Source organism: Pempheris klunzingeri, chromosome 23, assembly GCF_042242105.1.
Source record: "Pempheris klunzingeri isolate RE-2024b chromosome 23, fPemKlu1.hap1, whole genome shotgun sequence".
NCBI lineage: Eukaryota > Metazoa > Chordata > Actinopteri > Acropomatiformes > Pempheridae > Pempheris > Pempheris klunzingeri.
The window spans coordinates 12,214,229-12,335,803 of NC_092034.1; the positions used below are offsets into that span (position 1 = coordinate 12,214,229).

A 121,575-nucleotide genomic window follows, 5' to 3' on the forward strand; every position below is an offset into this window, starting at 1 on the left:
GTTATGTGCACAAACACTCACACACATAATGCACTGCAGCTTCTATGGTCATGATGCTCCACCATGAGCATTCAGATGAGATGTGGACAACCTCCATCAGCCTGCTGGGTTATTGATGAGCGACAAAGTGGTGCTGCTGATTAATCAGGGGGCCATGACAGACACGCAGCACACGAAGGCACACAAACACACAATTCCTGCATGTATCCTATCTGAAAATGAAAATGCACTCTGACGGCCAGATGATGCCTTTATTACCAAAGGTGGCACTGGGCCGTCATCTGAAACTGAATGTCAGAAGTGTTTTCTTACAATCAATCATCTGTCTGTGACGTACAGCTTCACCACAGCGATGTTGAAATATTTCTTGCCTAACACTGTCTGAGCTTTTGCTGCACCTCTTCTATAATTCTCCCCTAAAAAATATAAAGAGCTAGTGCAATAAGTCAAAAGGGGAAGTTCCACTTTACAACTTCCCGTATAACCATGGGAACGTCACGTAGGACTGCAACATGCACATGCAACCCCACCAAAAACACCCTCTCAACTAAAACGCAATCATTGTTTGTGTTTCATAGCACGTGTCTGCAAAAGACACACTCTCAGCTTCAAATTGTGAGCCAACAGGCATCCAGCGTTTTTCATTTCATTTCCTCTAACTCTGTCTCATCCACAGGCAGGAAAACACACAAAAATATTAAATTAAAACATGCATATAGGTGTGAATCTTTTTCATGTGCATGCACACATCTGCGCTCTTTCTCTTCGTGTCTCACACACACATTCACGCAGGTCAATATGACCTGAGGTGCTGCAAGGAAAAAACGGTCCCAAAGTGCAATTCATCTCCTCTGTCTCTTCTCCCCTCAAGCAATGGTGACCTTTCACTATGATTCATATCACACACTAACACACACACACACACACACACACACATCTTATTGTTACCATGTGATTTTGTAAATCTGGGATGTATCCCTCTTTGCAGACCTTTTGGTTCGATGGAAATGTCCAACAGCCTGCAGCAGGGACCGCAATTGCAAGGATGTAGCTGAGCTGAATGATATAAAAGACTTTAAGGAATAGAAGTGGGATGAGAAATATTTTGGATTATTGAAACAAGCGTTCCACTTAATTTCCTTGTGATGATGGCCATCTATCACAGCCTTTATTTTATTATTTTTATGCAGATTTTGTATTGTTATGCTAATGTTACAGTTACTTATCCCATTTCTGTTCTGCTGACTGAGACAAGCTGGAGCCAGCAGTCAGTGTATGTTCTCATTAGCATTCAATGGTTTGTTAATGTGCTGCTCCCTAAACAGTGTTTTACAGCACTTTTCTAACTTTTGTGAAGAAAAGTGCTATCGAGATAAAGATAAAGTTGTACACAGTGTGAGACTGAAGTGTAATCACTAACGAACACCATTTTGTGTCCCTGAGCACTCTATGCAATGGAAAGTCCAAATGTGAAATCACAGTCGCCCAAAACTCACCTCTTGATTTTTAGCTTTTTCCTGCTTCTGGACAGGCCCGACTCAAGATTTTGTTGCCACCTGATTGAGTCCAACAAGCAGCTTGTTTCCATCAAACAACATCAATTAAACAGGAGCAATGACGCCACTAGCTCGCAAGCTCATCATGAACTAGTTCAGTCAGCAACCCAGATAAACAAGGGGGGAGGAAGGGAAGGCAGAACTGAAACTGCAAGAAGGAGAGGTAGAGAGAGAGATGACGGGGCAGACATGAGGCGGGGGGAGATAAAAATGGAGATGGACAAAAAAGTGATGGAGGCACAAGGGCAGAGAAGTCTTAGAGAGACAATAAAGAACAAAAAGGGGGAAATATTGAGCCAATGAGTAGGTGAAATGAGAAAGTTTGGGGAGAGGATTATGGCCGTAAGGAAGACCTATCTACTAATGCAGATACTGTGTATACTCTCACTGAGGCTGAAAATGTGGCTTGTTTTGTATCATGCTGCACCTCTGCACCTATCCAATTTCCTGCCTCTCATCACTGTCAAAACTAAATAAATAAAATCTTTAAGAAGGATGGATTACCAACTGTTGTTGTGAAGGAAAGGAAAAGAGAGGCACGCATCAGAGCGACTAGAGGTGTCACTATTACACAGACCATCAGCACCATTTGCTGTATTACAATGCATATATATATATATATATACACACATTATGATATAATTGGCTCAGAGCATTCGAAATGGCTTTACTTTATGGCACTGTACTATATGGTGGTTCTACCATCAATACTACTAAGTGAAGCATGAAGATATGCTGCAGGCAGGGCTTGTTATGGTAAAAATAAACTGATTAGCCAACAAAAGCTAAATTAACTGCAGACAATTAAAGCAGCATTATGATAATGACTATACTATGGCGATACCTAATGCTTACTTAATGATCTATTTTTTTAGATATGGTGAACTGTGAATAATTAAACCTGAACTTGTGCACATCTATATTTCAGGAAGCGCTGAATTTAAGGAGAAGTGTCTGGGAAAAAAGGACATCACATCCGAATCATGATCATGTTTTCACATCCTGAGCCAGTCAAAGTGCCCCTTTTTGTGTGGAAAGACTATAGCTATTCATTAACTATCATTAGACAGTATAATGACAGGCATGTACCAGTGTACACCTTAAAGTTCACATATGGAGCACATATGTTTCAGACCAGCATACATATCTACATTAGCTCTCTGGGTGTGCACATAGCACTCCTACCACATGAAAACAGCCCAACCCTAATTGAGGATATTATGGGGATGAAAAAGGGGCTGGACGAGAGCTTGTGGCGCTTGTAAGTCAACAAAATACAGAACAGACATGGGTGGGATTTCGAGTGTGTCTCCACTAAAGTCACGGCAGAGGTTAATTACAGTTTTTACCTTGGTTTTTAACCTTTAACCAAGGCTGGACTGGGAAGAAAGACTATTTGACATGTAGTTTGTAGCTTCATATTTAGCGCACAGACATGAGAGTTAGATAGATCTTCTCATCTATCTACTGGCAAGAAAGCATCTTTTTTGTCAAACTATTTTATTATTTGTTTGTAAAACAAGAGTTAGCTTCTAAAATACAATTTTATTTGCGCTGAAAGCCCCGTAATAGATTTTCCAAATCCTTGCTGAGCTGGACATTTCTAGATTTTCATCTGCTGGAAGTCTGTGACCCATTTTTAGTCCAAAATTTAAGTTTAAGAAGAGCTGGGTTATAAGACTGACAGGCTGCACATGGGTGGGGTGGATCGAATTAGAAAGCTGCCATTTGTTAGCCTTGTGATCACAGAGTGACTTACTTATACAGCGAGGGAGCTGCCCGTATAATGAGCATGTACGGAGAGCAATGGCGAAAGGGCTCAAGTTGAATGAGGTGGCTGGAGGAGTGCAAGTTTTTTCTTTCCATGTTCCTGTCTCTTGCACCTGTGCCATTCCTCTGATTTCTGTCTGGCCGTCTAACATTTACTGTCACCTTTTCACCTCTTCTATTACTTTAATTCTCTGTCTGCACTCTCAGACTCTTCTCTCATCTCTTGTACTGTCTGTATTCTGGGTGTGCTTCTCATCTTATTTGGAATTGGGATCCAAATCATCCTCTTTTCTTCAAACCATCTCTCTTTTCTTCTCTCTAAGCTCTCCCGCCTCAAATACGTCAAAACCTGCTCTACATCTTCCCCACTTCCCACATAGACTGAACTGGGGGTCTGCAGAGAGGGTAAAATGAAAGGACAGTGAGTGAAGCTGTGGCAGCGGCACACAGGCAGTGTCCTGCATTAAATTGGAAGGAACATTTCGGGAAACGCTTGGAAACGCTGCAGCATTTGCTCTCAAACAAGCGCGCACACACACACACACACACACACACACACTGAGTGGTGGTTTGGAGACAGTGTGGGAGTGCATACGCCTCCGTTTCCCAAAATAACCACCAGATGAGGGGCAGGGAGGCTGGGCGAGGTTGGTACAGGGAGATATAAATGGATGCTAATTGTATGGCTCCGTCAGATTACACTCAAATCCAGCAGACTTATACACAAACACACACTCTTTGTGTGTGTGTGTGTGTGTGAAAATGACCCTGCTTGTTCAAGAACCTGCGTCAAATCGTCGTTCTCACTCACACCCTCTTATGCACCCATAAGTAGTATTGTTGTAGTAGTTTTATTTCTTAAATGTCAGTGCATACATGGCTTTAATTTGTCACACACACACACACACACACACATACACCATACAGATTAAAATGGATAATAACTGTATGGTTCTCAAATGGCACCCGAAAAGAGGACTCCATGTATTATTTCTATAATCCCTCCAAAAATAGAGTTCAAAAGAAGCGAGTCTCAAAAGTCATTTTGTGGAGCTGCTCCATCCTTACACCAGTGTATGTAAAGATGACTCTGCAGAGTGTGCATGTTTGTCTAAGCTTAGAAGCTCATATTAGTTCTGTTTGGATGCACCGAATTAGAAGATGCTGCATCGCACCGCCTCAAATCTTTGCAAAATGACTAATTTTCTAATCTCACAAGAGGCTCTTAATGCAAGAGAGGGTAGAAGGGAGAGTGATGTAGAGCAGGAGACGAGTAAAGAGGCAGCTCTAGATATAAATGGTAGATAATTACATGGTTGACTCTCCTGCGTTGATGTGAGGAAAGTGCAAGAGAGCAAAGTAGAGACCCAGTCACTAGAGGGTATGCAGTGCCATGCACACCCTATACTCTCCATTGCTCAGTTATAATAATTTTCCTTCAAACAATAAGGGACTTTTCCACGAGCAGTACTTTTCTCACCAGCTTTTCAGGAAATGAGAGAAAACATTTATTTTTCCCCATTGACGTAAATTTCATAATGTAATTTTCATGGGCTTGCCCTCTCCTGACATCATGGAACATTTTCTACACATTGCAAAATTTTGTATTACAGCAATGAGTCGCAGTTAAACACGAGACTGAACAAAAGAGGTTTTTCCAATGTTTTGCAAGACACCAGACAACCTGTGACAGATTATGAAGCAGTGCAACTGAAGAGGAAACAGCTCAGAATAAGACAGAACAGATCAGTTTGCAGTCCTGAGTCTCCACCTGCTGCTCATGCAGGGTATGACGGCAAACCGATGGGTGGGACTTCCTGGTTAAATAAAGGTTAAAAAAAAAACAAAAAAAAACACGTCTTATACCAAGTATGAATTAAAAAACTGACTGTACTAAATGAATATTCAGCCATGTTTAGTAAGAGATATTAGAATCTGTGTGTGTTTACATCTGAATGCCTACTTCTCTTGCCCCACCCTCTCTTATCAGCAACAACATCTGCCAAAAGCAAATCTCACATAACTGTTGTGTAACATGGGTTCTGCCCTCCCCGTCTATTTCATTTTAATTCACCTTTAGACTCTTTTTTATGCTGTCTGCAAATCCCTGTCAGAAAGAAGTGAAGAGAAAGGAAGACTGACACACATTTAATATCAGCAGGCAATCCAACAGGAGCCCAGCCCAAACAGCTATTTCTATGTACAGTATGTATAAAGTCCTCTCTATCAGCTGAGGAAGCCCATGGCATATGAACAAAAGCAAAAGCACTTTTACACACTTCTACTTTGCACTACACATTTTACTTCTATGCCACTACATTTATGTAGCAAATATTTGAGTTTTTACTCCACATGATCGATTTAGTAAGCATAATTAGCCTTTCAAGTAGGTAAACAGAAGTCCACTTCAGCAGCTACTACATCAGTGCACATCAATAGGCAACATCAGTGATAATATTCCAGTAGCAGCCTACATTATATAATAATAAACCTCTCAAAGGGGCCCTTAAGTAGCCTTTTACTTACAATTTAATTACATTTTGGTGATTTGGTGACTTTTGAAAGCAGGATTTTTACTTGTACTGGAGTATTATCAACTGTGGTATTAGTACTTTTCCATGAGATGAAATGGACTGACAGAAATGGAAACAGCTATGTAGATCCAAAGGGCCTGACATCAGTGCGCACTAACTTTTGCTGCGCCTCTACACCGAGCCTTACGGTGGCCCGGTGAGACAAACAAAGCCCCGGCCCAGTCCTAGCTCGCAACAGTGACGTCAGCGCGCAGCGGCGGAGCAGTGACGCGCGGCGATTGGGTGAGCGCGAGGCTAAAGTGTGTTGTAGAGCGAAAAGAGAAGAGAGCGACCACAAAAACAACAGCTGCGGCCGCATGGGGCCATCTAAACACACAGGCGCACTTTCCGGGCTCACTCTATAAAGATTTCGGGTAAGGAAACACATTCAGAGTCATTTCTCCGCACAGGCTTCGGTAGCTAATGTAGCTCCTCTGCAGCTTCCGCCCTGTAGGAAGTTTCTTTTGTCCTCCTCAGTCAACAACAACAAAACAAGCGAGTCAGAGCGCTGGCCGGAGGAGAGGCTGTGTCGGCTGCTTTAACTACAGTGTAAGAACAAGTCGTTAAAGGTATTAAACATGAGCCTGTGTTGTCAAAACACGTAGGTTATCTCTGCGGGTTGTTACGCTGTGAATACCTTTGGACCGGCTAATGTCAGATAGACTGCTGGGTGTGTTGGATAGGGGCAGCATCAGCCGTACAATGGATGATGCCATTTTATGATTCTTGAATAATTATCTTATGTGTGTGTGTTTGGCAGTAGAATGGTAGCAAAGTTGCCATGTAGACACTGTTGTGTACCTTAGCCCTATGCTAAATAGAGATCTATAAATGAATAACTTGTTTTGGTCATTTAATTTGCGTGGATAACGTGTCCATGACTTGTATGTTTACTAGTCCTTCCAGACAGGTCAATTGCAGGGCATCACTACTGTTAAACATTAACATAGATTTGTGCACAGTATGAGCACCTGCTTGTGGACATTTCCATGTCTGCAACTCACAGTAAGTTGGGCTTTCTCATTCTGTATCCACATTCCTAATTTTATTTAAATTTAAATCTTACCTCTGCAGATGTCACGATGGCTGCAAACTTCACTATTTCGGACAGCGAGTCAGAGCCATCAGAAGAGGTAGAGGAAAGAGAAAACAGCCAATCATCAGCTGGGGAGGAGCAGCAGCTGGTTCCTCAACGCCACACCCTCACCTTACCCGAGCTCAGAGTGGCAGGTAGGACACCTCACTGTGGGAAAAGCTTTATTAAAGGGGTGGAGTGATGAGAACCCGTAGAGAACTGAGCATTTGCCACAGCAGATGCCTCAGCATGGTTATAGTTGAAACGTAGGCTAATCTCTATATTATGTTTTCAGAATAGCTCCAGCTCTATTCAAAGCAGTAAAGAGAGTTGTCATTTTCATTTTATTCAGGTGGCTTACTCCCTTATTGCTCCCGTTCCTGGTGTGTTATGTTGATCTAACCTTGCTCCTGTGAGGTATTGCACACCCCTCTCACCTTTTGTCTCTCTAACGCAGTGAGTGGTCGAATCAGGCTGAACTCAGAGTCCCACGCATTCACCGTCTCCAGAGACGAGGAGCTCCAGGCGAGAGCTGAGGACGAGGCTGGTACGCCCACAGACGGAGCACCATTCAGGGGACGGTCCAAGTCAGCTCCCCCTGCTTTGTGGGCAGCCAAGAAATACGGCCAGCAGCTCCGAAGGATGAGCGACGAGTTTGACAGCCTGCTAGATAAAGGGGTGAGAACGAGGGGTCAGAGGATGGAAGAGGGACACAGATGGTGCAATTAGAATAATTAAAAGGTGGTGATTGTAAATATGTGTATTTGGTAAAGGAAAAGGATCAGTAAATGTGGTGGAATGACTTAATCCAATAAGGGAATCAGGAACAACAGTAGCCTTTCCCTAGTAAATCTAGTTTTAACTTCACACCATGTCTCCATTTTGCTCAGGAAATGAAGAGGGTGAGGAGCGCCGGGACGGCCAAACAGATGCACCACTCTAAAAGCTGGTGGAGCTACCTCTTTAGTCACCAGGAGACAGAGGGAGAGAACAGCCACCACGAAAACCACACAAACCGCACTGAATAGGCGCTGAGAGAGGAAGTAGGAGTGCCACGAGGTTCAAGGATTTGAGGAATTGATTGGGGTTGAGAAGAAAGCGACGCGAAGAGAACAATTGCGACGAGAACAATGAAACCTGCTCCGAGAGGGGACGGAAGAAAGGTTGGTTCAATCAAAAAAAAGAGAGAGAAAGATCCAAACACAAAGGCATGGCCGAGTGTCCCTTTCTTGTCATGTCATATTTATACATCATTGGTAACTACATTTGAAAAAAGATTTTGTATTTGTGTCGGTTGTGATGTTAGCGATGTTGTCAGGCAGCCCACTGTGAAAGGGTAAAGGTCAGTCAGGCATGAGGATAGACTGTTTGCTATCTGAACCCCACAGAACGGATCAAATGATGGACCGAGAGAGGAGAGATGGAAGTGTAGAAGTGGATGTAAGAGGTGACCACTCATTAACACACCCAGTCAGACTCAGTCAAAAGATGATTACCACTTCAGCTGCCTCGCCCATCAACACTATGCAAGATACTGTAGATGGAGAGATGAATGCACTGAATTCTAAACACCTGAGGCCACCTTGAATGCTGTTAGAATTTCCTTCCCTGTTTTCTCAAGGAAATCACCAACGTCCGTGTGTTGCTAATGTCTGCTTAGCTCCAAGCATCGGTGCTTGACAAACACCAGCTAAAGGAGATAGCTGTAACTGTAATTGTGTGCCAAAATAGCCTGCAGGCAACAGAGGACAGAGTATTAAAAAAAGGAAGGATTTTTAAAAGTATTCAACTTGAGGGAGCCTTTACCCAGCCTCCTGTTCTGCTACTAGCAAGCCTGTACCACGTAAACAGCTGTACTAGACTATCATTAACTGCTTTATATTTCAAATTTATCAAAGAACAATCTTGTACACGGACAATCTCTGATGATGCAGAAATAATATCTTTTGTAAGATTTCAGGGTTAGATTATATCTGAAGAAAATAACATTAAACAGACATATAAAAGCACAAACCAATCTTTTTGAAGCCTTGGATGAGCAAAAAAAGAAAAGAAAACAGACTGTGGAATTTTTATGTGTAAATATGTTGTTGATATTTTATCAAAAGGCAGTGGTGGAGGTTACAAGCAACATGGTTTAGCCAGATCTTTATTTTACATGGTCACCATGATATTTAATAAGTATGGCCGACCCAGCAATAGGCAGTGTACAATCCATGGCTGTTGTGATAAATGTTATGTGCGCATTTAAAGATGTGGGTGGGGATGAATTAACTGCTGTACAAGGAGCCAACACACTAGCCTTTGGCCCCATTTACTCAGCACCCAGTGCATATAGGAGTTACATCTAAACGCAGGTGAAAGGGATTTCCACTAAAACTAACTTAACGTTCCTGTAGGAGAATCAGTTTCCAGTCCTGTTTGGTTTTAAAGTATTCACTTTCATCTGCACTGGGATGTGAATAAAATGGGATCTAAACCTATCAAGCCTCAGGTCTACGAGTGCTGATCTGATGCTTTGTTTGCTATTTATGTATTATATATAGGCTAATGATTATCTGGCACATACTACACACAATATGACCTGTATGGAAATTATTATTCATATGAATGATCGTAATCTAAGACCAGCACTTCTACACAGCTTGGTTAATATGATTAGGCTATTTGTGACTTGTTGATCAATATGTGATTATTGAAAATGGTAATGGATTTGTTCTTCTTGTGTCTTATTCTCTTCCTCTCGACTTGTGGGGTTGAGTTGTGAAGTGCTCGGGTGTGCAGGCTAAGGGGCTGCATTTACATTGGCTATAAAGCTTTCGCTTTAGCTTTTCCTAATCCTAAGGAACATTTTTAATCAGAATTCCAGACAATCTGAATGGCACAACTTTAAGATTTATCCAAGTCTACCACATGTTTGGTAGCGTGTGCATCACCCTGACTGTGTAAGATGGACTGACTAAAACTTTTTGGCGACCCAGAATACTGAATGAGTATCTGGTAGAAAGCTTCAAAAATAAAAATATACTTACTCCTCAAAAAAAGAAGTGTCCACCATTTTATAATTACAGATTTCTCACATACACCAACAGGGAATGAGTGTTTAAGTGATTGTGGTGTCATGACAAATAGTGGTCCACATTTTAAGGAGTCACTCCCAGTAGATCTGAGTTTGGACATGAGTAGAATCAGCAGGCAGAGAATAAGTACATAGTGAGGAGAGCTTGGGGCCGGACATGAACGCTTTTCTCTCGTTGCACTGCCTTGAACATGCTGTAACCCCTGACCTGACACCACATAGTCGGCCTCGCCTGTTTACCCAATTACCGCCTTAAACTTTACAGCTCGCTGTCATGCATTACGCTCAAGACAAAAAGCACAACAGTGTGGCAGTGCATTTGCTGTCACAAACGGGACTACGCGGATAATGTCTGGAGAAGCCTTGTCAGAAGAAATCATGTCATGGTTTAGACATTTGTGGTGGTGAACACACCCCAGAGAAAAAACCTGCCTGGGCACCTGGAGTTTTGCAACCATCCTTGATATTACTTGAATCTGGAGATGTGTGTGGAGAAAATTGAATTCTAATATTTCCTTCTTTTTTTTTTATTGTAGAATGCCTTTTCATTTTTTAAATGACTTTTGTAAATGTATTTTCTCTACAGCTGTGAAACTTCTGGTATATGCTGTCCTGAATAAAGAATTTTAAGAGTGGTTTTAAGAGTCAGTCTCTTGTGTAAATCTTTAACATTCAGAGGACACTAAAATTGTATCATTTTTAAAGGCAATTTATAGACAATTCAAACAGGGAATCTAGAACATAAAGGGCATAATATTACATCTTGTGAACACTTGTGGCAACAACAAATAAAGAACTGGTCTGAACATGTGGCACACTGACACATTTGTAAAAAAAAAAAAACTTGCTGGCAGCTCAGAAACTTCATTAACTGAGCTGTCTGTGTCTGAACTCCAATCTTACACTTATTCGGATAGTCTTTTTTTCCACCTCTGCATCACTGGCACTCACAACAACGTTAAAGAGGTATCATGGGAGACAATGTCTTCCACTAGAGCTCTATCAGGCCACTTGTGATGGATCCCAGCAGTATCTGTGCCCACAGTCCAAAGCGGATAGTCTGTCCATGTCTGTGTCACTCAGTGTGAAGTCAAAAAGCCTGGCATTGTCCTTAATTCTGTCTGGATTTGACGACTTGGGGAGCACAGGGACGCCCTGCTGCACAGCCCAGCGCAACAGGATCTGGGGGGTACAAAAGACCTAAATGTTTTCCAAGTCTTGGTCATAAAATGTGATTTATTGAATACTGAGAGGGTGATGCCCAAAAAGACATTAAGCGGGATGCATATTGTGTGTGTGTGTGTGTGTGTGTACCTGTGCAGGTGTGCGTTCACAGTTCTTTGCCACCTCCATGACCACAGGGTCAGTGAGCAGCTCTCCTTTTCCTAGGGAGGAATAGGCTTGGAAACAGACTCCATACTCCTCACACACACTCCTCAGCTTGGTCTGACACAGACGTGGGTGAAATTCAACCTAAAAAAAAAACACATTGTTTATTAGCTCTTTCAAAAACTGTGTCCTGAGTACTTTTATGTATATTATGTGTTATCTATGGTCCTTTCGCTCTTATGTGTTATACCTGCAGCACCGCAGGAGGGATTTTGCAACTCTCCATCAGTTCTCTCATGTGTGCTGGTGTGTAGTTGGACACTCCTATGGCCTTCAGCTTCCCCTGGGCATGCAGCTCCTCCAGTATGGCCCAACTCTGAGCTCGGTTGCCTGGGATTAAATATTAATTGGGTCCTCGTCAGCAGTGTTACTTAAGCACAACAACACCGTGGAAGTGAGACGACAGCTCAAATCTGATCTCTTTACCTGGGTTGCGTTTGTCAGCCACTACCAGACCCTGTGTGCCAGGCCAGTGGATCAGGTAGAGGTCAATGTAACCCAAGTCCAGCTGAGACAGGCTGTGGAGGGCTCCCTCCATGGCCCTGTCACCCTGATCCTTGGGGCCCAGCTTACTGCAGGGACACAGACAGAGGAGGAGGGTTGAGGAGGAGGGTTGTTGACCATGTGCCTCCACATGGTCTCTGAGGAAAAAAATCATGTGATGCGGGTATGACACCAAAGCCAGTACAGGCATGCATTGTTCATTTTATGCAACTACAACAATCAAATCAAGAAAACATTTTAAGTGAATTACATACATCTTATATTCCCTCAATATTTTTGTTTTCAAGCTGTATTCAAGATGTACTATTATAGCTCTAAAATGACATTTACACTGTACTCTGTAAGATATGAGCCTATACACATCACCTGGTTATGAATACATCCTCTCTGGTTAATCCATGTTTGGGCAGAAGCTCCTTCAGAACTCGACCCAAGTCAGCTTCATTCTGGTAGACGGCTGCACTGTCAAAGGCCCGATAACCAGTAGCCAGTGCGGCGTCCACAGCCCGGTAGACATTCTCAGGAGCAAACAACTTGTAGGTCCCCAAACCCAACAGGGGCATCTCAACCCCAGTACTGAGGAGGACTGAAGGGGTAGTGGAGGACATGATCTGATATGCACTTCTCCTTTGTACCCTGGTTGGATTATTTGGCCTGTCCAGCACTGTTTGAGAGGGGGGGAGAGTTGTGAAAGAAATGAATGGGGGTTTTCCTGGAGTAATCAACATTAGCATGGTTGTCCTGGGACCAGTATTGCAGTAGGTGGAGATTTAGGTGGTGATTCATACAGGTTTTCCATCACCCTTTTCCCCAGTAATATTACAGAGGAAGGTCGCAGTGTTGTGATGTAGCAAATGAGTACAAATTGTGCTACAGTAATGCAGCAGCACAACTGAAACATCATTAGCTGTAGTACCAGCTGTGCTACAGTGATGCAGTGTTAAGACTTCAAAGAGAACTAATAATACACAGTTTCTGGACATTGGCACGTCACAATATGCCTTTATGTAAAGAGATAGTTACAATTTGAGGCAGTGGAACGCTGTAACGTCACCAAAACTACAAAAATGTTTCCAATGATCCGACAACTCTGTGTCATGACGTCACACAGTACTTCCAATGTATAATACTGTGTTAGAACAGTTTTACGTCACAAATGTAGCGTCGTTGCAACTGTGCCGTTTTAGAACACGTAAACGTGACGGTTTGTTGCAGTGATGCAGTAATGGGACGTTTGGACGTAACATCTTGGACGCAGTGGCCATTTAGACGTAGAAACGTCAGTTACATTTCAATATGGCGAACTGGGTGGAAATGCGTTAAAATACATGTGCCTCCGTTAAAGATAATGTAGATATTTTCACCTCACCGTTTGGGCTCTTCCAGCTGACTTCCTTTAAGATTGAGGTGCATAAATAGGCAACGACCTGTCACATACCTAAGAAAGAGTGTCAAGGAATGAATATGACACGAGTGAAACAAAGATTGAAAGAGTACAAAGAAAGGGAAAAGTTAAAAACGTAACCTTATTACTAACTCCGTCATACAGGGAGAAATGTTTACAACCACCCCTTTGCCGCAACACGTGGTCCGTTGACAGTCATGTGACAGTTTGGGCGGTTTCGCCGTCACCATAGTGACACCTGCTCCGACGCCGCTGATTGGATGACGGTCTAGCCAATCAGAGAAGGACAAGAGACCGGAAGGCGGGAATTCGCCCTGAACAGCGAATCTCGATGCGAGTCCAGCGTTTGATTGACGGGTACGATTTTAACTGTTGACGTCCTGCTGGAGGGTGAGGTTCACTTTTCGGACGGCCGAGTAGATTCATGCTCGCCATTCTCCGTAGACATTACGGTAATTTTAGGGAGAGACAGACAGAGAGACAGACAGAGAGAAAGAGAGAGAGAGAGAGAGAGAGTTTCTGACAGTTTTTACACAAGTGAAGTCAGTTTTAGCCTTTACATGACTATAGGCAGTGTTAGCTTACAGTAGCATTCAGGCTGGTTGACATACATTCTTGAACCACCAGTCAATCATTTCATCTGATTATTTTCTGATATTGTTGCCTAAACTGTTTCAGGTCAGTCATGCCACTGCAGGCTTTCTGCTTCCCTCTCCCTGAGACTCGATTGTTCAGAGCTGGTAGTTTTATGTACAAGTTCAAGATCAGGGGAGGCAGCAGCTACAGGCAAGACAGACATGATTCTTTACATCTTCACAGCCTCATACGTCAAGTCGGAGACAATTTCAAATGAAAAGAGCAAAAATAGCCCAAGGAAAATGAAAATAATGCCTGCACACTTAACTTGAAATAAATCTGATCTCCAATAGAACAACTATAGATGTAAATAATTGTTTTTCTGGCATTCTTTAGGCCGGTCCCCATTTTTAGGCCATTTTTACTAAAGCAGAGCAAAACAGCATAAGCTTTAAATCCATAAGCCAAACATACCAACAGGAGGAGGCCCACTGATCGATGCTGCATCCACTCATTGGCTCCCTTCAGTCTTCAGTTCTCTTCAGAGTTTTGCTAAATGTTCTTTCTCAAAAGCATTTGGGGAGACGGCTGAGCTACGGGCAAGAGAGGAAACATTGATCTATTTTCTCTGTTTTAACTCCTCTCTTTAAACTCCACTGGCTATAATGGCTACTGTTACATCATCTGATGTGTTAGTTTGTCTTCACATTTTGTTTTCATCTGCAAAAAAAAGAGGACCAAAGACCCCAGAGGATTAGTCTGCATTTATTCAGCGTCCTATAGTAACAGTCCTAACTCATGGGATGCCTTAAAACAGGTTTTCATTGAGACTGAAGATGATATTCTTTTCTTCTTTAAACTACACTTGATAGTATTAACACTCAAAGCTCTGCAGCAGTACAGTTATATCTTCTTAGCAGCATTTTCTCATATATACAATGCCTTATCAGCTATTATCAGCATTTGAAAAACACCACTAAAACGTGAACTGTTAATACTAGCACAACAACATCTTTTAAGTTCCAAACGTGTCTGAATATATTATAATGTGTATAATATATTTTATCAGTGGAAAAGTGCCTGTGGGAGGAAACCGCTTCAACCGGGAAATGGAGGTACTTATTGCTGCTCGCCTCAGTCAGCATTCACATTTGTTGTGTTGACACTCTGTCATTCACACTAATTCAGTCTGACCCCTCATTGTTCATATTTCCTCATTTCCATCTCTTTTACTTTAATTTTCTTCTTCTCTGTCTTTAGGAAATTATCAGAGCTGTTCTCGGTAACCTGGACAGTCTCCAACCCTTCTGTACTACACACTTCATTGTCTTCCCTTGTATCCTTTATAGTGAGTTAACCAGTTTTTCAGTTAACCGCCCACCAGTCTGTTTAGTTGTTTGCATGGGGATGCTTTAGGATGGTACTGTAGCAGCTGCATGTCTTTAAATTGCAAAGCTGCCAAATAGAGATCAAAGATTACAGCTGCTGATGGTCTTACCAGAGGTTTGCCGTGTTTCGTTAACTGTAACCACCAGATAAGAAGCGGTGGGATGGAGTGTCTAAGGCGATGTGCAAACTTGGTGAGAAGACACTGAGAGCTTACCCATTCATTGTTATCCTCTACCTGGAGGCAAATATGCAGAATGGTGAGGATGGACACACATGGGCAAAAATGCACAGCTTGTCATAGAGTATTCACTAAATACATCCTGTACTTGTAAAGCAGTGCTCGTTATCAGTGCAAAGACATGCATGGTTATAGACCGATAATGTTGCTCCATGGGAACAGACAGAGCCATATCTATATAGGCTCTGTTGGCCTGACCACTCTCCATCACTCTCCACCATAGAAGATCCTCTAAGTTGGTTCATCATGGCTTCAAGTGCAGACGAGGAGTGGATTAGCTGAGCATGTGCATGCAGGGTTTAGTCTATAGTCCTGTTAGTGAGCGCTGGCTGTATGATAGAGAGTTCAGAAACAGACGCACAGGATACTGTTCAGGCATGTTGATGTCTCCATGTGTTTATCTTGTTTCAGGAAGGAGAGCAGAGGAGAAGTTGAGCCCAGTGAGCTGTCGTTCTGTTAATCACAAAGTGAGAATACAGACGATAGAGTTCAGGTTTTGTTGTCATGCTGTCTTGTCTGATATGGTATATAGTTAAATCATAACCTCTGGTACGGTGCCAATAAAATCCGAGCATTACCAACGTTACAAAGGTACGGTTTGTTGCAGGGCCATTGTAATGCCACCCCATGCCATGTATCCTGTGCAGTTCACTACGGTGTGTTTTCTAGGAGAAAGATGTTGCACAGAAATGCTCCTCTGTCCCTGAGCCTCAGTCAAAGCGTCGTAAAAGAGATTCACCACTAGAGGACGCCATAATAAAGGACTTAATCAAGGACTTGGAGGCTGAGAGCAAGGTTTCTAGGGTCAGGTGAGTGCCCTCTTTACTACAGTAGAGCTAGTCTGTAACCCTCAGCTACATTTACTGTGTGTATGTCACATGTAACTTTATAACCTATAACATGACTACATGTTTAAAAAGTCTCTGCAATTAAAGGCAGATATTTTTAATGTATTGGATTAAAGCTAAATCCATGTGTGACCCTATTTATTTCCCCCCAAACTGCCTTATAGGGTTAAGTGAATGAGCCGTTCTGTCAGCTAGGGTTCAGTGACATAACACATGCCATTAGACAATATAAATTTTCACTCTACCATTTACACATATACATAGTAGCTGTCTGTGTGTATAACGCCATGTGGTGCAAATCAGTGAAGTGGCATTTTTATATGGCCATTATATTCATCAAGATTCCTCAAATGTACAATATAGAAAATGTACAATATCACGATATTCAGTACATCAAATTTGCATTATAATATTATACATATGTATCAAGATAGAAGAAATCTTTCTTTCTTTTAAGGTATTTGTGTGCAGGCTTGCCTCAGAGCAAGATATAATGTATGAATTATAATGAAGTGTCTTGGATCATCGTAAAGTTTATGATAAAAATAGTGTTTTTATGTCAGTAGAGATACTGCAGGGATTATTGGCTTCATCGTGGATCACAGTGTGCTGTGTCTTGACAGAAGTAGACACGGGTGTCATCACTTATTTTCTGTGTTCCTTCTCAGTGTGAACAGTGTGTGTTGTTATAAGGGCGCTGATGTGGGTAATGGGCCACTGAGGTTTGACGGGAGCAATAAAAGGAAGCTTGTTCACACTAGCATCATACACGTTCACGCATATACACACACCTGTATGCAGAGAGTAAAATGAGGGCTCTCATTCAGAAAATCACTAAGACATCCATCCTGACAACTGCCCTGTTTCTCTCTTTCTCACACACACACACACACACGCTCCAGTGATTCTTGCCGTTATGAAACAGACAAGAGGCGAGCGGGCGCCACCTCAATCACACTGACAGTCAGATCATCGGGGCGAAAATGATTATTTAAAAGGCATACACACTCACACACACACACGGCCTTTCCCTCCACCCAGTTTAACTTATATAAACAGAATTGTCTCCCTTTTTGAACTTGAGGAACACACTCAGATGCACAAACTGTGTAAACATCCTGCAAACAGCAGGGCCTCAAGCATCATCACCAGCTCACAGGAAATCAAGTTTCATTGAGCAATTCCCACTGAATTATATTCAGCACATTGACCATTACACTGACATGTCCTTACAAAGGTGCTACACATGAACACTCGGAGGTACAAGTTCACACACACTGTCAGCAGTGTCTGTCCTGCATCCTCAGAGGCTTCCTATATGCCGCTTCATCACTGATGGCATTCATCGCTGTGTGTGTGTGTGTGTGTGTGTGTGTGTGTCTACGTGATGCCCTGGAGAGACAGATGGTTTGTTTGTGTGTTAAACCTGCTGGAAAAATGGGAACAGAAAAGATTGACTTTCAAAGAACATGTGTGGACGTAGAACGGACAGAAAGTGACAGCTTTTATATTTGTTCTCTCGCTTTTTTCTGTTCTGCTGATCTCGACTGTGATGCAGTTGATGTTCTCTACAAAATGAGCAGGCGGTAAGATATTTCATCTTTTTTATTTTATTGCTGACTCTCATGTAGCGCCCTGAGGAGATAGACGGTGCCCAGGAAGGGTCGGAATGGCCATGACCCTGTGCTTGTCTGCACTTCCTGCCTCCTGCTGAGTCACAATCATCTCCTCTGGATACTTCTTTCTCCTGCAGTAGTCGCTCTAGGTTTTTCTCAGGTCTTCGGGCTTGGGCCCTTTTCCATTGACTATTTGGTTCAGTTGGGTTAATGGCTTCCGGCTGATGCTGGAGCTGAAGTTCAGAGAGCATGAATGTGGCTGAACTTTCACGACTCTCTCAGGCATGAGAGATGCAGTTTGGTCAGTTTCAACAAAGCATTGCGATTGATGGACTTTGGCTCCTAAACATTTTGGGTGCTCTGTTAAGAGGATGAATTGTCAGGTTTTTTTATGCCCCAGCTCATGGAGGCTCTTTTGTTTCACACAGATGTTATTCTGATACACAAATTACATAAATTCTATTATAAAATAAATGTGAAATAAACTACAAACTCACAAAGCTTAATGGTAGAAACGGAGATTGTCAAGCTTCGTCATCTCTTTCTCTACCTTCATATAAAGATCAAGAACAGATCTTTATTTACTTTTAGAAATAAATGAAAGTTCCTCATGTATTTGACTTGTATAAAGGGGTGTCCACTTGTATTGAATTTAACAACAATTAATCTAAGGATAAACTTGGTTGTGTCCACCGTTCAGCAGGCTGCGTGTGGACTGTCTACATCCAGAGGGAGAGGCCAAAGTAGATCCAGGGCACGTCGACAAGGTGATTCTTTTCATTTAACTGGTAAACTGATTTGTCTCGCTCTTAAATGTCAAACGAAGAAGTCATTTTAGCCCACAGTTGTTTAGAATTGTTGATTCCAACAATTCATCTTCCATTTTCAATCCTGCTGCGCTCTTTCATTTCCTCTCTACCACGTATACTTGTAGCATCTCTGTCTTTATTGTAACCCCAGGCAAACATTAGCGCAGACAGGTAGGATAACAAGTGTGATTAAGGTTAATGATAGCATTACATCAGACAGAGAGTGTTTTTCAGTGTAATTGTGTGTATGTCAGAGTGTGTGTGTTTCTGGTACTGTGCTTCAGTTTCATTAGCAACAAAGTATACTTGTCCATTTTGGCTTTCTTTTCTGCCTCCTCCCTCTCTAGCTTTGTTTCCCCCCCTTAAAGTTATTTCAAGTGGAAAAAATGATTGAAACTAATTATGTCAGCCCCTTGAGTTATTTATTTTCTAAGAAGGAAGCGCTATTGCAAATGTACAGGCTTCACGAAGGATTCAGTTTGAACAATGAAGGTGATCATCATGCAAGGCATGCATTCTGATTACACAAACAAATGAAATTTAACTAATTCCACAGAATATTAAGGTCATACAGACACTTGAAAGAATCCAATTGGCCCTTAGCTAAGCTGCACCACTCATCTTTACTGTTGTTGCTGTTTACGTCCTATCGAGCTTTCCATTCTAGCAAAGCACATTGATAACAGAGGCAGAATTAACACTCTAAGTCTGGGTCCTACACTTCTGACAGAAGGCCTCCCGTAGTCAGCGAGCGTGTGGATTAGGAATGAAAGAGGCGCCATTCTTCATATTGCAAGTCAGATGATTTTTAAGCTGTTATTTTAAGGTAAAATAGTAGCATAGTTTTTTTTATTTCTTATAAATTGCCATTTCAATCTGTATTATTATTATTAAAAATACATAATAACTACTTGGATGAACAACACAAAGATTATGTTCATGTTTTAATGTAAGTACTTTCGAACAGCTTCTGAGAAAAGGCTCCGAGAACGAGGACAAACTGATTTGGCAGTCACTGCGTAACCTTCCCCAAATCCAATATGTGGAGAAATCCAAAGCCAATGATTGGACAAATGCTGTTCAGTGGGAGGGATCAGCGATAAAGTAGCATTCAAAATAAGTTTGCGTTACTATAAAGAAGTTATATTCTGTTATATTCTGATTTTAATTTCTTCTAATCCTCTCCCATAGAAAGGGACAGAGAGGTGTGACAAATCAGGTGTCAGCACGGTCAGAGGAGGTCTGACTCCGGCTGAAGTGCATCCTCGGATAAATCAGGACATGGGACAGGAGGGAGGTGTGGAGGGGGGGGGCGATGCAGCTTCGGGCCCTGGGACACCTGAGAGGCCGGGGGCTCTGGCTCGACTGGCAAGGTTGGTGTGGCAGCACTGTGGGCAGTAAACAGTACCTTGCTAGCATGCTACGATCCAGAAAACCAAAAAAGCAGTGAGTCTGGGTAAGATTCAACCCTGTGGAGAGGATGGGGGTGCCACTGTTGTATTTGTACATCTGATTTTACGCCCACAGGAGAAACAAGAGCTAATTGGTTCTGGACCTCAGAGAATAAAGTGTCAAAGATTAAAATGGATCGGGGAAATCCAGCTGTTGTGAGCACAGAAATTACAATATTTCTGTCAGATGTCTGTTGAGGCAAGCTGGGACGCCGTATGTCCTTAGGCACCTAAAAGTCTGACGAAACTATCTCCACGATGAAATCAGTGCATCAAACGCTCTTAGAAACAGCATTTTTAATGGTAAAGGTGTACAGTAGCAGCTGTATGGGATGAGTTCATCACATGTGCAGTCTGTTAAAAGCTCTATCTGTCTCTTTGCAGCCACATCTTCTCCTTCTCCTTGTTCTTCAGAGACACCTGAGAGCCACAGCAGATTCAGGAGGATCCACTGGGTCCAGTAGTGGAAACTCACTTTGTTTGGTTAAAGTTCTGCAGTGAGAACTAAAAGGTTCTTCAGGAACAGCATTTTGAAGATCTTTTATATTAGTGTCAGTAGTGTTTTAAAGATGTCTCCTCATGTTCTCTTATCACACATTACATTTTCCATTATATAGATTTATTATAGGTAATAACTATTGCCACAGAGTTGGATGATCTACTTAAAATCAGCTTCCTGTTGTGGTTCTTAACTGACAGCATAAGAAAATAAATATTGTTGCTTCTTTGTTTCTTATTTTATTCGTGGCTTCTCTTGTGATTGTATGTTGTTGTATATATTGTTCCATTATGGATGGAGTTCCTGCTATTAGCTCGCCTCACGTCATTGTTTTCACAGCATCACATGTAATAACTCTGGATAACTGAAACCGGATCTCTCATTTCTCAGTTTCCCATTTTTAATTCTGCTACATTTAGCTTTTAGCTTTCATGATCTTTCATGTCTGAGAGCTTTTTTAGTGTCTACACTCATTCTAACCTATAGACTAATGTTGTCATCTGAACCAAAACAGTTTGGTTATTAACATGCTGCCTTCAAAAAGTCCTGACATTGGTTTGCACATTGAATTCAGACAAAAAACAACCAGGAATTAGTCCAATTCAGATGGTTACATCTTTCCTCAAGGTGCAGACTGTCGAATGAATTCACAGGAACACATTCCAAGGCTTTATTCTGGTACGTCGTAGACAATGGCGACTCCTTCTTAATGTTTCCACTCCGGTGTGTGTGTGTGTGTTCATAAGTGCGCACCTTGAGCACCTTGAGCTTTAGTGAGTATCACCTTATGGAAACTCCACTTTCCTCCTGTCAATCTAAATTACCTAAATGTACTATCTGTGTGTGTGTGTGTGTGTGTGTGTGTGTGTGTGTGTTTTGGATTCACACATTCAGAGCTGATGTTTGTCACCAGCTGTAAATATGCAAAAGAAAAACAACAAAAGAAAAAAATCTGGCTGCTGATTATGACGAGTGTGTGTGTGTGTGTGTGTGTGTGTATGCGCCTGGATGCACGTGTTCATGCTTGCATGTGTGTGTTTATATATGGGGGTAAATGGGTCAACTGGACTAAAACATCATCTTGGAAACAGGAAAACTTTGCCTAATCCTCTCCTCAGATTGTCATAGAGCCCAAAATAACACACACATCATTTATCTTACACTCACATCAATTTACACACTTTGACCACACACACAATATCCTGTCAGACATAATGATACACACACATATGTAGCACTTAGAATAACAGACGCACACATCATATACTGCTATGCAGACACAGGCATACATCATATACTCTCACACACACACACACACAGATGTACACACACACACACATACAAACTGAGATTAAAATAACAGGGCAGAAGTGGAAGCGGACACATTAATGATATTATAGTCATTCAAGACGCCACGGTTTCCACGGCAGCCGAGAGCGGCGGGGCCACTGAACGATACAAACATCAGTCACCCCGCTGAGTCACACTGGAGAAACGTGTGTGTGTGTGTATTTCAAAGCAAAGTTCATTCATGTCCAACTCTTTCCTGATGAGGTGCTGTGGGCCACTCAAATTCATAGTCTCTCTCTCTCTCTCTCTCTCTCTCTCTCAGTGGTTGGCATGGAATCTGAAGAAACACACACTGCAGCCGTCCGTGCAACTTACTGTCAACACACTAATAGTTTTGTGTGTTTGTGTGTGTGTAGGTGGGGGGTTTAGGTGATGAGGTCACACATTCCGTTTTCCATTGACATAACTGGATTGGGAATGTTTGGGGTAGAGGGGCCATAAGATGATAATTGTGTTTTCCTTCGGAGGTGTGAGAGAGTGAGGATGTGTGTGAGAGTGTGGGAGCCACAGCATCTATCCTGAATCAGTAATTAAGTGAGCGCCACAACCTGCTCTTTCTAAAAATGGTTCAGAGTGGAACTGTTTTGCTACAACACTGCATGCCAGAACAACGCATATTAATTTCTCTCCAGCTATGGTTTTTATTGTGGTGCAAAAGGTGGATATTCTATTTTTTCTTCCATTAAAACAAACCTAATTAACAACGTCAACGTCTATCTCAATACTTTCTGACTTCCCTGCACAGACAGTGGCATTCAGCCCAAAGCCCATTTGTTCCTACTGAGGAAGACAGGTCTCAATTGTTGTAATTGTTGTTGTAAAGTCAAATTTCAATCTCCCTCAATCTCCAATCTCCAAACAGCTGATGTTCATTATCAGATAAGACTGAGCTCCTTTTTACACCTGGAATCAAGTGCAGTGCATCGGCCTACATGTTGGTGGATTGGGCCTTTAAATGCTGTGGTCCATAGTCTTTTTTCTGCAGACTTTTTACACGTGTGTTTTATACATGATGATATTTGAGCTGTAAATGTTTTAAAATATCACCATTACTATTTTTCATATGTGTACTTGTTCTTGTGTGCTAAACAAGTAAATGTGTACTGCAGCTGGTCACTGTAGTTTTTAGCAAATGTTCAAAACGCGGCAACCTGCCATATGTTCATTATTTTCACTTGTTTCAAGAAAATGTTGATTTCCTTTAGAAACAGTTTGATATATTCTCGTTGCACTAGCAGATATTTTCTTAAACGTAGACAGATAGGGCTTAATAAGATGAGGTTTTTGCAGCAAAGTAAGCCTAAAGGCATCAATCAAGTCTTATTGTTTCCTGAGTGAATTACTTATTACAGTGTCAAGGAACTATGTGGAGGGTTCAGCTTTCATCAGTTTCTGTTGATAAATGGGCATAACGAGCATCTGTAGTTTGTATTTGTGAAGGAACAGTCTCCTGCTATGCTATGACTATGATGAAGCAACGATAATAACATCTGGGATCTAACCATTGTATAGTAGGTTAAAACAAAATGTCAGACGTACTGATTCACCTCCATCCACTTTTTTTTACTTTGATTTTTATCATGTGGTGACTTCCTTCTTGAATCAAATCAAAGGTTTTTAAAGACAAGTCGTTTATTTTTATGGCCCAGTATCAGCAGGCTTTACAGCACTGATTCCCAACCCAGCCTTAACTCTAGGAAGACATGGAAAAACTCATTGAAAAACCAAAAACACAAGGAGCATTGATTCTGGTTGTCATTATTCCAGCGAGTTAAGGCATTTTTTCCTTCAGTTTTATATGGATTCTCATCAAAGGAGAACAAACGACCCACGTTTTGGGTGCTTGGCAACACTTTTAAAGAACTACACAATCATCTGAGGTCTGATTCGGCAGTTTGTGACCTTTATGACTTGTCACTCAAGTGTCCAGATACTGCTGCAAATGTCCAACGAATAATCTAGGAGTCTCTTAAAACTCCCTCTGGAGTTTGGACAGGGTGGTTGCTAAGCTGATTTCCTCCGTTCAAGACAAGGAAGACGAGAAGCAGAGCCAGGCGTTACCCGCAATATACCCATCATGTGCCACAAACACACACACACACACACACACACACACAGATTTGACCCAAACCCACAATATCTTCTGACCCTGCCCTGCCCTTCCTTCTGCAGCCACAAATGGAAAACCCAGGCAGACTGTGCGTGTGTGTGTGAGGTCTCACCCCTTCAGAGTATTTATTGGTTCACTTGTAGTGTGTATCAACTGGCAGCTAAGGCCTAAAATATTATTTCTTTTTTTGTGATTTTGTGCGTGCATTTAAGTGTGTTTTCGTGTGCACCCCATGTGTGCGGTAAAGCTGTGTGTGTTCTTACTATTGTGGTGGTGCGTTGATGGAAAACCTATCTAGTTTTCCTCTGTGTCACAGCGGCGGTCCCCCTAAAGGTTTAAAACAGAGAGAGCAAGGAGGGGGAGGGTGGAGGGACAGAGAAATGGTAACACAGTCCAGGAGGAAGACGTTCAAGAAAGACCTTTAAGGCGATTTGAATAAGTTTTACGACAGTTTCAGGGTTTTTTTTGTGCAGGTAGAAAGAGTGTAGAAAAAAAAGATTGACACACTCTCAGCTGTCTAATTGTGGGTGTGTCCAGAGCTATAAGTGCCTTCGCTCTTACCTGTGTTACTTATATCCCTGCATGAGGCTCAGAACAGACGCTCTCACACACACCTGTCAGCAGACACACCTGCCCTGCACCCAAGAAGCTCCCTGCTCTACGTCGTCAGGTAAGACCGAGCTCCTCTCTACACCTGGAATCAAGTGCAGTGCATCAGCCTACATTTTGGTGGAATAGACCTTTAAATCCTGTGATTGTTCTGTGCCATTTAGACTGTGATCTACACATTTTAGAGTCTTTTTTCTGCAGACTTTTAACATCTATGCTCACATTAATATTTGAGAATTGTACCACTTTTTGTGAATGGATACATTTCCCATACAAAGAAAATGTATGTGTTCTTGAAATACAAGTATAAGTTATGCTGTTTTTGGAGTTTTATACTGAAACCCCTCACCACTCAGCCGGCTTTTACTCATGCATTTGTGTAAAGTATCATATTATTAAGTATTATTGACTATTTTGATCATTCTAAAAAAAATGTAACATTATATAACAAGACAGTAGATGAGACAATATGTGTTTCCTTTGAATGTGTGGTATCTTTAGATTGTCATTAAGGCTGTATGCTTTTACTTTGCCACAGATAATCTATAACAAATTGTGACGCTATTTAAAAAAATTTTGATTACACTTGAGTAAGTTGACAATGATTACTATTCTATCTACTGTTAAGTAGAATTAGTAAAGGTTTCAGGTCCTTGATGTTGCAAAAACACTGATTGCACTTGTGTGTAATGACGCAGATGTAGCAAGTTTAAAGTTCTTATATAAAATAAAATGGCCTACTGCAACTTCTAGGTCAACAAACAAAGCAAAAACAAAATTTTTCAAACAACGCAGGTTAATTCAGGAGAGTAGTGAATGATTTGGGTGATTTACATTGAAATATTACCAAATTTTCCTCTCGCTTGCCAAATGTCCGTATATTTTTAATGGTTATCACTGGAAAAGGCAGCACTGATATTATTACCACAACTTTAAGCATCTTAACTTTTCAAGAGTATATATTCTTGAGGCTGTTTTGGTGGTTCCCCCCATCCCTCCCCTTCCCTCCACCCCCCACTACCACTTCCCAAAGCGGGATGTAGCATATTACAACCCTCAAACACAAACCAAACCTTCAGGCGTGGAAAAGATAACATAAGACATAAGAGGAAAAAGCCGGGCATTTCCCCTGCCCCCACCAGCTGACACGGGGTTAATGGCCTCACGTGCACTCATTCGCTCACACACACGCACACAGTCCTGACCCGTTAATTTGGTCGCACCAGCAATGTTAATGGTGTCCCCGGGGCCGTTCCACCATCACCACAGCAATTCCCAAACGCTCCAGTCGGAGGGAAGCGGAGCTGGAAAGAGCTGCCATTTTAGAGGGCAAGGGTCAGGATCCCCAAATTCCCAGGAAAACATGACTTTATTGTTTACACACGTGTTGGAGTGTGTGCATGTGTGTGAGGGGGGCATGAGCACGTGCATCCATGGACACCCAAGATCATGCATGCATGTGCACATTCAATATGAGTGTATGTTCATGGTTATGTGGGAAATGGAGAATCCTTCGGTTTTTCTGTATTTTAAAGTTATTATTATTATTATTATTATTACCATGGGACTGCTGTCATGTATGCAGCTACATGTACATCAGTACAGTCGGTGTGTATGTTTGTACAGTCGGTGTGTGCGTACATGTGTCAGCAGGTAGCTGTTAAATGAGGCAAATTGAAATATAAAGACAGCATTGTCTTTATTCACATTAGCTGTTACTCACCTGAGTGACACACAGGCTGACAGGCAGGATGGGAAATCACCCTGGTGGAGGAGGGAGGGTGGCTCTGAGCAACGCTTTGATTTTAAGGGGAAAGTTCAGCAGCAGAGGATCACCTCAGGTCCTCAGGATGAGTCAGTGTTTGAGAAGGCAGCGGATTCTTCATGTTCCTCATCCCAGAAAACAAGATTACTGAAGACCTTCTAGTTGCCTGGATCATCTCCACCTTTTTGACTTGTGACACTTTATAGCTGAGCAATGCCTACTTAGGTCACATCACAGCTGTATGTCTATAAACAATTAGCATTCAACTGAAAAGTTTCTTTTTTTTATTCCGTTTTTTCATTCATTCATTTTTAAAAGGTAATTTCTGAAAAGGTCAAAATTTATAGGATTTCACAAAAACAAAAGCAAAGATTAAGAAAAGCTCAAAAATAAACACAATGTATCATTGAAATGTTTCCCCCCTTCATTCAAATCTTGTTAACCATCTTATGACATAATTAGCTTCAGCTACGTGCAGTGTAATATGATGTCATAACATTTTTCACATTAAACTCATTAAAGTTGGATTTTTTGCATAACAACCTCCATACATACTTACATACTTTGGACCCTCCAGGCTGCCATCCAGATGTCGCTGTGCATGACCTCACATCTCTGCCTACTGGTCCTACCAGTGATGTCACTGATGCTGCTCTTCTCTCCTATTGGTTGGAGCTACGATGGCCTCACCCCAGGGTGTCACCTGCACCGTAAGTAACACACACAGTAACATAGTAAATGCGTTTCTGGTTTTGAGAACAACAGTCATTCTAGTTGAGCGATAACCTTGATGTCCAGTCTCAGTTTTCTAGAACAACAGATTTAACAGTGCTGTCTTCTCTCCACTCTCCAGCTTTCAACGTGACGATCCGCAGTGACCGGCGTGGCACATGTAAAGGCACCCATCTGGTTTACGCCTGCGTGGGCTACTGCGAGTCCAGCGCCTTTCCATCCAGATACTCTGTGCTGGTGGCCTCCAACTTCACCCACAACATCACCTCGGCTTCTCGATGCTGCACCATCAGCAAGGATGCTAAGGTGAGAGGATGGAGGCGGGTCGGTGAATGAAAAGAAAAAGGGATTAACTACAGTTTTTATCATTTTTCGCCTGTTCATGTCCTGTAACATGTCTTCTCCAAGGTCAAGGTTCGTCTGGACTGCCCTCGAGGTCGCCACCACGATGAAATAGAGATTCTGACAGCGAAGGCGTGTCGCTGCGACATGTGCCGCAAGTCCCGCTACTGACACATCAAGACAATAGGCTGCATACCAAATGTACACAAGGATAACCGCCAGATCACAGTTTAGTATGAACTACACCACTAACTATCTTTTTTCTATCTATGTCGTTTTGAATGTTGAAAAAAATCCACTTGAACTTATTTATCTGAAAATGACTCTGCTTTCTAAGTTACTTTCAAAACCAGGGTTTTCTTTATTTGTGCTATCAAAGAATGAGAGGAAGGTGGCCAGAAAATGATGAAAAGGTGGAAAGGTTTCTGCAGATCTATGTAGACCACTTGACTCGTGAAATTTTCTACTAAAATCAAGTCAAAGTGGAAGTAGGCAACGTTTCAACTTTTCCACCGCCCAGCAAGTGGTGTTATTGTGCTGCTGTCGCAAAGACAGGCGGATCAGCATCTTCAAATATTCAACCACCTGTCTGCTTATCAGCCGCTGAACAGAATAGTGTAACTTTCACCACTGCTCATTTGACAAAGACCGCTGCAAGAAAACGATCAAACCCTAATCTCAATGCCATGATAAAGTATTAATTAGAAGGCAGGTTGTGTTATTTACTGATCAAATACAAAGAAAGCCAACTGAATTGCATTTCCTTTGTGCCGGGAATCGAGCCTTCAGTTTCCAGAGAGATCGTACCCAGTGACAGACGGCATAGTGCAATGAAGGGAACCAATCTGAATGAAGATGGTGTCATTCTATAGCCATTAGTCATAATGATAAGTTCAAGCAAGAAAGTTGTCCACTTCCACTTTAAAGTCATTCAGGCAGAGTGAAACCTGCTCTGGATCTGTTACCCAGTACCTTAAATGCTAAAACGTTGATGTAACCGTGCTTTGTGAGTGTGTTTGCCAGTTTCTTTGTGTATCTATATGTAAAATGTGATGTAAGGGAGGCTTGAAAAAAAGAAACTTGATTGACACTTGATTGATTGTTAAAGGCTGTATAAACCATTCTGTTACTCATGCTTCAAACAAACTGAACCTTTTTTTTCTTTGAGGCTTGGCAGACTCTTGACATTGTAAGCAAGTAGAAATACAAAATAGTCCCACTGCCCTTTAAAGTGACTCAGTAGCAAGTGTAAGTAGACAGAAAAATCAGGATTCTAATCCATCAAACTCATAAATCACCCCAAAAATGCTGATTTCATCTTATCTCACTGACTTGTATTAAACAAAAAAAGTCAATATATTGTCAACCTTTGGAATTAACATTAAGGTCATTCATACGAGGAGTTTCATTCCTTGCAATAACCACTAAACACAGACATGAGACCAAAGAATGTACAAAATGTATTTATATTTATGAATTTGATCTAAAGGATATTTTGTAAATAATAGCTATTGATGAAACCAAAGAATGTTTAAAATGTCAATGAAATGAAAACAAAAAGAATGCACTGTATAGTTTGTGATGAAACTGTATTTCAATAAATTTCTATTCTGCAACTCTAAGTGACTTATGGGGACATTTGATTGTTCTTCTTACCTAACACACACACACACACACACACACACACACACACAAAGGGAGACTTGCACTGACTTACATTCAGTCCTTGGTGACTTACACGAACCTTAACAATGACCACTACATGCCTAACCTGACCCTTACCCTAGCCCTTATCCTTCAGATGTTGTCTGTCCCTCCTCAAACCAGCCTTAAACCAAGTCTTCATACTTAAATCTAGTTACATACATTGTGGGGACTTGAATTCTTTACCCAACAGGGGGCCAAGCGACTGAGGACGCTACCACCACCGTGTATGCATCATGTCACCTTCAAGTAAACACATTAAACAGACTTATATAGGTACATGTGCCATGTGAGAAGAATATAAACTTAAACACTGAAGACATTCATATTACTTGAGATTAATACAGGCCCCAGTTAAAGGGCTTTGTCTTCTTAATTTATTGGTGAATGTCTGTGGGGTGTGGAGAGTAAAAAATTTACAATTTTCTAGCTGATATCACTACATGTAACATGTTTTACATGAATTTCTGTCTCAGATTTGAGGAAAAACAGCTAAATGTGTGTAAAGTGAGGTAAATATTCAAAATATATCAGTCAGAAATTTGTAACTAAATTATCATATTCTGTCTCATAAATATCCCAAAACACAATAGCATTTTATCTAACTACCGTAAACTATACATTATACTTACTGCTATTTGTTCTCTTACATATAGACAAACCCCCCCCCCACACCCACACACACACACACACACGCACACACACTTCAGCCTCTCTTATTAGATATAAACCTCACAGGCATGCTTTCATCCCCCCTCAAAAAGTTGCACTCTTACTCAAATGTCTTGATTTTGTAATTTTATTCAGTTTATTCAGATAAACTGCTGATAACACTGTTGGCTGGAAGCAGCGTCCTGCCCATCAGAAGGTCTCACACTCTGTGTCCTGTGTGGAGCAGACGGCGCAGTGGCAGTGCAGAGCCATGGGGTAGTGGTAGAGGGGGGAGACGTCGGGCTGGCAGCCCGGCAGGCGGGCAGTCATGTGACGTGTGCGACTGTACGTACACACACGGTGGTGTCGGTGGATGTAGGGGGGATCTGGCACAGGTTTCTGCAGGGTTCACACACAGGTGGAAACACGGGTTACTTTGCTCCCCATTGATAGGTATGAATGTTGTCTAGACAAGGATAATGGCAATGAATTCAACGAGACCTATTGATTAAATTTGTTCATTCTTGATGTTGGAATTGGTAATTTAACAAAAAAAAACATGTGACCTCGAAGTCCATCTCTTGGCGGATCCCTGAGCTTTCAACCACAACTCTCTGTTCTCTGTGGAAGGAAGTCTGTGTATGCAGGTGAAAACTTGACCAAGTGCTTGTATGCAGACCTTTTTTAATCGAACACGTGAATTTCAAACTTAAATACTGACCTTCCTCCATGTGAATGAGTCAGCTCTGCTGTTGCTGATTAAGAGCTTTTTCTCCTCTTAAGGCTTTGAATTTCTGACCCCCTAAACTTGGTTTTTCAATTACTTACAGGGGAAATTTGAATCCCTGAAAAGTGGAGCAGTTCAGTCAAAGTTTAGAAACCCTCTGTTTAGAGGGATTTGAGCATGCCAATGACAATGACATATGGGTAAGAGCTAAGACTGGGTCATCAGCCTTTTCATGGTTTGGGCTGAGTCCTCGGCCATTAATCATTTATGTGATGTTTCATGGAAGCTTGCAGAAATAGCAACAGAAAAGAGTTGGACTCTATTGGCTACACGCTACTGTCACTTTACTGTGTGCGCATGTGTCTGTATGAGTTACCTCCCAGGTGTGACAGCGCCCCCAGCAGGCCTCTGTGGTGATGCGCAGTCCCTTGCAGCCAGGCTTCTGGGCCACAAAGGAGAACTCTCGTACCGCGCAACCCCGGAAACCATGTAGCATGGTTGTCACAGCAACACACACCGTGGCTGCCCCGGCAACCAGGAGGAGGACGAAAGAGAGGGACAGGGGATGGATATGCATGCTGGGAATGACAAGAAAGACAAAAAAGAAAAAATACTTTTATTGAAGTATTTATATCTACTGTTGCTCAGCTACACATGACCTAATGTACCCGTGCAGGGAACATAAAGATGTCATTTTTGTCAGGTTTACATTGTCAGTGAAGACAAAAACATTTCGTTTAATTTCTTTTTTTTCTTAAAGTCAGTCATGTCCTCATCTCTTCCCTGTCATTTGTCATGTCATTTTAAAATGATGTCTTGGGCCTGAAAGTAACTCTACTATCAAAAACCAGAGCAGAGTAAATTATTCACTTTGGCCTCTCGTATAAAATACACACTGAATTTCTGAAGGTTTTATTGCTAATGTTTTATTGTTACAGAGGAAGACTGGCTTTCAGAGCAGTATACTGTGGCATTCATAATGACTCATAACTCCCTCTAGTGGCCATTATGGCTATTTACAGTGGCAGTGACCCATTCACTGCAAAATATATTTATTTCAATGGGTAATAGATAAACTTTTCAACTGAAAACAAAAAGCATTATTTCAATGCCATTTTAATTGACAAATCTGGCAGTGTAATTATTCAATGTAACTTGCATAAAAAGCCGTTTTTCCTTTTTCATTTGAGTCAGAATCAAGAGTCTTTTCCTTTATGCTATTGAAGACATCTGCTTAAATGCACATTCACCAACCTTCCTCAGCTGTACAAAAACATCTGAAACCATCTAACTCAGCAGAATGTTTCACTTGTTTTAATACAGCATTGAATTAATGTATGTATGTAGGCAATAAAACTACAATAACCATGGTGCAAAATAGCCTACTAACATAATCATGCATACTTTTTGTCAATTGAGCTCTTAAAAGTAAATTATTAGTACCCTAACATGCCTGCCCCACCTGACTTAATAAATGTTAAAAAAAAAAAAAACACTTCTCACCTTTTCTGCTGAGGTTCTTGCAGAGATCTGAGCTGCTGGACTCCGATGTTTCTCTGCCCGGACAACAACCAGTGAATGGAACCAATCTGTCCTTGTTGTTGTTTTTAGAAGGCCATTAGGGTGGACGGACACTCTGACATCATAGCAATTACAATGAAATACCATTAGAGACCCCAAGCCAGAAATAATGGAGACTCCCTGGAAAATACTGATGCTTGTCTATGTTTTCTTAACCTCAGCTTGTATCTGTGTGTGTGTGTGTGTGTGTGTGTGCAGTTCTTTATCCAACTGTGGTCTATTCTCAGTGATGTGAGGATTGTCAGTGCTCAACTCGACAGTTACTGAGACAAAACATTAGTAACATGCATACAAAGGACAGAAGTTTTAAAACTCTTACTGGCTAATATATCTAATCAAATATAATTAAATAAAAGGTAGTCTGGATATCACTTTGAAAAGCTGAATTTTAAAGTGAAGGGATTAAACCAGATAATGTGAACTCATCTGAGCATCGGTCTCATCTGCAGCCACTTGGATATTTTAGTTCCATACCAGCAATTCAGTGTTTGTATTATACGTGTTTCAGTCCATTTCCTAAACCTCACCTGTACTCTACAACACAGTTAATCATTATATGAACCATGCTTTTGTTTTGGATTTTGGGTGCATTTTTGCTACATTTCCAGGCAGCTTTTGGTTCCCAATCATTGTTCCATCATAATGGATCATAGATATTCCAAATGTACAAATAAATTGCATCACAATGCAACAGGATTTGACATTAATTGTGATGGATTACGGAACTAAAGCAAGTTTTGAGTCTGAAATAACACATTGTTGAAAAAAAAAAAAAAAAAGTAGCCAGAATATATCTTTTAAATACCCCTATTAGTAGATTAGTAGAAGAGAAGCGAACAGTGACATATTATCACCTTATAAAGTTGCTATGGCAAATGTAGTTGATTATTTACATTTTCAGCAGATCAATATTTATTCTCTAAAGCTAAAAGAGGCTAAAAGGCTGATGGAGATCAAGGCATCAGTTCAGAGAAGTGAAAGTAATATTACTGAATAACAATATACTTATTTATACTTATTGAAGTGACAAAGGAGGTGACACACAAAACAGCACAGACTCACAGAGTGTTTTCTCAAAGTGAAGTTTCATTTTTAGCACATAGTTTTTTTTCTCCATTCTACACCCCTCTGTAATGTTACGTACAGTAGTAAGCCTCTCTACATTCAAACCCCCCCACCGCTGTGTTGGTCCCCAAAATATACATCTTCTTCTTCTGCATCATCTTAATCATCTTCTCTAAGGTTTTTCTTCAACACAACAAACACAGACCATTGGGCAGACAGTGCAAATCTAGAAATTCAGTGAAATTGCTACGTAATGCGGTTGTAGGTTTCTGTAACATTATATTCTCACTCTGTTACTGTTGCTCTGACTTATTGCCATTCTATCATGTCTAACTCTATGTCTTTTCTTTCCACTGTCGTTCTCCTTCTGTTTTTTTTATCTCGACTGGCTGCTTTCATCCAATCCACTCACACCGCCCCTCTGATTTAAAGCATTTGTTTCAGTTTGGCTGCATGGAAATGGCCACAGAGAGGAAATGTGCCAGAGAGAGAAACCAGCGTTTGATGGCTGTCTGTGAGGCGGTACCAGAGCTCTCTACTAACTCTCTCTCTCTTCTCTCGCTTCCTGGTCTGCAGCAGTTCTAGAATGGGCAACAGAATTCTAGAAAGAGGAATATTACTATTGATCAAATACAAGTGAGAATTCTAGAATAGTGGGAGCTGGGGTTCCGTTTCCCCGAGTCAGCTGACTGACTGACAATAACAATCAAGGGGGTTTGTGAGTTAGCTAGCCAAAACAAAAATCATAAAGTAAGCTGCGTTTTGTGACAGCAAGGTCAAGCTTAGTCTCTTTTCAGTTGTGTTCTTTGAGTATTTTTTTGCCTGAATCAAAATGTTTGAAATCCGCAGTGGCCAGAAATCCTTCGTAGTGGTGGCCAGATGGGGCCACTGAAAACCTTGGGGTGGCACAACCACCCGCCCCCCTCTGCCTGCCCGGCCAAATGGGAGCGTTTGTTTTTCTTGCCTGCCCAGAGAGCCAGCAGATGGTGCCTTCAGGTGCAGGTTTTGAGGTGTTCCCTGTTATCAGGCTGCTATAACACCTAATCCATTGATGCATTTTCTGTGGCTGACGTAGAGCACGGCTATGCTCTTGTCATGTACAGAAACAAAAGAAAACAGCACTGTGGTACAGTGGGATATGTTAGTGGTTTCCAACCTGGAGTTTGGGGCCCTTCTGGGATCCTATGATAAGTCAGAAGCATAGAAGTTAATTAAAAGGAGGGGGAAAAGTGTCTGAGTTCCCTCAAACGTTTGCTCTTTTTTATTTGTTCCTCTGAAAAGTCTACAATCAAAAATATTTGGAAAGGAAAAACACTCTTTGGTCTAACTGACGTTACAAGTAGACATTAGTTTGTTCTAAAGACACCACAAGCCGACACATTGGTGACCACTAGCATGTGTGTATTAATCCTAACTCAGGATCTAATCTCTGGCCTTTTACGGAGCTCATCACACAGTCAGCACATGGTGTTTGCTCAGTTGTCATGGAGATGGCTCAGGTGCGATCATGTGACCCTACATTCCAAACACATGTTAGCGCAACGTTCCATACTTCAGTCACATGATGACTACTGAGCCATCTCCACGGCAACAATGACATGTGATTTTGAGCTGCAGAGAAAGTAAGTGAGTGGATCTTTTTTTAGTCATCTTTTGTGACAGCTACATTCACTCACAAATGTGACAATATTTGGTTTTTGGTTTGACTGACAAACATGTTGGAAGTTATAACTTGAACAGTGGATGCAGCATGTGCAAAGGAAATCACATATAAAGAAGCAATGTAGATTAGATGTGACTGCAGCCTGACAGCATCAGAACAAGTCAAACAAACTCAAACCAAACTTGAAGCTTTTTTTTTTAGAAAAACACATTTGAGCAGGGTGGGGGGGCATACACCACTGTAAGATTCATGACTCTGTTTGAAATGCTAAATCATGAAATAAAGAGCTCAATAAAACTTGAAGATGCCAAACTGAGAGCGGAAATCCAATCAAACGGATTTCAAAACCATGTTGATCCAGGCATGATTCGAAGTGAGCGTTTTGAAAAACTGCTGGTCTGAAGGGTTTTTGAATGTTTGGTTACGAAGCAGCCGACAGGTAGCTCTGCGTCTCAAGCGTCAAAAAAAACAATCGATTTGTTTTACGATACATTCGGACTCAAACCCTGTCCCACAGGAAGGAGAGGAGAGAGAGAGAGAGAAAAAGAAACAAAGAGAGAACTGTTTTCTCTCGTTCTCCATCACTCTGTCTACGCACATCTCCTGCTCACCGATCCACTCACTGGACACACACACACACGTGCACACACACACACACGCACACACACACACACACACACAACCTGACCATCGTCTTCAAATAAGGTTACATTTCCTGATCAAATAGAAAATAAATAGCATCAGTATCAGTTTTCCACAAAATGAACAAGATCATACAAAAACCAAGAAAAAATAACAACATAATTACAAAGCAAAATTATTCTTCATCAAATAAATTTACACAGAAAGTACCTTTAAGACAATGTGAATATCAAGGACGCAACAGGAGTAAAAACAAGAGTGGGGGGTAAACATTTGAGTGTGACACCCACTTCCTGTTTAACCCCCTAAAAACACACAGATTATCCTGAAAGAATGAAAATATTGCTAAAATAATTTTTTTCTGTTTTTTTTCCCTCTCTTCATCCCATCACTCTATCATAATGATCAGACAAGAATAAACGGATTTTTGTTGGTTCACACCGAGAAAAAAAAAAAAAAAAAGAAAATTCATCGTCGCCATCTAGCAGCGTCAGGTCTGCTGAGCCTAAAGGAACAGACGCCCCGGGTTCAGAAATCCAACTGGATCATTGTGTTTTTCTTTTGGTCTGAAACACTTGTGGTGCGCTTGATTCGTCTTCCAGTAACCTCTGTGTTGGGTGGGGTTTTCTACTCTACTTTGATTCATTTTTATGACGGGGGGTTTCTAAACTTCATCTTTGTAAAATACAAACTGGGCAAATAAGTAAAGTCCTAAAACTTCTGAACAAAAAAAAAAAAACATTGTGTGCTGCAACATCAAAATTAAAGGTGCCCTGTAGAGTTTTTCACCACTAGTAGAGCTATAGAGTAATATTTGTGTGTTTATGGTTAAATCCCACATGAGGATACACACACGGGCGATAGGATTCCCATCATGCCCTTGGATTGGATACTATTCCATTCACTGACTCTTGGTGGCAGTAATGTGCAAATATATGTAGCAAAACGCCAACAAGGCAGGGAAGAAGAAGACAGTTAGCAAGTAAACATGGATGTAAACGAGTTAAAATATCTAAAAAATACAATGTGGAAGGAAATGCATTCCACCCCATATTGTCAAGCCTAAAGGATACCCACAATGCATTCTGGTGAGTAACAGTGAATGTAAACATAACATTTCTCCACAGAGCACCTTTAAAGGAACAGACGAAAAAACATAGTAGTGATCTTTAAACATGGAATGTTTTTTTTGATTTTTATGAAATATCCCTTCAAAACACATCCTCCGCACCACAAAAATCCAAAATTTCAAAAGAAAAGAAAAACAGCCACCGCCAATCCAGTTCATTCCTCCCCTCTTTAAGGTCTGTTAAAGGGGAATTCCGCTGAATTTCAGCACTCACATTATGGCCTCGTACTGTTAACGTGTGATGTGAATTCAGAATTCGAGCCGGCCTTCCCCTTTATGGTATCTGCTACACTAGTGTTTCTCCCATAATACACTACAGAAATATCCAGAGACATATGTATATATATAAAAACATTATCATCATCATCATCATCATCAGTAGTACTTAGAGTAGAGTAGAGTAGTAGTAGTAGAGTAACAAGTAAGAAGAAGGAACAGTATTGTACTTTATATCATTATCATCATCTTCGTCAGTGGTTATTTAACCTTGAGGGACTTTAGGCCCGTCCTTTGGTGGAACCCGACAAAATGGGAGAGGAGTTAGAGCGTGTGTGTGTGTGTGTGTGTGTGTCAGTGTCAAAAAGAAATATCTTGGTGCATCAATCAATTGTTGGAGTGTGAGACTTGTTTGACCTGGATACATTTTCTCTCTGCAACTCTGTCTTCTCATATTTACAGTAAATATGTGCCTGCATCTGTGTGTGTGTGTGTGTGTGTGTGTGTGTGTGTGTGTGTGTGTGTGACAGTTTGTGTGTCTAGTCTGTGCGGCAATAGTTTTGGGACATTTGTGTGAAATTGCTTCTTTTGTTTATTAATGTGTTGTGCTATCCACGCATGAAATAAGCATCTCTGACCAAAAGATAAATACGAGGCCACAGTACAGACTCTGACTCGGTTGGTTAAATATCAAGACAAGTTAGACACATGTTAAACTTGGTTAGTGTGGCACCAAAGAGAAGTTTCATCTCTTATTTTGAGGCTGATTTGAAGCAGGCCAGCTACCATTTTTGTGGGCACTGGCCTGCAGTTTAATAAACCAGCTGTTAATTAAAATGACAGTCAGCACTTTTGGACAATATTCATCTTCTGATCTGCAACATAATGTGTGCACAGCAAAAAGTGAACCAGTTTCACACAACTCTGTCAGGAAAAAGGTACAGTGTTTACCTCAGATCACTGAGCGTGTGTGCTTTTTCTCAAAAAGCCACCCGCTCGATGATGCAAGATAAAAAGAACAGTGGATGTGTTTTGTACCTTTTCTGTGTGACCTCTCCCAATACTTTCACCATCAACCTCATGTCTTCTCCCTGTCCCCTGACCCCCGTGTTATCCAATCTCTGAGGAGCAGCACCTAGGTGGCGCTCTCCCCGGCTCCAGAGGAGGAAGAGGAGGCCCCGCTGGGCTTGGGCTCGGGCTGGTCGGAGTGAGCCGTCTGCGGGGACGAGGGGGTCGGCGGGTCCCCTCTCTCGCCTCGCTCCTGGAGGTTGCGCTGGTTCCTGGCGGCCTCGGTGAGCATCTGCATCCGGCGCTCCTGGTGCTCCTCCAGGCCTCGCCAGAGCTCTGCACGCTCCCTCTCTCGCTTCATCTCCCTGGAGAGGCAGGTCGAAGGAAGAGAGGAAACCATACCACATTATAATGCTTCTATATTCCAAAGAAAGACTTGAGTTATTTGAAAATAAACTAAGGCAAAACAAATGGAACTGTGAGCACAACTGTGAGTGATGACCATGGGAAGTTTTAAGCTGCTCACATGTAATTCATTAAAGTTATGACCCAGAAACAAAAACACAACAAAAACATTTTAACACGTTTTCCTTATAATACATATTTTTATATACATACATTTCTAATGTACAAGTTTTACTTGGAATTTTTACTTTCGCTACTTTGTCTACTACTCCTTTCCTCACTGACAGTTCTTGTTGACAAACTTTAATATTGTGCTTTGATATGTTTGCTTCATATGTGCGGTTGTGTGTGCCCAGATAACTGGTGTATTTTCTTGTGGTTTCACTGTGTACTTATCCGTGTGTACAACGTGTTGGTTTTGGAGCAACAAGAGAAGGGGACAATGGTTCCCTGAGTTTGTCCTTAAGGAGGAGCATCTCTGCAGGGTGGGGGTACAAATGGTGGCTGGGAAGATGCACTCCCTGCAAGGCTGAAGTCAGGGAGCAAAAGCCTGTAGCCTAAACACCATGACTGCCTGCAGTCTCACTCTGCAGGAATGATATGCACACAGGTGGAAGTGTTGGTAAATATGTTCTTAGTTTTGAATAGAGCCAGGCTAGCTGTTTCCCCTGCCTGGCTTTACACTAACGCTAACCACACCCTGACTCCAACCCTGCACTGAACCTAAAGATGCAAATACTTCCCAAAATGTTACTACCCTTTTAAATTAAGTTTCCCAGTCGTCTCCACTATCTTGAGTTTGAAAGAGGGTAATGAATAAGTGGAGTCATTATGCGATCCACGCTCAAAACATGACCTAAGCGATACATACTTACAATGTGAAATATAATGTGATGGATAATGGAACAAATACCGTTTAAAACATGACTTAAGAGCCCCTATTTCCTCCTCTTGTTGTCACTGTCGTATCCAGTGAGACACACACACACACACACACACACACACACACACACACACACAAAGAGAGTGAGTCACACTCACTTCTGTTTCTCCACTTTGTAGGAGGCAGTGAGGTCATCAAACAACTTGCTGTTCATCTCCATGAAGGTCTTCAGCACGTTGTAGATCAGAGACACGATGGTCCTGCAGGGACAGGACGAGAGGATAATGAACCTGGGTGGTCATCAGTCGCATGGAATTATGGGTCAGGAGACAGAGGTTAAAGGAAAAGCCCGTGTTTTTGGGGGATCAACACAGTGATTGCCTCAATAATGACACTTGGGTGATTCATGTGTCCCCTGTAGGTTAGTGCTAATGCTTTAACATATACTGCATTTTACATTAGTCATCAGCATTAATGGAAAGTAACTAAGTACTTTTACTTAAGTATAATATTGAGGTACTTATTCTATCTATAGCCTAATGTTTATTTATTTACAATCTAAGCATGAGCACGAGTTATGAGTTGTATTAATCTGTGTGTGTGTGTGTGTGTGTGTGTGTGTGTGTGTGTGTGTGTGTGTGTCACTGACTGGTTCCAGTGCTCCTTGGAGACTCTGTAGAGGGTGGCAAATACCAGCGGCAGGATGACTTGACAGTTCTCCTCTATCAGACTGAGGATGTATTCGTTGTTCCAGAAGTAAAGAGCCCGCTCCGCTACCTGAAACAAGCACCCAGACAGAAGAGTTACCGCTATCAGGCTTATCACTCCCCGTAATGTTTGTTTGTTTGAACGTGAGAGTGAGGGATGATGGCTTTAGGTTTAGGATTTTTAACCATTCCAATGTGGGGAGGTGTGGTGTTCACCTGGAAGTGAGGGCTGGAGATACAGGCTGCTATCTGTTTGAAGAGCGGCTCCTGGACCCGGATGAACTGAGACGGCTCGATCACATCCAGGATCTCCTCTATCTCTCCCAGGAACATCACCTGAACACACAGACACCAACACACACATTTCTATTATTGATCATTTAAGGACAGACAGAAGTAAACAAAAACATTACAGGAACATCTCTCTCAGGAATCAAAGCCAGAGACACAATTAACACAGAAGTCCTATAGGAAAAACAAATATTTAAGAAGTGAGATTATCACATGGGAATATGTGTCAGCTGTTTTTGGTGTGTGACTAATAATGAGAGCTGAGAAACATCAGCATCTTTTTGTATTACCAGCTATCTCACCTCTTTCTGCGTGCAGGTTTTTGGCCAGTACTTGAGCAGCCCTCTGATGATCTGCAGAGAAAATATGAAGCACATTAATTTGAACACTGCAGCCATTAGCTCAGCAAGGTAGTTGGCTGCTGTCCATCTGTGCCATCTCCATTAACTCATATTCATACTCTGGCTAGTGCATCAAGAAATATGTCGTTAATCATTTTTAACAACATATTTTTACATCTCATTTTTACTGTAGAGATGTTGGCTGTAGGTACTCTAATTCAACCTCAGACCAGCAGAGTTGAGTTTACAGTGGTGAACTATTTACAGGACTAACTGGTAATGTTAAAGAATCACTTCAGTGTATTACTTCTTCAGTCTTAATTTCACAGTACTGTCCATTTTTATCCATAACGATTGCCTTATACTAACAAAAGAAATGCTGATATGTGAAATGTTGGAAATAATTCCTTATTACAATTACATACGTAGTTGAATCAGGGAGTCTGTCTTTAATCTGTGATGGATGTTTACAACACATTTTGAGTAGAAATAACTTAGGCTAAGCTGGGGGTTTGTTTATAGCAGTGATAATTGACTTTTTGACGACTGGGGGGCAGCAGACAAAGCTGCATAACATTGACATTAGCAAACATTTATTTTATTGATTTAGCAAACATGTCAGCAAACTTAATTGATTTACACATCCAGCAGTTACAGAGCAACATTAGTATTCAATTAGAAATTGGTGTTTCCGGCCACCTTTTGAATATAAATCCAATATTCACTGTCTTTTTAAGCAATATTTTGGTCTCCTCCAACTCCTGAGGGAAATATGTGGCTCTTCAGTGGCCAAATGCTAAACTATGATCACCAGCTGGCCTTTAACTTTGTCTGTTTGGAGCTGGGCAGGTAGTGGACAGTGGTGTGAGAGCTGTTGCACTAAAAACAGGCCATTAAATCAAAACCATCAGCTCAAAGACGCTGAGGCCACAGAGCTGAGAGGACCAGAGTGATCCTTATGTCATCATGTTTAACAGCTTTCATATTACATGTGGTCATTTGAGCCATTGTTTATACAAAACTGTTTAATAGTGCAGCTTTAAATCCATTTTATTTTTTTCTTGCCACAAAACTAATCACTTAATCATCCTTTAAAATTGATTAGCATGTGAGTTGTAGTGAGTGCAGTAAGGTCACGAAAAAACAGTCTTACATATTCAGTCACGGTCGCATCTTTCTCCATAAACTGCACCACACAGTAGGCCAGCTGTAAGGACAGAGGAGATGTGGTTAGAACACACACACACACACAAAACAACACAAAAAACATACACATTCCTTAAAGCTGTCAAGGAGACAAGGGGGATGTTAGCACTTATCCCATAGGATTACACACTGCTCACACTGCTAAAGATCGGAAAGACAATTTTTCCAAGGAGAGATGTGTGTCACGAGTGTGTGTGTGTGTGTGTGTGTGTGTGTGTGTGTGTGTGTGTGTGTGTATGTGTGTCTGTGTCTGTGTGTATGTGTGTGTGCGCTCCTACTTCTACATCAGCTCTCGTCTCCTCTTATATGATCTGCAATCATTTCCTATTATTAAGCGAGTGTGTGCATGCGTGCCTGTGTGCATGTGTGTTTTGCGGTTGCCCCCTCCGCCCAGGCCGGTTGCCGTGGCGAGTGGGCACCGTGGCGACGGAGACTGTGTGTGCGTGTGTTTACTTCGGAAGGAGTGATGTCACACACACAAAGTCCCTTAAGGGCAATGTGAGATAGAGTTTAGACCTCTTGTCTGTGCCTCTCTGTCTCTCCTCTTCTGTCCTATTTATACCTTTTCCATCTAATTATTACTGCACTCGTCCATTTCATGACTCTCAGATGAGTAAGTTCATCAAAATAAAAGTATGCTGGATGGTCCAACATTATAGTTACAGACAGTAGAGGTTGTGTACTGTCACATTGTTGATGGTCGTTCTCTATCTTTTTGTAGGACAATCAGATTTAATTTCTTTCTTCTTTCTTTGTTGTTTCTTTCTTTGTCTTGTTTCTGACCTGTGGCTCCAATGTCTGCCTGTCTGGCTCTCACATCTTCCATAGCTTTCATCTTTTTTGCCTCCCGTCTAAACCCTTTCTTGTTTGTCTTCTCCTCTCACTCCATCCCTAACGTTCCTGTCCTTCATTCGCACCACAACATGGTTACAGAGGCAGAGGGAAAGAGGGAGCAGAGGCTAAAAAAAAGGTCCGGTGAAAGCAGGGATGTCAGGCTTGAATAAGAAGAAAAGCAGGAAAAAGAAGGGGATTAAAAATAAAGGTGCAGATCGGTCAAACTATTTAAAGTATTAGCGAGGCATTAGAGAAACGACTTAGGGTAAATATGATTCTGTTGTCAGGCCAGGATTTGTGGGTGCAGGAGGTCGTTGTTAGGCTAAGGATTATGGACACTGTAGTCTTTTAAAGCCTGAGATTTTAACCATATTGATTTGTCAAGGTGACAGGTCAAATTAGGGTCTATTTTTGGGGATGAAGTCATTCTACCTCTAGGGCTTGCTTCTGGCCTGTAAAGCTGTTACGACCTGCACATCAAACAGTAGCCTTTCCATGCTTTTATTACTTCACCAGATATAAACACAGCTTATTCACAACCTGTGAATCATGCTGACTCATTCACAGTGTCACTTAGTTTAACGTCAAACTGAAATTTGAATTCTCCTCACTTTTTGTGTGAGAAAAGTTTCGGTGCAGTGGATCTTTCCATTTTTCAAACAAGGGTAAAAACATTTGTCATTAACATTCACATTCGTGGAAACACAGTTGAAGCTTCAGGCTTCTTGGTGGCTGGCATTTGAACGATTGACTGGGGTGTTTTAGTGTCTTAGCCCTGAGCGCATCTTTTCCCCTTCATCAAGCCTACATAACATTTGGGGGGACACATCATGCAGTTAAGTGTGTATTCCACTTGAAAAAGTAGAGGCTAGTTAGCTTAGCATGTGATTGCCAGGGCTGACCCCCACTAGAATTCATCTGGGAACTCGAGCACATCAGGGCTGTGTAATGTGTCTGTTGCACAGCTTTAAGTATTTAAAGCTAGACCCCCAACACGGACCCTGACAGAAAGCCGCCCACCTCTGAGCCTGGTTCTGTTCGAGGTTTCTTCCCATTAAAGGGGAGTTTTTCCTGCCACTGTTTCCTAATATAATATCTGATGCTGCTCATGTGGGGATTCTTGAATCCTTAATTTTGAATTCCTGAATCGTTGGGTCTCTCTTAATTAAAGAGTGTGGTTTAGACCTGCTCTTTATGGAAAGCGTCTTGAGATAACACTGTTATGAATTAGCGCTATATAAATAAAGATTGATCTGGCCTTAGCTGTGAGTCTTTGACGGGTCAGGGTAGCAGACAGGTCCAAACTCAAAGCGAGCGGCCCGATAGCCCAGCAGTCATGGAGTAACGTAGACATACGTCAAATCTCACTTGGGACTAAGCAACGACTGATCACCTCCCAAGCTGGTTAACAGACAGCGCAGTGTGTTTGCTGGGCCTGAAGTGCATTTTTGATTCACTAAACAGTGTATTTTTAGTGCCCGCCCACACAGATATTGCACCAGAAAGTGACGTACCCTGGAGATCACTGTTGTAGGGGGTCGATCTACTGCAGCAAAAACTTCCTACTTAAACGTCTGCTTTTTATAATAACAATTTTGAGTAAGTTAGTGTTAAGGATATACTGGTTTCTCCACAAAATATTTTAATGTCAACACAACTTTAAGACACTCATATGAGCTTAAAATGTAAAACCACTACATTTGCCTCCTGATATCTGTAACCACGATGTGTACCCTGTAGTGGCTACACAATTCCGCTCAAACAGCTGTTATTACAAATCATTGACATGAATATAAATGAGAAAAGCCTTCACAGGCTACAGGAAGGATGATTCATATCTATTTCACAGTGTTGAGGAAGCTTTAAGATGAATAAAATGCGCCGCTGTGATATTTTATTTCTGTATTTACATCCAGAACTGGGTCACTCCTGCACAGCCACACCTACTGAGCACAAAACTGCTGTCCACTCGCGCTGTGTCCCCGGTGACCCTGTCAAACCGAGTGTGTGTTTGAGTGTGTGAATTATGTATGTGTGTGAACCACAGGGAGAGAGATGCGGGGAGGAGAAATGTAGGGCACGGTGATGCTAAGACCCACAATACAAACACACACACCTACACACACACACCTCAGACCAGTTTGTGGAGAACAAACTGTACCTTCTGCATAATCAAACAATGTGTGACACAAATAAAATGAACAGGCACACACACAAAATAGAGTGGCTACCATCTGTGTTATCAAATGTTATGATAACCAAAACACACACACACATGAACACACACAGACCAAAGGAACTGAAGGCGCACACACACACACACACACACACACACACACACACACACACACAGTGTAATTCAAAGGTGAGGGCCTCTCTCTGCAGTATTATCTGTGACTCAAATCTGCCACCCAGTGGTACATTTCGCACATTGCAGGAATCCCTAACAAATTACACTGATGTAGAGTTGATTTATCAAGATTAGAAAAACAATCACTTCCTCCTCGGTTTTTTTCCTCATACCTGCATATATTTAAGCCATCATTTGGTTGCTAACTGTTGCATAAACCAGAGAGACCAATCAATCTTTTGACAGGAGATTTCAGTGATGCTGACAGTTGGATTACTGTGAGAGCAAAACGCAGGCTAGGCGGTACAGTAGAGAATCCCAGTTTGATTCTATAATAGCAAGAAGAGTGTACAGTACACCGAAGCATACAGCAATAGTAGAAAGTATTTTGGGTCTCATTTGACTGTTCTAGTTTACATTTCAGTCGCTTTTATACCAAACATGATCAGATTTTCGCACAGATTTTTTATGCTTGAAAAAAAGTGAAAATGATGTCCAGAACACTGGCACAAAAACACAGCAAATAGCATCAGTGTTGGCCTTCAACAAATCATATGAACACACGTGAGAAATGGGTGGCAATGCTAGCCATTATGTACAGACTAATATTCGAAACATCGGTGTATGCAGAATATGTCACTGACCTGTGCGTGAAAGATGGAGAGAGATTTTGCCGTGTGTAGCGGGATGAGAACCCGAACGAGGAACTGCTTGTGTTCGGCCTTCAGGGGCAGGGCGAAGCCATTTATGATGCTGGAGAAGAGGAGAGGACAGTCACAGTTAGATTGTGTCAAACGTATTGGAAATGATTACGAGAGTATTGATTGGGTTAAAGTTGAATCTAGTGAGGGCTTTCAATATCAGATAATCTCTCAAACATTTTTGAATTCAGTTTATCAATAAAGCCTTTAAAATGCTATAAAATGTCTCCCTATTTGATTAACATAGACATGAAACTGCACATTTTCACATTTGATGCCTTAAAACTGATCATCACAGTGGTTGATGATAAATTTCAATCAATTAAAAAATGGACTCTGCATTAAATTAGATGCTGCAGGTGGTCCAGATCAGCTGTAGAGGATTATAAAACAGGAGAACCACCATCTCCTGTGAAGATGTACCAGCACTTTGCAGTCTAATGGCACTGAAACAGCACGTTACTCCTAAAATCTACCATTCACATCTGTGCGAGCGTGTGCATTCGCCTGAGTGGTGGAGTCTATTCTTGTACTATGGCTGCTTCCATGTGACTGGACAAATGCTCACTACTACACTGACTGACAAAGAGGTGGCTCAGCCTGCGGAGGGAAGAGTGTGAGCAGCGGAGGAGTGGGACCTAAACTTGGAAACACTTATTTAGCAGCGCTCTGAGCAGTTTGTCAGTTTGACTATTTATCTGTTTGTCTCTGAGTCTGTCTGTCTGTCTGCCTTCGTTTTCTCTTTGTTTAATAGAACATGCCTTCAATAAAATCTCCCTCCTGCTGTTCCTCTAATCTCTTTCTGCCTCCCTCTCACCCTTTTTCTGAATACCTCTGTCCTCACCCTCTCTCTCTCTCTCCTTCTGTACGATGCATCCTCCCTCGCCCGTCTCTCTCTCCCTGTCTCCATGTGTGGGAGGAGCTATAAATACCTCTGTTACCACCAACATGAATACAAACCTCTCTCTCTCCTCTCCTGCTCTTCCTCCTCCTTCCTCCACTTCTGACTCACCATTCACTCACTCATCCTCCCTCTTTTCTCACCTTGGATTCATCCTCTCGCTTACCTTCCTCTCCCATAGTTCTCAAATATCAAAAGTCTATTGATTTCACTTTTTGACGAGGTGAAATGGTGGCTATGGGTTAGAGGGAAGGTTTTCAGATTTTCTATGTGCATCGTTATCCTTTATGTTGGGGGAGAGCAAAAGACACAGCACTTAAGGAGCATTCAGACAAACCACTCCAGCATCTCTTAATCTCCTTCAATCCAGCCCTCCTTTCAACACTTTTTACTTTCTTCTATGTTTAACATCAATAAAGATTATTTAAAGGCTCTTCTGTGTCAAATTAGTGTTGAATAATGAAAGTCAAAGACAAGAGGGCACAAGCTAGTTTCCAGCCACCAGAGGTCTTTGTGAAAGAAATGAATATTTATTCTCTTACACTGATTTGTTTGCTGGCTTTCTGATTTCTCATCCTCCAGCGTCGTTTGCTTATTCTCTTTCTCTGCCTGTTTATGTAACGTAAGTATGTCAGTGCAACAAACTAACTAATAAGGAGTGATAAAGCCTCGTAACGTGGCTATATCTTGCATAGGAGATACATTTAGTTTTCTAACTTTACAGGAACTAAACTGTGACTACCCTGTCCTTTTATGCATGTTAGCATAACAAGGCTACTAGCTAGCTAACTTAAAGGTCCCACATTCAACTCATTTTGAAGTTCATACTGGTATTTAGAGGTCCTACCAGAACAGGTTATCATGGTTAAATGCTCAATAAACACATTATTATTTTCACAGTAGAAGTGGCTGCTGCAGCTGTTTTCAGCCTGAACGCTCCAGAACAATCTGCTGCTCTGCTCTCGCCTTCCACATGTTCCTGTTAGCAGGAGCAGGTGTTAGTAAGGCAAAACCAATGGCGGACAGTGAAGTGAATTCAGGAGGTTTTCAAAGGGCGGGGACAGTCCGTCTGCTGAGGGGCTGGAGTAGGTCACATGATCAACAGACCCCCTTATGACATCATAAGGGGAGCCAAATGTAAACGGGGTGTTTTCACACATAATGACTGACGTTTAACTTGTTTGGTTGTGGCTTGGACTTTTATTACTCTCCATCAAAGTGAAGACTCAGTTTTAGCAGCACCAGAAAGCTGGTTAATTCAGAGAATCTTTCTCTGAAAAACTATGAGAAGAGCCAAACGACAGCAGCTAGCTAACAATGCAAACACTGGCTAACACACACTGGATAATGTAAATGATACAGCGTTGGAGGTGTTGGTAGGCATGTTTTTTCACTTTGGACAGAGCCAGTCTTCTGGTCTTTATGCTAAACTATGTTAGCCACACTCTGACTCACAGACATGACACTGATGGTGATCACTTCTATCAAAGAAAGAATGGTGAACTATTCCTTTAACTTCATTTTGCATACAGACAGAGTGAGGAAACCAAACCAGATAATATCATCAACCTTGTTTGTATTCATCCTCCATTTTGTCTCTCCCTTTCTCTCTCCTTATTACCATCATCTTTCCATTCTTGTTCCCATTGATTTGTGTGTGAGCACAGGCGGAGAGACATGTTTGTTTATCAGTTTGGCTTCCTTCCTTGCTCTCTCTTCATTTCCATCCTCCTCATATTTCTCTAACTGGCCTCAGAGACAGTCAGAGAGTCATTTCTCATTCACGTCTTTAACCCTCCTCTTATTTCTGTCTCTCCATCCTGCCACCGACCCCCCACCTTTATTCATTTCCCTCACCCTGACTTATAACTTATTTCTCATTCTACCTGGCTTTGCACCAACATTAATGTTAGTGTTTACCTGATAAGAAAGAGGGAACTGTGATGATAAATGAAAAGTAAATGCATATTGTTTCCTGTGTTGAGCAGTTGCAGTAGTGGTTATGCTTTGTTGCAATTTTTCCTAGTTGCTTAATTCACTTTGATACCAGCTGCCTCATGAGTAGGAGCAGCTGGCCAAGTACAGTATGTGTATACGTAAGTGTGTGTGTGTCCGTTCAGTCAATTCCAAAGAGATTTCATCAGGCAATGATATACTATAGGAAAGTATTCTTTCCTTCAGAGGAGCAGAATCTGTGATTGTGGATACCAACCTGCCGAGGATTTCCAGAAGTTCCGCTACTCCATTGAAGTGCTCAGTTTCATATATGAACCTGAGGATTAGATACAACACACACACACACACACACGTGCAGTAAGTAAAGCAAAAAGCAGGAGTGCAATTCTAGAAATCAAAACATCTGTAAATATCTGTAAAATTATAAATCCATGATCAATATCATGATGTACCATGTTTGAAATACAACTTTATTACCTCTGTGATGTTATCATGTGAGAGAGAAGTGAAGTACAACAGCAGTTACACAGATATATGCTCATACTACGTCTTTTAGTTGTCAAATGATAGTGAAACCAGTTAACTAAGACAGAAATAGAGCACGTTGCAGCATTGCCACTGTCCCGTGCTTGAATTATATTTCAAACACATCAATTCAGCCGCACTTGGTAAAGGGACAAGATGAAACATGATTGTGCTGTACATCACAGCACTCTTGTTGGTGTTTAACCAATCATTTGAAGAGATTTTGTGTCACTACACAATCATTTAACTCTCAGAATAGATGCAGGACGGCTGATTCAGTGAGTGTTACGACTGCAAATGTGCACAGTCATGTTTGTGCATGCACAGAGACAGAAAATACTTCATGCAGCATTTTGTGCTTCTCAAAATTCATACAACATTTCCCATGAACCCTGGTAACTACTTGTCACATTTATGATGCCACTACTTGTCACCCATTCTCCTGTGTGTCGTCCCTTATTCCCAACTGACATCATATCGTGCAGGCCATATTTACAAGCAGCTGAGTGGGAAAACTGTTACTGCCAGCCTCCTAGATGTAGTTCAGGAGTCAGCAACTATTTCTGCAAAGCCATCACCACTGACAGGTACATATTAAAAAATATAATAATATAAGGCTAATTTAGCCTTAATTCTTGTCGGACATCAAGACTAGGAAGGACAGTAACCACATAAAGTGTGAGTGCTCCCATGCTGGAATAACAGGAAATTTTTGGCTTGAATTAAACTTTTGTCAGGAAATGACAGACCCTTGATAACACTAAATATACATCCTCACTACTCGTTTAAACTTGTGAAAAAATGTTCCTGTTTGTGCTGTAAAATCCTCATTGTTTGGTCCAGTGGCACACCAAGCTAAAAAATGCAATACAAAGATCATAAACACAGCTGCTCTCCCTACAGTCGGTCTTTGTTGGCTAAAGTTTGATTTATTGATGTTAAAATGCTAGAAATAGCACCTTTAAATGCTGTGCATTGGATTGGGGGAAGGCAGGCTGTACCTGAGGAAGATGTTGTTGATCTGTTTGCGAATGTAGGCTCGGAGGCCCAGTAGTTTTCCATAGACACGGTGCAGGATGGTCTTTAGGTACTCCCTCTCCCTGGGGTCCTCGCTGTCAAACAGCTCCAGGAGCTACACAAACATACCATAATTACACACACAAATACAATACGCTTGTTATATGGGTTTCCAGTCTCTAACCTCCTCCCTCCTACATCCTAATCCTAACCTTAAACTCATTTTATCTATTTTTCATACAACAAGGACTATGAAGTCTTTCAGTCAATATTTTATACGTTTCACAACCGAGATAACAATATTTGAGAGCACTTCAGCAGAGACATGACTAGATTCTGCGATGGCTGCTGTTTCAAAGAGCAGTTTCTTTTATTCATACCTTTCCATTCATCAGGATTTTCAAAACATCTTAGAGATCAGAATTTGACAAACTGCATCTTTAGAGAAGAGAGAGAGGATTACCTGCAGGACAAACTTCTGGTCGACATAGCGTTTGGCCATGGAGGGCTGGAAGTCCGGGCTCTCCAGGAAACGCAGAAAAAACTCGTACACCAGCTAACAGAGTCACAAAAAGCAAGCGATTAGATGTCATTTAGCATGTCTGTGTTACAGTTTGACTGGACTTGACGCTTACGTTCTGACTAATTTCTTCCTGAAGGTGCAGAATGGACTGGACACCAAATGTTATCTGGGCAAAAATTAAGAGTCTGTCGAGGAGATGTGACACTCGTCTTTGCTAGAGGTCCATTTTGTGATTGAGCCTGATAAACCTGGTACGTTTTAGCATACTTGTTTGCTTAGGAAAGCAGATTTAACTGATCTAAAGGACCTCAGGCTCAGGTACAGTATGTCTATGTGCAGATAAATGCTGAACGCTGCATTAAAGGCAACACCTGGTGGGAGTTGTGTGCATTATGGCACTGCCCGCCCTCCCAAATATAGTATATATTATATAGTTGGGCCCATTTTTCATGTCACTTACTGACACTGCATTGTGTTTAATAACAAGGCAAGTACATCATGATAAATCCCAAACTTTTTTATTTTCCATTTTTTTGTGAAAAAGGCAAAAGTCAACACATTTTGCTGAACATATCCTTTCGAAGACAAATTCTCCCTTTACTTAAGCAAGGGAAAGGCATGAAATTATGTAAATCGGGACAATATGGTCATCATTTTACCTCAACATGAATTTTTGCATGTATGATGTACCTGCAGATGTGGCCAGGAGGCTTCGAGTGTCGGCTCGTCTTCCTCAGGGTCAAACTCCGGATTCTCGCTGGGTGGGAGAGTCCGGAAGATGTTTACCGAAATCTGGAAAACCACAGAGGAAGTGGAGGAGGGGAACAGAGTAATGGGAGTGTGAGGAAGAAAATGGGAAGTGGAAAAGATGAAAATGGACGAGAGGTAAGGATGGATGTAGTGACGGGAGGGGGGCGAGGGAAAAAACAGGTCAGAGAGAAAAGTGAAGTGAAAGGGAAAGGAGGTGGAGAGGTAGAAAGAGGGATTAGGAAGAACCGAACGACAAACAGTTAATGTTGTGGATATCCTAGACAATATTTCAGGGATGTAATAGCTGTAAAAACTAGGTCTATGAGTCTCTGATTGTTTTTTTGGCTCTCCTGGTGCAGTAGTCACAGTCATGGCAGACTAAAAACACGTACAAAAACAACCTTTGACTCATTTCTAAACCTCACCATGCACATCACAGATTTGCGTCACCACACCCCAAATTAGCTCTCAGAATAGATTCAGAATGACTAGTTGGTGTTATAAAACAATTTCAATTATCATTCAAATTCAAATTTCATGGTCCTATATTAAGAGGACAATTAGGTGGGTTTCTATTAACTACATGAAGTAAATAAAATATGTAGAGCTGTCGTGTCCGGTGGCGACACTGCTCTATTGTATCAGATGTCATAGTTTCATAGTTCATAGTTCATAGTAATCATAGTTTTCACTAACTGTTTTCCTCAGCCATCGTCAGCCATATTTGATGGTGTTCACAGACTGAAATAATAAGCCATGCAGCTTGACTGCTCGCAATGTCATGATTTATTCAACAAGAGCATTTCTACTGGCCGTTCGGCGCATAAACTATATTGCAAAAAGCAAATGTGGGAAATCCCAATGCCCCAATTCAACGATATTTTCTTTTCCATACTTTCTTATCTCCACACCTTTGTTTGCATTAGTAAAATTTATCACTGCAGGAGGATACGAGCTCATTTCACCCTTACTCTCAATTTCAGTAAAAATCCACAACGTTTCCATGTTTGGGAAACAGAAGTTTCTAACATGACTTTACAGTCTTGGCCTCCCTCTTCTACATTACACTGATTCTGTTCCACTGCACTTGGGCTCTGACCTATGCACCGATTAGCAACCTCGATTATTAAGCTTTTTTTTAACCTTGTGGCCACACATTAAAGCGGTCCTTTCATCCCGTCTTCTGTCCCATCAGCGTTTTCACATCCTCTGGGTATAGTGACTCCATAACATAAGCTATATCCTCTGCTTCTTTCCTCAATCCTTTTTTCCTTCCTCCTCTTTATATCCTCTGGGACCTTTAGCACTCTGTGATGGTGTCCGCACATTTTCCACCACTCTCCACTTTATATTTCTTGTCCCTCCCTCACTTTCTCGCCATCTGTGCAGCCCATTGCTAGTTAGCATCCTTTGTTAACGCTCTCTCTCCTTTCCTTTCCTTTCCTCCCCTTATCTTTCTATCCCTCAGTTCCTTTCTCCTCTCTTCTTGCTTATAACCTCAGGTGGCTCCACCAAAGCTCACTATCACACTGTCTACCTTCTGTCGTTTCCTCCTTCTTTCATCCTTGTTTCCTAACATAATGTTTCCAGGTGTTATGGTGAAGATTGACTGATGTTCAAATTCTTGGCATTTGGATTCTCTCGTTTGTCTTTTATTTCTATCTTTCCATCCACTAGACAATCATTTCAACCCACTACCTCCCTTCTCCTCCTCCCCTCCTACCATCTTGATAGCCTCTGGGTACAGAGGCTCTATGAGGACTCCTCTGCTAGTGGCCACGCTCTCCACCAGTTCGTTGAGCGCAGCACGTTTGATCTCCTTCCCCTTCAGGTCAGCCACGCAGTCCAGGAAATCAAACAGCACGCAGCACTGCTGCAGCTTCTTACAGAACAGGTCATGTAACTCTGCCACCGGGGCGTCTGGATGATTGAGAGGCAGGAAGAAAGAGAGAGTGAGAAGGAGAGAGAGAAGAGAAACATTAGACACAAAGGACAAAAAAGGCGATGCAGCTCAGCCAAATCCAATGGCTCTCCTGAAAGGCGCTTTGTGTTTGGTAGTGAATCGTTTGACAAAGTGGGAGTGCTGGAGTGTACAGAGATGTATTCTACAAGCTAGATCTTCTCTCAAAGGTAATGAGGGAAAGAAAGCAGACATTTACTCTACAAACACATTTGTACACACCCAGACCCCCACACACACACCTTCCCTCCAGAGGGCTGTGTTGTATCTCAGTCCTATTACCTGTCAGATTCATTCTCTAGACCTGTTCGTCACAATGAAACAACCTGCTGCCGGCCGTCAGATTAAAACCTTGTACCTCCAAAAACACCACTTTTCACAGATGTGGAGAAAGCAGCTGATACCCATGGATTGCTGAACACATACAATGAGTTTTAAATTGATTTCACAGGCCGGAGGGGGTGTGAAAGTTAGCAGCTCAGCCTGTAAAGCACTATGCAAGAGGTTTTTAAAAAAATGAAGAAAAACACCAAAGTAGAGAGTTACAAGCTGTGACAGCAGCCAAATGGAAATGCGTGGCTCTTTTTCTAAGTAACCAGATGATTGATGACTTAATAACTAAAAATAGCATTGAAATATCCCAATTTTGTATGCGAGGTTTGGTCTGAACAATATTCTGCTGGTCTATTTTGGGATAAATGATACATTAGACACACACACAAAAAAAAAAACAACTATTCATCTTTGCAAATGTTTCAAAGGGATTCCCAGCATGTTTGTCAGAATTGCTATGAAAATTACGACAAGGTGAAGTGGACAGACATTATGGATGGATCACCTTTGAAACTATGTTCAAGGTATGTTCAAGGCTGTAAATCCTTTTCCAGCTGTAGTTTGTATAGTACACAACCTTGGCATTAACATGTATGACTGACTGTACATGACCTCACACAAAGTTCAGCTGAGGCTAATGGGAAAGTGAGTACAGAGTGAGTACATTCATCCAGAGGGAAACATGAATGAGCGCAGCAAGTTTCATGGCTATCCATCCAATAGTTGTCTAGACATTTTACTTAAGACCAAAAATGTCAACTTCATAGGTGAGTAGATGAAAAGTCTGAGTCACCAACATCAGGATTCATCCTCTGGAATTCATGAAAATCTGTACATAATTTAATGTTTGATGTTAATAGATGTAGAGCTGGACTGACCAACCACCCATTATGTATGGTGCCTAATCAATCAATCAATCAATCAATCAATCAATCAATTCACCTTTATTGATCCCCCAAGGGGGGAAATTCCATTTTTACAGTGGTGGGGAAAGTGGGGGGAGAAAAACAAGAGGAGAGAGAGGGGAGGAGAAAAAAACATGCGACACCAGACTGTACTCATGTGGAGTGCAGTGTGGGACCGGTAAAAAAACCTCAGCACATATTTTTGCACATCACATGACAATAACAACATGGCAACAGGGGATGGGAAAAGGGGAGTACTACACTGTAAGCAATACTATGCTGCTTATTTACCTTTCAACTCAAAATGACCCAAAATACTGACTACTGGGCTGAGGGCAGCCAGACACTGACTTCTGTGCCACCCCAAAAAGAATAGTGGTCTCGGCCTCTGTCCCTCTGTAGGTGCACTGAATGTAGTGATTACTCAGTGTGCTTACAGTCTTGAACAAATAATCTCCCCTCTGTCAGCAGTAAACAATGGACCTCTACCAATGGCTGGGAAGCAGTCTAGACTAACTGTGAAGTTGGAAAGAGGATGATCTAAGGCTCTCTCGCACACACACAAACAGCAGGAGCAGATTAGATTTAACCCTTCTTAACCCCCAGGTGGGAAACACAGAAGGGTTTAGGGGGGCTGACTGGAGCCCTTCCAGACCAGACCCCCTCACCTCTTGTGGGCACACCAGGACCATCTGCTCCCCTTGGCACAGAGCTGAACAACGACAGACAAAGACTGCCCTTTGCTTGATGTGTCGAGACTTTTGAGACCATTGAAAGTGGCCTGTGATTCTATCAATTATTACCAACTATGCTTTTTATACTTTAGATGGCAGAGAATCTGTACTCAAAGGATTTATTTGAAGTCTAATACATATCAAAACTACCAAGTTGCTGTTTGATAACGTCTCGGATTGGTGCAATGGAAAAACTTAAACTTAACCTATACAACTTCATGTATTAGGGGTTAAATTCAGTTTGAACTGACTATGTCAAAGCTGTCTTCTATTCAGGTAAATTTCTCTGAACTTGTATATATGTAGACAATCGTGTGTTTGTGTGTAAAGGGTCGCAATTCTGGGACTTATCACCTATGCATAAACTTGCTTCAACTTCCTCCGTGACTTTTCTTTAACCTTCCTTTTTACCCATTTTACAACTACAGTTGACATCTATGAGTGCGCCCATTGGGCTGTATGAAGCGGTCAGTTTGTTCTTGAATTACAGCCATTTCTCAGTGACTGGACAAATGTGTGACAGCAGAGTTCACACAATTTTCGGACTATTTGTGACGGAAAACAAGTGTGAAAAGTTTAAGACCGTGAACTATTTCTTCTAACTTTGCTTGAGAAATTAATACGAGTCTACATCGGTATGGCGAACACAAACTCCTTCTGCATTTGAGGTTCTGTGGTTGGTCCTGACTCTTCGCCGTTCTTCTAACTCTCTTCCTCTTCTACAATAGCATCCTGTCCTTTCTGTTTCCACCCCTCCATGCCCCCTTCCCCCCCTAATCTGCCTCTTCCCATTCTTTCTATCTCTTTGTCCTTCTCTCCTGATTTCTCATACACCCCCCCGCCCCCTTGTTTCTGTTTCCTCCCTCACTCCCTTCCTGTTCTCCCTCTGTAGACAGACTGTGAAGGTGAAATCTAATCCATTTTTAATGGAGAGTAATTGTATGAAGATGCGCCGTGCTGGGACTGAGGAAAAAGACCAGAGCGAGGTGAAAAGACGAAGGGAAAGAAAAAGCATGTATGTTTGTTTGGGAGACAGAGAGAGAGACAGGCGGTGAGAAAGAGGGAGGAGATGAAAGGGATGAAGAGGCTTGGTGGGTCATGTGAGAGCAAGTGTGGGAGCGAGCGAAGAACATGAAAGAGCAAAAGAAGAGAGGGAAAGTGTTGAGTGATGACAGGCGCAGACATAGCCACTGTACATATTTTAAGGCAAAGCAGATGGGCTAAACTGGCCACCAGTTTTACTGTATTGTCTGTTATCATGTCTAATTCCGGTAGAAAATGCTTACATTTAGAAGAAAGAGACAAAGTCAGTGCATAATGAGGTAGTGGAGAAACCAAACTGAGGTTATACTGGGTGAAGTGAATTTTTAAGTGCTATTATTAGTTCAACACAGGTCGCTCCTGACCCATTCATTCAAAGCAGCTTTTAATACCGCGCCGGTGCAGTGATTAGATTAATCACAGCGAGTGAGTCATTTATGACTGAGCTATTTTCATGTTTTTGACAATACAAATCGGGGTTTTGAATAAATAACAAACCAAGCTGTGACTATAAAAATCAAAAATACCACATTAAATGCACATAGCCAAATTTTACTACTTAATTTATTTCATCTTTATGAACTCAGAGCCCTTGAGATTAAAAGTCACATCGTCAATATGGCACCTCATCACCAAAGTAACATTACCACAATTATGAAATCATGTTCAAACAAACAGTCCGTTAGAACAGCAGGCTTACAACACACAATCCAGCTTAAGAAAACCAATTACACTCTTCAGTTATTCTTTTATAAAAAGTAAGCTATCAGGGCAAATACGAAGTGCTTCGAGCTTTGTATTACTATTCTTAATTCTTTGTTCTTCATATGACAGAAGATACAGAAGATCTCTGCAAAATCAAATTAATCAAAGAATAATTCATTCACCACTTTTATTCCCCTTTCTTCAGTGTCTGCAGAACCTACAGCACTACTTGTTTTCCTTTTTAAAGCTGCACTAATCAATATTTTTATATTAGCAGTGGATCTATTGTTTACATGTATTATGAAAGAGGTCACTCATACTGACAAACTCACAGGGAATTATCACTAGATTCTGCAGTTCCCTCGGTCTTACAGTGCATATTAACATCTTTGAGCTTATTGTTTTGATTAGTGTGCCCACATCATCATTGTTCTGGTGAAATGCAGCTCTAATCAAGCATAATTCAAAATGCACATAGCTGTTTTCAGTAAAAAAAAACAAAACACATTGTGCACTACCTGCTCATCACCAAACAGCAGACAGACAAAAGTATTTAGCAGCTTAAGAGCCAGACATTTTTGGTGGACACAAAAAAAAGAAGGAAGGCTAAAAGGAGAGTAAATACTGGCCTTACATTTTCCAGGTGGACAGAAACACAAAAGAAGAAGTTGAAAAGAATGGTAATGTTACTCTGTGCATGCTGGCTGTGTAAATAGGCAACATTCAAAACATCAGCTTGAGGGCATCATTCAGTAACAGGTCATCACTAGTGCTGAGTATTGATACTCAATACCTTAATCGTATTTACCAGAATAACCCAGTATTAATTAGTATAGAAACCTCCCTAGTCAAACAATACCTGAATTCATTCCTTCTTGAACCCAGATATAGAAAAAGTACAATTTGCATGGTTTTGATCACAGCCAACCGCGACCACAGCAGTTACAGCCTGTAGTGTGTGATGTGTGGTTAAGTCAAGTTCACACTTGTGGCCAAGATGCCACAAAAAGAGTGTGACTATACTACCAAAGGTATCAAATGAAGTACTCTGTTGGTATCACTTTAATGGTATTGGTACTAGTATTGTAATCTTTTAAACACCACCCAGCCCTAGTAACCACATGTCAATGTCGTGTTTACAGCTTGTACTACTATCCCCAAGGGGCCAAAATTCAATTGTCTCTGCTTTGAAATGACTTTAACTACCGACTTTTGTGTGTTAGATGTAACTAAGTAAACTAGACTAGTAAGTTTTACAGTGGAAGGCGTCCATCCTGCATGTCAGCTCATGTTCATTTGTAAAGTTAAATATTATGTACACAGAGTGTCTCATTCAGTTTTACAAAGTGCTATCTAAGAAGTGTAAAAAAATCTTTTGGTGCAGGAGGAAAAGTAATGTGACAATAATTTTAACAATAACAGAAATACAGAATCCAACATTCAAATTTAGACTGTACTGTAACAAGAAAGGAAAAGAAAGACAACAACAAAAATAGAGGACTATTTTCAGTGGCGGATTAATACATATTTGGTGCCTAAGTAGCTATTTGCAGCAGGATGGTGTATGTTGTACTGAATCAAAATAAACGAATAATGTAATGAAGGAGCATGTCACCCAGTGCACCAGTGTAGCTTCTCCAGTGTTTTTAATAGTTTTTGAACATAAATAGGATATAGTGAAAGGGCAGATTAGGCTTTGTTGACAATAAGAAAAACAGGGAATATCTGCAGACTCCTCCTTTAAATACACAGAGGAGGAAGAGGCTGGATGAAAAAAAGACGAACACGACGAAGCACAGAGAGGGAAAAGGCAGCATGTGACGTGAAGAAGATGGTGAGAGCGAGAGTGGGGGGGGGCGTCAGGGGTGGATGGATTTGGTAAAAGGAGCAGTAACGTGTGAGACTGACTAGTGCCAAGCAGCCTGCAACAGCATCAAAACACAAACACACACACACACACACACACACACACACACAGCTGCACAAATCTAAATATAGTCCTGCTGGAGAGAGACACGGAGAGGAGAGGAGGAAGAATCTGGGGAGGAAACAGGAGGGAGGAGAGGGGAGCGGTATAGGGTTAAAAGATGACATCATCCCCTTCGTCCTCCTCTTGCTGCTTCTCTCTCATCTTTCCATCACTAGGTACCTCCCTTCTTTTCCTCCCTACACTCCCTCCATCTTTCCCTTCGTCTCCTCCACCCATCAATCTCTCAGAGGATTTTTTTTTCTCCTCAAATGAGCAAGTACAGCTCTAGTCTTTAAATAACAGTTATTCTGTTTGGGACTGAGTGTGTGTGTAATTGTGTGACAGAAAGAGACAGAACGAGAGGAGGACAGCTTCTGTTTTAGCTACCATCCAAGCCGCCTCTGCACCTCTGTCATTAAGCGCACACACTCATGCTCGATGCACAGAAAGAGTGACGCAGGAGGGAGGGGAGGACAGGGAGGGAGGGGAAAGGGGAGAAGGAGACAGACTGAGATAGAGGCAGCTAAAGACAGAAAGCAGGAGAAAGAGACAGTTATAAATAGTAGAAGCAGCAATCAGGAGTGAGGCTCCATGTAGCGCAGGAGTCAGGGCAGTATAAATACCACCTTAAGGCGTTTAAGTGACGCGCTTTAAGTCCATCTCTCAATTTAATCCTCCTTAACACATACACAACATGACAAAACTGACCAGGAAACGTGTACAATGCATTATCCTTCATGCTGCTTATAGACAACCCCATTAGTGAATGAAAATGAGGAAGGATGTTACCCTCCCCCTCACTCTCCCCATCTTCAGATTTTCAAGAAGACTTGAAGAGTAAACAGCAATTTACCTGCTGAGAAAGAACAGGACGAAACATCCTGCTGCTTTAAATTAGAGCAGGAGATACTTGGAAGTGGCCGCTTGGTGATGGTACTGAGAATGGGTAATGAGACCGGCTGGGTATTAGCATGTATGATGCAAACAGAGCTGTATGCACAGTCTGTTACTGGTTATCAAGCTGATCTCGCCGATAGAATTAGGGATGAAAAAAAGAGCATTTTTGGACACGCTTGTTCGCTCTGCTGAGGATGTTGTGTTTTGTGCCGCTCCCAGTCAGCCTGCATGTCCGTCAGCAGGAGATCTCAAGTTATGAACAGATTTTTGTGACATTTGGTGCCAAGGAAGAATTCATTAAATTTTGACTTTTATCTGGATCAGGAATTCCCACTCCACTTAACTAAAATAACAAGAACAGAGTCTGGTTTCCAAATTCTACAGAATGTTTTCAGGGTCAAAAAAATGTGTGTGTGCTCTCTGTGGCTCTCTTTTTATTCCTCAAGGTAGTGACGACCCTGTAGAGAATAACCACCTCAGGCACCATGCAGACTTTTAGAGTCTTTCAGCGCATTGTTTTGGTTCTAAAAGCCCAAATTTTCTTGTTTTGGTTCGGTCTCAGTGCTCTCATCGACCTCGTTTCCAGCTGCCAACAGCTGTTTGCAGTGAAGAAGCTCTAAGAACCCACTTGTCGCTACCTGCACCAAGCAGCAGACAGACTGGCTGATGAACATAGTGGAGCGTTTAACTGCAAAGTTATTATATACAGTACACTATCAGTGCTAAAGCTCATCCACAGAGACTTAGCAGAAGTAGCGCAGACTCAGATTGTGCTTCCCAGCCAGCAAAACATTTCTGAATTCAATCTACAGATTTTTATTCCAAATTAAGACAGCAAACAGCGAAAAAATATCAAAGATTGAAGTAACACTCACAGCTGATTAAGAAAGAGAGTGACAGCTAATGTATCTGAGGACCTCAGCATGTGTTTTGATGCCAGTGGATCTGAAAACATGGCAGAAAGTCTTAACACGCTGTATTGAATGGAGACATAGACAGCAAAGACCCCATTCTCTCTTTAACAAAGGCACTAAGAGAGGGCTAAGTCATGGCAAAAGATTAAGTGGCGCACTAAGCCCATCTTTAAATAATCCAATGATTCTAATAATACACGTTTCCTGCGCAGGGCATAATGAACAGAACCAGCTGGGTGTTACAGGCTGTGGCTCATGTCTGTGTGCTCTGTGACTTTTTTGTCTCTTACTCTTCAGCTGAATCACAATCAACCAATAGATTTCCACTTGTTTCAATAAACAGTTTTTTTTGTCTCTCCTTTTGTCTTAAAGTCCAAATTCTCCTTGACCGCAGAATGACTTTCAGACGTGTTCGATGTTGAATCTCTCCTCCGACAGCCTTATTTGTCATGCGAAATGTAAACACACATTGGAGACAGTTCGTAAACAAATATGGGAGACAGTTATCCCAGCTGGAGACACCCTCAACATTTGATTAGCAGCTTTGTAACCCTCACATGCTGAATAATAATCCGCTGGTTTGCTGTGGTGCGCCTATACATCAGGCACGGTGCTTTCCACACTGCTGCCTGTCACACACAGGCAAGTGTGATAAATGAAAAACAAATCTCACATTTTCACGTCCTTGATTAAGTCTCAGCGTGTTTTTTTTTTTTCCCAAACGCTGCCTGTGATTCATCGCAGACATTTTTACTGCTTTCAGTATCAGGTCTCTTCTAAAACAAATCTTCCTTATCAACTTATTTCAAGACTGATTTACAAAACATCGCCTCTGCATGTCCAGTATTTGGTTTCCTTTGTTTACTTCGCTTTGCACTGGCAAAACCACGAGAGCACATTTAATAGTGAACGCCCACGAAGATGAATCTCCTGGTGATTCAATCAGAGAGCTTCTTTGCTCACGCATCAGCGTATTTCTTTAAGAATCAACTCTTTCCTCAGTGACACAGCAGCAGTTGGTCATTGCATCGCCGCCCGTTTCATTACATCCTCTCCCCTGCAATATCCTCTGCCTTTTCTTTTTATTCCGTATCTCTCTGTCTCTCCTCTTCCCACTGTTCCTCCTCCACCTGCCAACTTAATGTTCAGTCATTTCCTCTTTCCTCATCCCCTCCGTTCCTTTCATCAACCCCCACCCCACCCACACACACACACACACACACTTTCTCCCCCACTCTCCCTCTTAATTGATCTGAGACAGTCATAGAGCAAAAAAATACTCCATGCCTTCTGTAACCCAATACCAGACCCATCCAGCTGGCCTCTCCCTTACACACTCAGTCATTCAATCTCCCACATACAATCTGTGTGAGAGGGTGGCTGTTTTACAGTAAACAGCACGTTTAAAACAGATCCTGCCGAGCATTCACCATCATAGTGTGGACAAACACACACCGGACGATCAAAAAGAAATACGCACGCACACATGGATCCTCTAACGCAGGTTAGCATGTGGCCTGAATCATGTGACGCTGTGTTGCATGTAGCATGGGCAATATGTCATTCATGACAAGTGCAGTATCACATGGTGGCCTAAAGGTACTACAGATATTAAATCTGAGCAGGGAAATAAACTTTTTTTTTCTCTGCTGCAACATAGAGTACACTAGAATAGTTTTCATTACACAACAGCCTAAGTGAGGATATTTGAGGCTAAAAGCAAATCTGTGTAACATCAAAGAAGAAATAATGAGAAGTCTTGTTCTTAAGATAAAAAGTACCTTTGCTCTCATCCGAACACTTTGGCTGGGTTTGGCTTCTACAGTCCTATTTGGTCTAGTATGGCCAATACTTTATGTTGGCTAATGTAAATGATGTAAATATTACTGTATAATGGTGACTGTTACTGTTGCTATATTTTAGCATTCACCATTATCCCATTGTCACTTGTGTCCATGTTTTTTCAGCACATTTACATAAGTTTGCTTTAACCATCAGGTCACTGTAATAGAACACAGTTATCCATGTTAGCATTTCTCATTGAAACTAACAACAAGAACTTCACATAAGTAACGGTCATAGCAGAAAGTGGAACATGTGGTTCTATGAGCTTTTTGACTTTTTGACTCCTGCCATGGTTACTTGGTTAACTAGAAAAAAGTGTACGATAGCTTCCTTCACTTTCAGAGCTACGTTCCCTCAAAGGTTATGATTGTCAAGGCCTATGTTGCTAAAGTGAAATGAAGGATTCACACAATTTATTTCGCCCCAGCAAGGAAATCCACCGATTGTGGCTTTTACTGTTAACGAGAATAAGTGAGAGTTTAATGGGATTCATTTCAAAATTAAAGGAAATGTTCATTTACATAGTGGTTCAGAAAAGAATGTGAGAAGCTGTCAGACATTTGTGCAACATGCATCCCAGCACATCACACCTGTCCTGGTGGTTTTTCCACTTCAAATACGAGTTTGTACATTTAAAAGCTTATTTTTCAGTCTTTTTGCACCATCATAAGCTTGGTGCAGCATGTCCCCAACTCTACTATATTTTATGAGGTGGTCTTTAAGATTTCATGATGCGCATGTCTGACGGCATGTTTTCCTTCTAATCCATTCATTGTTAGCAGTGAAAATGGCCTCTTTTTGAGTACATTATGAAACACAAGCAGCAGTGTGTTTTTGTTCTTTCGCAGCAACAGTAGGAGCATTTTAAATGCATTTCCTGTCATTGCCTGGAAACAGAAGGCTTGCAAAAGCACACTTTGACCTGTTAAACAGCATCCAGTGGGGCCGATGGCATAATCACACAAATGTTTAGATGCAATACACCAGGAAGCTCTGGTTGCAAAACGATTGACTACTTGCTTGCCTGCGACAGGGATCATTATTTCTGATTTTAACAGCGAGGATGAGCACATAAATTGACACTTCCCATTACTTGTTTACCCAAAACACCCAACAACTCTTAATTTGTCCCGTTATCTCACTCTGGTTCAACTCAACATCTGTTTCTCTGTGCAACAAAGCCTGATTCAATTAAATAGTCTGTAGTGCTCATTGTATATCTGCTGGGTGTTTCGTGGGTTTTTAGAGATGCTTAAATGCTAACGCCGGCCAGCAGGATGGGTTCCATGCAGGTATGGGAGATTTAACACTCTAAGCTCACACCACATCCTTCAGGGCCTGACATAGATATTTGAAGCCACTCAGCAGCCTTTTGAAAAGCCACTACTGCTGACAGCTGCTGATGGGAACATCAAGGAAAGAGACCATCATGCATGGCTATTTCCTTTATGCATATTTCTTTTGCATGGTTAAAATAGCCATTAGGCTATTTAGCCATGCTGCTGCTAGTTCGCACACAGAAAGGTGTTTGCATGTACTGTCTATCTATTAATTACTTCATGTGAGTGCTTTCCTATTAATGATTTTTTTTTTGTGTAGAGCTGTTTTGAGGATTCAGCACCAGATATGCACACCAGAGCTAAGCGTGTTGATTCATTTTCAAAACAGCAATTAGGCCCACTGCCATTCTGCAGCTCTGCTGCTTTCACATTGGTGTGGGAGATAATAATAAACAACTATGTATCAATTTTTGATGAGAAGAAATCCAACACCACAGTTGACTGTAAGAAACAGCTGTGGAAATATTGGGCTATTTCAATTTTTTCGATTTTTCTTTTGGCTTCATCTGCTGCTGTTTTTCCAGCCTGGCAAAATGTAGTTTTTATTCAAACTGGGACGATAAAACTAGAGCCTCTCGTGACACACAGTCCACAAGAATAGTTTTTGCATGATCATCTTGTGACTGCCAAATTAAGATACATGTTTGCTAATGTCCTTGTTTTAAAATTAGAAAGTGTGGCACATTGTGAGGTCTTTTTTTAACAATACAGGCACAACATGACCTTTCCTACTTTCTAGGTCTCCTATCATGTCAGCTTGCATCTTAAGCATTTACTGTAGTCACAAACACACTGTGAGTTTAGTGAAACTGTTTGGTGGCGATGGCAGAATGTGCTGCCAAGCTTGAGTCGAGAGTCTGTTTTGTGTGTTTTCCCCAACATCTCAAGACAAACCAGAGTGTGTCCCATGATCACTCTGCATACACACCCTGCTTCACACAGTCACAAACACACCTTCATGAACACTGCAGGGCCTCTGTGAGATTTCATCCTCGCTCAGCTCAGAATAGAGTCACTGACCTACAGCAGGATAAAACCCACAGATGTCAAACCCATTCCTAACCAACATCCTTCATCATGGTAATGTGCTATTCGGATCACATTTCTATTGGCAATTACAAATCCATGCACAATGTTGGCATTTCTATCTGCAGCGATGATGCTTCTATCCTTACTGATGACGCGTCTTATCCCCCAAGTGGAAACTTTTTCATAGATACTGTGCAGAATGTATTTCCACCTCGACTCATCTAATCTGCAAGTCAAATCAAAATGCAAGTCTAGTGCTCTGACACAGCTGATCCCATTCTGATGCATGATGCTGTGCCTGCTGAGTACATATGTAAAGGTGCATTAACGTGTGTTTTTCATTATCCAGGTAAGATACAGATGCATTTTGAGTTCTAACCACCGGTGTAGGGAGAGAGCAGTGGAGGAAGAGGTGGAAAAGTCTACAAATGAACTACAGAGGCATTTGAAACCGAGTGTATCTCAAGGTCAAAAGCAAGAAATCAAGAGCTGTCTTGTTTGGCTGCAGGATCCTCGACTATCAATAGATCTTCGTGTTTAAATGAAAAAAATCAACCTGAATCACATTTGTGCAAACTGCCTTTGGTGTGTGAACATGACATAAATCTTAATCATAAGTTTGTTTATCTGCTAACTAGATGCTGGGCAGGAATGTGACCTTAGTCTGGTTAGCCTGCCAGCGACAGCACAACACCCGTGACCGGGAAGGCTGACTGGTGTCTATAGCCCCAGGGGAGAGCATCGCAGCGGGGGGAGGGGGGGGCACTGAGCTAACGGCCTGCTGCCTGGTTAGACAGAGCTGCAGTGTAACTGAAGACATGGAGGACGACCAGGAGGATGCCAAGGACCGGCGCACTCTGATAATTCAGCAGCAAATAACATCTTCTATGAGAAGCTGTAAGGCGTTGTTTGGATTTTACATCAGTTTGGCAACGTCCTGCCACTGTGAAAGCAAGGCTGACATGATGGCTGAGCTTTATCAGCGCTCTAAAGAGACAAATGTATGCATCTTTCACTAAATATAACCAGTTACCTCAGTTGCCATAAACAATCCAGATAGTTTCCAGAAGCATTACCTCCCAGCACCATCTTTACTAGACACCATCCGCAAGTATTTTATTATTTAATGTGACAATTAAAGTGTAGAGAGGCAGGAAAGGAGGGGAATGGAAACATTTTTGATACCCATCTGGTGGCTCTGTTAACTGTGTGACGACAGATATGAAACATTTTAATTTGCCCAGGTCCCAGAGAAACACCAAGCTGATCGAGCCCCAGCGTCTCGGCGTGACTTAATCATCACCTCATTTGGGGCTCTGTCTGACAAATCTCAGCTGTACTTACATTAAAGCTCCATTTTTTAACAGGAACATTTAGGGCGTGAAAAAAGAGGAGCCACTTGAAAAGGAGCGGCTGCTAAAAGTGGTAAAGGCAGAGATCAATCTCAGTTTTTATGAGATAGTTTGTTATTTGGCTAAACAACACAAACGCCTGCTGAAAGGCAAGATAGGGTTGGCACTTTATAGAAGACTGATGCTCCGCTGCAGCACACTTTAAAGTGCTGCACTGGTCCAAGAACACAGTGTCCGGAAAGAGGTGAAATGCCTGTGGATGTGTATGTATTTGCTGCAGGACTGTGGCCAAACATGAGTGCACTGTAAACGGGATTATGGAGACCCTGTATCCTTCACCCCTCATCTTCTGATTCATTGGCTGCCTTGACCATCTCTGCTGCTCTTTTATTGGTCCAATTGTTCCAGGTCAGGTCGCTGTTCAGTGGACTCACCTTAAGATCAACTTATCCCTGTGTATTGAAGAGAATCCTTCAAAAATATAAGTGACACTCATGAGGAGACACTAAACCCCTTTGGAGAAGCTCTTGGGGGATTCAGAGGTCACGGTTAGGGAAGCTGGAAGAAAAGTCTGTGCTGGTTCAGTCACATACCAGCAAGGAGGATGTTTGCTTACATCAGGGACCAATATCAACATTTAACAACAACAGAGCCTTAAAGTCTGCCTCGCTACATAAAGAGCACGCTACTTCCTGCAATGACGCTGAACTTTGGCAATGCACATAATATGAGAGGTGCAAAATGGTTCCTAGTGATTCCTATAGAGAGCAGGCTGCGTTTAACAGAGGAATTGACCAATTCTTTATCTTATGTGGTAGGAGGACTTGAACGTTTTTAAGACGTTTGGAGCAAAAATAAGTGTCTTGTGTGCCTCGTCTTGTTTCAATTATAAAAGTTATTCTTAAAGGCTGATATGTTTTGCAGAATACTGACGCAAGCTCTGGCTCCACTGCATCCTGATCAATTGAGGCTCCTGTCGATGGGGAAATAAGTAACTCATAGATCGGACACATCTAGATCAACAAAACTGCAATCGATACAGGATACCATACTACATACATAATACATGTTGGTTGCACAAAAGTTCTGCAGAGGAACTTTGTTCATCCATATTTCTATTGCTCTAAATGTAGCAGCTCCCTACATTTTCAGTGGTAAGTCTGTTAGGTCCAGAGAAAAGAGCAGATAGAGAAAAACCATGTGGTTATTACAATTAGATGCAATGTTGTTTTAGAGGACGATATGTTGTATGTTCACACACCACTGATGACACATCTGCAATGATGCAAGCTGTGGCCGCATTGCATTCTGATTGATTGAGGCTGGAAATCAGCACGTCTGCCTATTCTATGATGGATTTCTTCCCGTTTTCACTGTTGACTTTGGTCCAAAATATTGAGGCTCTTGCCCTTTTTGAGACAAATATCTAAACCTCAATGTTTCATCTGCGTTCTGCTGTGCTGAAATGTACTTTTTTTGGGGTGGTTGTCCATACTACAGCTTTGAACAACAGACTTGATCCATATGAAGGCAGCTTTCATCACTAGAAACGGTTTCTTGACAAGTGTTTCAGGATGGATTATTACCTTTAATGCTGCTTACCAGCATTTTCTTTTGTCACATCGTCTTCATTGTTACATGAATTTCCGTGTCTGTTATGTTTCATATTCAGCCTGGAACTGTGAGCAGGATGAAGCTTTGCTCAGGGCTTACAGTGAAAGAGATGTGCCGTTGTTAACAGGAGGAGGAGTTCAAATTAACAATGTGAATGTGATTCCCTGGAGGGCAAAACACCCACAAGTCTGTCTACACTTGGCCTACATACTGCCCGTTACAGACTTCCCCACACCAGGCTTTTCTCCTGCGCCTGTGCTGCAGGATCTTACTATCAGTTCCTCCTGGGGATCCAGAAACAGTGCCGCAGCGGTGCAGCAGCCATGTGATAACTGGGACTTCAGTCTATGAAGCCTGTATGCATGGAAAGGACTGAACCGAAGGTGCTGTGAAGACACAATAAAAACCCTCCATCATCATGCTGCACACACACACCTCGCCCACGGGCTTGAGAGGAAGTCAAAGCCGGGGAAATGAAGTGTAAAAACACACACACGCAGTCGCACCATCTATAAAAGCAGAGAGGTCTTCTTCTCATTGAGGGTTAATGGGAGGAGATTGCAGGCTACATGAAAGAGGGAGTAACCCTATATAGAGGGGTCAGAGGCATATATGAGGACTTACAATGTGCCCTTGTGCTGCACACAGGTGAGAAACAAAGAAGAAGATACAAGGTGAGTAAGAGGTGTATATACATAAACAGAGCAGCTCTTGAGAAAGTAAATATACAATAGGACAGAAATGTGAGGCGATAGGTCTGTTTAGTGGCGTAAAACTACAGACTACTACAAAATATTGATTTGGGCATCTCTGAGGGTGATTTACACACTGTCTAAACACAAAGTTCAGCAAGGAAATCTCTTTTAGTGTGTTAAAATCTACAAACATAACGTAACAGGAGCATTATGTACAGAGGAGCCATTATGTCAGTGAGCTGACTCAGAAATGTCAGTGACACAAAAACATCAAGCTTAAGTTTGCTAACATTAGCAACTAAAAACTACCATCATACCAGAGCAAGTAAGGCTGTAGCAGCAAAACCCCCGAGTGTATTGACTTAAGCAAGGATGTGTTTTATTTCTTAAGGAGGAAGAATGTGTCATTTCTTTATTCAAAAATGACAGAGCGTCTTTAAAGAATGAATTTGCATCCGTCTCTATCTTTAGGTCATTTCATCAACAATGAGTACCTCCTCATGATACGTCCGCTCTGTTTTGCACACTATCCATGCTGATATCTACTCTGAGGGTGCGACTGATGATTATTCTGATTATGGTTCATCGGTCAGGTTTAAGTGTTTTTTGATTAATCCATCATTTAAGGTAAATAGGTCAGAAAAAGATGAAAATGGTGCCCCGAGCCAAAGGTGGCGTCTTAAAATGTTTTGTTTTGTCGACAAGCGATTCAAAACCCAAAGATATTTAATTTACTACTGTATTAAACAGAAAACAAGCAAATCTTCACATGTAAGATGCTGGAACTAGAAAATGCTGCTTCAGAAATTGTCCTAAATTGATTACAGTTGATTTATTGATTAATAAATCATTTCATTTCTTGATTATTGAGCTATTCCTATTCGAGCTGACACGTAGACCGTGCTTCGGTATAAAATGAAAGTCAATGGGTTCCATGTATTTGCGGCCTCACGCCTTCACTCTCTGGAAACTGAACAAGCTCACATAGATCAAAGGGGCTTCAGTGCAGCACCAGCAGCCACAGACCTCCAAATAGTGCAGCTCTGACTCCCTTTATGGGGGATGTCACGGCCGTCTGAATGTACAGTTTGTACAAGTATGCTTCATTTTTTATGTGTTTTTGTCTGAGGTTTAGTTAATGAGGCAGTGAAGAAGCAGTTCTTATTCCCCACAGGGGTGTGTAAAGGGGAAAGGCTGAGGCCTCCCATCAGCCAGCCAGTGACACAGCCAGTGTTTGATGGCTGGAGCGCATGAGTGGTTCACATCAGCCTCAGTGACTCTGCATACAATCTGAACCTGGATGTTTTTAGACAAACTCATTCTTAGCCACAGTTTAAAGCATATTTTCTTCAAAAGACGCTCTCACTTTCATCAGTGAGATTACAGTGCAGAAAATACTGCAATTGCAAAAGCCGCTTTTTGAAATGTGGAGGAGACTGGAGAGAACATACAGCAGTATGTCGAGTTCATGATTGTTGCCAGAAATGAGGATAATTGGAAGGAAAATTTTGCCATTTCTCACTAATCTGTTTTGGCTCCTACAGGGTTGTTTTCTACTTATATTCCATTTTATTTTCATCTGCTTCAGCAATAATCTAATCCTTGTATTACCTAAATATCACAAGGTGCAGAAGAAACCTGAAATGATTCAATTAATCGATTTAGTGAAAGTATATGAAACTATTTTGATAATCATTTCTCTTCAAAAAAAAAAAAAAAGCCAAACATCCACTGATTTCACCTTCTGATGTAAAGATTTGCTGTTTCTCTTTTTTTAAATCACTACAAACTGAATGTCTCTGGCTTTTGGACTGTTGGTCAGACAAAAACAAGATATCTGAATACCTTACTTTGACTCTCATTGTTTTCAGTCGCTTAATCAACAAAATGATCAATGAATGATGAAAATAACTTAGAGTATTGCAACAAAAGGCCTTAAAATTGGCATCAATAAATCAAAGCCATTGCTATCACCTCTGTCAGTCAGAGGACAAGGACAGAAAAAGACAGTGTGTATAGGAGGACACCTGCCAATAGAAAACACATCAATAGAGCTGCTCTACAGTACTGATCAATGGGCGTCTTCTCTAAAGTGAGGAGGTGGCATTCTTCTCCATCTAAAGGTGTTTCATCATGAAGTAAAAACAGTGAGTTTACGGTGGCCTGGCTGGACTTTCCGCCCCAGTGGACGGAGGCCTGCATGTGACATTGACCTGAAAACCAGGATCTCACCTTTGAGCAGGGGCAGCGGGGTGAGCTCCACCTGGGAGCTCTGGTAGCGGAACTGGGACGAGCTGTGGGACCTCCTCTGCCGGGCTCTGCGCATCGACCTCCGCGGGAAGCCGTCCACCTTCTCCGCGGACGGCACCGAGAAGCTGGTGGTCGGGGAGGACGGGCTGGATGGAGGCAGCTTGGTCGTCTCCATGATGGCTGTAGGTGGCGGCGGTGCGGGAGCGCGTGCGTGCGTGTGAGCGCGCAAAGAGGATGAATGGAGGAGAGGGGATGGAGGAGGAGTGGGTGGTTTTCTGAATCACAGATGGATTATCAATTGATCAGAATGAGTAGAAAGCTCCGGGGTGGAGGAGGAAGAGGGGGGGGGGGGGGGAGGGGAGAGATAAAGGGGAGGTGGGGAGGGAGGGAGAAGGTGCAGAGGCGGAGGAGAGGTGAGGAGAGCTATTCTGTGGATGTCCAGTCCCGTGCTGTGCGCCTCGCTGTCTCTATCAGAGCCGGACTGGAAATGGCAGCAGCAGCATCCCTGATTCTTCTGGTTTTCACGCACAGATGTAGAATCGCTTGTGTATCATCCCAGTGGAGGAGTAGCCTGAACAGCTACCAGATGATGCTCAGACAGGCGCGTCTCCCCTCTCTCTCTCTCTCCCTCTCTCTCTCTCCCAGTCACACACACACACACACACACACACACACACCTCTGCTGCTACTGTATTAGCGTCACACACACACACCGAGTCGTGGGCCTAAATATGGATATTTATTTCTCTAACTGATCACACGGCTCCTCGTGTAAAGAAATCGATGCCCCTCAAATTAAACCTCCTGTTTATCCAGATTGATCAAACACAAACAAGCGGGCCCCAGGTCAGTTTATAGCTTATTCTCCTCGATGATGCTCCTTGTCAATAAAATCAGTGATCGGTCCTGGCGGTGGGTGATGATATCATAAAATCATCAATCTGGGCCCACCTCGGCTGCCGCATCACTGTTGTCCTTCTGGCTCGTTTTTATCGGATCCTCTTTGCACCGTCAACACGGCCGCACCTGCTTGTTTGGATGGTTTTTCTCTCTCTGAGGTGGATGATGTTGTTCTCGTCCACACCACCTCCTCCTCCGGCCGTCCTCCAACCGTATCAGGGCGGGGAAACAAACGGTCTCCTCACCGCGCCGACATGTGCAGGTCCTCCGCCAGCGGCCGACGCAACACCGAGCCCCGCTGCCGCGCTCCGTCTCTACCTCCGCGGTGGGAGAGGAGGAGGAAGGAGAAGATGAGGAGGAGGAAGAGGGAGAAAAGAGAGGGGGGAGAAAAAAGAAAGCAGGCGCTCCTCCTGGCAGCGTGAAAAGACTGAAGGCCCGTGTTATACAATAGCACCCCGTCTGTGTGTGTCAGACTGACGCGTTTCGCTCCTGTCCCCCTTCTCGGATCCCGTTATCCGGTCGTCCTACAGCGCCTCGGCGAGCTGCGTCAAGATGCACGCAGTGAGTCCGGGAGCTGCAGGAAGTGAGGCGGCCTGCCTTTCAAAATAAAACAGAGAAACTAAGCGGTAGTTGGGTTTATAGTAATCGACTCATGGCAGGGGTAGGACTTAGCTACTGGGTCCAAATTGTGAGGGTATTTGGTTAAACACAAATTAACTTAATATGCATGATTTAAGTGTAAAGGTCTCATCACAGCGACAATCAGTCTTTTCTGTCTGAACTCCAGAGATTCGATACATCTTGTGTGAGACTTTCCACCTCCTTTCTTTGATTTCTACCTGGAAGCCAGCGCCTCACTTTAAGAGATGTGTGTTTTCTTTCAGTTCTTAAGAAATCTTTTTATGTCATTAACTCACACTGCAGGCCCAAGTTTACCAGCCTCTCTGGGGACATTTTAAAGCATTTACCCAAGGAGGCCGGACAAATGAGCCAGAAAATCTAGATTTCCCTGGATAGAGTTTGCTCACATTTTGTTATTTTCACATTCACTGCTGGTGAAAACAGTCAAAGTGCACAAGTATCATGAATATGTGGTAACTGATTTAAGTTTACAGGCGAATGTTTGACATCTTTGTATATTTTATCTATATCCTTTTAATTCGCCCCAGTCATTACTGGATTAACAATAGGGCAACTTCCCCAGTGACCCGCAGGGGCCTCACAGAAAGCCTGAAGAGGGAAGCAAAATATGGGAAACATGTAATGCCACGATGACCACCTTCGTGAATCAGGTGTGATGTCTGTATCAAAATCTTCACTGAAAATAAAATCTGCTAGATTAACAGGAAAAAGAATGTGCACATGAGCTGCACAATAAAATAATGTTTACTGAAAATGACTTGTGTTGAATGTAGTGAATTCTTACTTGTTAAACAAGTGTCACCATCTCATGTCAGTCTCGAGCTCTTTTATCATGCTCAGTTTACAGTTACCATCTTTTTAACTAGTTATGAAGCACTGACACGTTTTGTTTATCAGTTCGCCATGATCATGTCTGCCATTCGATTTCTTCTAAGCACAACATTTACTACTGTACATCTTAAAGCAAATATGGCTTTAAGCAGAATAACACATCACTTAGACAACCATAACTTGTATTTGGTTGACATTGTTGGAGGAGAGATATATAAAACCTAATAGCTACCTAAAAGCCAACTCTACATACTTAAAACGGCTCATAACAAATACTTGCTTGTGTCACTTATCAAGAGTTAATGACACAAGCAATGGCACAGTACAAATGCCACTTACTTCCTGTCATCTTATTCACTGGACTGTTAAATGTCTTAATAAAAACACTGCAGTTTTATGAAAGGCACTTTGGGTGCAGGAGATGCGTGGAAATAAAATGTGCCAAAAGCAGTAGTCAGTCAGTAGGACAGCATCAGGAGAGCAAAATGAACAGCCACCAAAGTGAGAGCTGGAAATGGACAACAAAGAAAACCTAAAGAGCGGAAGGTAATAAACAGTCCAGGCCTATGTGAGAGGAACTAAAGCACACCAGCCTTTACATGCAAAATACATGCCCACCATCAGTGCAATGGAGGCAGCAATAATATCCATAACCCAACATGGCGAACATAGAAAGCTGCATCCTGCCACATTGGTAACAGGTATTGCGGTGCTTACCAGCTCCATGACAATTACTGTGGTTAAGTTTCCACCTGTAAATCTGAGACAGCCCATCCAAGTGTTAACAGGCAGGTTAAAAAAAAAAATACTATTAAACATAATTAAAGCCATTTGAACACCGCTCACCATAACCACAGAGCCATCAGAGCACCACTCGATGTAAATGAAATAAAACTTTTTTTTTTCCCCCCCTCACATCTCCAACTGAGCACGACCACCATGAAGCTCCAGGGAGCGTCACCCAAAGCAAAGCAGAGATCAGGCAATGTCGGTTTTACTCACACACCTCCAGTTTGGGATCGGCTGAGCGGTTTGCCTGAAAGAAAATCGAGTTCCATGAACACCAAAAGCAAATCTTTTGCAAACATTTCATGAGATATTAGCGTTAACAGGTAAAGTTTTGAAATAGTGGCACAAAATTCTGTTGGTGAAACAAGATGTTTCGTGGTGGTTGTGAAACAGAAAAATGTCTTTTCGTACTCCATTGTTGTAATTCCATGGTTTGGTGTAGTGAGACTAGTGGACAATGAGCACTCACCTCTTCCTGGTTGTCTCCTCAGCAGGGGGGAGGAGGCAAAAGGCTGAGGTGCATTTGAGCACCTGCTTAAGAGCTCCAGGAGCAAACCATTAAGATAAGGGTGGGGGGGGTTGCACACACGTCTGGTTTATGTGATCGTTCTATTGTATGCGTTATTGGTTAAAGAGAGGAATGTGTATTTCTTTCAATATCTATTGTCCATTCTTTATATTCTATTTTTGTATTGTGTTATGTAAATATTTAATATATAGTTTTGGTCCCACATAAGGTTTTATTTATAAATGGTTTTTAGTAGTGGTTGGTGTTGGTGTCTCTCATGGTGTCTGGATGGAGAAAACAATAAAGGCCATGTCTTACCTCTGTCTGGTGCCTCTCTGAGTGAAAACTTAAAGCCACTGCTGGTCAATCAAACTTATGGCCACTATGTAAATGGCTTCAAAGCCTGGTGCACTTCCCAAGGGCTTGGTGTCATAACACACAAGCTCATTAGTTCAATTTGAAAGCAGCATTCACCTGAGGGCTAATGTTAAAGTTGTTCACAGGCAGATTAACTGGATAATAGCTTAGTAAAAATCAGGTTAAAAACCACGTAGAGAGCTCTGGAGGTTCTTAACAGATCCTGTGTAACTGTCCGCAGCTGTTCCCAGGAGGCAGGGCTCAAAGCATAGCTTCTTTCAGTCATCTTAACATGACTGAGACTCGTAGCCTTTAAATTAAATTGAGAATTTTACAAGACTAAAATATCTTCACAGTAGAAATACCTTGAAAAATCCACCATCTCTCCTTTTTGCCAGTGTGCTGTGGACTGAAAACAGCACTTTGATGCTCATTGTCTTGTGCTTCCTTCTACATAACCTCGAGGCAGATTCTGTATCAACAAAACACCTGAACCTAGGCCTGTATTTGAAGGGGCGAGTGAAAGCAGAGATTTCTTGCAGGATATCTTCATTATCTTACCGAGCAGCAGAGTGTTAGACTGAACTGTGAAGACACGCTCGCCTCAGTGTTGCTGCACAAAGATCAAGGAGGTTGTTTGTTATATGGAGTTTGCATCCATTTACACTCATTTCTCTCTGTTGTGAAATGTGTGGACATGTTTTTGGAGCCTCTGCTTGGCAAATAATTTCAGAGCAGTTACTCTTTATATTCGAAATACTTATCTCTGTCATCCATCATTGCCATCCCACAAGTACAAGATCGCGGTTAACAAAAAGTAAAAAAAACTGAACCGAATACTTAATTTCTTCATGTACAACCCCAGAATGATTTCAGCCGTGGGGCCTGAGCCAACATCAATATGGCTGCGCTTCATGCTTTTTGCTTTTTGCAGAGGATATAAAATAACACTCTTTGATCTCCCGTGCTTTTCATATTCTGCCAAAAAGAAACGAGCAGCCAAAGGCTAAAGAGAATCTGCTACAGGGCAGGTGCATTGATGAAGCTTTTATTTTGAAAGCAGTGACCGGATGCGGGTGTACCTCAGTGCGGCTGTGCTGCCGCTGGTCCCTCAGCCTAAAGGTGGTGCAAGGAGAGAGAGGACCGAGGCTCCTCACTGCGGATGACGCTATAGGATGGATTTATTTATTTATTTCTCTTTATTTACATGGCTTTGCCTCCTACACCGGCTCATTTCTAAACAGATGCGCCATTACTGCCTCGCGCTCCACTGCATCACCCCTGGCTGGGTTCACCCTGTGAGGAGATGTTGGCTCCCATTCTCCGGCAGCGCATCGCTCCCCCAACCTCCCCCCTTCCCCATTTTCCACGCTTCCTATTTGAGGTGAGCGCGTCTGTGCGTCTCTAGTTCGTGCGTGCGCGCGGGAATGTAGTTGGCTTTGAGGATCAGGTCCCATCCATTGTTCTGCTCTTCACTGAGCCACTTGTTCTCCCTCTCCTGCTCTCTATCTCACACACACTCACACACACACACACACACACACGCGCGCACTCAAAAGCACAATCATCCACGCGCTTTCATGTCCCCGTGTCAGTCGCACCTCGGCCGGCAGTGTGTGTGTGTGTGTGTGTGTGTGTGTGTGTGTGTGTGTGTGTGTGTGTGTGTGAACCCTCCTCACGGATCTCCTCAGCATAAACACACTACAGCCTTATTATCTTATATCCAGTGCAAGGGCGTGCGCCTGCGCCCCTGTCTCTCCTCCTGTAGTCCTCCCCCTCCTCCTCCCCCTCTTCCTTCCCCTCCTCTGTGTTGTGTCGCAGATGAGCTCAGCCTGTTGGCTTCTGGGAAAAACACCGGGGGGACCGGCATGTCCGGTAAGTGGCTGGAGGCCTGCTGGTCTGCCTCTTGTTCGCTATCACGGGTCTGATGAGGACAGCGACCAGCAGAAATACTCCATCACTGTATCAGCTCCATGACAACTGTGTGGGCTGATCTATCAAAATAATCAGCTGCTTAATCTATTAACATGCTGATTGTCATGTTTACCATCAGGGTTGATCAATTAGCACATTACACTAAGTAGAGCTGGGGCTGATGGGGATGCCAGGAGTTAAGAAGGTATCAGAAATCACAAACACTTGGACAAACTCAGATTGTGACGATGATGATGATGCGCCAGAGGAAAAGTCAGGGGGATCATCAAAGTTGTTGCGGTTCTCCCTGAGGGGAGCATGACTGCCTGAGCCAAGTGCTCTATGGTAATCCATCCAATAGTCTTTAAGGCATTTAACTCAAAACCACATGTCAACCTCATGGTGGCGCCAGAGGACAAGCCAGTGAATCATCCAAGTCAGAAGGATTTATCCTCTGGAGACCACGAATACCTCAACAAGACTTCATGGCAGTCAATCCCATGGTTTTTGAGCGATATCAGTCTGGAGTGGCCGACAGCCATAGCGCTATATCGTCTGTATATAATAATAATATGTACAGTCAGTGAGAGCGACCACAGCTAAAAGCTGTCTATGTGTAAGCAACAATCTGCAATGACCCATTAATGTCCTGTAACAGCTATTAAAGTGAAACTATGTAGGCACACATTAGGTTTATGTTCAAGTGCTAAACTGTAGTGTAACAGATGCAAAAGTAGAGAAGATTCCTGAGGTCTGCATGGGTCAGTGATCGGTCTGTTACACAGCAACATCTGTCTAAAGTTTGCTAACATTATCCACCATTAGCTGCCAGTCACACCCGACCAAATAAGGCTGTAACCAGCAAAACCTCAGTCTGATCATCTGATTTTCAGTCGTAAGAAGCGTAAGGTGGATGTAGTCATAATTGCAGTTATATATTAGAATTAAAATGTTGTATTACACATACACCTGAATTATAAATTCAACAAAATTGAAATAACAATGTTTTAATAAAATGTCTTTATTTCTAATGATGTTTTCTACTGCAAACAGTATTACAGCATAAATATATCAATATAGCATATGATAAATAATAAATGGTCCTAGCTCACACACACACACATGTAGCCTCACATTAAATCATAAATCTCTATATGGAGTAAACTCATATATTTGGGCCACTGGACTTAAGTTGTTCATCATGCAATCATGGCTAGATTTAACCACTAGGGGGTGCCAGGACAAAAATCAGCTGTAAATTCCTATTGGGGGGGAGATTTGGTAAAATGCACTTTGTCATCAGTGGGTAAGACCAACACACTTTTTCCTGTTTGCAATTGATGACATAACAACAAACCAACAGACGGACATTCAATCTGGGGACTTTGGGGACTTTGGGGCAACAACTTTGTCTAGCTGCCGATCCACCCTTGCAAGCAAAGTCTGATAAAAAAACTTAGATCAACAATGAATCATAGGGGAGCACAGTGATGTGAAGTAGAAGTAATGCAATTCTATTAACTGAAGTCAGGAAGAAGAGATGAACCTGCTTCATTACAGGAAATGCTGAAACATAAATTGTAGCTTTAAACAAACAAAATTAAAAACCAACAAATTGATTCTTTCTTTCGATTCCAATATTGCAAATATCAAATAAATTAGCAGCAGTAAAATGTGAGGAAAGTGTGTGTTTGATTACTTTGAACGAGGTAAAAAAAAGGAGAGAAAGGAATAAAGTTTGCTCAAGTTAAATTATGAAGGCCATAATGTGCAGCCAGGCCAGGCTGTGTGGTTAACTTTGGCACTTGTTATATTCACACACAGATGGAAAATTCTCCTAATGACATTTCCTTGAATTTGCAAGGAAGTGAGCACTCCACCCTGTCTAAAATTACAAGCCAAAGTTTCGTATGTTGAGTCAGTTTTTCGGTGTCTCGTCTTTGGATTAAGGATGGCGGGACGCCTACCTATGACCTATTTGAAACTTAAAAACCGAACACTGCTGGATGTCATTTCATAGCTGGTACACATTTCATCTACAAAAAAGAGTTACTCTATGGACCTTCTGCCTTTTATCCACGCAAGGTTGGAGATTTTAGCAGCTGTAGGAACAAAAACAAACCAGTCTCCAAAACCTCAACTAGGCATTCTAAAAGCACCATTATGCATTAATAAATCACTAGAACATCCCTTTAAGAGGCAGAAAGATGAATATGAGCGACCATCCAAAAATGTTTTTACTCCTTTACTCCTAAAACTTCCAATTTTTCGGTTGATGCTGCAGCTGCTCCAGAGTTTGATTAAACTGTTCAAAATATAGATATATATAAATTAAATGTCCATTTTGGCATAAGGAAACTGGCCTTCCTATGCTGTCTGGCATGTAGTGCTACTGGTTACTCGTTACTGGAGTATCCAATCATTGACCTCCAGGAGCTCAGAAAAGTAGGGATCCCCCAGCAGTGGCAGCGATGGGGGGGGTTGAGAGAGAGGTTCATCAGAGCTGCTGGAGGTAGTCTGAGGTACATTAAGGGGACCCGGTACGGTGAGCAGGGAAAGCAGAGACATGGGACTGGGTGTAATGTGGAAACTATGGCTTGGCTTTGAGGCGAAAACAGAGGCAGGAGATGGCTCCAGGTTTGCCTGAGGGGACGCTAAGAGGGACTGAAGACCGGGACCAGGAGTTGGGGGTAAAAGGGAGTACGGCAGGCTTGAGTGAACTGGACTCACGCTGAAGTGATCTGAATGAAGCTGGGGCGCATTCATGGGACAGCCTTGCGCTGCCAGACCTGCGTTCTCTGCCACTAAGCGGGAGTAATGCGGCTCTACATCAGGTGACGCTGTTTGAAAGGAGCCTTGTTTCATTAGAGCATGTGTATGGGGTGTAGAGAGACAATCTGCTGACGCTGACGGACTTTCATGGGTGATTCCTACCCTTGACTGAGGTTGAGCAGCTGCGGTGAGGGAGCCGGAGAGGTTTGAAAAAAGGCTGGTGCAGACAGGCGGAGAGCTTGTCGGCCTTGATGTGATCAGAGAAGGAGGGTCTTTGCTAAACAATGAGTGTGAAGCCAGGACTGTGGAGAAAGAGACGGAATAAGGATCAGCTAGAGAGCTGGAGGAGGTGAGGGGTTGGGCGGACGAGCCGGCAGATGAGGCTAACGTCGTAGCAGGAGCTGAAGATGACAGATGAGTGCTGTCGACACAGTCAAGGGTTTGGAGACCCGGGCTGGAGGTTAAGGAGGTAGAGAGTGAAGGTACAGCAGCTTGAGTGGTGCTTGAGGCCTGAGGAGGGACAGCGATCTGACCGTCGGCTGAGGGGAAAACCGAGAGGCAGGTCGTTGAGCTGGACACGGGGGCTTTGAGGCGGCAGAAAGGCTTGTGACGCTCCAGAGCTGTCGTGTAGAGGTGGAGGTCTTTTTTCAACGCGGCAACCTCCTTCTGAAGGGCTGAATTCGATCGCTCCAGACTCTGGAGCTCCTGAGGAGAAGAGCGCAGAGGGCAAAAGTAAAGTAGTGCAGGGAGAGACAGAGATAAAGGGGGTAGGAAGAAGGGAGATGAACACAAGAGGAGAAAAGAGGGTCAGAAATGTTAAGTTGAGTCAGACATACCTTTAGTATCTCTAAGAGTGGCACTCATCAGCCATAAAAAGTGATTAAAGACATACATCAAACACCAGGCCTGACTTGTGCTGCAGACAAGTAACACTAATGACACCAAGGCCCTTCCTGAGTGCTGTAATAGAGAGCAACCAGCCACAGAGCGGTTGACACTTAGATAAAGTCAGAACCTCAAAGGAGAACTGAAAGATTGCTCTTAAGTGACAGTAATGCAATTTCAGCATGGAGGGAGAGGGCAGGTGGTGAGAGAGATAAAAGAAAGTGTCTCCCTGCTCCCTGATCAATGCAGAGGTTGTAAGTTTAATTTGACAGATAAATATGATAAATCTGAATTTCACGAGAAACCCTTAAAAATAAACCCATTGGTATTTAGAGTTTCTTAAAATGTTTCCTCCTGGTTGATCAGGCAACTAGACTCTGGCTTCCACAGCCTCATTAAGCATCAGCGTAGTCTGAAAACACTTTACAGTGAAGTATCTCCTCTCCACCAAACACCAGAGACTGCAAGTATGGACATGAGTAATGCCGCGGAGGAGTTGCGTTTCCACTCAGTAAGACTCACAGAGGTCACAGAGTCACAGCGGAAGGCTACGCAGCTGGACGTCACGTGCACTGACCCTTTAAACCATGAATTGCTGACCGGCCTGCTGCTTTTTTCAAAGTCAAACTCATATGTGGCAGCTGTGCTTCTTCAAACTGACATGACAGCAGAACAGAAAGAGAAGAGAGAGAGAGAGAGAGAGAGAGAGAGAGAGAGAGAGAGAGAGAGAGAGAAAGTGAAAGTGAAAGTCTGGACTCCACACCCATCCATTCACTAACAATCCACACTTCTCCAACTGGACAAAAGAGGTATGGTATGATAAGGTACAGTGATTCATGTGAAAATAAACGTCTCCTTCTGAGTGCCGCCCAGGAAGAGCAATATAACACATTTTATGGGTGTGAGTATCATAATGTTAGAATGAAAGAAAACCACGGTAAGATTGTTAACTACTGAGGAACAAATGATGTGTTTAGCTGCACAGAAACCTGCCAGAAAGGGCTTACAGCCAGGAGATGTTAGCTTAGCTTAGCATAATGACTGGAAACAAAGGGAAACAGTTAGCCAGGCTAAAAAGCTATCAGGAGCAATGACTTTAGCAACCACAATGTGTCGTTTTTACAATTTTCTGTTTGGATTAAATTTTTCGTTTAGATATAACTTGTTGAGTAGTGAGCTTTAGAGGTATTGGTGAATGTGTGTGTGTGTGTGTGTGTGTGTGTGTGTGTGTGTGTGTGTGTGTGTGTCTGGGTAAAATCCACTTTGGAATTTGCCCCCCTGGAAATTAAAAAAAAGGAAAAACAGGCGAGAGTCTGTGTGTGTGTGTGTGTGTGTGTGTGTGTGAGTGTAAGTGTGTGTGTGGTAGGGGAGGAAAGGGAGGGCCTATTGGGAGGGCAAATCAGAGGGAGCCCTTCTCCTAAGGCAGAGTATTTACAAGAAACGGCTATGAGCGTGCAGCCAGATTACACAAGACACACACCACTAGTCACACAACCTGTGTGTGTGTGTGTGTGTGTGTGTGTGTTTGAAAGAGAGACAGAAAGTGACAGAGTCTTGCAGTGATGGTGTAAAGGAGGGAGACAGAGGAGAGAAAGGCAATGAGTGAATGTTTGGAACCTCATGAAGTTCGTCTGCCCTCTCTGTTTGTTTTCTCCGGCTCTTCCTGGCAGCGTCTCGGTTCTTCTCTTGTCTTTTTGTTGCTCTGTTTTCTCCTCTCTGCTCCCCTCCTTCTCTCTCCTGTTCAGATAAAGTGCAGCAGACACACTCATACAGGGAGAACTGCAACACACCCTCGTCTATGTGTGTCTTTCAAGTGCATATCTCATTTAACATGTTTTCGTACTGCATGATGCTTTACAAGATTAAGATCATGAGACAGACTTATCACATGAACTTACATGTGTTCTCTCAATTAAAGCAGGAAGTTGTTTTGTTGTGTTTTAGCGCGTGATGATAAATTCAGCTGCTAAAGCCTCTCGGGGCAAAGTCAAAATCACAAGGTAATGAGCTGATCTGATGAGCAATAAGTGAAGCTTGGTTCCTTGAGGCTGTATCTAACAGCTTCCTCCATCACTGCGTTTGACTCTAATGGACCCAAAAGGGAACACAAAGTACTAATTATTTTGTCCATAGTAAAAGTTTATCCCAGGTCACCTGTGCTGAAAACAGGATTACATTACTTCTGGCCTAAACGACATACAGTAAATGCATTCAAATAGAGTCAGATGTCATCAAACTGGAAGGGCGTCCCTCTCGCCTAAACCACTAAAAGCCTATTCACTGGCACAGTGCAAGAGGCTTTCTTCCTTTTAATGAAAGCAGATGAAGCTAAGTGCACATACATCTGTCTGATCAGGAGTGGGAATCCAGGCTGAAGCCCAGAGACAATCATCAATATTCTACCAGCACCATCTATTATGAGGTAGAGAGGAACACTTGTGTTTGAAACTTGGAAATACGATGCACTTTTTTTGTCTTTATGGTCTTTTCAGGTAACTTAGGGGGGAGTGACTGATTCCATTTAGGAGTATATTTTCGGTTGTGTTGCCTTGTGTTAGGTATTGGACGGTTGAGAGGTTTCCAGGGGGAGGAGCGACGAGGGAAGACATCCAAAAAAATGTCCCCAGCTGGAACCGAACTGGAGACTTTGTAATGACAGCATATGGTATGTGTCACTTGGCAGATTCTTGGGAAATCCCTGTAATATTACTAAGAGAGCTCTTACAGGGGTTTAGATGCGGCCCAATCCCTTTGGTGGACTTTAGAGTGATGTGAGAACAAGTTTCCTTACATAGTGCTGTTCAAGAACAAGTAGAAACAACAAATAAATAAAAGACATGAAATGTTAGTTTAGGTGACTTTATTCCTATAACGGCCTTTTATTGTAATATATAATATAAGAACAGCTACACTATATTATAGCACACTTCTCCTGCTGCTATTACAATAGAAGAACATCAAAGGTGTTGGTGTGTGTGATCAGATGTGATTACAGAATATTTTGCTGTTATTGATTGATTGATTGATTGATTGATTGACATGGAGAAGGCGTACTTACCGATCCAGCGGTGTTGCTGCGGCTCTCCTCCGCTGACAGTGAGCAGGGGCTGCTGGACTCGAACCCGGTGTCCATTGATAACGGGGACATTTGCCACCCCTGGCAGTGGACAGACTGACTGTCTGGCAGACTGACTGACCTCCGTGCAGCCCGGATCATCCGTGCAGAGCGCTCGCAGGCGGAACCGGTGCCATTCAAAACCCTGAAGGTGGCGCACTCTCTGCAGCTGGGTGAAGTTCTGGATGACTCGGGATGGGAGGAAAAGAGCGGATGCGCTTGGTGATGCTGCTGCGGTGCCTCCGTGCTGTCACCCCGGGTGTGCAGGCTGCTTGGTGACTTCACTGTGTAAATGTCTCTCTCGGACTGAGGCGCTCAGGCGGCGTGTCTGCTGGCTTAAGAGCGGTTTGGCGTTATGATGCAACGTGATGCCGCAACTGCTTTCACTTTCTCTTTATTTTAAACGGAGCCACTGTCAGGTAACCGGAGGCTGTGCTGCCTTCACGTGTTGCAACTCTCAGCATCCAAGCCGAAGAAAAAGTGGGCTAGAAAAAGCCCGTAAAGCAAAAACGTATATAATATATACCTGGCAATAAAAGTAGCCTTTGTGCCATATAATTACACTTTTACATTGGTGTCAGACAGCAGTGATGTCTTACTGTGAATGCGTGGTCAACTACGGTAGAGATCCCAAAGTAACCTACATTTTCCGACTGCGCGCGAACGCCTCATGGTGAATGAATGGGAAAGGATGTTTCTGACAGGAACAGCCCAGGGCTCAGTGGAGTTAAGAATAAGGTCGCGATTCCAGCACGTGCGGGGGATTTCTCAAAGGCTTTTGCCAGGAAACTAGTGATGTGCCCCCATTCCGACAGGAAATGATGTTCATGTGCAGCCTTCTCTTAACCAAGTCCATCAGCCCACACTAAAAGGCTTTCCAAACATTCCTGAGCAGCATTTTCTTTACTAGGTTTGCCGATATTAATAATCAATTTAAATGAGGCTGATATGAGAAGGAATTCCTCCAACATTCATTTCATGATGCTGTCCAGTCTATAAAATGTTGGTAGTGCGGATATCAGTGCTTTTTCTAAATCTAACAGCTCAGTCAGAGATGTATTGAAATGTATTATTTCAACAATATTTTTTGTAAAATGAAATGTCAAAAGAACACCTGGTTTTTAAGGAGGCGTGCCTCAATAAACTGATTAAGGTACATTTATAGAAATAAAAATGTATTTTTCCCTATTTTCAGTTACAGTCTTAATGTTATTCTTAGATACCGAGAGTAAAAGTGAATGGAAATGTTAAGAAATTATCAATTCCTGAGAGCAAACCCAGCGAAACAAAACTTTTTAGTGTGAATGAAGAAAATTTCCAAAAACCAGCATGCTGTTGTAACAGTTTCACTGTGAAGCATGATACAGGGTTTATCTTCACTCCACAGATGAATTTACACTTACATGGGCTGAAAAAAAAAAATACTTTCCCTAATTTGATGAAATCATCCCAATAAAAAAGCACATGTTCCAAAGACAGGTGTGACTGAAAGCTATGGGAAAAAAAGCCTTGTGTTAATATTGTTTGGTCAAACTAGTATTTCCCAGATGAAAAGTGAACTTTTCATGCTCTCTTGCTTGTAGACATGTGGCATGTTTTTATGAAAATGTTATTAACTGTATTATTATACCCACATCGTTGTAATACTGAAAAATAAAACATAATTAAAGCGCTAAAGGTGGCGCTATGACTATGGTTCAAAATTGGCATGTACATGTCTTCATAGCCGGACAGTCATCAAACAGTCTAAATGTGGTGAAGACAGGTAGGACCTGGTAGGGTGGAGTTACTGCACTTTTATTACATGTAGCCTCCAATAATAGACACACGAGGGCGCTAAAGCTAGAGAGATTATGATATCGACCACACCTTTAAAATACTCACTGACCAATCAATCAGCCTCGAACCTTTTACAACAACCAATCAGCAGTCGCTCCTTTACCAAGTTGTCCAATCACTGGCTGCACGGGGCGGGATTCGCGTTACAGCCTCTTCCTGGTTCGAAATGCTCCTCATGGATGCTAAATATATTATATAAAACACTCTAAATCAGTAAAAATAGCCCGTTTCCTTTTCTGTCTTTTATTTTTTTAAACAAACTGTAGCTAAGCGGAGCGCTGTCGAGATGGGTTTACTGACGATTCTGAAGAAGATGAAGCAGAAGGAGCGGGAGATGAGGCTGCTGATGTTGTATCCTCATGTAGTTTCTTAGCATAGCTGGAACAAAGCAGCACTCGTACCAACTATGGTACATCCAAGTTACCAACATTATGACAACTAACAGTGTGTATTCGTGTATTACTAGACGCTTTAAGATAGTGACTGTGTCATTGTGAGGTTTAATTTGTGCCGTATCATGCTACCTAGCTAGCTACAAAGCGCTGCTAGCTAACCAGACAGTAAAGCTCACGTGAATTAACTCACGCAGGCAGTGTTGTAGTCAGGTGTGTTTTCTTTAACCTGGCTCATGCAGAGGTCTGGACAACGCGGGGAAGACGACCATCCTGAAGAAGTTTAATGGAGAAGACGTGAGCACCATCTCCCCGACACTGGGCTTCAACATCAAGACGCTGGAGCACAGAGGGTAAGACAGGAAAGCATGTGGCACCTACTCACTCACTACTAGCTAAATGTACTTTAAGTCTCAAAAGTACAAGTATTAATTCTGCAAAAATGGCCTCTGTCGGTGTTTTATTATTATATCTGATGTTTCAGGGTTAGTTTTACTGTTGTATCCAGGTCTGTGTTGCATTTTTACTGCTGTAGATGTTTAAGGTTGAGCTCATTTTGACTACTTTAAACAGTGTAGTTTAATCTACAGCAATGCATCTCACACTGCACGATCTTCACATGCTTGTAAGGGAGCAGAAATGAGAGAAGCTCTATGTTTTCAGCTATGTGACGATGCATTTTCCAGCTGATCCAAGAGGGTTTTAGAAGTAGGATCATTTCCTCCAGCCGTCAAGGAACACTTCACCCTTTTCTTTATTAGAGAAATCGCCCAATTTGCAGATACGTGGTTCTCAAAAGACAGAAAGGGCAGGAAAATTCTGAATTGTAATCTGAAAAGTAACTAGTAACTAAAGCTGTCGGATAAATGGAGTGGAGTATAAATTGGAATATTTGTCTCTGAGATGGAGGGGAGCTGCATAGAATGGAAACACTCAGTGCAGCACAAGTACGTTGCATGATGGTTAATAATTGAAAGCAACTGAGAAATGTTTTTTCAACTGAAGGCATTTTTTTCCTAAACCATGACTCATTATCAGGCTCCTCACATTCTCTCTCACTGTGTGGTCTGTTTTCTAGGTTTAAATTGAATATTTGGGATGTAGGGGGTCAGAAGTCACTGCGCTCCTACTGGAGGAACTACTTTGAGAGCACAGACGGGCTGGTGTGGGTGGTGGACAGCGCAGACAGACTCAGACTGGATGACTGCAGGCAGGAGCTCAGTTCACTGCTGCTGGAGGAGGTACACACACACACACACACACACACACACACACACTCACTAATGTTGGGTTTAGTGGTTAATTGCAGATATTTCATTTATCATCCTTCCCCCAGTGTGAGGGATAACAGCAAAGGAGTGTCTTCTTAAAGCTGAAATCCATAATGTGTGATTACTGCATCATCATTATATTCATCTCTGCAGCTGAGTGTGTGCTTTCCTCCATGCAGAGGTTAGCTGGTGCAACACTGCTGGTGTTTGCCAACAAACAAGATTTACCAGGAGCCCTGTCTAAAGAGGCAATACAAGAGGTGAGATTTACAGCCACAATACTGTGATATTACTCACTTCAGGAATGCGGGGGATTACAATTTTAATTTTCAGATTAGTTGAATTATCTGTAATTTGTTAATCAGTGTGTTTTCCTGCAGGCACTGAGTTTGGATGAGATCAAAAGTCATCACTGGTGCATCATCAGCTGCAGTGCAGTAACAGGAGAGAATCTGTTAGCAGGGGTGGACTGGCTATTGGACGATATTGCTGCGAGGATCTTCACCACCGACTGAGTGTGTCTGTGTGTATGCACTCGTGACTCCAGACTCGGCCTTGGACTGCAGAGATCCAAATCTGATGAAAATACAGCTCAACATTTGTCCCCTTCATTCCATCGGCTGCAGTGACATTTGGGCTGTCAGTCTCCAGTTACAGCAGTCACATGTGGCTTTTATATTTATTTAACGTTGACAGTTGATTCAGATAGACGTACAAGGTGATTTACAGTGCGAGTTTGTCAAAATGAACTCTAACGAAATTGTTTACAGTAAGTAACCTAATGGCTGACATGTAGTGGACTCTCACCTTTAGACTTTGCACTACAGATTGTCAGCTGATTTGTGCCTCACTTGGACAAATGTTTAATAAACTTTATTCTCAACTGAAGTCATTTTACTTACTGTTGAAAATACAGGTTTCTAAGTGCATCTTACATGTGTATTCAGACAGGACTTTACACTTATTCTAAATAGTGGTTTCCTCTGCATTCCACTTCTGGTTGGAAAATGTTATATTTAAGCCTTGACTGCCTGAGAGACAGCCAGCCATCATCTGTACCACTTCCCCTTTAAACAGAGGATCCCAAGTTCTGCATTCAAACCTGGAACCTTCTTGCTGTGAACCAAGAGCGCCAACCACCACGCTGCCCACCAGAGGCATTGCAAGAGAAATTCCTCATCTCACAGTAAATATGGGGGGCTCACTGTGGTGGCAGCTGTCAGGGATTATACTATTTCACAACTATCCAATTTGTTTCAGTTAATCAAGTCCTTTGTCAGGAAGTGAGAAACCCTCAAACATTATATACAGTGATAGGCCACACAAAGCAGTTTTAAGTCAGAGCTTTATTTGGAACATTGACCATTAAACCTTCCAGTTAGCTGCACACCAGAGTCCAGGAGCACAGCTTCTGTCCGTCTGAAAGGAATAAAACATCTGATTAATGGGTTGCAAAACCATAATCTCACTCACTAATCATGTAAAGTCATTTGATCAGAGGGGATACCAATCAGTCATGAATCTTCAGACTGGGGCGGTAAAAGGAACTCATCACTTCTAGTAAAGCTTTAAAAAAAAAAAAAGTTTAGAATTCTTACCATACACCCTGAGAGAGCACATCCAGATGGACTCTGAACACTACAAAAGAAAAGACACTTTAAAAATGTGCTACCAATTCAAGTCAGCATCTCAAGCTTTCAGTCTTGTAATCAGAGGGGATACCAATCAGTCATGAATTCTCAGACTGGGGCGGTAATAGGAACTCATCACTTCTACTTAAATTTAGCCATTGAACAGTCAATATCTTCCAGTCCAAACCACAAGGTTTGGAAATACTCACCAAAAAGAGCCGACTGAGCACAAGACCAGGACCACGTGACGTTTCATGCTGCCAGAAACACACAAAATTATGATTTTAATATTTTGATTGTGCCTTGATGTGCCAGTTGAATGTCCCAAGCAGTTCATGTTTTAGACAGCTCTGGGATGTAAATGAGCCATTTCCTTTTCAAGTTTGCCATCTTTTGCATGGCTGCACTAGTTTCCTGATTGAGCAGATGTCCTAGTCAGGTTTAAGTTGCTCAGATCACCTCTTACCTTTGTTTAGCGTTAGTTGTATCAAAAGGTCACCTGAAAAACTGGACTTCAAGGCTTGAAGCACTGTCTCAAAACCCTGACTGAGCACATCTAAACACAAACTGCTTAACATGCTATTGATAGTTGCCAAGCTGTAAATGCAGGACTTGACATCTGGGATGTGATCAGAGATTTTTCTCAGTCACACCCTCACAGCCAGCTCTCCCTTCTCCATCAGAACAAACCAGAAGGTCACCTTACACCTGGGAGGACAACCAGGGTTCTCAGTGCCTTACTGGAGCAACAGGAGGGGAGGCCGACTGGAGGAATAAGGGGTGATCAAAACTAAACACCCCCTGACTGTTGTGGAAGGGGCATCATTTCCACAATCCCAGAAACACCACCACACTTGTTGATTTACCTGTAGCACTCCAGTGTGTACTGTTCTTCCTGTCACAAGAGTCAGATGGCATCAGCAAACCTGCAAGTGAACAGGGTTAGTCAATCCACTTTGACTAATGTGTATGACATTTTCATTCTTGTTTGATCATTCACTAATCATGTAAAGTTATTTGATCAGAGGGGATACCAATCAGTCATGAATCTTCAGACTGGGGCGGTAATAGGAACTCATCACTTCTAGTAAAGCTTTAAAAAAAAAAAAAAAGTTTAGAATTCTTACCATACACCCCGAGACAGCACAGCCAGACACTACAAAAGAAAAGACACTTTAAAAATGTGCTACCAATTCAAGTCAGCATCTCAAGCTTTCAGTCATGTCATCAGAGGGGATACCAATCAGTCATGAATCTTCAGACTGGGGCGGTAATAGGAACTCATCACTTCTAATTGCCAGAAAGTGTAACCGCAGTGACAGATGCCCACCTCAACATGGACAAGTTCAGGCAATCCTGATGTTCATGTCCTCCCAGTTTGGCATCGATGTGAACCCCTTAGAAAAAACAAAGTTGACAGTTATACAGAATTACTTTCAGGAATATGGAAATTGGAAAGTAAATATTCAAGTCATCCTTCCACACTACTGGTTACTTTACTGTAGTGTCCAGGGTTCAGTCAACATACCTTGGGTGTGTTGCTCCACATGGATAGTTTGACAGGCAGCTCTGTCCTAGTGGGTACAGACAAGGAAGTGTTACAGCATATCACTACAGATGGTGCTTCAGTCATAGCCTCAATTTGATGTCACTGTGGCTACATGTCTGACACTACACTCAGTTTGCTCCTCGAGTCCAAGATCAAGTTTAATTAAGTAATTGTCCACATCTCACTATAGCAAGTCTGAAAACAAGCATCTTAGAATTACATGTCACATCCGTTTCAAGCTTGTTTCCATTCAGACTGTTGGTAACCCCAACGGGTCTTCCCCTTATTGCCAAGGCAACACCAGTGGGTTCACCTTTTCAGGTTCTGGCATTGACACAAGGCGTAAGACGCATGCGGGTGTCATCACGAAGGAAACTGGATGTGAACGACACAAGCCTTCATGAGTAAGAGGGCTCACTCACCTGGGCAAATATCCATATGGGAAGAGGACAGAAGCATCTCATGTGTCCAAAGCTGGGTACCTGCAGACAAGATAATCAGGTCTGAGCACAGAACGCTTCAAAGCTTCACCAGTCACTAATGACAGTCACTGACTTCAGATATTCCATTTCTCAACAGCAGTTCAGACGAACGAGATTCCAAATATATCTCATCATTTTCAGCAGGTCTGGGAATGAGGGATGTTGATGCTTTAGTGGCAGCTTACCTCCAAGAACTGAACACCTCCATCAGATGGCTGAAGCCATCAGTGCACCATCTGTTGGCAGAAGACAAAAGTTAATTTACTATGCATTCAAAAGGGAAGTCCACATCTAAACCAATACTGAAAGACAAATTAGCTACAGGTCACTGATCAAGTGCATAATGTGCAACAGCATTCAGCCAAATTTGACACAATACTGTTAGGGTCAGGTGGAATCCAAAACTTGAGTTAACTCTACATAAATGCAGTTGCTCAGATGTTCGTGTCGTTTCACATTGGTTCAAAGTGAGCTAAGTATCATCATCATCGGAACTGCATTAAGCATGTATGCACTTTATAAAAAAAGGATTAAAAATAGAAAACACTTACCATGAGAATTCAAAGGCTGCCTCAGTCTTCAACCATCCACTCCAGAAAGACTCTGCAAGAGGAACGAGCACTTAAGTGGAGCTAAACAAACAACCTTGTGACACATTAAGATCAACATGTTTGATCAGGGCTTTGGTGACAAACTGCCATGTGACATTAGTCGTCCAGGTGTTTGATGGGTGTTACCCCATTTCATCCTTTCAAACAGCCAGAAATGCCTCCCCCTTGACACTTATTTTGCCAATGCCAAAACTATCCTGACAGGAACACAAGTGCTCAGAGTTTTGTTTCCAACAGAAAACTGATTTCTGCCCACATCGACCCCATTAGCCATGTTTTAGTGACTTTAGATGGGCCAAAGGAAAGGCATTTCTGATTTTATGTCACACAAACTCTTATGAAGACTTACATGTTGAGATGTCCATGTGGCCTCCTTCAAACTTCACCAAGTTACCACCTGGTACAGAAAAAGCAGTCAGTCAACCTGCTTTGGAATTAAACCTTCTATACATTAATGCACCAGAGGGTAATCAGTTAGAAGGCTGACATCACTTGAAATCAGGCATATGCTTGTCATTAATTGTAATCATCATGTTTACACCCCACTACTGAATAACTTAAATAAATTCATCTTTTACTTACCTCTTTGCACCATCCTGCTGCTTTCAAGAGTTCAGTGAGTGAACATTGCAGGTCAACCTACAGAGATAGTGTGCGGTTAGCCATAGATGGAGCTGTAAATTAGTTTCAGGTCTCTTTAGGGCTGATCAGAATAATAATCTAGCATCACAACAATCAGGCATATGCTTGTCTATTTGTAAAATCATCAATTGTGGCCCTTGTGGAATTTCACAGATCTGTTAAAACTTTAATTTGGCTCACCTACTCAAGTCCTTCTTGCTTGATCTTCACCTTTGCTCAGCCATGCACATCTGAGGGGAAAGGAGCTTTTAGATTTACACATTTATATCCCTTGGTTGATATTGCTACAGTAAATGTGTGCCGTCATGCTCTTCAATGACCAGAGTTCTACAATTTTTGGTGCATTAGTTGGAGCCAAATGTGCTGCTCAGAATCTGGTAAAGAAGTTTCTTCAAAGGCTGATTCGGTAAGAGAGAGTTCAGACTCATCACGGCAGCACTGAGCCAATCAAAAGGCTGATCAGTGGCGCAAAACTACAGAAAAACAAGTGAAAAGAAGTTAATTACCTCATGTAGGGAGCTCAGCCACTCGCACACCTGAAACACAGAAATTATTCAGCAAGTTTTAAAAAGCAACCCCAGATAGTAGATTTAAGATAAGTGCTCCATGCTACTCAGCATTTGAGATGAAGTTTCCTCAAAAGATATTCAGTGAGAGAGTTCAATAGATACATCACTGTAGCATGAGACGCCATGTTAGGTCATGCTATCACAGTCACACCTTTACACCCCAAACTAAAGCAGACTGACAGTGCAACAAGCCACGTGGAAAAGAGAAATTACCTGTGGAGGAAGGGGTTTCTGGATCTTTCTTCTCCATCTAAAAATCAAACAGGAAATGCAGTTTTAGCTCGCTGTAGCAGGCGGGTGCTGTCCTCTGACCGGCTAACACGTGACCGCCACATGGGGCGTGCTCAGGACTGCACGAGCCCGTAAGGTTATTTTTGTAAAAAGCGTCTCACATCAGAATAATAAAGTACAATCACAGTCATTCAGTACAGGTCTGTGAAGGTATCATCATTGAGAGACACTGTTTGCAACCACAGCAATCCTGCAGCAGCCATTTACAGAAGGAACAGCATACCAGTATCAAATTAGGTTTACTAAAAAAATATTTAGTGCATCACTATGATAACATGCTGTCGTTTCTATAGAAACATGAACCGGATTAAACCAATATGTTTTAGTAACGGATGGTTCAGGATTGTAAGCAGGCGTGATCGGCGATGCACATTAGCTGCTAGCTAGAACTCCACTTTAGCTTCTAACTTCGACAGGTTGAAAATGATAAAAATTCAAATGAAGACGTATTGTAAAAGCTATATTTTCTCTGCATCACATGTTATCTACCATTACGGAAAAGCTTGCACTAGAAGAGTGCTAACAGACAATGGACAAGTTCTTACCATCTCGGGCAGAGGAGAGGAGGAAGTGGAAGAAGAAACCGGTCCGTCGGGCTTTTATCTCCCACCGGGGTTTCATCTTTAGCTCCACCCACCGGGCGATCCTTCACCAAAAAGCGACTCCAGCCCTTCCCCGTGGGACATTTAGCTTTGGTAAGGTTTAACCAGATGCGGAAAACTGTTCATATGAGCTAAACATGTTGTAGTGTGTAACTTTGACCCAACAGCTAAAGATACGTTTGAAGAAAGTGGACGGAATGTCCTTTACTACGTCATTTCCGTAAAAAGCGACATTTTTGTCATCCACAAGATGGCGGCATTGAGAAAAAAAGAAAAGAAAAGATGGCGGCATTGAAGCGAGCTCTACGTCTTTCCTGTTCTGTCCTCTCTATCCCACTTTTAAAGGTTTAAACCAGCTGTAAATGTATTGACAATTAAACTGTGAAATTATATCAAAATAAAGTGATAAGTGAAATTATATCATCACAAATATGAGTCACGTGTGTACTTTCTTTCAGTTTTACATAAGCTCCTGTTGTGCTAATGATACAACCATGTCCACATTAGCTTTTTCAAAAATAATCAATTGTCTTCCCTGTATTCTTTTAAGAAAAATACATAGAAGAATTACCATAAATACAGCTATATTTCGATAGGATGAACACAAACTGTACAGCATAAAAACAACCTCTTACTGAGCTTTACCACATATCATCCATCACTTCCAACTATTCATGTAGGCTATATGTATATATGTATACCCCTTCAATTAAAATAACACATATGTATATATTTTTCACCAACTTTTACATATATAATAGTTACATGCTTATGTTTACCTACCTTTGTTCAGTCTCTGGTTGCCCTTGTTTTAGCTGTATGTCTATTTCTATTTGAAAGGAATTGGGACCAATGAAAAAACACCTTTTATGTGTACACATACTTTGCCAATAAATCTGATTCTGACAAACATAGACTCACTTTCACCATATGCACAATATGTTAATTCAGATTCATCCATTCTTTGGTTGCAAACAACTCTGCACACACTCTCGTTGTGTTTTTATGTGTTTTATCTCGATGTTTTTATGTTATTGGTCTTCCTGTAGCTACAGTGTGGGGACTTCTGGCAACCACATGTGCATCTGGAAGGGTCAAAACTCCAACACTTGTAGTATGAAGGTCAAGTCAAAACGTGGTATAAAGTTGTTCTTTACCCTACAAGTGTATAAGCTGAAGTTTTCACCCTCCAGACCTGGCTCCATAGAAACAAAGTGTAGTGTCATAACAACAGTTGCTATGGCATTATGATGCTGTATTTTTTTTTTACATCTCATTCATTCTTATTCATCCATATATCAATGACTGTGACTTTACCTAAATAATCCAGAAAAATCTAATAATATTGTATAAATCTTGAAACTGTACTCAATATAAAAAATACAGCCAGTACAATAAATTAAGTATTTATTTAAAAAGTGGTTTTTGTTATGGTTCATGACTTCAGAGGCTTTGAATGGGATACAAAAGGATTCTTATAAAAAATTAGCAATTTTTAATACAATCATTATAAACAACCACAACAAGTTTCCCCACTTATTCAGTCTTCTCTTCAATAATTAACGTGTACTCTTGAGGTAATATAAAAATATATAGGGTGGATAACAGGAAATTACAGCAGGTCTACAGTAAACATTATGTTTTTCATTTTAGCAAAGGTGCAATGAAAATTCTGAATCACTTATATCGTGACTTTTTCTCATTGCTGACTAAAATCTGAGACAGTTGCATGTTGATACTGAAGTTATAATTAGTTCTTTAATGCTATTTTGACCTGTACAATGCCAATGACAATAACAATAGGGATGTGCAGCAGTAATGTTAACAATCAAAACCATTACTGTGTTTAGTGCCGATTCCCAACCAGGCTGCATACACTCTCTCAGGTCCTGTCCCTTCAGGTCAAATGACCTTCACCAGAACACACAGTGAGACACGGACGTTATCTCACGAGGAAGTCAAACACTGACAAGCTGTATTGTCTGTGCACACACACTCACAGAACCGTGTTTAAATAGGATACTATTGCTAAAAACTGCTACTCCACAAACATTAACACACAAATGTGTGTGTTTTAATGAGGATCATAATAGCAAGTTTGTCCTTCTCTCTCTGACAACGGCCGATTACTGATTAGCTGCCAGACAGCAATAAATGACAATGATTAACACAAAGAAATGTAATTAATCAGCTGAAAATGTCCAGTCCTTTTGGTGACACATCAACACTTTAGTGGTTTCACAGTGCTAAACCAAAGGTAGCAAAGATCATTTGTGCTCCAAGTTGTCAATAGTGGACCAGCTATGAGGAGCAAAGATGTTAAGGCGTTATTACATTGCTAAAATCTAAAATCTGAAATTGCCGACACAGTAAAAGGGAACCAGAAGCAGCTGAACTCAGTCACATAAAGGCAGGACTTTTCCATTCAAGTCATCCCCATTGACTTCAATGTAAAGCCAACAGCTTGGCTCCCCCAGCTCACAATGTACAACTCAATCCCAGCAGTCTGTGTGCAAATGATTGTGCACCATGATGTGACAAGGCAGTAAACTTTATGTTGAGTAATTAAGACTCAGTAACTAACATAAATAATCAATGTGAGGCCTTATGCATGGCACAAAGGCATCATGTGACTACAAAAGTCACCACTGATGGCACACAGGATAGACAGGATTGTTCATCACAATTCAGCATGAGAGGAAACACTGCAAAATGTGATTTAAACTAAATATTAGAAAGTGCTCGTCTCATCGTCCATGTCACTCTCCACCTCTACTTAAACTCAGCCAACACAGAGTTGTGTTGCTGTTTCTTCTTTGACTCGGGTGAAGAAGATGATGGTGAGGATGATGTCACGGGCGCCAGTGTGACGCTGTAGAGGTTGGCGATGAAGGCCTCCCAGCCGCGACGAAAGGCTCGGTCCAAGGCCTGATGGGAGCAAGAAGATAAAAGGTTAGCAATCCACACACGATCTAAAAATCCAGCAGTACGCTTGCTCTGGAAATGATCGCTACACATGAATCAGACGTAAAAGCAGATGACTCCAGATGGATTTCCTATCAAAATTAACCAAAGGAACTATTCATTCAAACTAATTTGGCATCGGAAACTTTATTCTCCATATATGTTGAAAAGTGTGTGCTTCCTCTACAAGGATTTTTGCACGTTCAGGTGACCTGCCTGACTGTCAGTTGACTGTTTCTATTATCCTGTGCGAGTGGTGCAAAATTGCACAGTTGTTCCCACAGAGAACTTCCCAGGAAATTTAATTAAAGACCTGTAGCCATTTTGTGAAAAGGCTGCTCATTTTATAATATAACTTACATGTATTCTATGGACGCTCACATGTACACATCAACCTGAGACTGTCCTCTATTCAACAGGAGGTCAGGCTCTGAGGCCTGAGGACAGAGTTGATTGGCTAACAGCGGTGGAATGTTTTTATGGTGTGGGTTTAGCAGGCGGGCCAACACCGCTGTACCTTGTCCCGCTGATCAAAGGACGTGATATAGGAGGCACAGGAATGCACCCCTGCACATGTGTTTCAGTGGAAGCAGAAAATCTTGAGAAACATGTGAACCAGGTGAAGGTGCATGAAGTACATTTACACGTCACGACAGCTAAAAGCCTGTCAGTTAAACCTCTGTTCTGGCTCTGCTTGTTCATGTCTTTAAATGTGAAGTGACGGAAAAATCCTTTCAGAGGAGGTTACCTAATCGACTGGTGACATGCACCAATGGCTGCTGTACTTTGACCCTGATGGCAGTATTATTAAGGTGATAGTTTCCATGGCGATTAATAGCCCAGTGTGCAGTATGTGGTGGATGTTGGGGGGGACTTTACCCCCAATGTTCCACAAACTCAGTGGACTCGGTTATGTAACGTTGGAGAGTTTGAAATTTAACCAGATGAGGTGAAGCTGAATGTGGAATTCTATCTTCAATACAAACAACATAGGTTTGTCCCTCTGTATTTGTTTGACTATTTTCTCTCACCTTGCGATAATTCTTCCTCTTCACCACCTTCATCCCCTCCTCTTGCTCCCTCTTCATCCTCCTTTCCTCCTCTCCCTCCTCTTCTCTCCCCCTCTTCTTATCTCTGATCAGGACCTGGTCGTCGGCGTCCTCCCGGACTGGGAAGTGAACAAGTGTGGGCTCCTTCATTCGTCCTGCCTTCTCATTTTCTTCCTCCATCTTCAGTTTCTCCGTCTCCACCTCAATTATCACCCTGGTGCCCTCCAGGACGTGCACGTCAGCTGGACTCTCCGTGCCCAGGCTGGGCCTCTCACCTCGGGCTGCGTCCTCCTGGGCTCTCCCCTCCTTCTGCTTCCTCCTGGAGCTTCTCCTCCACCTGCTGCTGCGGCGGCTGGGCTTCCTCTGGAGTAGAGTCTCCCCGTCGTCCTCCATCATCCCTTCATTGAAGTCGAACACCTCGGCCTCTTCCCTCTCATCTGCCCCAGAAATGTGCGACATACTTTGGCTCTGGCTGCTCACGACACCTCCCTCTCTGTTGCTGTCTCCTGTCCCGTTCCCCCTCTCCTCCCCTTCTCCAGCAGCCTCAGGCTCATCAAGGCGCCCATAGAAGCCACTGGATTTGTCCAGAAACTTTGGGGCCCGGATGGAGCTCCGTACAGAGGTTCTCCTGAAGTCCTTGCCGATCGTCATCTTTTCACGTTCTCTCTTCTTTTTCCTTCACTTCTTGGATCCTTAGTAGCACTCTTCTTGTTTTTTGCTACTTGTAAAAGAGGACAAGAGAAATTAGAAATGAACGCTGTTACATAACCCTGCCCTCACCCCCATATTTAGATCTCCTTCTTTTTCACACACAGTTCTTATCATTTCACAGTAGCTCCCAGAGATTTTCACATGAACAAAAGTTCAGGAGAGGTAAGACAATAAGATAAAAAAAGGAAATAAAAGAGTAAATGCACCAGTAGTTCAGTGTTTGGCATGACTGGCTTGACTGTGTGTCAGGTCAAAGTCAGTGTTATCAGGGTTGTGATGACACATTGTGAAGACACAATGTTCTTACAACTGAAAACAAACACACACATGTACACACAGACTCAGACTTTTATACTGATGTAGCCAGTTGGACGCTGTACAGCAGCCAAAATCAATGACCTCATATTGATCACCTCTCAGTGCCAAAGTCAGCCCATCTGATGGCTCATTCTGAGTTACATGACAAGTTATATTAGATGAATGATGCCACAATGAAAGACAGCAGCACATCATCACAACATCTTAAATGTAATGACACAATGTTGAGAATGTAGACAAAGCAGACAAAATGATTAATAGAGCAGTAAGCAGGTGATCACAGAGAAAATGACACAAACAGGAGTGATAGAATGAGGAAAATTAATTTAAGATCCTGTCATTTATTGAAAGAAAAGCGTCTTTCCTTACATTAACTTAGACGTATGGTAATAGTGTATAAGAAAAATGCAGAAACTTTTAGAAAAAAAGAGTTGTAGGTCTTACCTGATCTCTTGCTGTTGTCTTTCCCTCTGTGTGTGTGTGTGTGAGCACCAATGAGCAGGGTCTCTTGTGTGACTGTGTGAGAGAGTGAATGACAGAGTTCAGAGCTAAGGATACTCCCCTAACACACAGCGTCACACACCCACCCTGCCCAGACCTGCAGTTCTGTCGTCACCGGAGCAAACACACACTTGCAAAAAGGGCACAAACACACGCAGCAAAGCACTCTCACTCTCACTCTCTCTCTCACTCTCACTCTCAAGGACTCTTTGTCTCTCTCTCTCCCTCTAAGTCTCTCTCCTTGCCCTCACACACGCAATGACTTGGAGATAAAGTTCTAAATTCAAATCTCTAACACAAACATACAGGGACAAATACATATTGTCAAACATCCTCTTCTGATATCACTGGCAGTGTCTGTCAGTCATTAACCATGAACGTCTTCAGCAGTCATAGATAAACCTGCAGTGCAGAGATGTGACTTTCGATTCAATTTTAACCCCAAAGGCTGAGCGCTCAACCACCTTCAACATGCAAATCCAACTCCTATGGTCCATAACACACAGAAATTATGAGAATTAATTACTTTGGCTCAAACAGAGCCACTAGCATAGCTGTAGATTCTTCTTTTTCAACTGTAAAATGTCAGCACATCCAAATCTTTAAAAAAAAAAAACAGATTGAATGGGTCCGTTTCTTATTATTTGTCTATATTAAAACTAATTAACTAATTAAAAACTAATATCAGCACATATGTTCTTTTTAACACTCCAATCTTGATATTAGCCATAAAAATCCAGTATGGACAGGTTGTATGTGCGATAACCCCATTGGCTGATAATATTAGCTTACTGACACTGATTCAAATTATCAAATGACCTCAAATCTCAACATTTCTTTTCTCATTTTCAATGCATATCAAAACTCCCATGAGATTTGAAAATGCACTAAATCTGATTTAGACAAAAAAGTACCTTCACCTTTACTTATTAGTGAGAGGTCATTTAATGGACTTTGGATTAGTTAAAATCTGTACTTTTTAATTAATGGCAAAACAACAAAATTAATAACATATGAGATTTAATTGTGTTTTGGTTTGAGGCTCAGCGTGACCCAAGTTCAAAATGGCTGCTTCTGAAAGAAGGTTACTTACCATTTCTTTATCACACTGGTGTGTCTTAATGGAAAGTATGCGTGTATGTGTCGATAAAATGAATGAGGCTGTTTACTGAACGTTCACTGAATGTTATCTTACTGTTTGGATGGTAAACACTATGTTTGGGTGGGACAGGGTGTGTGTGTACATTGGACAATTATCTACATGACTGTGTTTCTTCAGTCAACTTCAGGATGTACAGCACTCTTTTACACACACACCCGTTTGTACATGCACACACATGCTTACTGTGTGAGGACACAGCAACATAGTGAAACACACACAGGCCAACACAATGAATAAGATAAGATGTTATTTAAGGGTGAAAGCGTGACAGTGTAGCTGATGATAGTTTAAAGGTTACAGTAATGAAACTACTTCTTAGTGTCAGGAGTAGTCTGGTCTACAGGTGTGTGTGAATCATTGCGGGTCAAAAGATGGTGTGCGTGTCGCTCTATGACTTCAGCTCCTCTTACTCACCTCCCAGCTCACCTTCGTCTTACAAGCCCTGTGTGAGTGTGTGTTGGCTGGTGCAGACTCACTCCCTCACACTCCATATATGGCCACCAAGCGGGCAACTTCCCCGTGGAGAAGGTGTTACAGCTGTCAATCACACAGGCCAGTAAAAGCCTCAGCTGTGTCGAGCGTCCCCGCCCACATGGGTAATCATGGCGGTATGGGATGTGGGGAGCAGGGTGCCATGGTCACCGTCAAGCAGAGACAAGCTACGGTTCTTGGTGTTGTGGATCAGCATTGATTTTGACGCAGTGAAAACTGGAGAAGATCAGGAGAGAGAACCTATAGCACATTATTAGAGAGACGGGTGGGAAGATTGAAGAGAGACAAAAGTGAGAAAAGTCACAGACAAACTGTATGACAAGTCTCTGAAGGGTGACACCATCACGCATCCCCTGGCACACTAAGAGAACAGATGTGCTGTTGGCTGCGTTTCAAACAAAGCAGTTTAAGCAGACAGTCATTCAGCGTCTTTATTGAGTCAGCATTTCTTAAACTGGTCGGGGTCAGAAACTAAAATGTGTTGCAAGACAAAAGACCCTTAAAGATGGGGAAGACACAATGTGTAGCCAACTGTAGGCAGCAAAGGTTTGACATGGTCACAAACTGTAGAAACAGACAGAAATTTAACGTGTGTGCTTTATTTATTCCTAATTTTCGGATTTATTTTGGACCAATAGCGACCCTGGCCGCGCTCAGTAATAAAACCAGGATAAGTTAAATCAAAACATTCTGCATGGGTTCAAACCCCAAATTCCTCCCAAAGCCCGATGTAGAAAGTTAATATAAGTCTCATGATTGTGTCTTAATTGTGTCTTTTGCTTACAAAAAGGCAGAGCAAAGTTAAACACAACTAAGATTAAGAATGACTGAAGTTTAAAAGAAGACAACGACAAACATGTTTTACATTATCTATAGGTTTATTTTCAAGGCCAAGGACAAACATTATCACACTGTACAAGGTAAAGAACAATATAACAGTAATAAATACATTAGACACCAGTAGAGAGTTGACTTACAGGCACTAATTACACTTAAGCAGGCACTATCCTGTTTTTACAGTATCATACAACAGTAGCAGAGGAGCACTTTCTTGAGCTATGATGTTATTTTGCTCTGTATTCTTCCAACTTCTGGTGGTGTCACTGAAGATAACCAAGCAAAGCTCGAGTAGTTCACTTTATATTTGAAGCTATTTTTTCAAATATATTCTGGAAATACTGCTACTGTGAAGAACCAGGGATTTCCTGCCTACTGAAGGCAAATTCAAGTGTTTCTCTTGTCATCAGAGAGTGGAAATGCAACATGGACGGCGGGTTTTGTATTGTGTTTATTGCATAAGGAACATGTGTGAGCTTCAGTAGTGTTGTTCTAAATGGATTCCACAAGCCTAATGTTTTTTAAAAAGCAGCCCTAAAAATATACACATAAAACTGCTGGCTAGAACTACTTGCGCTTGCTATGATGCTACTGAGGACCAGTTTGCGCTTTAACACTAAAGGTATGCTGAGTGTGGAACCATTACATCTGTGCATTTTGTTATGACTGTACTGCAGCACAATGTGGCGAAGTTGCATCACCTGTGTGCTTAACGCAGGTGTACGAGAGAATAATAAATACAAGGCGACAACTATTTAGCATATTTTTATTTGTTAACTGGTGCGTTTTGAAGGTTTGTTTATGTTATGAGTATTGTTTAATGTCAAAAACTTACCTTTGCCTCACAATATTGTTACCTTGATAGCAAATGCTGACTTTGATAGACAGGGTGTATAAAGATTATTAACATGCTTATGATGATGTTGTAATCTGACAAAAAAAATGGTTCTGTATGGCTGAAAACAGACATACCAACACTATTTGCGCAAAATCAGAAGCCATGCATGAAGAAAAGTGCAAACAGAGACAGGAGGCATGAGTCAGACCTGGTATAGCTCAGCCATAAAAATATCTAACTGCTGTCAGGAATGAGTTGCACTGCAGAATTTCTATTGAGCACAAGTAAACATGTGAAACCCTACAAATGCTGCTAGTATGAACGTCTGGTGCATCGTTCTTCCAGCATGGCTTCGCTAGATTTAAAACTGGTGCCCCCATCAGGCAACTGTCTAAACTCCAGACTCGTCATCCACTGTACTGCTGGACAAAGACAACTAACACAAAACCCAAAGAAAACCCTGATATACACTACACACATACAGCCAGCACAGTTGTAACAACACACACACTCACTCAGTACACACGCACATTTACTACCCGACACAAAAAGAACAGACAGTCATAACCAGGTAAATTTTAAATTTTGCCTCCAACAGATATTTTTTTGTTTTACAGTATTTACAACGCTGAGTTACGTATGCAGCATTAAACAGCAGAGAACGCTTTACGTGTGTGTGAGTGTGTGTGATCCTCAGACCTCCACTGCAGGGTCTGAACCCAGTCCCTGAGCCTGCAGAGCCTCCTCTCTCTTCATCTTGGGCTTCTCTGTCCGTGTGTGCCACACCAGCACCTACAAAACACACACACACAAAGAATGGACATAGAAATACAACATTTTGATTAAAAATATACTGCAATAAGTAAGTCTATGAGAAATGTAGATAAAAATGCCATCCTTAAATGTCACTTTATTCTTAAAATCTCTTTTCTAAAAAGGTTCAGTAGCACATAAATGTAAAAAGTCTCCAAAGGCTCTTCTTTCCAACTAATACACACAGACACATCATAGACAGCGTTCATTCATGCCATCCCCCTCTCTCTAACACATACTCATACACTCGTACTTTAGAGCAGTTGTCTGCTTTGGGCTCCAGTTCATCCATAGTGACCAGTCCCTGGAGGAAGCTGCTTTCCAGGAAGCCCATTGGTGCATCTCCATCAAAACAGGCCTCTGGATTGGCCAGGACCAGTTTGAGGGACACGGCGAAGCCGGCCATGTCCATTGGGAAGGGGCGACTGGGACGCCAGCCAGTATGGAAGCGGACCACCTTGTAGGAATCATTAAAAACATCAATACAGTGACACACAAACAACTAGCAGCCATTAGGACTTCACGTTTAACAGAATTATTGACGCTATCAGATCCCACAGATGTCAGCTTTAAAATGCTGTACTGCAAAAAAAGTTAGTTTGCAGTCAGAGTTTATTGAATCCAATTTCATATGTGTTTGATGGTCAAGAAAATGTGTGTGTTGTAAACACACAATCCTACTTCAGGGTTTATTTGCTAGTTTTTTTGGGAAGCTTTCAACCAATTTCACAGTATTTCTCAGCAGATGAAGTTTGCTCAGCTGTCACATCTGACATTCCATCCATGACAAATAAGTTATCTCCGTGACAACAGAGAAAAAGTCACCTCTTGAAGAAGACTATGATAAACAGTTGAAAGCTCAGTAAAAGATAGTAAGTGGAGTTGAGTTACGTTTTGGTCATACATCACAATGCACTTATTTCAAGCATAATCTTTGCATTTCTTCTCTCATCGTGAACTCGTTCCTTCAGGTCCACAGTTGATAACCCGGAGCATTAAAAGCACAAACCTTTCCTCCTTCGACCACAGGCCTCTCATATTTCATCCCTCCAACCAGCCCCACCGGCCACACTGACACTCGCTGGGTACTCCTCATCTGAGATGAGACATCAGAAAGAAGATTTGTCTCTCGTGTTCAATCATGGCACATTTAAAACAGACATTTCCTCGAGCTGTAAGCTGTAAACTAAGTCAGTCCCTGTTGATGAGCTGCCCACTGATGAAGACCATAAAATACACATTCACAGCCCAACACCCACCTCTTCGAATAACTGCAGGCTGTATGTGTTATCGTCATCAGCGAAGTAGACCACTCCCTGCTGGTTGTCTCCTCCTGGCTGAGCCCTTCTGTCCTCTCTGAGCCACCGTAGACCCTCATTCCTCTGCTCGACTCCACGAGGCTTCAGCCAGCTGGGGTCTCCCTGAGGTGGAGAGTGAGCGTTCAGACTGATAGTTTGAAAAGACTCTTGTTTATACTTAAACTAGGTAAAATATTGAATACAAAACTGCAAAATTCTGCATTTTATTCAAATATCAGAAGGAAAGACTGATGCGATTTATGTTTTCACAAATCTCTGTCACCTCCTGCAGTTTGCGGTCCTTGGCGGTGGGCATGTGCAGGTGTGTGTAGGTGAGGCCACTCTTCACCAGGAGGTCAGTCACAAGGGGCGTCTTGTGTGGCGAGTCCTCCACCACGATCCAGTGGAGCTGAGGAACATGGAGGAAGGTCTGGGACATACGAGTCAGCTCGGCCTTCTGCACCAGCCTGGACAGGGACAGACAGAAACCAGAGGTGTTTGTGTGTGAAAGAGACATGGACGGTAACAGAGGAGGGTGGAGATGAAGAAGGCGAGGGAGCAGGCCTCCAGGGCTACCTTGCGTATGTTGGGGTGATGACAAAGATGGTGGGCAGGGAGGGCTTAACTGGCTGCTTCTGGGGTTGTTTGGTCGCTTCTGACTTCTTAATCTGCTCCCGAAGACGGTGCAGCTCCCCCCGCAGCCGAGATATGGTCCGGTCTTTAAGCACATCGTGCTCTGCGCAGTCGCAGCGCTGACCTGCAAAGTGTTACAGACACAACAGACCAGACCATTTAAAGAATTTCCCTGCTTGTACAACTTGGACAGATAATCATTGCTTTGTTTGGTTTTATTTGTGCCTCTTGTCCAATCTAACGATCAGCCATCTTAGTATTTACCCTCCCGAACAATCAACTGTGAATGAAGTTAAAAGTTCTACTCTTATTAAGCTAAGCTACAAACTTACCAAGCTGCATCAGGGCATAGACGAGGCCCAGGAGAGACACCATGAAGTAAAGCACAAACACAGTCTTCAGCTTCAGCTTCATCCTCGTTGCCATGGTGCCCTGACCAGCTGGATGGCAGAATGTGACAAAGAAAACATCATTAGGCACAAAAATTTACTTTCCAAGGATTTTTAAATACTTTTTTAAATTTCTTATCAGTTATTTTTTGTTTCAAGGCTATGGGGCCGCTCAGGTGCGTTGAAATTCTGTCTCTAACATGAATGCTAGCTAGAGAACTGAACTAGCTAAGAGGGTTAGCAGTCACATTCAGGCACATTAACCATAAATCTCATCAAGCTAACTGTAAAGCTCATGTCGGGTTTGTGCACGCTATTCCTGAGAAGGTCGGGTGGGTCGGCTACTGTGAATATGCATTTACCTTGAGGATGAACCTGTGTAAGCTAAGCTATGCTAGCCTGGCAGTTTGCTTTGCAGAAACTAGCTCGACTGTCGTTTTCATGCGCTCACCAGAGGCGGGAGGTGGAGGAGGCGTGGAGGAGCGGTAGAGTTCAGTTAGGAGCCTCAACAGTTCATGTCATCTTGGGAAGACGTGGGCAAAGGCACCTCAGTGCATCACAGCCATCACAACATCCATTCATCCAGCTTAGCTAGGACATTTTTTTGCAGCAATGTACCAACAACTTCCGGTCACGGTGCAACACAGTAAGAAGTCCCCTCAGAACAAACACAAACAGTTCCGTATGAATCCTACAAAATCTACAGCTTCTTAGAAACTGACAATAAAGGGCAAATAAAATAACATTTAATAGTTGCAATAATATAATAATGGAAGTCCATTTCCACTAAGAAGAAAACATTTTAAAAAAGATTAAACTTTGCATGATAAACTAAATTAAATTAAAAAATTATGCAACATTTTTGAGATACAAAGTAAAAAATTATAATTCACTATCCCACAATTTTAAACATTTGTAACTACATCACTTAGTGTCCCATCATTGACTGTAAAACAATTTTTTATATAAAAAGTGAAAACTGACACATTAGTTAACAAGCAGGTACTACATACAGTGTTTAAATCATACTTGCCCATTATGGCCTTTCCCATTCACAAATGGGCCTCTATCTATGCCTCTATTGAATCCCTAGGAAATAAAATTTGTCACGAATGATAAAAAACAAAAGTGCATCTCTTGAAAAGTCAAACAACTTTCCTTTATTTGTAACATACAAATAAAACACTGACAAGGCATAATGACTTAGTTTTCCCTTTCATTGTCATTAATGGACAGGACTGTAACACTCACCCTCAAACATGGAGTTTTTCTTTTAACATCATGTTTAAAAAAGTGTTTTACCTGTAAAAGGCGAAGAAATGGAAATGAAGATGGATCCACAACAGCTTATATATATTTATATATATACACATACAGAAAAGACTGAGAGAAGGATCTGTGATTTTTGTGAGGGTGCATAACCATTTTCTAAAATAAAAGTACTCATTGACTTAAAATGAACTGATTAAGTTTAGGCTCATTTTTGAACTTAATATTTTCACAAAAGCATTTTTTGCTCCAGCGAGCCTTTTTTTCAAGACAGCCCACCTTTCTGGATTGAATGTTACAACTAAGCACTGATCTAGGGTCAGCTTAAAATTTGTGTCATGTTCATTTTCATGCAATTTAATAGGAGGATATGAAAAACAAATATCACCTCCTGAAAAATCAGTGTTGTCACTTTCCAGGGTATTGAAGCAGAATTAGACTTGTTCACTGCTATGACATGACACACCAATAAAAACTGACTCTAGGTCAGAGCTGCAAACAATCCACTCTGGCGAACAGCTAACAGACAACATGGCTGTTAAGTAAAACAGATGAGGTTTGATTACGTTTGATTAACCTGAGAGAGAGAGAGAGAGAGACTGTAAGTCGGTTGATATACTACCACGATGTACAACATCCTTTTTTTTTTTTATTGTAACCTATGCAGTACAAAAAATGATTTACTGTACGTATCAGAAGTTCGTTTAGCACTAAAACAAGCAATATGTTGTTTAATTGTTTTGCTGTTCATGATCAAACAAGCATGAGTCACCAATATGTCGTCTCTGGGTGCTGATTTTTTTTTTTTTTTTACCCAGTCTGGAAACGACCAGAAACTTTCACCCCAGGATAAATAACATGTCGTCCTTGTCAAACAGATTATTTCAGTACGTAGTATGCATGTTTGTTTGTTTTTTTTTTAAAAGAAAAAAAAAAAAAAATCAGTCTTCACATTTCATTCTCCCCTGTTTCACCACTGTACTCTGATCAGGCATTTATCTTTATGAAATCTCAAGTTGAGCCTTGACCGGTTTTAAAAACACAGCAAAATGTACCAATTGAAGCTCCTCACAGCCACACTAGATCGAGGAATTTTTACATCCACAGTATTGTAAAGTAATGTTTTTCTGCTCCTCCAGCCCACAAGTAAAGTCTGTACAAACTGACTACAGTCCTGGAATTAAAGGGTTTACGGTGGTTTCTAGATGGGGCTTCTGACCCAGCCGGCTAGCACTCAAAACTGTCCAAAAATCCCCTGAAGGTTTTGTAAACAGATATGGAATCAACAACATCGAAGAGGTTACAGCAGCCTTTCTAGGTTGACTAGCAATGTGGTATGTAAAGTCCTCCGTTGCATCTTGGCAACAGATGGTCAGCAAGACTTTACCCAAATCTTACTGAACTTTGTGCCAAGGTGCTTTAAAAGGAGCACCAAACCTCAGCATTAGCTTTAAATTTCACACAATGCCGCCTGTCACGCACCTCCAACATGCACTGATGGAACTGTATGAAATGTTTTAGTAATGCTATCAGACCCACAGTCAGATACGTGTTCAAACAGTGACCGCTGTTGTGTAATCCTGATTTAGACTATTTAAATTTTATCATGCAAACTACCGACGATGGGCTGGGAAAACAGTGGACGACTGAGAGGAAGAGGAGGAATAACAACTATATAAAAAACATCCCCAGCGCTCTGCAGTTACTTCTGTCATCCATCCAATCTATGACCCTTCCTACAGGTTAAGAGCATTCAGTTTCAAACGGCCACATAATGACATGGCAACTTCTACCAGTCCTCATCCATGTTAAATCAAATCAATATGATTTGCTCATGCTAACAGAATATGGAAGAGAAAGGATGGAGGATGATTCTAGTATTTTATAAATACAGCTAAAGGTAGCGTCAACATCAACTTGTTTCTCATTAGTACCTCTTGCAAACGAAGTTAACGAAGAGGCAAGCGTGAGCAATGCAATTGTACACAGGTGAGTCAGGATGTGAGCAACTTAAACGGGTCTGCAGTCGTTGTTCAGCGCCTTTAGGACACGGAGGGAGAACGGAGGCACGAAGAGCAGGGCAAAGGAAAGGTGTTCTTGTAAGCATGTAAACAAGAAAAACATGGCGAGAGGGGTGAAAATGAGAGTCAATGATTTAACTAATTGTAGACCCCTCGTCTTCAGTGAAGCAGGAAACAGAGTGCGTGGTCATGACGAGGAAATATGGCTGACGGTTAAAGCCAAACATCTGAAAGAATAAGAGGGTCAAACTGGGAATATTTTCTAGGTTGGATGCAGATTTACAGCAAGAGATGTTGATTAAAAGATGCTTTACTAATTTCATTGAGAGAAAATAGAGGGCATAAAAATTAAAAGCAGAGGAGACGTCTGTGTATTAAAGTATCACCTGAATAGAAAAGATGGGTAGTGATAATAGTGGACTGTAATACTGTAATGGTTGTATGATGGGGGTGAAAACAATGCAGTTGCTGCTCGCTGCAGTCCTTCTGTCGCAAAAATAACTTACAGGCCATATGTGCATGTAACAGGTGATATTACAGTCAGACTGGTTTTCTGGGACCAATGTGGGAGACCCCGGATCAGTGAAACAAGCAGGAGGTCCCAAAGAAATCAGAAGCTGTACAATAGAACCTGACTGACTCCATCTGCTTAGTATATGTGAGTTTGAGTGAGGGCATGATTTACCTATATCTACTGCGAAATCCTGTCTTAGAATTCAGATAGTCCGTTTCTAGTCAGTACAGCCTCAGGCCAGCAACCAATTTTAGATCCTGATCCGCAGATTAAGAAGCGCTGCAGAATGATTCAATACAGTGTAGCCCGTTAGGAGATGAAAGCAGGATAGAATGAGGTTCACTGCAGTGGTAGAGAATGTCATAGCTTGTTCTTGACTGGGAACTACTAATCATCATCATCATCATTATTGGAATAAGAGAATGAGAAAAGATGGCCTGGAAATTCAACGAAGAAGTAGGGGGGGGGGGCTATGTGTGAAAGCTAACACTGCATACTGCTTTTGTAGCAGGAATACACAAAAAAAATAAAAAATACACATAAATCTCAATCCATAATGCAACATCAATACCTGTAGCCAGGTGTTCCACCATCGGTTCATTTTTAACTGTACTCTACAGCCGGTCAAACTCAAAACGCTTGCAGAGTAGCAGGCAGCTCAAAGCTTTCACACACAGCCATGAAAGTTGCTGGCTTTTAACCAATCATAAAAGGTGTAGCTGAAGCGGATCAGTGGCAGCAGCCGCCGCAGTGCCCACCCCCGTGGGTGTGTCCCGCCGAGGCCTCGCCGTGTTTGGTCCGCCGGCTGAGGATCTCGTAAGAGCAGTCGTCGCCGCAGCAACCGGACATGCTTGGCGAAGTCTCGTCGATCTCAAATCTGAATGTGGGGAAAGAGAGGGAGGGGTTAGTTAACCGGTCAGTCAGAGGAGTAGTGTGAAATGGGAAGATGGACGTGTACTTGTGAAGCCGATCATCAACACTGAAAATTCTTCTGCGGTTATTATTTTTTAACTGGATTTTAACTGGAGAGCTCACAACATGTTACTGACATAATGACCTCAGTCGATGTCCCACCAACGGGATTAAAGAAGCCATTCTACAGAAACCATGTGTATTTATACTGAGTGGGTATATGGCATTTTTAAACCTGGGCCCTATTTCTACCAATTAATTATGTTAATTATTTACTCCAGAGTCCCTACAGTGATATACCTGTAAGATCCTTTTTGTTTAACCAGAAACAATAGTTATCATTGTCAGTTCAAAGCCACCAGACTCCACTGACAAAATCACTACTTTTACCTCGCAGAGCACAGGAGTTACTTGTCTGCCGTGGCCTTGATTAGTTAGTTTGTTCAAAACACCACAGTAGATATAGTCACACTATATCACAAACACATTAGTTCGGATCCAAACTGAAGCTTTAAAAGACCAAAATCACAGCAACTAGATGAGCAAGTCCAATGTTTGGAAGGTAAAATTACTCTTTTTGTCTATGAAGTCTGGTGGCTTTGAACCGAGAAATATAATAATATAATGACTGTGTCTGATTAAACAAAATGGATCTTACAGGTCTACCTCTGTAGGGTTCCTTTTTGTAATGTTGTTAGACTCTGAATGACAAGTTGAGTCAGTCTGTGGCAAATATGAGCACTTTTAGTGGATGCGCTCTGACGGGGGAGATTTCCCCAAAAGACTACAGCAGCTATTGTTGCCAGATCGCAACTGGTGGCTGAGGCGATAGGCTTGACCAGTTCCAACACTTTTTGTACCTACCAATCATTTTGTGTTTTCCTTGAAGTGTTCAAGTCTTTCCTGCAATGTTAAACTCTCCATTTCTCCATAATTTAAAAGGACGCCCATGTAGAGCCAGTATACTCACTGTAAAGCTTCTCTGAAGAACTGGTAAGCCCCGTGATTGTGTTTGAAAACTGTCAACATCACTTTCTTCATCTGCGTACTGGACAGGAAGAAAGCAGAGAAGAAACACATTAATTTAGCCTCACACGATTGAAAGATGTGACATTCAAAAGCCCTGCTCTGTGGAGTTTTCTTCTTAACAAACTTGAGTTGTTTTTACGTTCAGTGTCACTAAAACACACTGTGTGCATCCAGCTGATTCTACCTGTTAGCGATGAGCTGTAGTATCTGGATGAGGAACTTGCCGAGTCCTTTCCTCCGCACTCTACTCTCTAACTGCACCTCATAGCTGCAGAATCGAGACAACAAGTTGGACCAGAGTGTTAAAAAAAGTTTAGAAAAAAGTGATCTTTTCGCCAGCTGTTGTTAAAATCCGCAAGCTTATTGAATGATGCCTCACCAATATAAAACCTCCTCCCCACACTCCACGTCGAATCGGAAGTGAGAGAAGGCCACCGGGGCAGAGTCGCTGTCCCGGGCCAGCAGGTACCACGCCCTCTCGTCGTTCATCTCCTCCCTCTTTTCCCTCTCCTTCCACCCCCACTCGCTCTGCTCATACCTGCACGTCAAAAGAAAGTGGGTCAACACACGTGCTAATCTTAACCCTCAGATTTCTCCCCATCATCAGGCTGCTTTGGCGGTGCCACTCACAGAGGGCGCGTTTCTAAATGGAACAGATTTAGCTTCGACTGACTGGCAGCCATTTGCTAAATTGAACACTACTCCAATTCTGGCAAAGCGAGGGGAAGATAAATTGAAGTCATTTCTCTGCCTCTGTCTCAAATCTGTCTGCATTACCTCTCCTCTCCACAGGCCCTCCAGGGTCTAATTCATACTCATGAAAAACACTCATCTTATAACACATGCGCCTCTGGAGCTGTTTGAGGTCACTCTTCATCACTCTGTTCTTGAACTACACACAAGAACTTCTTACAGTGTCTGCATGTTGGCTCTGGTGAGTTCGAAGGCCCACTCCACAGACAGCGGGTTGAGGGAGGTCACTCTCTTACACTCTATCTGCAGGTTCAGCCTGGACGGGAGGACAAGACCGCAGGGTCAGTAACAGTGAAAGAAAGACAAAAATAAAAACAGATATAAATGCCACCAGCAGGCCATCTCCCTCCTCCATGCAGAAAATTAAACAAGTATGTGTTTTATGAAAGAGTGAATAAGTCCTTTGTAGCTGTACAAAGCAACGCTTACCCATTTCTGTCGTATTTTTTGAAGGCCGGGAATGCAGCCAGCGGGTCATCAAGCTGTGAGGAGAAGGGCAAAATTAACTTTAGAGACTTTCAAAAATGAAAAATGTTAAGTCTTATCCCTTCTGTGCATCATCCAGATTTATTTACTGTACACGCATTCCAAAGGATACTAAGACCGTGGTTTCAAATGATAATTTTTCTAGCAAAAATGCCACATATTTGCTGGTTCTAGCATTTCGAATGCAAGGACAAGCTGTTTTTCTTTGTCTTGAATGACAGTCCACGAAATATCTTTGTGTTTTGAACTGTTGGTTGGACAAAACAAGATGTGTGAAGTCATCACCATGTGCTCTGGGAAACTTCAGTGAGCATTTTTGACTGTGCATTTCATCAATAAAGTTGGGCTCTAGAGCCTAAATAGACCTAACGGGGCCCGAACAGGCAGGAAAATTACAGGGCTATTAGTGTTATTGCCCCATTAGTTACTCCTAAACTGCCACAAAGTCTTATTCCTTATTTTCCATGATGCTGGGAGTACATACATAATCTCAAATTAAGAATACACCCCTTTCTGCACAGAGAAGGAGACACTGGGTCCCTAGAAACAGACATGAGAACTACACAGCTGTATTTGAGGAAATATAATTCAGATGAGTGTCAGTTTAGACTTGGTGTTAGCTAATACTCTATATTTGAGGATCAGAGTTTAAAAAAAAAAATACATTTTGAATAAGCCTTTTGACTTCTCAGATCACAAATGGGGCTCTTGTTTAGTGGCCCTCTGACCCGTGGGGCCCGTGGGTCTGAGCCCAGTAGGCCTGTTCAGTAATCCAACCACACCTCTCCTCCATTTCAAGGCCAAGGAGAACCTACCAGATCAGGTTAAAATGTTTTTTTTTTAAAGTAGTGAATACAATATTTGTTCATTTGAAACAACAGCCAAAGTCAGGATTCATTACTGTTGGCAAGCGCATAAACAAAAATAAATGTTACTTTGGGAGAATTTCTTGCATTCCTTCTCTGTTGGCACATCAACAGTAGAAGGGGGCGGGAGAGAGAACAGCAGGCAACAGAGTGCCCCATTTTGGGACAAAGTGACACAGATAAGTAATAGGAGCAGGCAGGCCTCTTTAGAGCCTGTTGAGGAAGCAGCTCAGCTCGGGGCGAGTGTGGGAGCTTTGTTCTCCTCCAGGCTTCAGTAGGGTTTACTAATGCTGCAGCCCACCTCCGAGCTACAGGAGCTGTCTGCTGTGTGTTCCACTAGATGGGGAGGGTTTAATAATGCTGATTAATTATGCATTATCAAACATATGGCACTGTAGTTAGCTTTTCCTGTCATGTGAATATCAATTATGGGTGTATTTAGGGCAAGGAAGGATCCCCAGCTTTTGTTGTCAATTTGTGGAAATGTGTCCATCACTTTAACTTAATAAATGCTCAGCTCATAATGGAGGTTTTAAGTGTCCTGCACAATGCAATCTGAATTCACTACAAAAAGACTGAAGCGTCTCGTAAAAGGGGTAGTGTGGTGGATGCTTTTATGTGCACCACTTAGTCACAGAGGAGCATTTATTTTTAAAATGTCATGCCTTTATCAAATGTCAGACCTGTGCAACTGCAAATTTTGCACTTGTTTCGCTGTCAGCAAGAAGCGGACACCTCAACCTCTGTTTCTTGAGCAAAGGGATTCCAATTTCTTAAACAATTTCAACTCCAATCCCCACAAACTTTCCCTCAAATGCCCTCCACGTGGCCCATTCCCAGGGCTGACGACAACAGCTACCACGCTGTTTAATCTGCAGCCAAAATTACCTTATTGGCTGCGTCCACTTTGGCACAGACGGCATCCATAGCTGCCCTCTCCTCCAGGCGCCGGGCTTTCTTCTCCTTTGCTCTGTTGGACTTCCTCTGGACACCGGAAATAAGGGTGGGATGATTGCAGACGAGACGGTACCAGATATGCAGGAGAGGAAAGTGGAGACGGAGGACAATGTGGCAGAAAGTAGAGACGCCACATGGTAATGAGGAGTAAAAAGAAAGGAAAGGGGGGGAAAAATATCAGACATGTTATTTCACTGCATTTGTGTCTGACTAAATGAAACCAAGACCATTGTTTTCTCTTGCTGCAACATGAAAAGGATTTGCAGCATTTGGTACAAAAGCATACATAGAGCTAGCCTGTCAGATAACAAGACATCATCCTGAGGCCTGGTGGCAGATATCAAACAGACCAGCCCAGGCAGGGTCCACACTGTGCTTTTGGCCAACACACCAAAATGTCAAAAGCTTTTATTAGCTATTCAGCTTCTGATATTCAGTTCGCTCAGTGAGTGGGAATGTTGCTCATATGTTAATACAATCTAAGTACTCTATAGTCTTTGTTAGGAGCATTTTTTTCTCATTTCAAGCTTAATTTCATTACCATTAATATTCTACGTTTGTGCAGACCTCATTTGCTCACATAAATATTAAAACAGACTTTAAGACAAAGACGAACCTCAATTTTAACACAACTAAACACATCAAAGCAAGACAAACAAATGAAGGTCCGTCATGCAGAACAGTAGTAGTTATGCTTATGTAAAAAAGGTGCATTTTTAAGTCATATTACTATACTATGACCCTGTCTATAAAAACAGCAATATCATGATAACAACAGTATGTTAAACAGCAGCATTTATATTCGTATCAGCAGCTACTATGACCACCATTTGTCAGCGCTGTGTAAAACAGTGGAGTGTTTATATTGCTGATGTTGCATATTACTCTCACTGTGGGACTAAAGCATTGGAAAAATTCTGATAGTGATACTCTAATTTAGCCTGCTTTTGCCTTCATGCCCAATGCTAGTATCAGCAACGGTGAGAGCCATAATTCACACAAATGACTGCATCCATGCCTTGCTACACAGACTGTGTGTTCACACTTCAATTTATGTCTATAGAGGAGTTTCACACACACTACTATAAATAATGATTATTAGCTGTCTTTAATTGTCGACACCTGTAATTTATGGAGAAAATTATCAGTCTCACTGCAGACGCGGGCGACACTTGTGTTTAATTTCAGGGTTTCTAGCCGCACTTCTTCCTGGGGTAACTCTTGCACAGTGGTACTGAAAGGATTAGTCATATTAGGCCTTGAACATAACCCGCCACCAGTTTTATAACCACCTCTCAAATGTGAGGATTTGCTGCTTATCTCTGATTCATGTCATTCTAAATCAGACAGATCTGGGTTTTAAACTGTCGGCTGTCGTACAAAACCCTATCTGAAGACATTACCTGGGGCTGTGGACTTCATTATTCTCTGACAAGTCTCAGATTAACCAAGAATGGAAAATAATCATCAGTTCTAGCCAGCAAAAATGCAATACCCATCTCGGGAGTGTATTAAGTTTCTAGCATGTGAATCAAGCTTTCAGTGACATGTATGCAGTGCAGAGATGGTGCACCGGTGCCTCATGGACAAACAAGTTGGATAAATTCCTTCATTCCATCCACATCTTAACAGAAGAGGTGACAATTATGGGGAGGAATGCAGTGAATTGCCAACTTTAGCTCAGAGCATTAAGTCTGTACCAAGCACAGAGAGGCTGCACACTGAGGCAGTGGAAACACGTGGATTGGTTTATCTGGAGTGAAAGTGGAGGATAAACTCAAGTCTAGCTAAAGTTATGGAAACTCAGCTTTACAGCACGAGTGCAGGCCTGGCTGGTGCTCACATGTACATTAGCCACATCCAACAGTCCTGGAGTTATTATAACCAGGTGGGCAAAGACAGCACAACTCTGGCTTGTTGCTAAAATGCACACACACACAAACACACCCAAGTGATTAGCAGCGATAACTAGCATAGCATTCGTCATTAATATGGCATTCCTAAGTGGCTAACGCAGCTAGCAGGCTAACAATGGCACAACACACATAAGGAGAAGTTAACAGAGCACAGCGGCGAGGACAAAGCAGTAATAAAGCTGAAAACAGCACACACAGCTACGTGGAAGCGTGGGCTAATGTTTCAAAGCTAAACGGGCTGAGTGGAGGTAGCTAGCAGCCGAATTAGCCTCGCTGCCGACCGACACCTCCAACTACATCCATCCACCATGGTCTCTCTTCCTCTGCCTTCCTCCCTCCTTTCTCTCTCTCTCTCCTCTCACCATCACGCATTTACAAGCCCCAAACATCCACCTTTCACTGTTATCACCTCGCACCGACACGTTTAACGCAAAACACGCACAAACTCACCCCCATTTTCGCAGCCGTGCCTTATCGATCCCCCTGGAGAAACACACCTCTATTGTCCCCGTGCTTTGCTGTTGCTGAGTTATTAGTATCGTGACTACAGACAGAGAGAAGGGGGCCAGATTAATATGACAATGATAGACAGTGTGCTAACGAGGCTAGCTGGCTTTAGCCGACCGATGGCTGGGACAGAAGCAGCGGTGAGGCGACAATTTGATTAAGACGTCAATGAAAAATTAGCTCGTTTTTTCTCTCTCTTTAAGTCGGATTGGCGCCAAGAGTGCGAGGCTGAATTTATCACAGGTCCCTTCCTCTGCCCTTTTCTCTCCGCTCCGCTCCGTCGTCCAACTGCGCTGCGTTCACGTGCTCTTCACCAGCTCCGACTTCTGAGGCCTCAGTGAGTCTCAACAATTCAACTTAACCTGCTCCAAAGGGTGACATGAACACAGTAAAACCTGCCTGTGAACCTCCTGTTAATGTGTTAAAAAAAGAAAAGCAAGCTGGCTTTCCCACATGTTGCTCAGATTCTTTTCTTAAAGTAGAATTAGCAAAACCACATTATGTAAAAACTTCATTACAATCCTCCATTTAAAATGTCATGGAGTACACGTTTATCGAGTGTAAAGAATTGAGCGTCTCCTTATACATATTATACATACATGGTATGATATTTCCCCATTTATGCTTTCATAACATATTTATGAGATTGTGTTCAATCATGTCTGAGTATATTATGTGCTATTCACATCATCAAAGTCAGATGTTTAGTTCTTGTGGCCCCTGTGGGTTGTTGGATTTGTCTAAAAACATAATCTAAAATATTGTTTTAAAAAAAAGAATGAAAGGATTATCAGTAAAATGCATTTAAAGTAGCCATTATGCAGCAGAGTGACCCCCGTTATATAGTTGGATTATTGCTGTATTGTTGTGTGTGAGGAATTGTAGTGTTGAGCTGGAGGTTTATCTGTGTTACACTGCTAAGATATGATGCATTGTTACAGCACAACCGTATCCTATAACAATGCATCATATTTCATAAAGTCATGATAGGTTTTGTGTATAAAACCTTAATCTGCAAAGTAAAGTGAAAATTCAAGGAATAAGAAAATAGATATTGTCTATACCGCTTGTTCATAAGGGTCGCTGGAGGGGGCTGGAGCCAGTCCCATCAAGAAAATAGATATACTCAAGCAGAGGTACCTCAAAATTGTGGTAAAGAAAGGTGTCATCATGTAATTAGATTCTTTTGTAAACCAAGTGGCACATTTCTAAGGTTGGACAGTTCTGAAAACAGAAAAACTATATTTTCGAGTAAATAAATGCCAAATCATAAAATGTACCACTTCACCATGCTCGTCATTGTCGACATATGTTTAAGTTGAGAAGACTTTCCTCAGTCTGCATGATTGTCCAAACATCTTACAGTGTCACAAGAAATGACAAGTACCAGGACAGTCATGCCAACCGGTGCTGCTCACTCAAAGCATCTACTATAAATCCGGCTGTGCAGGCTACTAACACCAAACATCTATTTAAGTCTTCAGAGAAAAGCTTCCTGGCAGCGGTGGGATTCGAACCCACGCCCCCGAAGAGACTGGAGCCTTAATCCAGCGCCTTAGACCGCTCGGCCACGCTACCCTGCTTCAACTATAGCATGTGGAGATATCTGTGTGTCAATTATTCCGACAGCATTTGAAAGCAGCACTCCTTTAGCGCGAACACGGTTTCCTTGTTGGGAAAGTGACGGCAGCCCTGAGAGGACTGGACAGGCTCAAGAAGGAGGAGGAGGAAGATAACCATTGACCTTAAGAGTATTCCCATGTTGTGTATAGTGGCAAAATATTCTATATAACACAACTGCAATAAGTTTATCACAGAACAATCAGTGAGCAGCTCATCACACCTGCAAGCAGCATTATGATCTCTATAATCTTATGTCTCTTACAAGTTCTGCTCTTTGTAAATCTCATGAAATCACCTACTAATGAAATGTGTTAAAACTGTAGGACACATGTAATGTACAGTTTTATTACATTGTTTTAATTTGTGTATTTATATCTGTTGGTTTTGCAGTTAAAGTACAAGTTAAAGTTCTCTGAATAGATCAAGGCATCTTGTTTTAAATGTGTCTCTTAATAGATCTGCTGATATCTAATCTGTTGGAGCAGATACACCCAACTAAAGTTTGTTTGAATTCAGCACTTCAACCTGAAATATCAACAAAAAAAGTATCAGCAGAATGACTGTGGGTGCAGTCACAGACTCACTGTTATTATTATATATTACATATATATAGGCTAAAGGCTAAAAGGAACAGATTGTCTCACAAGGTTTGAGTCATGGAGTTTGGAAATGAAGTAAATGAGTAAAGCTTAGTAGAGTACTTAGTTGTTTGTATAGAGTGTTTAATCAGGGCTGCAGACTCAGAGAATATTTATGGGATTCTAATTTACGGTATATTTTTACAAGGGGGTGCCAAGGTCTTATATATGGGATATACAACTGTTTTAAATGAATAAAGAATTTCACAAAAAACTCACAAACTAATTAATTAAATGAAAATTAAATAAAAATATTCAAAGTATTACAGAATTATCAGTTCCATTCACAGTGATCTGAGGGAGGGGTCTGAGGGAGTTGCTTGGACTTCTGCCCGCAGTCTTTCAAAAGTCCTACAGCTGTGATTAGATTTAAACTAGGTTAGGTTTAGGGATTTCCAGTAACAGCTATATAAAAAGTTTCCAGGGATCCACTACAGAAGATTTCAGTCTCCTTTCTGTATTCATGCCAAGACCTTAGAGTGAAGCAAAACCATATCTGAGCTGAGAAGCAGTTTATCTCAGTGACCACTGGGTGGAGATGTGGAGTGTGAAATCACTCATCTCTCATCGCAGCCCTTTATGTCCTCCAAACCCAGAATTAAGCCCCAGACAGGATAAAAGGGGCACAGCAACAGAGGATATGAGCTTTTTATTCCAGCTTTTAGAAAACGGTGAAAAATATCCAACACAGTTCTTCTGAGCACAAGATGACATCTTCACATGTCTTCCAGTCATGCTTCATTTATTATCTTATGCAACAAATAAAAGCAGCAAATTCTCAAATTTTGAGAAACCAGAAGCAGCAAATGTTATTCAAACCATTAATTAATTATCAAAATAGTTGCTGATCGATTTTTAATGATCAAATGATCAATTATCAGTTTCAGATATTTGTTAAGTCTTAAGGCCCTCTTTAACAGTTCAAAAAACATGTACTGAACATTATTTTATCAGTGTGGTACTTCATTACCCTCCCAACAGCATAAAAACTGCATGTAAACCTGATTTTGAGCCGATGATGTTGAAGAAGGCTGCCTCAGACAATAATGCATAAAACATGATAAAAAGCAGTGGATTCCCATTCGCTCTGTATGTCTGATGGATGTTAACGGTTGAGCTTTCTGTAATTGGAGTTTTAGAACAGTTTGTTCATAATGGCGTGGAGCGACCCCAAATATGAATAACATCACAGTGCAGGATAACAGACTGTACGTGTCTTTGTCTGTAAATGGTCTTTTGGCAGAACACGTATCCACATACACGGCACATAAAAAGTGACATATTTCCCTTTTTGGTGTAAAAATAAGCCGTTTTGTTTATGTCTGTATTGTGTCAGCATTTATCAATTGTTTCCAACTCAAATAAAAAAGAAAAATTGTTGATTTCATGTAGATTAATCATATTTTTACACATACAGCAATGGAGTCTTTGGGACCCCACAGCTGAACGGGTAAATAATACTCTATGGCCACCTTCAAAAGTCTACACACTCCTTCATAATGCAAATAAAGGCCTTGTGTAGGGTGTTCTCTCTCCTGCTCACACACACATACACACACACTGCAGCCCTCCCCAGCACACAGATGGCCCAGTCTCTAAACCCCGCCTACAGTCTTTTGTCTTCTGGGAATCTGTCTCTCGGCTGTCGGTAGAAAAACTATTTATTTCATGAGTCAGTAGGGGGCGCGGCGAGGCTCTGAGAGGCCTGATGCTCATTGTGAGAGGTCTCTCTGTCTGCAGACAGCTGCCACATACCAGCAAACATCAACACATCAGCTCATACTGCAGCTGAAATATGACTCTTCAACTCAAGATCTACATCTAAATGGTGAAGTGTTTAAGACTTTCTGGACGTTCTCTCTGGTGAGGATACTGAAATTCAAGCTGCCCCCCTCCCACCTCCACCCACACATATACTGGTACACACACACACACACACACACACACACACACACACACACACATTCTCTTGCAGTCCAGTCCACAGATAGATAGACGGGGCAAGTAAGAGGAGGGAGATGAAGGCAGCCAAGAGCAAAGGAGGAGCAGATGAAGAGGAAAGAACGACGGGGGCAGACAATTGTGAAGAGACTGGAGAGGATGAGGATGAGGACAGAGGAAGAAGAAGAGAAAGGAGGCAGGGAGGAGAGAGGAGGAGGAGGAGGAGGAGGAGGAGAGAAGGAATCAACAGATGCAGCGTGGAGAGGAGCAGATTAGAATGGAGGATGAGGATGAGGCCTCTCTCAGCACAGCGAGCCCTGCAGCACAGAACCACAGCACATAGAGTGGACATCCGCCCCACATGGTTGTTCCACTGAGGAGAAATGGCTGTACAGTCGTTGCTCTTGCAGGGATGGGACCTCAGGGTGTTGGGAAAAAGTTATCTCAACACCTGTTTGCCAGATTGACATTAGATTTGCTCTAGATATGATCTCAAAAAGAT

The 121,575-nt window shown here is 42.0% G+C and overlaps 11 protein-coding genes and 8 non-coding genes across 25 annotated transcripts; 4 read left to right on the forward strand and 15 right to left on the reverse strand.

Annotated features, from left to right (window-relative positions):
- Nucleotides 1-5,203: 5,203 nt before the first annotated feature.
- LOC139222726 (DNA ligase 1) lies at nt 5,204-99,205 on the reverse strand. Of its 2 annotated transcripts, XR_011585938.1 has the most exons (4): nt 99,123-99,205; nt 97,632-98,367; nt 95,673-96,564; nt 5,204-5,214 (listed from the first exon to the last, which is right to left on the reverse strand). XR_011585938.1 is itself a non-coding variant. In XM_070854569.1 (3 exons), exons 2-3 carry the CDS (start codon nt 98,298-98,300, stop codon nt 96,409-96,411), a joined length of 825 nt encoding a protein of 274 aa, XP_070710670.1. In that variant the 5' UTR covers nt 98,301-98,367; nt 99,123-99,205; the 3' UTR covers nt 95,047-96,408. The 2 variants fall into 2 exon arrangements, 1 of the variants encoding a protein (XP_070710670.1); XM_070854569.1 differs by lacking the exon at nt 5,204-5,214 and having other exon boundaries at nt 95,047-96,564.
- On the forward strand, nt 6,116-10,688 carry badb (BCL2 associated agonist of cell death b). Its single transcript, XM_070854748.1, has 4 exons — nt 6,116-6,273; nt 6,974-7,129; nt 7,432-7,652; nt 7,865-10,688. Exons 2-4 carry the CDS (start codon nt 6,982-6,984, stop codon nt 8,000-8,002), a joined length of 507 nt encoding a protein of 168 aa, XP_070710849.1. The 5' UTR covers nt 6,116-6,273; nt 6,974-6,981; the 3' UTR covers nt 8,003-10,688.
- Nucleotides 10,851-13,594, reverse strand: LOC139222832 (glyoxal reductase). 5 transcript variants are annotated; one of them, XM_070854718.1, is made up of 7 exons: nt 13,484-13,594; nt 13,316-13,384; nt 12,313-12,610; nt 11,869-12,014; nt 11,633-11,772; nt 11,368-11,526; nt 10,851-11,235 (listed from the first exon to the last, which is right to left on the reverse strand). In XM_070854718.1, exons 3-7 carry the CDS (start codon nt 12,552-12,554, stop codon nt 11,056-11,058), a joined length of 867 nt encoding a protein of 288 aa, XP_070710819.1. In that variant the 5' UTR covers nt 12,555-12,610; nt 13,316-13,384; nt 13,484-13,594; the 3' UTR covers nt 10,851-11,055. The 5 variants fall into 5 exon arrangements, with proteins under 5 accessions (XP_070710819.1, XP_070710818.1, XP_070710820.1 ...); XM_070854717.1 differs by having other exon boundaries at nt 13,472-13,525; XM_070854719.1 differs by lacking the exon at nt 13,316-13,384 and having other exon boundaries at nt 13,472-13,529.
- Nucleotides 15,006-20,702, forward strand: LOC139223253 (membrane-anchored junction protein). Its single transcript, XM_070855230.1, has 8 exons — nt 15,006-15,042; nt 15,188-15,263; nt 15,463-15,573; nt 15,966-16,021; nt 16,224-16,363; nt 18,722-18,785; nt 20,019-20,200; nt 20,663-20,702. Exons 1-8 carry the CDS (start codon nt 15,037-15,039, stop codon nt 20,700-20,702), a joined length of 675 nt encoding a protein of 224 aa, XP_070711331.1. The 5' UTR covers nt 15,006-15,036.
- gpha2 (glycoprotein hormone subunit alpha 2) lies at nt 27,201-27,856 on the forward strand. The gene is made up of 3 exons (XM_070855105.1): nt 27,201-27,321; nt 27,465-27,649; nt 27,752-27,856. Exons 1-3 carry the CDS (start codon nt 27,201-27,203, stop codon nt 27,854-27,856), a joined length of 411 nt encoding a protein of 136 aa, XP_070711206.1.
- LOC139223083 (glycoprotein hormone beta-5-like) lies at nt 30,221-32,399 on the reverse strand. Its single transcript, XM_070855010.1, has 3 exons — nt 32,271-32,399; nt 31,144-31,345; nt 30,221-30,439 (listed from the first exon to the last, which is right to left on the reverse strand). The coding sequence occupies exons 2-3, from the start codon at nt 31,342-31,344 to the stop codon at nt 30,251-30,253; spliced, it is 390 nt and encodes a 129-aa protein (XP_070711111.1). The 5' UTR covers nt 31,345; nt 32,271-32,399; the 3' UTR covers nt 30,221-30,250.
- Nucleotides 38,038-71,221, reverse strand: ppp2r5b (protein phosphatase 2, regulatory subunit B', beta). The gene is made up of 13 exons (XM_070854468.1): nt 71,027-71,221; nt 53,185-53,381; nt 51,402-51,503; nt 50,652-50,744; nt 50,173-50,303; nt 48,903-48,962; nt 45,733-45,841; nt 41,852-41,905; nt 40,660-40,710; nt 40,283-40,402; nt 40,009-40,136; nt 39,518-39,619; nt 38,038-38,436 (listed from the first exon to the last, which is right to left on the reverse strand). The coding sequence occupies exons 1-13, from the start codon at nt 71,217-71,219 to the stop codon at nt 38,199-38,201; spliced, it is 1,578 nt and encodes a 525-aa protein (XP_070710569.1). The 5' UTR covers nt 71,220-71,221; the 3' UTR covers nt 38,038-38,198.
- On the reverse strand, nt 78,624-83,840 carry batf2 (basic leucine zipper ATF-like transcription factor 2). Its single transcript, XM_070854918.1, has 4 exons — nt 83,701-83,840; nt 82,260-82,379; nt 79,292-80,462; nt 78,624-79,233 (listed from the first exon to the last, which is right to left on the reverse strand). The coding sequence occupies exons 1-3, from the start codon at nt 83,788-83,790 to the stop codon at nt 79,389-79,391; spliced, it is 1,284 nt and encodes a 427-aa protein (XP_070711019.1). The 5' UTR covers nt 83,791-83,840; the 3' UTR covers nt 78,624-79,233; nt 79,292-79,388.
- On the forward strand, nt 85,737-88,147 carry arl2 (ADP-ribosylation factor-like 2). 2 transcript variants are annotated; one of them, XM_070854920.1, is made up of 6 exons: nt 85,737-85,755; nt 85,863-85,947; nt 86,231-86,341; nt 87,067-87,229; nt 87,439-87,519; nt 87,640-88,147. In XM_070854920.1, the coding sequence occupies exons 2-6, from the start codon at nt 85,883-85,885 to the stop codon at nt 87,772-87,774; spliced, it is 555 nt and encodes a 184-aa protein (XP_070711021.1). In that variant the 5' UTR covers nt 85,737-85,755; nt 85,863-85,882; the 3' UTR covers nt 87,775-88,147. The 2 variants fall into 2 exon arrangements, with proteins under 2 accessions (XP_070711021.1, XP_070711020.1); XM_070854919.1 differs by having other exon boundaries at nt 85,743-85,947.
- Nucleotides 88,748-88,821, reverse strand: LOC139223333 (small nucleolar RNA SNORD31). The gene has a single exon (XR_011585973.1). It is a non-coding gene; the product is annotated as a small nucleolar RNA SNORD31 (small nucleolar RNA).
- LOC139223334 (small nucleolar RNA SNORD31) lies at nt 88,964-89,036 on the reverse strand. Its single transcript, XR_011585974.1, has one exon. It is a non-coding gene; the product is annotated as a small nucleolar RNA SNORD31 (small nucleolar RNA).
- Nucleotides 89,906-89,979, reverse strand: LOC139223335 (small nucleolar RNA SNORD31). Its single transcript, XR_011585975.1, has one exon. It is a non-coding gene; the product is annotated as a small nucleolar RNA SNORD31 (small nucleolar RNA).
- On the reverse strand, nt 90,114-90,185 carry LOC139223332 (small nucleolar RNA SNORD31). Its single transcript, XR_011585972.1, has one exon. It is a non-coding gene; the product is annotated as a small nucleolar RNA SNORD31 (small nucleolar RNA).
- LOC139223336 (small nucleolar RNA SNORD22) lies at nt 90,685-90,811 on the reverse strand. The gene has a single exon (XR_011585976.1). It is a non-coding gene; the product is annotated as a small nucleolar RNA SNORD22 (small nucleolar RNA).
- Nucleotides 90,991-91,060, reverse strand: LOC139223331 (small nucleolar RNA SNORD30). Its single transcript, XR_011585971.1, has one exon. It is a non-coding gene; the product is annotated as a small nucleolar RNA SNORD30 (small nucleolar RNA).
- LOC139223330 (small nucleolar RNA SNORD29) lies at nt 91,351-91,415 on the reverse strand. The gene has a single exon (XR_011585970.1). It is a non-coding gene; the product is annotated as a small nucleolar RNA SNORD29 (small nucleolar RNA).
- Nucleotides 99,206-101,715: 2,510 nt separating the features above from the next.
- On the reverse strand, nt 101,716-105,679 carry b3gat3 (beta-1,3-glucuronyltransferase 3 (glucuronosyltransferase I)). Its single transcript, XM_070854554.1, has 7 exons — nt 105,585-105,679; nt 105,196-105,376; nt 104,903-105,086; nt 104,581-104,742; nt 104,331-104,417; nt 103,575-103,778; nt 101,716-103,300 (listed from the first exon to the last, which is right to left on the reverse strand). The coding sequence occupies exons 1-7, from the start codon at nt 105,676-105,678 to the stop codon at nt 103,202-103,204; spliced, it is 1,011 nt and encodes a 336-aa protein (XP_070710655.1). The 5' UTR covers nt 105,679; the 3' UTR covers nt 101,716-103,201.
- Nucleotides 105,680-106,778: 1,099 nt separating this feature from the next.
- naa40 (N-alpha-acetyltransferase 40, NatD catalytic subunit) lies at nt 106,779-117,146 on the reverse strand. The gene is made up of 8 exons (XM_070854975.1): nt 116,815-117,146; nt 114,380-114,475; nt 112,569-112,621; nt 112,300-112,395; nt 111,766-111,924; nt 111,571-111,654; nt 111,328-111,405; nt 106,779-110,322 (listed from the first exon to the last, which is right to left on the reverse strand). Exons 1-8 carry the CDS (start codon nt 116,818-116,820, stop codon nt 110,175-110,177), a joined length of 720 nt encoding a protein of 239 aa, XP_070711076.1. The 5' UTR covers nt 116,821-117,146; the 3' UTR covers nt 106,779-110,174.
- A 1,221-nt stretch (nt 117,147-118,367) lies between these two features.
- Nucleotides 118,368-118,449, reverse strand: trnal-aag (transfer RNA leucine (anticodon AAG)). Its single transcript has one exon. It is a non-coding gene; the product is annotated as a tRNA-Leu (tRNA).
- Nucleotides 118,450-121,575: the final 3,126 nt, after the last annotated feature.

Excerpts from the sequence above, each read along its gene's own strand:
- badb (XM_070854748.1), top strand. The coding sequence starts at position 6,982 with ATGGCTGCAAACTTCACTATTTCGGACAGCGAGTCAGAGCCATCAGAA. Across the intron at positions 7,130-7,431 it reads ACCCGAGCTCAGAGTGGCAG|TGAGTGGTCGAATCAGGCTG; the intron begins GTAGGACACCTC and ends TCTCTAACGCAG. Across the intron at positions 7,653-7,864 it reads ACAGCCTGCTAGATAAAGGG|GAAATGAAGAGGGTGAGGAG; the intron begins GTGAGAACGAGG and ends CATTTTGCTCAG.
- LOC139222832 (XM_070854715.1), bottom strand. The coding sequence starts at position 12,680 with ATGCTAATGTTGATTACTCCAGGAAAACCCCCATTCATTTCTTTCACA. Across the intron at positions 12,015-12,312 it reads GAGGATGTATTCATAACCAG|TAAGCTGGGCCCCAAGGATC; the intron begins GTGATGTGTATA and ends GTGTCCCTGCAG. Across the intron at positions 11,527-11,632 it reads TCCCTCCTGCGGTGCTGCAG|GTTGAATTTCACCCACGTCT; the intron begins GTATAACACATA and ends TTTTTTTTTTAG.
- LOC139223253 (XM_070855230.1), top strand. Across the intron at positions 16,364-18,721 it reads AGCAAGGTTTCTAGGGTCAG|GCTGCGTGTGGACTGTCTAC; the intron begins GTGAGTGCCCTC and ends ACCGTTCAGCAG. Across the intron at positions 20,201-20,662 it reads GCTCTGGCTCGACTGGCAAG|CCACATCTTCTCCTTCTCCT; the intron begins GTTGGTGTGGCA and ends GTCTCTTTGCAG.
- gpha2 (XM_070855105.1), top strand. The coding sequence starts at position 27,201 with ATGTCGCTGTGCATGACCTCACATCTCTGCCTACTGGTCCTACCAGTG. Across the intron at positions 27,322-27,464 it reads CCCAGGGTGTCACCTGCACC|CTTTCAACGTGACGATCCGC; the intron begins GTAAGTAACACA and ends TCCACTCTCCAG. Across the intron at positions 27,650-27,751 it reads CCATCAGCAAGGATGCTAAG|GTCAAGGTTCGTCTGGACTG; the intron begins GTGAGAGGATGG and ends GTCTTCTCCAAG.
- LOC139223083 (XM_070855010.1), bottom strand. The coding sequence starts at position 31,344 with ATGCATATCCATCCCCTGTCCCTCTCTTTCGTCCTCCTCCTGGTTGCC. Across the intron at positions 30,440-31,143 it reads GGCGCTGTCACACCTGGGAG|AAACCTGTGCCAGATCCCCC; the intron begins GTAACTCATACA and ends TGAACCCTGCAG.
- ppp2r5b (XM_070854468.1), bottom strand. The coding sequence starts at position 71,219 with ATGGAGACGACCAAGCTGCCTCCATCCAGCCCGTCCTCCCCGACCACC. Across the intron at positions 51,504-53,184 it reads ACCCAGAGGCTATCAAGATG|ATTTCGGTAAACATCTTCCG; the intron begins GTAGGAGGGGAG and ends GTGGTTTTCCAG. Across the intron at positions 41,906-45,732 it reads TCTCCATCTTTCACGCACAG|CTGGCCTACTGTGTGGTGCA; the intron begins GTCAGTGACATA and ends CTGTCCTTACAG.
- batf2 (XM_070854918.1), bottom strand. The coding sequence starts at position 83,790 with ATGTCCCCGTTATCAATGGACACCGGGTTCGAGTCCAGCAGCCCCTGC. Across the intron at positions 82,380-83,700 it reads GCAGCAACACCGCTGGATCG|GAGAGAGAAGGAGGGGAGCA; the intron begins GTAAGTACGCCT and ends TTATCTGAACAG. Across the intron at positions 80,463-82,259 it reads GGGCAGACGAACTTCATGAG|GAGCTCCAGAGTCTGGAGCG; the intron begins GTTCCAAACATT and ends TCTTCTCCTCAG.
- arl2 (XM_070854920.1), top strand. The coding sequence starts at position 85,883 with ATGGGTTTACTGACGATTCTGAAGAAGATGAAGCAGAAGGAGCGGGAG. Across the intron at positions 86,342-87,066 it reads AAGACGCTGGAGCACAGAGG|GTTTAAATTGAATATTTGGG; the intron begins GTAAGACAGGAA and ends TCTGTTTTCTAG. Across the intron at positions 87,230-87,438 it reads GTTCACTGCTGCTGGAGGAG|AGGTTAGCTGGTGCAACACT; the intron begins GTACACACACAC and ends TCCTCCATGCAG.
- LOC139222726 (XM_070854569.1), bottom strand. The coding sequence starts at position 98,300 with ATGACGATCGGCAAGGACTTCAGGAGAACCTCTGTACGGAGCTCCATC. Across the intron at positions 96,565-97,631 it reads AGAGGAAGAATTATCGCAAG|GCCTTGGACCGAGCCTTTCG; the intron begins GTGAGAGAAAAT and ends TGCTCCCATCAG.
- b3gat3 (XM_070854554.1), bottom strand. The coding sequence starts at position 105,678 with ATGGCAACGAGGATGAAGCTGAAGCTGAAGACTGTGTTTGTGCTTTAC. Across the intron at positions 105,377-105,584 it reads CTATGCCCTGATGCAGCTTG|GTCAGCGCTGCGACTGCGCA; the intron begins GTAAGTTTGTAG and ends AACACTTTGCAG. Across the intron at positions 105,087-105,195 it reads ATCACCCCAACATACGCAAG|GCTGGTGCAGAAGGCCGAGC; the intron begins GTAGCCCTGGAG and ends GTCCCTGTCCAG.
- naa40 (XM_070854975.1), bottom strand. Across the intron at positions 112,622-114,379 it reads AAGTGGACGCAGCCAATAAG|CTTGATGACCCGCTGGCTGC; the intron begins GTAATTTTGGCT and ends TTCTCCTCACAG. Across the intron at positions 110,323-111,327 it reads TTCTTCAGAGAAGCTTTACA|ATTTGAGATCGACGAGACTT; the intron begins GTGAGTATACTG and ends CCCCACATTCAG.